Raw genomic sequence first — 126,363 nt, forward strand, 5'->3', positions numbered from 1 at the left:
GAGGCAGGGGACGGGGGAGGACTACGCTACGCTAATGAAATATAACAAATATATAAATACATATACATGTAAGAAGATGGTTGTCCGGAGAGGACTGCGCGTTTCACCTCGAGAATCCGAGATAATGTGGCAGCCGTGCGATAAAAGTGACCGTTTGGCGACGCCGAGAAACTTCAAGCGGGGTCGGTGTTTGTGACAGGCGCGAGACGGCCGTTGGTCGAGGCGTCGAAGCTAAAGCTAGCCTCAGATAGCATGTTGTTGCACCTGTAAAAACAGGCCTGACAGAGGAAAAAATAACTATTATCACGTTTTCGGAGCAAACATCTAAGCGTACGTGTTGGACATTTCGTTCTTACGCTCAAACAGAAAATGACATAAGTAAAGGCTTTAAAGCAGACGGCTTGTTTTACAGCTATAGGTTAATGACATATATATGTAGTTAACGTCATAAATGTGACTAAATTACACTAATAAGCTAATGTACATACGAAAAACATTCTTGTTAGCCTGCAGTACCTTATCATGTTCATTTTAAGGACAGTGGTTGGTATTTAACTCAGTAAGCAGCCTCGGTACAAACTGTCATCCCAGTTTCTCTGCTTTAAACTATATATTTTTGTTTTACTGTCTTAGAACAGGAAACTATTTATCTCAGCTTAATTTTATTTCCAAATGGTTTGACTTGTGTGCTATTTCATGATACATGTTAGTAAACTAGAAATAGCTGTGATATCCCTGAAATTTAAAGTTGAGCATAATTTCTTGCACCAACCTATGTAAAACCTGTACAGTACCAGATAAATTGCAATAAATCCCAGTGCAGTATTAGTTCTAATTGTGTATTAAGCCTTCAGTGGGAGCAGTATGAGTAAGGAACTGTCTCTGAGTCAGTCTGCTCAATATGTTGGGCCCTATCGACTGGAGAAGACTCTGGGGAAGGGACAGACAGGTGAGAGGACACACACCCATTGTAGAATGAACAATATAAAACTGAACCATATTGAATCAAAACTATATATGTCTCTTTTCTACATTCAGGACTGGTCAAACTCGGCATCCACTGTATTACGGGTCAGAAGGTAGCGATCAAAATAGTCAACCGCGAGAAGCTGTCTGAGTCAGTTCTGATGAAGGTACGTGGCTGTTCTCAAAAAAATACACGGTGTTAAAACAAAAATGTATAATTGCTTTTACTCAAAACAGAAAAGCAGGTGTTATTTATAGCACTTTTAAAACACAATTATGGATTGGTTATTACAGTTATTATAATGTTGACTGCTAGTATTCCTGAATAAATTTTCGGGTGGTATTGTTGCATTCTGCCTCAAAGTGTAATCTATCTTTTGCTGCTGAATTTGGCCCAAAACGCATCATCTTTGGGCTTTCAAGCCCATTGGGAACATGGAACCAGCTTTTGTGATAATTAAACCTTTGAAAAGCAGGACTTTTATTTTAAAAAGTTTCTGTGAGCTATGTTTTGGAATTTTAATCAGAATTATTTTTTTTACATTCTGAGTTTAGATCCTTTAGCAACTTAAAGTCTTGTTTTGCTTATATTATTATGTAGGAGTAAACCATTTCTTATTTTTCATTAGTGGTCTAGCACAGTTAGGGATTTTTGTAAATTATTAAACTCTTTCTGTACTTGGAAGCTAGATTTTTCAAAATCTAGCTTCCAAATTATTGATTGGAAAAACTAAAAGAGTGCCCCGTAAAACTCAACGTATGAATTTGGCTTCTATAAATTTGAAAAGTATTTCTAAGCTTTATTTTAAAAGTTCATATTAAGTTGCAGTTAAGTTGCAGTTTTATATAGCTAAAAGTTATACTTGTTTGGCTTTCCGCTCTTTTTAGAGTAACACAAGTAAAACAAGTTGATATTAGCTTGTAGATTAGTCAGGATATTGACTGACTGTTTATAGAGACTAAATTTGTCTCTTTTAAGCAAGGTTGAAGTTTAGTAGCCTTCTTTCAGCCAGCTGATTGGCAGTGTGCAAAAACATCTCTAATTTACAGTGAAATACCGACAGCTGTGGTTGCCAGTATTTTACCGTATAAATATGGTACAATTTTCTGGTAAATTAAAAATTTTACTGTAAAGAAAAAAATTCTGGCAACTACATCTGCTGGTATTTTACCGTAAATTTGTTTTTTCAGTGAAGCAATAGGTGGGGGAAGGGGACACTGTCAATGTTGCGTGCTGTATTAAACTACTGGCATTTCTCCTTTATTTATTGTCTACGTACTTTAACTCTGATGCTTCAGAACGATCACTGCTGTCTGGCTCTGTAGCATTTTTGTCTTTGTCTTCTGTTTAACCAGGTTGAGAGGGAGATTGCCATTCTGAAACTGATCGAGCATCCGCATGTGTTGAAGCTGCATGACGTTTATGAGAACAACAAATATCTGTAAGTTCCTGCTGCAATTTGGGACAATTCTAGCTCAATAAGAAGTTATGATAATAATGAAAACTTGCGAATTAGATGGAGACCAGCACTACTTTAGGAAGGGTGAGGCATTTTTATTTTTCAAACATTTATCTGCCATGTTTTAGTGCCACTAAAAACGACCCTGTCTAAAAATGATGTGGCCCTTAATCAGATTTTATAAGCTAAGATTGTAAACATAAATCTACAAATATTTGCTCCCTCAAAGTGCCGACATGGATTGGGCATCTTGTTCCAGGAATTATTGACGTTTTGAGATCATTTTGGGCTCCTGTGGTTCCAAAACTTTCCAGCTTCTGACCCACAAAGTAAAAATGTAAAAGGGTCGTGACCCCGAATCTTGCTTGAGCATACAAGTGTTTTTATTGAGTCAGTTAAAAAGCCGTACAATGGCAACATAATCTGCATCAACAGCCAATGTGTTGCTTTTATTTATCCAAGTCCTGTTTTTTTAATCTTCTGCACTATTTCTTAAATACATATACTTTCTCATTTCTCCTTTTGGTATTTAGTACTTAAGCAAGATAGTTTTAAGACTCCCATGCATCTCAACATTTATACTAACTGCAAAAACATATTCTAAATAATTTGTTTGAGATGTACTGTAGCTGACAAATATAGAAACGTAGAAATAACAGCAAACAAAGCTAACATCAGAATGTCACTAGGTGTATATTTTTGCTGTATTTATTTCAGTGGGTGTGAAAATGAAACTCCTACCTAAACTGTTTTTGTTTATTATAGCTCCAAGGAGATAAAATGTTAATTTAATGCAGGTAAATATAAACCTGGAGGAGTCGGCCGTCTTGGAACTGGACATCATAAACACATCCATATAAACATCCCTGAGGCAGAGGGATTTCAGTTCTGTCTGCTGAAGGATGCAGTCTCACTGTGGTGTTCTGACAGATACCTGGTGTTGGAGCATGTGTCAGGAGGAGAGCTCTTTGACTACCTGGTGAAGAAGGGGCGTCTAACGCCAAAAGAAGCCAGGAAGTTCTTCAGGCAGATCATCTCTGCGTTGGATTTCTGCCACAGTCACTCCATCTGGTTGGTTTTTCGCTTTTGGAGCTCTGGCTCTGAGATCTTTTTTGACCGGGTCAGAAATAGATTTCCTCTTCCGTCTGTAATCTATGTGTGTGTGTGTGTGTGTGTGTGTGTGTGCGTGCGTGCGTGCGTGCGTGCGTGCGTGCGTGCGTGCGTGCGTGCGTGTTGTGTTTTTGCAGCCACAGAGACTTGAAGCCGGAGAACCTGCTGCTGGATGAGAAGAACAACATTCGTATTGCTGACTTCGGTATGGCCTCCCTGCAGGTGGGGGACAGCCTGTTGGAGACCAGCTGCGGGTCAGTACCAGCCCTGTGTGTTAATACAGAACCAGGCTAATTTATGAGCAAAGATGTGAGCAAAGCATTAAAACTAAAGATCCAATATTAATATCTGCATCGGTCCCGATATTGAGAAAAAATCTACATTGGGTGTTGTTAACAATGTGTCCAATCTATACAGTCTAGTTCTATGTTTTGTGCTCTGATCAATGTCATCCTTTATCATATATCTTACATTATATTTACACTTTCTGAACCATTCGGAAGAAAGTTTGTTATAGTTTATTTCTAAGTTTGACCAAAGTAGTAAACTTATTGTTTTGTTTTACTTCTAATTGACCAAATTAAAGTTGTTTTTATAAATTTGACCGAGCTTGTGAAGCTATCGGTGTATTTAAGTGTGCAGAGTTATAAAGTACATTTGTAATTCAGTACGTTTACATCTGTGTTTAAAAAAAACAACTTTATTTTGGATTTGGTGAACCATTTCTTTGATAATTACATATTAAAGTTTGGATCATTAAACTATCTAAAATCCAAATCATTTTAATTTAACTGACAAAACTCTTCACATCACCAGATATTAAGTTTTTAAAGTCTGATATTTTGAGAATGCTGTGGTGTTATGTGCTCCTTTGTGTAAAATTATGCTAATGCTATTAAAGATGCAAATATTTGAAGGTTTTTACGCATCTTTACTGGGGTTCCCAATACGTGAGGTTTGCAGAAACAGAACTTTCCATGAGCCACTGAAGCTAAAACCAGCACATCTTAGCTTTTACTCTTTTGAAGAGTCCATGTTGTTAATTCCCTTTTTTATGCAGTTATCACTACTCCTGCCTTCACCTCAGTATTTATAGAAATATTAACACGTCCTTTAACACGTTTTTCTTTGATTTCAGATCACCACATTATGCCTGTCCTGAAGTTATACGGGTGAGTGCCTTTACCTGTGATGGAAATGAGCAAATGATGTGATTAAATTATTGATCCTGAAGCAAACGCGTTGAGCCACACGAGCTGAACACCCAGCGATGGCACTAATGATTTGAAAACCATTGAAGGTAAAGGTGAAATCTCTCAAACTGACGATAAATCTGGACCTGTGTTACTTTTATGGGGCTCATCTCTTGTCAAAGTGAGTTTTCGCACTGCGCTCAGCACTTAAAAGATTATCCTGCTCCATGAAATAAATGTTGTTTTCACAGTGTCGGTGGAGACAGAATAAGTACAGGGATTAAAATGGATTACAGAGTTTCTTTTGACAGAAATGTAGCCATGTTTAAGCTTGTGTAACTCATAATTCAGGTAAAGTAAGTGAATTCTATTTGAATCAACTTTAGATTTATAACATCCTGTCTTACAGGGAGAGAAGTATGATGGGAGGAGAGCGGATGTGTGGAGCTGTGGGGTCATCCTGTTTGCCCTCCTGGTGGTCAGTTTTAACCTCCAGTGTTCAGTTTCATTTTCATTTGAAATGTTTTTCACTCTGTCATTTCCTGCTCTCCCTCTTGCCTTCAGGGTGCTCTGCCGTTTGACCACGACAACCTTCGCCAGCTCCTGGAAAAGGTGAAGAGCGGCGTCTTCCACATGCCACACTTCATCCCCCCCGACTGCCAGTCGCTGCTCAAAGGCATGATAGAGGTTAACCCTGAGAAGAGGCTCACGGTACGCTACCCGCATCCACTAGTCGAAATTATAAAAACTTTATTTTAAAATTACATGTGATAGTGATACAATTGACATAGGAAATGCATTAAACAATCTAATCCCCAAAGTAATTACAAATAATGGAAAAACTAAAAAAGAACAAGTCACCACTAAGCATCATTTTCTGAATTAATTTCCTTCATAATTAATTTCCTGAGTTTACTGAGAAATTCAGTAAACGGTGGCCATATTTCTTCAAAATTGACTCCCTTTCCTCTATCAATATAAGTGGTACAATCCATGATGCCACATATGATTTGACTGGGCATATTTTAGGATTTTAATGTGATAAAACAAGACAGCAGTGCATAATGGTGAAGTGGAAGGAACTGTGTTTCTATTGCATTCTGTTCAGTCCCACTGACTCTGAATTTCATTCAATCTGAGAGTAAATGCTGCTGTTTTATTAAAGCTTCAGAGCATTAATCAACAATCAGGATTGACTGGGATCCACCAGTAAAATGGCTCAGATTTCCTTCATTTTGGGTGATTATTGATGAGAAACTGATCTTATCCGTTTCTACAGAGCTGGTAAAATCAGCCACTGTCTCATTTTGTTGTGACAGGACCGGATTTAGAAGGATGTGAGTCCCTAGGCTGGAAATTTTCTGTTCTCTTCCATTCCAGCAAGGAGTAAAGTTGTAAACTTGGATTTGGCATTCATTATTCTGAGATAATAATATTCAAAGCAAAAAAAAAAAAAAAAGAAAGAAAGAAAAACTCAGCCCAGCTCTGCAGCCATCTGGCCGTGAACAGACTGTAGAAACTAATGGCCCCATCTGCCCTGTTCCTCTTACAGCTAGAGGCCATCCAGAAACACTCCTGGTATCAGTGAGTAAACATTCTTTCTCTCTGCAGTCAGAAGATGCTGCACCATATTTTGAAGTTAATCCCGGTTGTTTGTGATTTGTCGTGTCGCAGGGGCGGTCGTAACGAGCCGTGTCCCGAGCAGCCTCCTCCCAGGCGGGTGTGTGTGCGGAGAATCCTGTCGCTGACCGAGTTGGACCCGGATGTGTTGGAGAGCATGCACTCTCTAGGATGTTTCCGCGACCGAGTCAAGCTTACCCGTGATTTGCAATGCGAAGAGTAAGAGTGCTGAGAACTTTAGTGTTCATCCACCTGTCCTGTCATCTTAGTGGATTAAAGGGGCGGTGGTATTGAAAGTCTACTTTTGTGAGCTTTACGTCATGTCATAATGTTATCAAAAACATACCTGGAGATATATGGGATTTGAGAAATCCTTTAATCTCCATGGCAACCATTCAGCTGTGCAAAACGTCTGGGTGGGTCTAGCTCCACCTTCAAGGAGCTGCAGTTTCCAAGCTCTCATGCTTCCACGCTACAGAGCACATATTGCCCCATGTCCCCCCAAACTCTGCTCCTTCAGACTAGCCAACAGCAATTAGCAAACACCTGGCAGAACTGCACATCTGCTGAGCTCATTGTAGGAGCTACTTCTAAAAAGCTGGTAAAAACGTTGTTAAAGGGTTAATAGAAGAGCCACTCTGTGATGACTTCCTGAAGGCAGAGTTTCAGAAAGAGACAGTTTTTAAAGAGACAGGCCCAATTTTAAGAGTTTAAATCACCTAGTGACATTTATTTAACATCATATTTGATATATAACATTTTTATAACAACTAATAGTAAAATAGTAACTTGATTGTTCTATAAAATGGCACTATGCGCCTGGAAAAGACAAAATACTGACTCTTTAAGGCATAAATAAAGCATTTTAATTGGTTTAGAAATACATATCTTGAAAAGATTAAATTTAAACATAAGCATGTGGCTTTAAATTTTGGTAGAAAGGTAAAAAAATTATTTCTCCATTAACAATATCTTGTGCGAAAAATGTGTATGAGACATTGTTTTTATATTTAGAGAAAACCAGGAGAAGATGATCTATTACCTACTGCTGGACAGGAAGGAACGGTACCCAAGCTATGAGGACGAGGACCTGCCTCCACGCAATGACGTTGGTGAGCCAGTAGGGGGCAGGAGCGAACCGTTCCAGAGGGGAAGCTGCTTTTATTAGCTTCTTGTGTCCACATTTTGGAGGGCTGATCCAATTGATTAGATTAATCACAATAAATCGATTATGAAATAAATTGTCAGCTAATTTAGTAATCAAATAATCATTAACTGGAGTATGCAGACATTAAAACATGCCATTTTTTTAAAGAACAAATGGCCAACACTGTATCAAAAATCAATTCATTTTTCATTTAGGTTGAAAAATATTCTTTTTCTGTAAAGATATTCTATCGAGAACTCCTAAAGTGGTCATTCAAATTATGTTAATAAAATCTGCTATTTAGCATCTTTTTATCCAGTTATTATTTGGTTTATCAAAAAAAGAAATTTAATGTCAGTATCAATGTTAGGTTAAGCAGAAAGGACTGAGCTTTTCACATGGTGGTGTTAAACATATTGTTTTAGTTTCTATAAATGATAAGCATCCTTTGAATGAATGCTCTCTGATTGTACTTTAAATAATAATTTATTTATTTGCATTTTTTAATGCATATTGTTTAAAATGAGCTTTAGTGATTAAATGAAAAATTTGCAGGAATAGAAAATTTCATTCATCCGATTAATTAATTAATTATCAGAATAATCACTAAAATGCTTGATTACTACAATAGTATCTTGTTGCGTATCTTGCCAAACAATTAAACTGTTATAGCTCCTCTTAAGTGGATCATCGTGTCCCTATTTAAGACCCTGTGTCATTTAAAATGTGTTTGTAATTAGAACCACTAACAGCCACACTGGGTCTGTTATAGAGCTGTCCTGCTTGCTGCACTGGTTGGAAATCCAGTTTAAAGCTGACAGAACGCGTTGTGTTTTTTCAGCAGACCCTCCCCGGAAGCGTGTCGACTCTCCCATGCTGACGCGTCATGGCCGCTGTCGCCCTGAGAGGAAAAGCCTAGAAGTCCTTAGTGTTACGGAGCAGGGGTCTCCCACTCCACCTCGCAGGGCCCTCGACACAGCTGCACACAGTCAGAGGTAAGTGTGTGTACATTAAACACAAAATTCTCTCTTTATAGACGTTAAAAGTTCATTTTACTCTGTTCTTTGTCACTTTTATGCTGGTTATTTTCAACAGGTCTCGCTCAGTCAGTGGAGCTTCTAGTGGTCTCTCCTCAAGCCCCCTCAGCAGTCCCAGGGTAAGGACTTCACAGACTTTTAATGCACTTTATTACACAATGTAATAATCTTTGTGTGTTAATCTTGTGTCTAATGCCTCTTTTAGAAATGATGATGGTTGCCTCTAGCAATCAGTAATTGATATTTTCTGCAGATTTTTACAGCAAACTCCCTCACTAATCACTCTGATAAATATCAACATCAATTTGTGGTCAATATTTTCAGATGAAACTGTTTAATATGAATCAACTTTCCACAATCTTTTCTGTACTGTCCATATATCAGTGTCTCCAGTCATTTATACACATCATCACACCACTTCCAGCTCCTCAAATTTAAATCTTTCTCAACAGGAAGTTTGCATTTTCTCCCTTTATGTCATCTCTCTGCCTCCCTGAGCATGTACGAGAACAACTAGTGGTTATTTACTGAAATAAAGTAGTTTCAATTTGAAGCCTACAGTAACAGCCTCACTGTCCTGTCTCTGCACTTTAACTTCGTCTCTGCCACAACACTAAACCCTCTCATATCAATAGTGTTTGGAAAAGAATAAAACAATCAAACTCAGGGCTTCCCCAGTGGTAGGGATGCTAGGGCAGTCATCCAGCGGCCCACCGTGTTCTTGAGTTTAAAAATGTTTAAAGTCGGCAGGAAATTTGAAGATATGTCTAGGTAATTATGTATTATTGGAAGGCATTATTAACAGTACCTAACATCATCTTGAAAAAGGCAAATATAAAAAATACAATTAAAGTAAATACTTGTATTGCAGTTCAGTTATTTCATCCTAATTAAATTATCTAACTTGTTTTGATTAGAGGTGCACTGATTTATCGGTGCCGATTTTCTTAATTTTGGGAGATCGGTGATCGGCCAATTTTTTACATGTGAAGCCGATCATATCCACTGATCTTATCCGCCTCTGCATAGGTCTAAAAATCAACCACTGTCCTCTTCTGCTCTCCCTTTAGAGAGGTTTGTTGACAGACCAGCCCACCAGGTCATGTCTGCACGTTTATATTTAACAATAGCTACCCCACTGTTGCCAGTTCAGCAACTCTCTTGCTATGAGAGTTGAATCCAGAGAAAAAAATTGGTATTGGCCAAAATCAGCATTCAGTAAGGCTTTTTAAAAGTTCGGTTATCAGGGATCGGCCAGAAAACTGTAATCTAAGTTTTGATCCTTAATCTGTGACTTATCACTTTATTCTCTGAAGTTGTTAGCATGCAGACCAGTAAAGACAGGAAGTGGTTCCTGTGAATAGAGAAACACACCTGACCCCAGCCACCCCATGTGTTCACATTCTGACCTCACCATGTTGCCATTTTGCTTCCAATCGTTTCACCAAAGAGACTCTTCAACCTGCCTTTGGTATCAATGTTACTGGTGTATAAAACACCTCTAATAAACAAACACCAAAAGTAAAGCCTGGTGGCCCGTCAGGCCTATGAAACACTGAGGGAAACCCTGAAACTGAAGCTTTCATAATCCGCAGTTCGATTTGCATTGAGCACATTCACTGTTCATAAGGTGCACTCTTCTGTCATTAAGCATGATATTCATTTCCATCCTTTCTCCATTTTCCATCCCTTCTCTTTCTTGTTTTCCATCTCTCCTCCCCCCACCACTCCCACACTCCTCCAAACCCCCCACAGTCCTACCAGAGCCCCGTCTTCACTTTCAGCCAATCAGACGTCACCTGTGCCACTGCTTCCCCCCTCATAAAGGAGTCCAAACAGGGAAACGTCACCACTCCTCGTTCAGCACGGTCTCATGACAAGCCCAAAGCGTCCCCCAACCCCAAGACCCAGACCCTGCCCACCAAAGGACCCGCCGACCGTCCCCACCTGCAGGCCATCAAATCCCTGCCCCTGCACAACCCATCCTCCCGCTCGCCCTCCCCCTCCCCGCTCCTGTCACCCATCCCTCGCTTCTTCTTCCCTTCGTCCTCTGTCCTCAAGTCAGTGACTAAGAGTTTCTACCCAAACTCTGCCCACTCTGTGCCACAGGTTACCCCCCAGGGCTCTCCGCTGCCCACACCGTTGGGCACCCCTGTACACCACCCCCACCACCCCTCCTCCACCCCGCCCTCCTCTTCCTCGTCCTCATCCTCATCACGGGCAGAGGGAGGCGGCGGGGTGGGCTCGCTGTCGCTCACCCCTCCCTCCAGCCCAGGAGGGGGCGGCGGCATGGCGGCCAGCAGCCCCGCTCACTGGAGGACTCGCCTCAATTCTTTCAAGAACAACTTGCTGGGATCGCCGCGATTCCATCGCCGCAAATTACAAGGTGAGTTTCTACGTTATGTTACAATAAACCAGTATTTATGAACCTCTGTCAGATTACAACCATAAACTTTAAGCTGGGATGCACTGATCCACTTTTTTCATTTCTGATGCTGGCGCAGATATCTGAGGTTTAGTATCGTCTGATATGATCCAATACATAATAACAGCACTGACTTACATAAATGGACTGAATTACAAATTTATTTGATAACTCTGCACCAGTGCAGCACTTTTACACCAATAAGCTTCACAGACTTGGTCAAACATGTAAAAACAATGTTAATTTGTTCAGTCAGTGGAATTAGAAGTAGAACAGCTAATGTAAAATAAATAATAAAGAAATGGAAACTGACATCTGCTAGAATTTTTTTCAGTATCGGGACCAATACAGTTAATGTTGGATCGGTGCATCTCTAGTTTTAAGTAATAGGCAAACATAACGGTGAATTCACACTTAAACTACTCTGGTTTTCAACATGTTTTGGTTGCTACTTTAAACCCATAAAGTACGCTGAGGTTTGTGTTTGTAATGAGACCAAAACAAGGTGAATCTAGGATACGACCTCCATGACTTCCAGCTGTTTATGAAATTATCTTTAATTTAGATCTTTCTCTCCCAGTTCCGACGTCAGAGGACATGTCCAGCCTAACGCCAGAATCCAGCCCAGAGTAAGACTCCTGCCTGCTCTTTAATTCTCCCAGTATGCCTCTCCTGCGTTCTCGCTCACTGTTTGCAATTTTTACTTTGCCGTCAAGGCTGGCCAAGAAGTCCTGGTTCGGGAATTTCATCGGTTTGGAGAAAGAGGAGCAGATCTTCGTGGTGATCAGGGACAAACCGTTGAGTTCTGTCAAAGCCGACATTGTCCACGCTTTCCTGTCAGTGAGTATCTGATGTGGTCTGTCCTACGCGCTGCTCTCTTGTCAACTTTTATTTGTACATGAGCATGACTCTCTGGGGGAGAAAGGCATTCACATGCACTCTCATGCTGTGCACCTCATTGCTTCTCATTATTTCACTCTTCTCTGTTTAATTTCTGTTTGAGCTCGCTCACTTGTGGCACGGGGCACTTTGCTTTCACCAATGGCTCACTCTCTGTCTCTCCTGTCCTCACCCTCACCCTTTGTCTCCCCTATGCTCACGTCGGACCCCTTGTACCTCTCCCGCCTCGTAAGTCTGTCGGTCTCTCTGCTTCTTCTCTCTCTCCCCACCACGCAGATCCCGTCGCTCAGCCACAGCGTCATCTCCCAGACCAGCTTCCGGGCAGAATACAAGTCCTCCGGCGGTCCCTCCGTCTTCCAGAAGCCCGTCAAGTTCCAAGTGGACATTGCCTTCTCCGAGGGCGAGAGGGAGCGGGACAGGGAGAGGAGCGAGAGGGAGGGGAGGAGGGAAACAGGAATCTACAGCGTGACGTTCTCCCTAATATCAGGCAAATGACGTACTTTTAAACGGGAAGGCTTTATGTCACAGCCACATGATTTCTATATATATATATATATTAACACCATTGAATCCCTCCTAGTTATTCCATCTGAGTTACTAGTGTTGTTTCTTAATGAATTTGAACTTCTCATTTTCTTCAAATACTGTAAATACAAATTTTTGGCTAGGAATTTCGAATGAAATGTTCATTTTGCTCAAACATGTACCTAGAAAGAGTAAAATCAGAGAAACGGATCATTTTGCAGTGCTCTCTTAATGTTTTCCAGAGGTTGAAAGCACTCAATGCCCACATTTGATTTTTATTTCTTTCATTTAAAAATGCAAAATAATTTTACTGTGAATTATTTTCTTTTAACCTGCTGCGCAACAAATTAACATGTAATATTTTTAAATGAAAGGTCTGAAAATGGTTCTCAGAGTTGTACAGGTTCCTAACTTGTTGGCCAAGATATCATTATTAGTTTATTCCCAGCAACAAAAATGAGAACTCTCTTTGAAAACCCTTAACTGGATTTAGTCCCTTTTACTCATTAGGTGTGACTAAGTTTGTCTTTTAGGTAAAACGTGGCTGGAGATTTCAGTCAGTCCAGTTTATTTGTGCAGCACATTTCAACAACAAGGTTTTGGATCCACAGGGCCGAGTCGCAGGTTCAGACGAGTGGTGGAAACAATTCAAGCCCAGCTTCTCAGCTCTCATGATCAGCCACTGGTGCAAGCCCTATGTGGTAAGACTGCCTATCCATGAGTTTTAACTTCAGCGAAGCAGAAATTCATTTATTTTAACTTGATCTCAAACTTTGACCCTTTTCTTAAAAATTTGGACCTTTCAACCTTTTGAAATTAATCTTAATTAAGTTAATTTCCAAACTCAAAAAGTTGAAAATTTTCAACTTTCAAAACTGAAAATTTCCACGTTTTTTTTTTCTAGAAAATTTCAGAGATTAATCTAATTGGATTGGTAATAATGCACCATCTATACCCTGGGAGTGACTTTCCTGTTCTGCTCTGTTGATCCCTTCCCAGATGAGAAGAGCAGTCGTCCCCACGGGACCCCCACCCGCCAAAACTCGAGGCGCTCTGAGGGTGGGGGCGACAGGTGCGAGTGGGGCGACCGAGCAGACGGCGGAGGCATCGGAGGCAGCGGAGGAGTCCTGCAGCGCAGAGGCTCGGCCAAAGAGAGAACCCGCCTCCTGTCCTCTAACGGAACCCAGTCCCAACCGTAGGATAGAGAGAGAACACGCTGCAGGATGCTTGAGCTGCACCAGAAACCAGACAGTAATAACTCCACCTTCAAGTTTCCCTGCGAGCTACGAGCCACCCCGATTCTTCCTTGACTTCGTTACTGAAAGTGCTTAACCGTATCAAGGATTGAGCCGTTCTCCCCTCCCATCTTGCATTGTTTTGCCAACATAATCTTGATGTTCTGGATCACCATTAGTCCTACCTTTAAAAGAGGAAGAAATTTTAAGAAACCACCCTTTAATTTAAAAAAAGGAGTGTGAGAATGAGCAGTTTGGTATCCATCCATTAAAAATGTAGCTTCCCAAATCAAACTGAAATTCTTTGAAGTGCTGATGTGCATGCCACGACCGGATAAAATAGTCTGTCATACCATTGGTTCACGTCCAAAATTTACTCCTTAAATTAAAGGTGGCGCTCATGTCCCTGCCAAGCAACACGCAGATAATAGTCCATCTGGAGAGAAATGTAAATGTATTGCAGCATAAAAACTTTAAATTTTAGCAACCTGCCACCAGGAGGTTCCGCTTTTCTCTTAAGAAACTGCATCCTTGAGTTCCAGCAGCGGCTTTTGTTGATCTAAAGAAAGCCAACAAGTAAGCTAAGTAAGTGAATGTGAAAAAACTTATTTTTTTATTTTGGTTTTATTTGTGTTAATGTATTTCCTTTTATTTGAGGATGTCAGTAGCACAGTGGTATTGGTGAAGACGGCAGCAGAAACAGTCTGAACGTTGTTGGCATACGTTGAGTTGTTTTGTATTTCCTTTTTACTCAGAGACGGTATGAAACAATGCATCTATGATTCTGCATTGGACCCTTGTTGCTTTGGTTGCTTTGGTTTGAACAGATATATGAACATTGCTATAGGGGTCGTGTGGAGGGCCTTGTTAATACGTGAGTAGATCTCTGACCCTCGTTGGAGGTGTTTGTGCCCAGACTGAATCAGAAGATCATTCCTGACCTTTGGATCAACCAGAAAGCACCTCTCATCTGAAGCTTGTCTCCTCTTGCCATTGTATTCACATACTGACTTGTAAAGAAAAAACAAAAAAACACAAAACAGGAAACTCATGAGTGGACATTTTCATGACGCTGGACTCACAAGGTTTGCACAGGACTTTAAAAAAACCAGGAAGCAAGCATCTCCCAACAGCCCCGCGCTCCTCATCTGAGTGTTCACCAACGAGCCAAGCGTTGGATCTCCAAGTGTCACGCCATTGGACAAGCACGACGTAGCAACTCGGACATCCATGTTACCCCAGTACTACGCCAGACCATTCAGTGTTCTTCACCAGTCTTCCATTCAGCACAATATGCAACAAAGTGCAGGAGTTTCAGTTTTTCATTAATTTATTTGATTATTTATTTATTTATTTGGTTATTTATTAATTGATATATTTAATTTAGAGTTCGGTTTTGCCATATGTTGGTTTACAAAGTGTATTCCATGTCATGAGAACCATTTTAATAACAATCTAATTCACTCATAATCACTCTGATTTTCCTTTCCTGCTCTGATAGATGTGTTGACTCGTTTTCTTTACGTTTGAATCTCAAGCTTCTCATGCTTATCTCTGGTATCTGGAATCTGAGTGAACTGGTGACTGATGACTGAGTGAGAGAGATTAAAGCTTCGCAGCAGATATACGTTGAGCTGATTCCGCATGGCGACTTCGCCCAACCTAACCATATCAAATTAACTACCGAAGCCAAACCCCGCAAGGCGCTGTTTATTTCTCTTTTACACATTTTTAGCGTTCCCTTCACTCATTTGCCTCTCTTCACTCCCCGCCACCCCGTCGCATACCAGACAAAATGTACAGAGTTGTTCGCCTCACTGTTAGTACACACTTCTACTTGCCTTCATTTTCGGTTTCATTTCTCAAACCACCTTCACTCTCATTGACCCAGCCCTGGCTAAGATTGTAAACTATTCTCCATTCATAAGGGTCAGTAGAATAAGGTGTTTAAAAACATGAAGTGTCTGTATCATAATTTAAATATAAAAAGTGCACTATTATAACTATTGCCTGTGATAAAAGAACAATTATGATTGAATTGATGGTCAAAATAAAGAGAGATTCACATTATTGTTATGGTGACAATAATAAACCCTAAATTTATATGTGTGTCTATTTACTTTCTTAGTTACAAAGTTTGTTTACCTTCCACTTTCTGTATCCAAGTGTTTTAATGATATGATGTAGCACTTAAAGCTACTACACATCCTTTTCTTTTTGTATGATTAAATTCTCCTTAGGTAGTTTGTCATCTAGAAAATAAGATGCCCTTGTCCGTTTTAGGTAGGTATTTAAATCAAGAATAATCTACCCTCACGAAACCAATCTTTCATAATCACATGTCTGTGATGACATCACACAAGGTGAGTTTATATTTATTCCTTGTTTTTCCCCCTTTTTAGTTTTGTTTTTTAAATCAAGTTCTACATTTAGAAGTGTTTACCTGTGTTCTGATTTGAGAACACCGTATTTAAGGAAATATAAACCACAATAAAAATGGTTTGTTAAGAGAATCAGGTCCAAGGAGGACCAACATAGAGAGTGATCATAATGAAGGCAAGCTATAGGAACTGTAGTCTGGTTGATGTGTTTCATTAAGATGATTCTCTGCTGTTTCCTGCAGAACTGCTGCATCACCGCCATACTTTGCATGAAAGTATAACCAGGGAGACAGACTCAACTTACATCTCCAGTACAGCCTGCCAGCATCATTCCAGTCAAAACTAAAATGAATATCTATATGATAATACATGCTATTGTTTTGTTATGGTGGTGCTTTCAATTTCATCATGGTAATTTATCTATGGTGCTTGAAGTTGCGTTTTTTTCCACAGAGAATGGCTATAAAAAGGTTGAAAGTTTACCAAAAATGTTGTTGGAGAACTTTTAAACAATATACACTTTTTTTTCTTGAGATAGATTTGTGTATTACGAAATCAGTAAATCTATTAGGGTATGAAATTAATACCATTTATGTGATAAAAACAGACAAATTAAGTCAGTGTTTTTTATATTATTATATCCAAAATGTAGTATTGTGATATATTCAAACTTTTATCCAAAACTGAAATCGTGCGCATCGGTTCAGGACCGACCTTCAAATCGTAATTACCAAATTTCCGACACTCTTTGAAGGCAGCATCCACTCATCCGGGCGAGCATCTGTTGTGGAGCGCAGTCGCGGAGGAGGAAGGCTGAAAGCGACGGGACTCTACCGGGGTCGACGTCAGAAGTTAGTCTGTTCCTGCTTCACTGAATCCTGGACATTTCGCCTCCTTTAATAAAAACAGGTGAGTGAAAGACGCGTCGCGGGAGAGAGGCCGCATCTTTGGCAGACCATTAGCAAACCTTATCAGTAGCCGTTTTGGGGCTGGGCGCTCCGGCTAGGCAACACTAGCATCAGCTAGCGTTGATTCGGCTGTCACTTTTAGCGACAGCTCGGTTTAACCGCCTTACATTTGTAAACGTATAAAAGACCAGTATGAATTTATTACCTCAGTAGCCAGACAAAGCGTTTCTGCTGCTCTTCTACATTAAAATCCACTTTACTTTGGGATGACTTAAAGAATGCGGTTGGTTTCATTGTTGGTTAGCCTGAATTACCTGTTAAAGCAATACCTGACCCATCTTCACCAATAGAGTTGAAACATTAGCTGCTGTCAGTTGAAAATTCACTGATCCGAGCGACACTTGCTCCTGAGAGGTCAGAGCACATTACACTTGACTTATATGATTTGATTGCCATTGAAAGAGCTTACACTCATGTAATTATTCCTTCACGAATGGGGAACACCTAAAGGGATTAATCAAATTGTGAGGGCTCTGAATGTTACTGTAATGTTTTAAGTAGCCCATATGTTGTTAGCAATAATATAAGGAAGTGTGTTTGCTTACTGACAGTAATGGGAAGAGTCATGCCATAAATATTTGTAATTAACACACAGGTCAGTAGATGTTTGTGGTTGTTTGTTGTTTTTTCCGTCTTCTTGTCATTCATCTCTGACAAGAAAGTTTAGTTAAGAGGTTTTGTTGAATCCACCCGGAGGCCATAAAACCAGACTCACACCAATCTGGCTTTTCCTGACAGATACTGCTTTCCGGTTTACTTTGAAGTCTGACCTGCTTGTTCTGACTTTGACAGGTTAGGTTTACACACAAGAGAAAAACGTGGATTAGAGGTTGTTTGGTAGCTGTAGTAGTTTAAACCCAACAGAAAATTAAAGGACTGCGAGGCTGTCTCCATTTTGATGCGTCACATCAGTTTTACCTATCAAAAAAACATGTTCTGTTAACCGGTACATTTCTAACCTAAATAGTGAAAAAAATTTTATTTGCTGCATTTAACAAAGAATGTAGATTTTTTTTAGTATTTGAGCCAACCAAAGGAAAATTACAATTACAATTTCAATTGTTTTCCGCATCTCTACATGAAATTCAAGTCTTCAATTTTAGCATGTATTTGACAAAGAAAAGTTTCATCATTTAGCTTAATTCAGCCTGACATTTTTTGTTTATTCTAAAATTATTATTTTTTTAAGCTTAGTGCTACTCTGCTACTGATTTTTAGATTTTTACTGTTTGTTTGACCTGGAACGCATCTCTTGTGTATTTTTCCATGCAGACACCTTAGTGATCTAAATGCCTCGGAGGCATTTACCTTTGTCCCAGTTTATACAAGCCCTGCCCTCAGTCCTGCTAAGGGTGCCTCCCATCTGAGGTTGGGTTCTTGTAACTTTTCAGTTGTCCAATTTTTTTTATCTTGTATTATTCACACCTTTTATCCGGAACCTGCCGCTCCTTATGGATGTATCCAAACCCTTGGTGCCGTTTTACATTTTGCCGCAATGAAACCACAAACTTTAATTTGCTTTCTTGGGATTTCACATGACAGACCAACACATAGTGGGGCTTATTTGTGAGGCAGAATGAAAATTGTATGTGTTTTGCACATTTTTTGCGTTTCAGGCACATGTCTTTGTTGTGTTTTATTTATGTGTTTGATTTTACTTGCATATTTAAATAAGTCCCTAAAGGTTCTATAAAGTCACCTTCCCTTTCATTTTGTTACTGTATTTGTTGACAAAATGTGTGTAGTTGTCATTTTAACCTTGTTTTGTATAACCTCTGTTTTCAACAAGACAGATTACTCATTGTTCAAGGACAACAGATGAAAAATATTATTTTGACTAATTCTGGTGCATTTGCAGAAATGCTGATTAATGTGCAGTGTCCCTGCCAAGAAAATTAATACATTTCAAACTAAATTGAACAGATTATGTCAGGACACAGGTTGGCTGGAAACAGATGCATGCCACGTTTCTTTTAGATTTTTAATTAAAAGAAAAACAAAACATGAAATCATGTATTGTTTTCCTTCTACAACAACATTATTCACTACTTTGTCTCACATAAAATCCACAAATGTACATCAGAGTTTCAGGCTTTATTATGACAAAATGGGTCCCAATGTATTAATATTTTAACCAGCTGCCCTATGCATAAACTCTTACCCACTTCTACCCTGAGATTGTTTAATGGCATACCAACCTGGAGCCTGTTTTTTTTTATATGTATATATTTGTCAGTTTCTGAATTTAAAAGCTTTACTCCATTCATGCATCCTTTCTCAATTTTTGAGTTTGAAAATCCAATAAAACCACGTTCAGTCTCTTTCTTCCTTATCTTAAATTATTCACTGTCAAATATTTGTTTGACTTCTTGTTTCCTCCTCGCCGTATAAATGAAGCCGCATCTGCAGCTTCATCAAAGCAGCGGCGTCTCTCTGACTGCATCAGCATCTCCGTGTTTCTGTCTGCTAACGCAGCCGCTGTGGCGTCTCTGTGAGCGCTGAGGGGAAGCTAGACGAGGTAACCAGTTCTGAAATCTGCTGTTTGAAGTCGGCCATGTTACCACAACATGAAACATGTTAGTGGGAAACACATGAGCATCTGTTTTTCTTCATGTTGTTAATGGTGCCTCAACCTCAGGCCATTATCCATAACCTATTTATAAAGGGATAAAAAAATCAATTTCTTTTTGTGAAGAGAAGCAGGAATAGCCCTGAACATAACGCTCCTGATCACATCAGCATCCAGTCAGTAGTTCCCAGCTTAAATATGAGGTTTTCTGTTCAGCTTTGTGCTTAGGCATGACAGACATTTAGAGTTTGTTGTGTCATCTAAATGTCCCTAAACAGGATACAGACCCAGGATTCAGTTTAACGCCAGCTGCTGCGTATTAGGGATGTGCGATGTGGCATAAAATTCATGTCACGATATGTTATTAGGAAGGGTGGCGTGGCCTTGTGGATGTTATTAGTATGTAATTTTTGTAACTTTTCTTGCATGCTGTCTGACCGTGACATCTGCCGCATTCCTCTTGAGCATTAGACCGCGGAAACACCAACTATGTCCAGATAATTTATGTTTTTTTGCAACTGAGTTTCTAATGAGCTCTTCCCCTGCGCTCACAGTCGCACTGCTTCCTGCTCCCTCTGTTTTGATGCCAGCTGGTTGTGTCGGTATTATCGCGGTTAGCCGGTAGACTACAGATCTCTCAGAGGCCAAATTTTTATCTTCTGTATACCGTTTATATTGTGCATTCCTTCTGTGTATAATCTTGCAGAAATATTCTCACATTTTGTAAGTTTACAGCAAACACTGTCAGTCTATTTGATTAAGATGTTAATGTTGTAGACCAATGCAAATAAGGGTATTATTGAGAAGTGAGAATAAAAATATAGATGTTTTCACAATGTGTTGCATATATAAATCCAATAAATGAGGTGTGCCTGTCACAATAACCAATAAATCAATTAATCGCATGACAAATTAAACTGAGATTGATCATTTCCATGTGGACAACAGTCGTTTAAAAAGTCGACATTTTTAAAAATGCTGCAAAAATTTGACATCAGTACAAAGTACTTATTGTGCACTACCTGCCACTTTTCCCTGTTTTCCCTATCAAGGCTAAATAATTACTTTTGGTTACAGAGACTTCATAATCCATTTTAATTATTGTTCTTTTGGTTGGTTTGTTTATTTATTTTGGATATTTTCCAGTTCCAGTGTTAAATATTCTTTATAAATTGAAGTTAATAAAGCATTAACATGCTATTATTACAGTAGTTGAAAATTATCTCAAAATTACAATATTATTGTTTATCACAAAATTTCTGGGACGTGTTAAGTATCCAGTTATGATAAGACCAGGCGTCCATTCACAACTCTGATGCCCCTAAATAAAATCCTGTCCAACCATTGGCTTTTTAAGTCACCTGGATGTCAGCATGGATCTGATGTTTGATTATAGATACTAGGATCGTAAATAAAACCCAGTCTCTTCATTTCAATTCATTCCATTTATAGAGAAACGGTTCACAACACATCGTCTCAGCAAACTTCACAATAATTAAAAGTCAGTTCAATTCAATTATTCTGAGTCAGTTACATCAATTTCAACTGATCCTTGTTATCAAAGGTTTGTTTCTTGTTCAAATTGATAAATTAACAGCAGCACTTCCTATTTTGTTTCTACCATTTAAAAGAAACCTAAAAATGCACCTTGAGGACATTATCAATGAGTCAATGACTGACTGTTGATAAGAATTAATCATTAACAAAACCTAAGGAATGTAAAATATTTACATTATTTTCCTTCCCCTGTTCTTGTAACTTGTGCTTGGTGTCCTGGTATTCATTTCATGAGTCATTTCAAGGAATTCGGCTGATTAGTCGTCTTATCTGTTCATTTGAGTGTAAGCAGAAATTCAGATCAAACTTTGATGATCTCAAACTAAATCTTGCTATAATTTAGCTTTCTTCCCCTTTTGAAATTAAGTTTTTTTTTAATCTCAAAGAATCTTTTTCTCTTTCATCTGGACAGAAACATCAAATCTGAACAGATTCATGAGCCTCTGATCATCTGTCATGGTTTTACTATCAGATATTTAGAAAGGATTGTTTACAGAATAGACTCATGTCAGAAGTTAACGATCTTTGAAGAATGTCAAGCATTTTTTCATGGCTGCTGTTTGCACCTGAGGCCACTAGTTTTGGCATTTGTCTCGTCTGAGATGCTTTTTTTTCTCTAATGTTTGCTGTGGTGTTGCGGATCTCTCCATCAGGTCCTCGGTCCGGCCGCTGTTACCATGGCGGAGGCCCACCAGGCTGTGGCCTTCCAGTTCACCGTCACTCCAGACGGCATCGACCTGCGGCTGTCCCACCAGGCGCTCTCTGAGATCTACCTCTCCGGGGTTCGCTCATGGAAGAAGCGCATCATCAGAGTCAAGGTAGAGGAGTGGTGAACTGCTAAAGGTTTTATTTTATTGCTGCTTTTTGGGGTATGTGACAAAACGGTTTGAAATAAGCAGGTCCTATTGAACTTCAGTCAGTTCTGATCTCATTTAAGACAGAGGTAAGATCACAAAGCAGTTGGAAGAGCAGGGGTGTCCAAAGTGTGGCCCGGGGGCCATTTGTGGTCCTCTCAGCAATTTTGAGTGGCTCATTGACTTGATCACAGCTTAAGAATAGCCTAAAAATGGGTTTGCTGGTTGATGCAGAGCCACATTTTATATCAGTGTTGGTGAAATTTTCACTGATGCAGGCTTTTCAAAAAATAGCAATAGACATTTAAAATCTTGGAATAAAAAATGTAACATGCACCGTGTTTTTTTTGTTTTGTTTTTTTTTGTATGCACGTATAACAGAAAATTATAATAAAATATTTGGGGGGAAAAAGAGTGAGCCATAGATGACTTGTTTCTAAAAAAACAAAAAAATCCAGAAAAAAAAATGAAAATGTAGGTAAATTGTTTTTAACCTGCAAGACCCTTTAAAGAACAACATAAATCTGACTGCTTTGCTTATTGCATGAAAATATTGTTTAGTTTGTTTATTTACTAAGTAAAAATAAAATAGTTTTTGCAATTTACGATAAAAAATACAAAAGGTTTTGTGGCTCCTTGCAGTTGTTGCAACTTGACATTTTTAGCCAAAAGGTTTGGACACCCCTGAGGTAGAGAATTATACTGATATTTTAAAGACACTTCAGCACCGATTCACACCAGCCCTGTTTAGAGGAAATGTCCGTTTTTTAGTCCTGATAGTTTTCTGTTGTCTTCTACCTTTTCCTGTTTTGAGTTTAAGGAGAGAACTATTAAAAAACCTCCAGGAAACACTGAAAAATTTTCACATTCAACATTTATAATTATAGAACGTCCAGCTACCAATACTGTAACTGTTTTCTCCTGAAATCATTAATACTGTTTAAATATTGATTATCACAGGTCTGTACATTCTAACTAATCTGCTCATTTGAAGGAAAAAGTCCAATCTGTTTGGATGTATGGTTGATGTAGAGCTAAAAAAACATTCAGCACTTCACTACTTCATTGATCTAAAAGTAATATTTAATGTAGCTTTCAGATCCAGAGCAGAAAAACAATTTAATGTTTTTCCTTTCACCTTAACAGAACAGAGTGATCTCAGGTGTGTATCCTGCCAGTCCTTCTTCTTGGCTGTTTGTGGTGATCGCCATCCTGGCCACCATGTACACGCGCTCCGACCCGTCCATGGGACTCATAGCCAAGATACAGGAGCACCTGCCTGTCAGGTAACCGACAGTCCATTTGACATTCATCAATATTACATAGAAAAAGAAGCACATGGATTATTTCCTGACTCAAAGAACGGTTTAGATCAGGGTTGTCCAAAGTGCAGCCTGGGGTTATTTACAGCCTTTGGTCACAGTTGATACAGATTTCAAAACGATGTAGCGGTGAAGTTTTCACTGATGCCAAAAATATTAAAATGGAAAATGTAACAAGGTGTTCATCAAAAACATTCAGAGGATTTAACTAAAGTCCAGTTCACACCTGTTAATAAACTTGTGAAAATAAAGAAACTGTTAGCAACTGTTCTCGCTCTTAAAACAAAAAAAATCCAGAAAAATTTAGTATATCTTGTTTTGTTTAACCTGCAGGACCGTTTTTTTATTTAAACCTATAATTTACACATCCCATCTACAGAAGTCCAACTATTTTGCTTATTTATTTAAAATGTTGTGCATTTAGTTCATTGCTAAATTAGCAGTTAAAAATAAAGTTTTTGCTATTAAAATTGTGAACCCTGGAGTTTTTCCAACTTGACATGTTAAAAAGTTTGGACACCTCTGGGTTTAGATTCACTCGGCTTCTTTTTTCCGTCTTTCAGTTTGTTTCAAACAAAAACCTCCATTTAAAAGCAGTAAAGTGTAATAAACACTACAGTACAGTAAATATAAGGATTTCTCATATTTACCATACAGATTCTCCATAAACATGCAGGCAGGAGAAACACAAAGTGGCTGCATGTTGAAAACGTAGATGAACAAATGCTCCGTCCACATTTAAATTCCTACATTTGCATAAAACCCTCTTATAGATCTGGATGTTGCTCATCAGGATTTTGTTTTGAAAGCTTGCTCACTGTGTTTCACTGTGGTTGGCAGCCAGATGAGTACGCAGTGCCAGGCGGTGGTGTCAGCGGTGGTCTTCAGCACGATGCTGTGGCTGCTGCTCATCTTCACCATGCGGCTCTGCCTCAAGCAGCTGCTCTCCTACCACCGCTGGATGTTCGAGCAGCACGGCAAGATGTCCACCACCACCAAAATCTGGGTGGTCAGTTCTGCTTCCTCCTGCTAACCAACCAGTTCACCTGCTCGGACACTTTCTGATCACTTACAGTGTCTATTCATTTAAAATGTTTATTATTTTGAGGGTCTGACAGTAGTCTAGGTGTCTATGCATTTTCCACTCATCAATCTGTTCTTGTTATTAAATCAATAAAAATTAAAAGAATTTTATAGGAAAAAGCAAGGAAATTTCCTACTTTGAAAAATAGAAAATTTGTAGGGAAAAAAATCTGATTTTTTTTGTTTTTTTTGTAGAAAACTTCGGAGATTAATCTAAAAATTTTGATTTTTCTTGTGCATTTTTTGACTTTTCCAACTCAGAAATTTTGAGATTAATCTCAGAAATAGTCTCAAAAAACAAGGACATTTCTGTATTCTCTTGCAATTGTTTTACTTTTCTAACAGCAATTTCCTTGTTTTTACTGGAAAATTTCTGAGAAAATTCTCAAAATTTTGGAGTTTATTTCTTGTACATTTGTGACTTTTCAAAATCAGAAATGTCCTTGTTTTTTCTAGACTATTTCAACAAATCATTGACTTTTCAAACTGAAACCTCCTGGTTTTTTTCTAAAATAAAAAACATCTTAGATTAATCTCAAAATCTGAGTTTTCTATAGAAATATGATAGAAAATTACTCCTTTTTTTCCTAGTTATATAAATGGGCCAAGTTAAACCCTGTAGTTGGGCCCATTTGCTCCAGTTTGGGTTTGTTTGTCTCGTTCCAGGCTCTGGTGCGGATCTTCTCTGGCAGGAAGCCGCTGCTCTACAGCTACCAGGGATCGCTGCCAAACCTGCCTGTGCCTGCCGTGAAGGACACAGTCAAGAGGGTGAGACATTATGATGCAGAGGAAATGATGTCTCTGATTACAAAAGAAAGACAAATAAAACACATTTTCTGCCCCATTTACAGCCAAATTCGAGTTTCTGCTCCAATCTTTATCTTAAGTTTAATTTTCCTCTCCAAAACACTCTTTTGGTTCTCTTGTGTAAAATGATATTTATTAACTGTATGTATATTAAGCTCCACCTTTTCCCACTTATTGTCGACTGTATTTATGTTTATAATGTTATGGATCGTGTTGAAAATATAAGACTAATAGTTTCTTGCCAAAATTATCCTTCATTTTAGAAAGGCTAATGCTAACTTGCTTTCTACTAATTCTGCTATTACAGATTTTTTTTCCAGAAAAGTTTTAAACTTTGTGCTCTGCAGCTTCATAAACTTGCACATTGTCTTTGCTCTGCATCATTTTAATAACTTGGTGTAATAATATTCTTACGCTGCGTTGTGCACAGCCTGTAATGCAGTTTATCAGGCTTTGCTCACAAAAATAATCATGTGCTTTAAATTGGCTTTGCTGTTAAGTGTATCTTGCTAATGACGCAGCAGGCCTGAGTGCAGATTAAATATGTTTTATTTTTTTGGTCTGTTTTTCCAAATTGCTGCTCTCAGCCATTCTGCTGTTTTTTACAAAATGCTCTGATCTCTCCTACATCCAGCAACTGAATTGCTCAGTGGCTGTAATTACCTGCAGCTTTCTGCTGTGAAAGGGATCAACAACATATGATGGTGGCATTTTCAGAAGTTTTCACCAGTGCTGGATGTTTACCAAACTTAACTCTGCTAGCTGAAACAGCAGTTGTCTTTTCACATCCTGCAGGAATTTTCCAGCTGATTTCCCAGATTTCCAAATCCAGGAGTTTTACTTGACATGTTTGCTAACAGCTTTGAAAGAATAAAACAAAACCAAGCAAACCTGTTCAAATTTCTGAGTTTTTATGACTGTAACTCATGAAATATGTTGCTTGAATGCCGGCTTCATTCTCCGTTCACTGACGGTGTTTGTGTAACTTTTCAATTTTTAATGTGTTAAAAAAATCTAGAAATATGAAACTGTTTGTTTATGTACCAGTTATGACTTCCAGAATAACATTAGTATTCTAATTTAAATGTATTTGACAGAAACTCATAAGCTGATAAAAAGGCAGATCTGTCAGTAAAGTGACTTAAGAAGCTTTTATTCCTGTGTACCAGATCAAATAATACAGTTTCTTCTCCTCTGCAGTATCTTGAATCAGTGCGCCCCCTGGTGGACGATGCGGAATACGAGCGCACAAACAAGCTGGCTGCTGAGTTCGAGAGCAGCCTGGGTAAACGCCTGCAGTGGTACCTCAAACTCAAAGCGCTCTGGGCCTCAAACTACGTGAGTGACGCTCCATCAAAGCGTGGCTACTTAGATGTTCAAGTCAAAGGAAAAAAGAAATTCTATTAATAATGAATAGATTTGCAGGATTTCTGTGGTTTGAATAATTTATCTTGCCTAAATAAATAATACATTTGTGATGTCTGCTGTGTAGCTCTCTGAATGAATGTTTTTGCACATTTCAGGTTAGTGACTGGTGGGAGGAATACGTCTATCTACGAGGACGGAGCCCCATCATGGTCAACAGCAACTACTATGGAATGGTATTTACATTTACTTATATTTAAAAATGGATATGTCTTTTATAGAAACTACAGTTTTTATGAAGAAAATGCTTCTGTGAATCGACTTCATTGATGATCGACCACTGAAAGCAAGAGATTAGAATCTTTATTGATCTAAAAGCAGATTTGACAGAGATAATTGTAATATTCTTAACAATATGATGCTGGACTAGAACCTGAGGATCCTGCAGGGGTCAGTGTTGGGCCTTATATAATTTACAGAGACATTAATTTTGAGTCTTTGCAGTTTATATATGTATATTTATTTCTTTTTTTAATTTATTACATGCCTTTCAGACATGTAATGAAAGATCAAATTAGCATTTCAAAAATCCAATCAAATTCATATAAATTTTTTTTTGAAGCCCCAGTGAGCCGAGGGAAGTTTTTATTTTTATTTTTTTGTCTTATCGCTGTTTGAGGACGTCTCTTGTGCGTCAGATTTAGAGGTCTACAGGAAACGGACGAATACAAAGGTTCCGACTCAAGACTTTTGAATGATTTTTCTGACAGTTTTATGGTGACATTTTGTTTTACCTGTGAACGGTTACTAAAAAATGCATTTAAATTAACATGCTAAGATCTATGTAATTAACTAATTAATCTAATGAGCTTGTTAAGCCACTGGTTTGTCCTTCGCTCCTCAGGACTTCCAGTATGTGACTCCTACTCCCATCCAGGCAGCCAGAGCCGGGAACACCATCCACGCCTTCTTCCTGTACCGCAGGAAACTCAACAAAGAGGAGATTAAACCTGTAGGTTTAGACCTCCTTCACTCATGTGTTATCTGTTGGTTTGTTTTTGCTGTGGCAGCAGATCTTTTGGGATGTTTTCTGCTGCTAAAGTGTATTACGTGTATAAAGTCCTCATACTTTACTGCTGGGGTGTCCAAACATTTTGGCACAGAGGCCAAATATGTCAAGTTGCAACTGCAGCAGTGGCCACAAAACTTTTAGTATTTTAAATTATACATTGTAAAAAACTATTGTATTTTTTATTTTTACTTGGTAAATAAACAAACTAAACGTAATATTTTAATGCAGTAAGCAAAGCAGGACGCTTTCTGTTGTTCTCTGTAGATCTAAAGGGTCTTACAGGTTTGCCAGATTAAAAACAATCAAAGAATCAAACCAAAACAGCAAACTGTACCCTAAATGTTTTATCTTTTTCTGGGTTTTTTTGTCTTTTTAGCGACGACAACAGTTTATAGATCACTCTGTTATTAAACGGGCGTCCCCAAGCCTGCATTTTAGTAAAAGCCACTGGATGTTTTTGGTCCCGATTACTGATAAACTGGATGAATACTTTGTGTTGCACATTACATTTTTCATTTTAAGACTTTAAACATATTGTTTGTTTGTTTTTTAACAGCCTGGCATCAGTGAAAATTTCACCAAAACTGATTTAAAATGTGGATGTGCATCAACTGCCTGATCCAGCAAATCAGTTTTTAGGCTATTCATGAGCTGTGGCCACAGCAGGCCACTCTGAGTTGTTCAGAGGGCTGCAAATGGCCCCCGGGCCACACTTTGGACACCCCTGCTTTAACGTCTGCCCATCATTCAGCTCTTGGTTGTTTTCCATCATTTATAGCAGATCTGGATCTTGATTTATTACAGACTTCATGTTTGAGACATTTCCCTCACAATCTCATCCCATGTTCATCTCTCTACTTTCTCTTTGAATCTTTTCTTTCATCTTTTCCTTTCTCTTTCTCTCATTGTTTAAATGTGAAACCTGCATCGCTCTGTCGTTTCCACGCCTTCGTGTCCTCCTCCGTTTCCCAGAGTCGCGTCCCCGGCACCGTCATTCCTCTGTGCTCAGCTCAGTGTGAGAGGATTTACAACACCACACGAATTCCCGGGGAGGAGACGGGTAAACGGATTAAAACACACACGTCGGGACCCAGAAGTACCGAGTTTTTGTTCTGAGTAAATCAATCAGAGAAACGCTGGAGGGTTTCAGGCTCTGCTGAGGATGGTGTTCGGTGCTTCAAGCCGTGTCTCCTTCGTCACTTCTCACCTGTCTGCTTCTGAAAGGTGCTCTGTCTTTAACTGATGTCTTATTCTCTTCTCTTCACTCCATCACTCCATTTCTTCCTTTCTTTCCATCCCAACGCTCTTTCCTCTCATTCCTCCCCTGCCATCTTGGTTTGCTCTGGCCGCCTCTCTCCGTTCTGCTCAGTGGTTGTTGAGGTCTGCAGTTCCTTGCTGCTCCTATCAGTTTGAGCGGATGTTTGACACTTGTCGAATCCCCGGAGCGCTAACAGGTAGTTTTTATATTTTCACATAAGCTGCTCTCTCCTTTAAATGCAGGTTGGTTTTTACCATCTCTGCCATTCTCACCCCTTTTTGTCCATCGTGCTAATATGCTAATATACTAAACAGTTCATGTTGTCACCTTCCTAAAATAAAAGTCCATTTCTTTTTCTTTTTTTTTGGCAAAAGTTATTTTTTCTTTGGTCTACATCTTTTGGCAAAAAAAGTGATAATTTTTCTTTTTGTTTTTGTGTATTTCTTCTTTAAAAATCACTTTAATAAAAAATTACTGAGGCCGTTATTTCAGGAAGGTGACAACAAATCCCTAAGAAAGGTTTGAAAGCTCAGGATTATGCTTCTGCAGATAGAAATACATTTTATTTCAAGGCTGTTTATACAGTTTTTCCTCTAACTACGATGGTAAGCTTTAGGAACGAAGTGATGACTCCATAAGATTTTTCCTTTATAACTGTGATTATGATTTGATAAATAATAATAAAAACATACTTATGTTTATTAATTTTAAACTAAAAACTACATTTGAAATTATTTACCTTATAGTTTTTACTCTAAATCCACATTGAGTGTTAATTTAATGTTTACAACATAAAAGTAAGTATATAAGATTTTATTTTTATTACACAGTCTCAGTTGTTATGTTGCATAATCAGGGAAATCAAATCCCAGAATAGTTTAGACATTTCAAAATCCCAAACAAACAAACATGCACCAACTCTGCTGCAGCGTCCGTCTTCTTTGCTTCCTCATAGATTCTGTTCAGCACTGGGAGGACAGCGACTACATCGCGGTTTACCACAGAGGTCGATACTTCCGCCTCCGGGTCTACCAGGCCGGCAGGATCCTGTCGCCCCGGGAGATCGAGTTCCAGATTCAGCGGATCCTCGACGACCCGGTGCCGCCGGCCAAAGGAGAGGCCAAACTCGGAGCTCTTACGGCCGGGGAAAGGTGAGTTCAAGAAGCCAAAGAGTTTCTAAATCTGACCACACCGTTTGTGGAATCTCACTTTTTCCTTTGAATGCCAACCAGAATCGCCTGGGCGAAAGCCAGGCGGGAGTATTTCAGCAGCGGCGTCAATAAACGCTCTCTCGACTGCATCGAGAGGGCAGCCTTCTTCGTGGCGCTGGACGATGACGAGCGAGGCATGATGGCCGACAATTCGCCAGAAGGCCTGGACCGCTACGCCAAGTCCTTGTTGCACGGAAACTGTTACGACAGGTAAAAGACAGCCTGAAGCACAAAATGACACAAACTTGTCACAAATGCAAATGAACCCTTTCTGTCTTTAAATAGGGCAAAATTACTACAAACATATGAAAATCTTCCTGTAATGGAAAGCGTTTGAAGCAAGTAAACGCATTAATCTGTTAATAAATAGGAAGACATCCATTCAGTGACCTTTACTCCTCAGAAGCAGACTTTGGTTGCACCAGAATATTTTACACTTTGCATTAAAAATGTAACAATTTTCTGAAAGATGCGTCATCAGAGCAGTCAGACATTATGAAGACAGTCAGACATTTATGAAGACAGTCAGACATTTATGAAGACAGTCAGACATTATGAAGACAGTCAGACATTATGAAGACAGTCAGACATTATGAAGACAGTCAGACATTATGAAGACAGTCAGACATTATGAAGACAGACATTTATGAAGACAGTCAGACATTATGAAAACAGACATTTTATGAAGACAGTCAGACATTAAGAAGACAGTCAGACATTTATGAAGACAGTCAGACATTTATGAAGACAGTCAGACATTTATGAAGACAGTCAGACATTAAGAAGACAGTCAGACATTATGAAGACAGTCAGATATTATGAAGACAGTCAGACATTTATGAAGACAGTCAGACATTTATGAAGACAGTCAGACATTTATGAAGACAGTCAGACATTATGAAGACAGTCAGACATTATGAAGACAGTCAGACATTATGAAGACAGTCAGACATTTATGAAGACTGTCAGACATTATGAAGACTGTCAGACATTTATGAAGACAGTCAGACATTTATGAAGACTGTCAGACATTATGAAGACAGTCAGACATTTATGAAGACACTCAGACATTAAGAAGACAGTCAGACATTATGAAGACAGTCAGACATTATGAAGACAGTCAGACATTATGAAGACAGTCAGACATTATGAAGACAGCTTCATGTTCATGATGCTGTCGTGTCAGTATCCTTGGGTATATAATGATTTACTTATCCCATTTTACATAAAGTGTAACTACTTCATTTGAATAATTATTTGCTTATCGTGTTAAGAAGATAAAGAAGGTCATATTATGATTTCTTTATGGTAGAGAAATTGTATACAGCTCTGGAAAAACTAAGAGCCCTCTGCACTGAACCCCATTGAAAACCTCCTGGTGTTTCCACCAAATACTGATTTCTGAGTTAAACATTAGTGTTGTTTCTAAATGAACATGAACTCGTTTTCTCTGCATTATTTGAGGTCCGAAAGCTCTGCATCTTTTTTCTTATTTTGTCAATTTCTTATTTTCTGCAGATAAATACTACATTTTTGCTTTGAGTTTCAAATGTGTTGCCAGCAGATCATAGAATAAAAGAACAACGTTCATTTAACTCCAACATAAACCTACACAAAGTAAAATCAGAGAAACTTACAATTTTAAGTGACCTCTTAATTTTTCCCAGGCCTGTATTTTTTCAGACATTTTTGATCTGTGTAACAAAAAGTTTGGACACCCCTTAAAGTAAAAGCTTAAAGTAAACCCAGTAGTTGTAGTTAAACTTCCTCAGGTATTCATGTCGGTCTCCTCCAGGTGGTTCGATAAATCCTTTACAGTCGTTTACTACAAGAATGGGAAGAGTGGGATCAACGCGGAGCACTCGTGGGCGGACGCGCCGGTGGTCGCCCATGTGTGGGAGGTGAGGACGATTCGCCGTGTGATGCTGTCTGACTCCAGCCAATCGGCTCGCAGTAAACGCTGTGTGTTTGCAGTACGTTCTCGCTGCCGACAGCTTCCAGCTCGGCTACAACGAAGAGGGACACTGCAAGGGAGAGGTCGACTCGTCGCTGCCTCCACCGCAGAAACTCAGCTGGGAAATTCCCTCAGAGGTTCGATGTTCTGTCCGTTTCTTACTGGTGTTATAGACGATGCTGTGAAACGTGGAGCCAGGAGGGTTTTATTAAGAGACAAGCCTGGGAAATTGATTTAAAAGTGAAAAAGAAAAAACCTATATCATTATCAATGTTGGCAATATTGCAATTATAAAAACTGATTTAGATATGATTTTTATTAGGTGGAACGATTAGGCTTAAAAATAAAATCTCTTTGTTTTTTTTACCAGATATGATTTTAATAGTTTTTTTTTTATTATTTCCAGATTTCTTTTCTGAAAAAGAAATTGAAGAAAGTTTTTTCTAAAAGTTGATTTTAGAAATCTTGTGAATTGCAGAATTCAGAATATTAGCAGAAAAAAGGCACAATTTTACCATAAAAAATCTTTAAATGATGAGAAAATTTGTTTTAATGAGAAAAAAGCTCATTAGTTATCTGTTATAATAATTTGATGCAGATAAGTTAAAGTAATTCCTGTAAACCTTTGACCAACATTTCTCATTTTAATTTTTTATTATTTTTCATGTTGGAGTAAAAATACGACTTTGATTCTCGTAATTAAGTGAAATTAAAAATTTGCCGTAGATTATAGATCTCAGCTAAGATCAGATTAAAGTTTAACAGAGCTGTTTTTAGTTAACCGTCTCCGTCTCCTGCCTCAGTGCCAGGAGCAGATCTCCCGCTCTCTGGCGGTCGCCCAGGCTCTGGCTGACGACGTCGACTTCCATGTTTTCTCCTTCCGAGAATTCGGCAAAGGAAAGATCAAGAAGTGTCGCGTCAGTCCTGATGCTTTTGTACAGATGGCTCTTCAGCTGGCTTACTTCAGGGTGAGTCCACACACACACACACACACGTAGGGATGCTATTGAGCCGTTTTGCTGTTAAATGCGTTCTGACTAAAACCAGGAAGATGGAGCACATCGCCCCAGTTCTCCCTGCAGCTCAGAGAATAAACTTTAAAATACTGTTGTTAGTTTATAAACGACTGAACGGCTTGGCAACAAAATACATTAAGGATCTGCTGCTGTTGTATCCACCTTCCTGAGCTCTCAGGTCTTCTGGTTCTGGTCCAGAACCAAACTGGAGAAGCAGCATTCAGCTTCTATGCACCACACATCTGGAACAGACGTCCAGAAAACTGTAAAACGGCTGAAACACTGAGTGCCTTTAAATCTAGACTGAAACCCCGGCTGTGAACTAGCCAACATGTTGATGTCTAACGACAGAATGTGGTAAAATGTAATGTTTTATGATGTAAAGCACCTTGAACTGCCTTGTTGCTGAAATGTGCTTTACAAATAAACTTGATGGATTTAAATGAGAGCAAAGAAATCTGCAGAAGGAGCTTTGTGACCTGTTCCAGACTGATAAATGTCAGTGATTTTGTTTTTCACGTTCATCTTTCCTGATGGTTTTTTGCTCACTTCATGTTGTCAGACAGGTTCTGATTAAGTAAAGGTTGGCTGTGGTTTGTTTCCCGGTCCAGGATCGAGGGACGTTCTGCTTGACGTACGAAGCGTCCATGACCCGCCTGTTCCGGGAGGGCAGGACGGAGACGGTTCGCTCCTGCTCCAGTGAGAGCAGCGCCTTCGTTCGAGCGCTAGAAGGCGGAGAGGTGAGGACGTCATGCTGCAGCTGGTAGTTTTCTTTGCAAACAATCAGTCTCTGTTGTTGTAACACGTGTGGTCAGCCAGCAGACGTGTGCCGGCGTTTGTTCCGCGCCGCGTCAGAAAAACACCAACAGTTGTACCGAATGGCGATGACCGGCGCCGGGATCGACCGGCACCTGTTCTGCCTCTACGTGGTTTCCAAATACCTCGGAGTGGACTCTCCCTTCTTGAAAGAGGTCTGTGTTCAGTCTGAATCATTTCCTCCAGAAGGCGGCACCTGAGGCCAGGTCGACTGAAAACGGGTGTGTTTCAGGTTCTGTCTGTGCCGTGGAGGCTGTCGACGAGTCAGACTCCCGTCCAGCAGGCGGAGCTGTTCGACTTGGTCAACTACCCAGAGTACATCTCCTGTGGAGGCGGCTTTGGACCCGTCAGTATGGTCCTCAGTGCCTTAGAGACACAGAATACAATACAAAATAGAGATTCATCTCAGAAGTTATATAGGAAAAAACGTGAATTTCTGAGTTTTAAAAGTCAGAAAGGTTTTATTTTTTTGATTTTTTCTTATTTCTGAAATTAATCTCAAAATTTTAGTTTTTTGGGAGACATTTTTTACTTTTCAAACTCATAAATCTCAGATTTTATTTCTGAAAATTTGTGAGAATAATCTCAAGATTTAATTTTTTTTACTTTTGAAATCCAGAAATTTTCTCTAGAACATGTTTTAGTTTCAGACTCTAAATTTGTGGCTTTTTATTGTTTTTTTTGCATATTAAATCTCAAAATTTGTGAATTTTTTCTTTTCCTTTTGAAACTCAGAAATTTCTTACATTTTTTTAAATTCTACAAACAAACAGTGTTTTATCAAGCGTTATTTTGTCGTTATTAAACGTTTATCACTCGCTGCCTCGTTGATATTGTTTTTTCATCATCCTGAGTGTAAATGCGGTCCGTCTCTTTCAGGTGGCCGATGATGGTTATGGAGTTTCTTACATGTTTTTGGCAGAAAACATGATTAATTTCCACATCTCATGTAAACACTCGTGTTCTGACACTGTGAGTTTATTTTTAAATTTATTTCATTCATTTAATTTAGTCAGTGCACTGGAAATACACAAAATCTTAGTAAGTATTTTTAGTTTAGTTTTTATTGCAAGTGTCTTAGTTTTGTCTTAATTCGAGTCTACTAACTTACAAGGAAATTTTCAGCTTGTTTTTTTACAAATAGAGGATTTATTTTCCGTTTAGTTTTTTTTTCTCTTCTCTCTAATGGAAATGTTTGATTGCCCCTGCAGGACGCTCATGTCTTCGGCGGTAAGATCAGGGCAGCCCTGCACGATCTGCTCCACCTGCTGGACCCCGTCTACAAGGAGCCCAACAAGGAGCGGAGCAAAGCCGAGGTCAAGAAGGACAAGTAGACGCAAAGGATGCTGGGAAAGCCGTGTGGAAACATTGAGTTGTTCTTCACAGTGGGACCTGGAACGTCAGGTGGAGGATTCTCGTTTTTCTTGTTTAAATAGTTTCTTTGAATGGCGTAGAACGATGAAAATTATGTTTTTATCAACGCGGCTGTAACTTTGTGTGTGTGTGGAGAAAGAAAATGTGCACAACTAGTTTAACAAAATGAAGCTATAATATTTATCTTGATGTTTGGTCATTATAATTTAAAATAAAGAGCCAGTTTATCATCCAAACCCGTCCGGCGCTGGGACAGAAGATCCCGAAGTCGCTCCACTGCAGGGAATAATCCGTTAGACTTTCCGTTGTGTGAAGTAAAGCCGCGGACTTTCTCCGGTTTGAGTGGGAAGTTTTGGTTTTAAGGTGAAAGGGAAAACGCCATTTTCTACCATGTCGAAGTGGGAGCCTTTGTTTTGAAAAGCTCAGAAGTCTGTGACTTCCTCCCCGTTTGTGTAAATCAGATTTTTCTATAAACATATATAAAATCAGTAAATGATCTCGAGTGCCAGGTGGGTTATCCATGTTTCTGACAGTTCTGTTTCATTTTCACTGCTGTTTTATTTTATTTTTTTTTTTTTTTTACATGTGTTAAATTAGTGCCATAACAATGCAAACTATATATTTCTGGGTCCGATGTGACATCAGCCAGCAGTGCTGCTCTCCAGATGTCCATCAGATGTTGAAGATATTTCCAGGTTTCTGTTACTTGATGACCTTCTTTGTTTGTTTTTCACCCTTACACAAACCACTTTGTCTTATTGTTTTATTATGCTATTGTAATGCTTTTTAATGCAACATTATAAGGGAACATTAAAACATTCTTAAGAAAAACCGAAAAGCTTTGAACTTCTTTCTGTTTGGATTCAGGATGTGCAGAAACACGGTAGAGGAAGCATCATGCTGATACTCGACGATGTCTCTTTCTGCTGGTCACTGAACTTCAGCTTAAAGCCGAAACGATTAATCATGATTAATCAATTATTTATTAATTATTAACTGGGATATAAAGGCTGACAAAACTGAAAAAAATTACATTTGCACTTAAAATAAAAAAAGTTGATATATTCTACCCAGGTTGTATTGTTTTAGTTTCACTTTGTTTAAATTCTGTAAAATCACCAGTTTTAAAATAAAAATTGATTCAATTTTCACAGGTTTAATAATGCAACATGTGCATAGCGTTTCCAAAATAAAAATTACATATACTAATTACTCATTATATGAAGTTCATTTTTTGTCTCTAGGATGCAAACTATCTGCTTTTTCTTAATTGTATTTATATATATAAAATAAATGCTCCATTGAAAGATGTGTATTCAATTTTAAAACAAAACTGTATTTGTGTTGGTCAATTTAAGAAATCTAAACAAACTTCCTGTAATTGTGTTAAAGTTTTGTTTTAAAAGTAAAGTTGCAAAAACACAAAACCAGACCAAGTATTTTTGTTCCAAGTCTACTGCAAATATCTGAGTTTGTTTCCAGTGTACTAACTTGAAAGTAACTTTTATAGGAGATTGTTTAAGTCGATAAATGTTGAATATTGATTTATAAATTAAAAGTTTTAACTTATGAGAAATTTGTCTTGTGATAATCGGGGGAAAAATCTGTTTTTTTTATTATATTAAAGAATTATCGCCTTAAAACAAGATCCTATGAATGAAAAGAAGTTTGTGGTAAGTTATTGTATTATTCAGGAAGATCTTTGCACTAGAAACTAGACTTAATACTTGGCGTTATGTTTTTGCAGTGTAGTTTTATTCAGATGGTAAAAATGGCTCTCGGGTTGTAAAAGTTGCTGTTTTTTTTGTTTTTTTTTTGGTATTTTCTCCTCCAGTCCCTCCAGACCTGAGTGGATCTCCAGCTCCGGTCTGGAGGGACTGAGCGCCGGTCAGACGGACCGGTCCGAGCGCCGGCCAGCTGTCTTCGTCTCTTATTACAGCAGTGAGGTCAGCCATCAACCCTCCCCTCATCATCCTGCATCTCATGCCTCCAAAAGCCACCAGTGATCCACATCCCAGCCAGCCTTTTCCAAATTAAATGTCGGATTTACTCACAGTTACAAATAGTTTTGCGAGGACAAACGATTGGATGTTTTCATGTGGCTGATTATTGGGAGGCGAGACCCAGAAGTGAGTTGGAATAATTAGATTATCCACGACATTCCCAGAGGATTTCCCTTTATAAAGCCGCGTCTTCAGCAGTTATTTGCTCATCTCGTCGCCGCCATCCGTTTCCGTCCAGGTATGTCCTCTAACCACCTCCTGACTTTCTCCAGATACGATGGTTTATTTTACAACCCTTTATTTTCAAGATGAAATCGTTCTAGAATAGCAAACCAACCAGAGAAAATCTGTATTCATGCATTTTTTAACCGTTAGAAACGCACCGCAAAATCTGAACATTTTTGGTTTAGTTTTTAGTTCAAATATTTTACTAAATTTTAAATAAGACAAAACTAAGTAATAAGTAACTTTTCAGTAATAAACTTGAGCTTGTCAATAATTCCCTAATATTGATAAAAAAGTTCTGATTATTCATTTATAGCTAGTACTTTTTTCAACAGTGTTAAGGATTATTGACTTAAACAATTGACAGCACATTTGAAACACAAAATTTTTACCAAGTATTTTGTCGTGAAAATAAATTAGAACACTTGAAATAAAACAAAACTAACTTACAAGTGATCTTTCAGCAAAATATGAGCTTATTTTAAATGAATGATTTCTTAATATTGATTTAAAAACATACTGGATGTAAGTGAAATAATCTGTCAGTGAAACTAGAATTTTTTTAATCAATATTAAGGAATTATTTACTTAAAACAAGTTCATATTTAAGTGCATAAAATAAAAAAGGTGAGTGAGGAAAATAAAACATATTTTTGATGCATGAAGCTCCATGTCACCAGGATGATCAACTGTCCCAGTAATTACTGTGATAAATGTTAATATTGTTGTGAGATCATCTTCAAATAACATGCCTACAGTGATTCACGCTCTCAAAGTCTAATAAACTTTAATTTTGTAAAGAACATTTGGGAAAATATCCAAAATAAAACACAACCAAAATTAGTAAAGAAAACAAAAATAAAAATAAACGTGTCTGAAAACAAAGTTGTCATTCAAAACATTCAGTCATCAGAATGGAAACATTTTATTAACTGATTAATCTCTTATTGTGAAAGGGTTAGCTGTGTTGATGGATCTGAATTAAGCATGACGATCGTCAGACTTGCAGGTTTATTTTTGGTGCCCTTGGACTCCCTGTCCATCCGTCCATCCGTCCGTCCGTCCTCCTTCAGACAGTTTAGTAACAATGTCATGAATTCCTCTCCAAATCCTCCACTGGCTCTCGACCCGTCGCTGTTCAGATCCACAATCTGAGAAATTAACTTTAAAATCTGACAACAAAAGGAACTGAAAGTCTGTTGATTTATTAAGACAGACGGCCTCAGGGGACAAATGTCTGTTTTGATTAGTTCATTTCTTTTAGTTTGATCAGCTCTGATGAGGTAACAGTTTATAGTCTAAGCTGCAGTTTGTTAAAGTTTCAGCTAATTGAGGCAGAGAATAGATGGGGTGACATCAGAGTATTTAGGTATAAATAGCAACCAGCCAAAATGCTTAATGTCTCCATCCCAAATTCTTTCTTCCAAATCAAATTAAAAGGACAGCTGGTGTCCGAGTCTTTCCCTGCAGGGTAACAACACTTCTCTGTCCTCTCGTCCCTCCAGCCTCGACTGTTTACATCCAGTTAAATACAGACGGCCTTTTTATTTATGTTTTTACATTTAGTCAGACTAAACTTCCTATTTTCAGGTCTGGTAGGATTACCTAAGTTACTTCTGTTTGCTAATTGCCAAAATAACAAGAAAGAATTTAACAATAATGTTTTAACTTTCTCAAAATTAAAAAGTTTACACATATTTTTTTTTTATATTTAGTTTACTTTTCTTTAAAAAAAAAACTTTCCAAACTAAACCAGGAAAATATTCACACCTAATCCAAAAGTTTTATTAGACCAACGGCACAGGAATATTAATGTTGTCAATATTATAATTTCTCCTCCCACAAATAAATCTCAATTTATGACACTAAATAAAGCCATGGGACAGATATAAAGCACAAAGGAAATACTTTTGTCATTTGTTCATCCAAGTTCCCACAAAAAAGAGGCAATTTTTAAAATTCCTTAGAGAAAATTAATTCACAGCATTTTAAAAAAAGGGTTTTTGTTGTAATGAGTCAGAAGAACAGCATTTAAATGCACTTTTAACTTTCCTTGTAGATAAAGTTTCTATTCCTCCTGTCAGAGCTAGTCTATGAAATGAAATAAAATATCAGGCTTATATAGCGCTTTATTAATTATATAATCTGCCAGTGAAACTAAAACTTTTTCATCCGTATTAATAAATTATTGACTCAAAACAAACTCCTATTTCTTGCTAAAAAGTTACTTACAAGTTAATTTAGTCTTATTTTAAATGTACTGAGCTATTTGCACAATTAACTATAAATACACTTTGTAATATTTTGTGTTTTTGCAGTGAGCAGGATATTTACTAGAATCTGGAAAAACTGCAAATAGTGAAGAATTTTGGGAGGAAGGATCTGTGTTAACGCTCCTTTGTGCGCTCCGGATGCAGCAGTCTGTTACTGAAAGAGCTCTCAGCTTCTGAATGAAGCCTTTCTGCTGAATTTCATATTTCTGCTTTTCTCTCCAGAGTCACCATGTCTTTTCCAGAAGAACATGGGTGAGCCAATCAAATCCAGCATTCAGTATTTATGTCACTACAGTCTGTTTTTAAAGGCCTGTCTGATATTATCTCTTATTTGCCTCTAGAGGCCATCAGGAGGGTAAGAATATTCACTCATTTTTTAAATAAATGTACATCTTTTTTCTCAGCTCTGTCTGACTGCTGCTGTGTTTTTCTGCAGATGATGAAGAGGAGCAGGGAGAGGGAGGTGAGCCTGGTGCTGGGAACAATCAGAGGGTTATTATTAAACTTTATAATACAGGAAACTCTACAGCACTAGGGCCACGCTAAGAAAGGAAAATATTTGAATAAGAACAAATATGAGAATAAAGTCATAATATTACAACTTTATTCTCAGATTATTTAGACTTTATTCTTGTACAACTTCATTTTTGTAATGTTATGACTACTATATTTTCAAATGTTATTACTTTTTTGTCATTTTTTGTCTGTTAAATTATGTAAGGTGATGTTGAGTGTTGAGAAAGGCACCAACAATAAGATGTAATAGTATTATTACAACTATATTCTCATTACATTTTGACTTTATTCAAAAGTCATTACTTTTTTTCATAATACTGTGACTTAGGTCTCACAATATGACAATCGTTAAATTTTTATTTTTATGTTTTCTTAGTGTGGCCCTAATTATGATTGCATGTTAGAAAACAAAAAAGTAAATTACTGCCAAAAAACTCAGAAATTTTCTCTAAAAAAAACAAGGACTATTCTGATCTCCTAAAGTTGAAAATGTGCAAGAAAAAACTAAAAGTTTATGATTAAACTCAGAAATTTTCTAGAAAAAAAACCCAGGAAGTTTCTGAGCACCATAAGTTGAAATATTTTCACTTTTGAAAATTGTCTGTTTCAAAAGGGTGAAAATGTTTGACTTTTTGAGCCTGGAAATTTCCATGTTTTTTTCTGAGTTAAATCTCAAAATTTCTGAATTTTTTGGTTGAAATTTACTCCTTTTTTTACTTAATGGTGAGTTTTATCAAAACAAACCCAACTCATTATTTCTGCTGATGTTCTGGCGACCATGTCGAAGAAGAACGCCCCCGATACAAGTAAGTTAAATACTGTCCATGTGTACATACAAATAACTAAAACATGAATATTTAATGCAAACAGGTGTTAATATGTTGTAATATTTGCTCAGGCCGTTGGTCACACAACTTGCAGCGCCAAAAATCCCAGAAGGAGAGAGGGTTGACTTTGACGTACGTTCCTTCAGCTGTAAGTTATGCGAAAAGCATCCAAATCACACATAAGTGACCCTTTGTGTTCCTGCTGTCAGGATATCCACAGGAAGAGGATGGAGAAGGACCTGCTGGAGCTGCAAACTCTGATTGATGTTCACTTTGAGCAGAGGAAGAAGGAGGAAGAGGAGCTGGTTGGACTCAAAGACAGAATTGTAAAGTTCCTCTGGTTTTTCCCCCAAACAAAGATTCTGCATGACTGTTGTATGGAAGAACATTAGGGCCACTGAAAACACAAAAATATTACTTTTTTTATTCAGAACTCAAACTTTAATCAGAATTCTGCCTTTAATCTAAAAATTCAGACTTTTTTGTCAGAATTTTGAAAATGTTCTCAGAATCAGAATTGTTTACATTGTTTGTGCACCATGAGGCAAATTAAGTCTTAAAACTCAAATCTAACTAATAAATTTGAGACGGTCTTTCAGTGTGAATAAATTGCAGGTTTACAAATCCTATAAAAAGGAAGAAAACCTTTGTGTAATTATTTTCATATGATAACAGAGAAACGGGCAAATACTTAAGGATATTTGGTTATATATTTGGATATTGACACAGATTGATACAGAATTAGAATTCTGAAAAAGCATCCAGATTTTTTATTTTATTTTATTTTATTTTTCCCCCAGTGGTTCTAATCCTGTTCCGTCCTGCTCTGACTGCATCATTCTGTGTTTTAATGTTGTAGGAGAGAAGGAGAGCAGAGAGAGCTGAGCAGCAGCGTGTGAGGGCTGAAAAAGAGCGAGACAGACAGACACGGATTGCAGTAATTATTCTAAAATTGCAGGTATCATTTTAAAAATCTGCTCTGCAGAGCTCAATGTCTCAGATTAACTCCTTCAGGAAGAACGACAGAGGAAAGAGGATGAGGAGGCGAAGAAGAGAGCGGACGATGAGGCCAAGAAGAAGAAAGTGCTCTCCAACATGGGCGCTCATTTTGGAGGATTCCTTGCAAAGGTCGATGGGATTCTTTTTGTTTTTAGTGAAACAACACAACTACAGCTTTAATTAGAGCAACATTCAAAATTTATTGTCACAATTTGTTGTAATTTTCAAGATTATGGCTTTCGGATGACAAAAGCCCAAAATTCAGTTTCTCAGAAAACCAAAATATTGTGGAAAAGTAAAATATTGGAAACTCTTGGTGTCACATCTTCATCAGCTAATTAACACAAAACAGGAAAATTTAGTGGAAGGAAAAGTTTCCAAGAATGTTTGGATGTAGCACTCTGAACTTTTTTAGCAATGACCTTTTGTGACTCAAGAGTATGAAATGAATCTATATCATGAGTTTCACTTTCTCACAAGAGAGTTTTCAGCGTGTTTTTTTTTCCAAATATATTCAAATGCCTTCATAATATTTGCGTAGAAGTAACTTTAGCAAGAAGGTGTAAAACCTAATGAACACTGTTCTGATCAAAAACGTAAGTGACAATTTAAATAAGACTTGCTTTTTAGGCATAGTTCATGAGCTCTCAACCATTACAGAAACTTAACATTAGCTTGACTAACCATCCCAGACCCGGTTCTGTAAGTAAAGCTTGTTTTTCCTGCAGGAAGAACAAAGAAGAGGCAAGAGACAAACGGCAAGAGAGATCAAGAAAAAGACTCTGGCAGAGAGACGGAAGCCGCTGAGTATTGAGAGCCTGGAGGAGGACGGCCTCAGGTGATTCATTTTCAGCATTTCGTTTTTACTATTTGCACAAAGTAAGTCTGGAAAATTCTGGAAATAATTTAAAAAGGCAATCAGATAATTGTCGGCTCAACTCCATGTGTTTCAGAGAGAGAGCCAAGGAGATGTGGGAATGGATCTATCAGCTGGAATCAGAGAAGTTTGACCTCACCGAGAAGATGAAGAAGCAGAAATATGAAGTAAATCTTCATCTAAGCACTGCAAAAACAAATATATCTTACCAATTATTTTTGGTTTAGTTTATAGTGGAAATATCTTAGGACTTGAAATGAGACAAAATTAAATTAAAAGTACATTTTTGGTGGATATAGAAGTTTGTTTTAAGTGAATAATTCCTTAATATTATGATTATTCGGCTCACAACTAGATATTTTTCTTGTGTTTTGTAAGTGTATTTTCACTAGAAACTAGACCAAAAATACTTTCTAAGTGTTTCTGTTTTTGCTGTGAGAAAATATAGTTTGTTTCCGAAAGATGAGCTAACTTGTGACACTTGACTCCACTTTGTTTTTCAGATCAACGTCCTTCTGAACAGAATCCAACATGCTCAGAAATTGTGAGTCAGCCATATTTGATTCATGCACAACATTTAGTTACAGAGTCTTTGCAGATAGGAAGCAAAATCACTAATGTAGCAGAAAAATAACAGAAGTACGTTTATTTTTAAAACCCTCACTGACAACTGATGGAGTGTGTTGTGTTAGACTCACTTTGCTAGAAAAAACACAAATCCTTACAAGTGACTTTTCAGCACTTGTAGCATCAAAAATGACTTGTTTTAAGAGAAACACATAATCTGGTGAAGAACTAGTCATTTTTCATCAATATTCAGGAATTATTGACTAAAACAAGCTCCTATATCTTGATGAAAAGTTATTTGTAAGTTAGTTTTGTCTTATTTCAAGTGTACTAAGATTTTTGCACTAGACACTAGACCAAAAATACTTGGTAAGATTTTGGTTTTTGCAGTGTTGTGATCTGATTTACTGCTTCTCTTGTCTTATTGCAGTAAGAAAAGCCATGGGAAGGGGAAGGTTGGAGGCCGATGGAAGTGAGGTTTCTCACATTTGCACAGTGGAAAATAAGGAGAAGATTTTTCCCCAGCTTGAGATTTAGCTGTAGTAATTTTATTGTGTTCAGCTCTTCAAGTTTAATTGCCCATTTAGTTAATAAAACACATGCTTCAATTAAACAGTGGTTTTTTGTTGTTCATATAAACTGAATTTGCAACTTAAATTTTCTGCAAATAAATTAACAACAATAAACAGTTTGAAAAAGTTCTGGATAGTTTAAAATCCATTGAGGCTGAAAAATCAGATACTTCCCAAATATAAACTTATTCTGCCATTTTAGAAAGAATTGGAATAAACATAACAATGAAAATTATCTGGAAAATGTATTTATTTTTCATTTATAACCTAACATTAGCATGTGACAAGTTAATGTGAACAAAGGTTTTGAGAAAAAGAAGTAGAAGTAAGAAACATCTTATATAATCCTACTTCTCTCAAAAAGCTAATTTAATAAAACATGAGGAAAACTTTATGTTGTTGCAGCAGAAGCAGCTTGCAGATCTGTGCTGAAGAAAAACCGTCTTCACTTCTTCTGCTGAGCGAAAACGGCGTGGACGCCATCACTGGCGCCCTCACACCAGGGTTCAAATCCTGCCTTTAGCACCAAATTCGCCACCGTCTCTGCAAAGCCCGCTTCCTGCTCCTTGTTCAGGTCCAAAATGTACCTAAAAAGCACACACACGCACGCACGCACGCACAGTTATGTTTTTATGTCTTGCAAGGACTTCACATTGACTTCCATTAATTTTCTGCAGCCTAACCCTAACTCTAACCCCAACCATCACACACTTAACCCATACTCAAATAAAAAGTCAATTCACACTTTGGCCCTAACACTATCCCCTAACCCACAAACAGCATTTCCCAAGAAAATGTCCCCACAAGGAGCAGTGGTCCCCACAACCCTGCATTGTAGACACAAATAGGTCCCCACAATGATATAAAAACCGAGTTCACACACACCCACACAAACGCAACTTAAATACAAACACTGCAACCACACACAGTGTTAGTTAATAAGCAAAATGAAGCACCACGAGTACAGAGCCGCCACTGTACTCTTGGTGACAATGCAGTTGCCATGGTAACAAGCCATGTTACTATAAAAACCCTCACTTGGCCAGCTCCACGACAAGCACAGCGTCTGGTGCAGCAATCTGTCCCATCATGGGGTCCAACTGGTGGACGCAGCTTTACAAACAGAGAGACAGAAACCTGCTCAGCAGCCATATCCATAGTTCAGGATGACACAAAATAAATCTTGTTGTTGTTTACTGATGCTTACCTGGCAGAGAAGTAAACAGAGTTGAAGTAGTGGCGGTATTTCTGCTTCTGTGGCAGCTTTTGAAGAGAATCTAAAGGCAGAAATGTGACAGAGACGCCGCTGAGGTGCATTAAATCTGAAGAGGAGTAAAAGAAAATTTATTGAGTCGGTTTGCATTAATAAAACGAATGGAATAAAGACGATGAGAATATAAGATTATAAAACAATTCTTCTACATGTACATTCTGACATGTTTCTGATATCTCTGTTGCTTCAGTTATAATTTGACGTTTTACCAGTAAGTGATTTTTGATGACTCAGTGTGGGCGCTTCCTCCGCCTCTGTGTCTGTATGAGAAGCAGTGAGACGGCGCCGCCTGCTGGACAGGGACCGGAACAACTCCTGCAGGTTTGCAAAAGAGATATCCTGGGCCGTCTGTGGAGGCGATAAGAGGAAAAAATGATAAATAAAAAAGACTGTAGTCTTCTTCAGAATGTGAGCACCTTCAATATAAGCTGAAAAAAAATTATAAATGGTTTGCAAACTTTTATGAATTAAATTTTAAAACGTGAAACCATATTTCACTGCAATTATAACTGTGAGTTGGCTTTCAAATATGTATTTACTTCTTATTCCAATAAAAGAAATGAAAGCTTGCAGAGTGACCAAATGTGAAGTGTTTGACAGGCAATATTTGCAGCCATATTTTACATTGAGGTGTTGCCCATTCTGTGTTTTCAGCAGCTTCTTGTCGTCACTTTCAATACCAAAAGAAAGATAAGGGCTGGAAACGATGTCTCCCCAGTAGCCTCGAACGCCAATTTTGTCTCCTTTCTGCTGAGGCAAAAACAAAGATTTAGATTGTTTATTTAATTTCAGAGCTCTTTAGTCCACCAAAGACAAATATGCACGAACCTTATTAAAAACTCTTGTGGAGAGTAAAGTGGGGTTGGTTGTTTGGTAGATACCTTCCCTCATTTCGAACGCCAAACCCTTTCCTCTCCATTGCACATACTGCTGTTTGCTGATGACTCCACACTGCTTAGAGAAAAACCAGGAAGAGTTCATCACTGTAAAAACTCAAAATATTATCAAGTATTTCTAGTCTAGTTTCTTTACAGCAAGATACAGAAGCTTGTTTTAGTCAACAATTCCTTAATTTTGATGAGAAAATACTGCTTACATTGACAGATTGTTTCACTTATAACATGGGAAATGTCTTGTTTTACGTAAAAATGATCTTCTAGTGGAACTAGTGCTACTTTTATCAATATTAAGGAATTATTGACTTAAAACAAGCTCATATTTTTTGCTGAAAAGTTATTTGTAAGTTAATTAAGTCTTATTTAAAGTGTAATAAGATGTTTGCACAAGAAGTATACTTGATAGGATTTTGTGTTTTTGCAGTGTTGTAGGCAATCTCAACATTAAAATACAGAAAAAGAACCAGTTCCGTTTTCTTTTTCTTTTGGCAACATAAACAATAAAGTGTAAAAATTCTCCATCACCCCTTTCTCATGCAGCTTCATGGTGAGGTCCCAGTCGAAACATCCCTTCTTGGAGTCGTAGCGGGTACCGAGATGCTGCCTTACCCGATAATCCCAGGCTTTGGACATGATGACCGGAGAAGTTTGCTGGATCCACAGCTTGAATATCCTGGCTAGCTCATCCCGCTCCTTGAACTGGAAAAACATTCAGTTTTAGCGGTTTTACTGGAAATAAGAGATCAATAGTTGCACAGTTCACCTTCAGGAGTGTTGTGTTCAGGCAGGCGTTCATGGGGTCCTCCATTGTTTCAGTGACAGAGAGAATGAGTTGTGATGCGGCTCGCCGCAGCGTCTCTTCTGTCTGACTGCGGATTTCCGTGTTTCCAAAAAGCTCCAAGAAAACTTCAGTCCTCTCTGAAAACAAAACATTTTAGAGCGCCGTGGCTTTAATAAAATGATAAACTCGTCATCAAAGCAGCTCTCACCGTTGATTCCCATCTTTTCCTGTGATGTCAGCGTAATGTAGAGGAGCAGCAGCTGCCGAGCCACAACATCCATGCTGCTTTCAATCACCCACATCTGCAGAACAGAGAACATGTGTGACTCCTGCTGCGCGGATCTGTGCAGATATCTGTGTTTAATGTAGGAGTTTAAGGGAATAAACTGCAAAAACACAAAATCTTACCAAGTATGTTTGTCTACTTTCTAGAGAAAATATTTTAGTTCACTTGAAATGAGACAAAACTAACTTTTCAGCAAGAAATAGGAGCTTGTTTTAAGTAAATAAGTAATTAAGTAATATTTCCACTGGTAGATAACTTCACTTAAACATTTTGTTATAAGGAATTTTTAAGTAATTATTGACTTAAAAAAAAGCTCCTACTTCTTGCTGAAAAGTCACTTGTAACTTCCTTTTGTCTTATTTTAAATGCACTAAGAAAGTTGCATGTGAAACTAGACCAAAATACTTGGTAAGATTTTGTGTTTTTGCACTGAATGGCTCACATGAAGGTGTTGCTCGACTGGAGAATCCACAATAGTCTTCAAAATATGTCTGGGATCCCCGCTGCCAACCAGCAGCACATTCATTTCTCCATCAGATTTCACAGGGCCTGGAAAGACGGCCAGAACATGAGTTTACCCATTATAAGGTATTCATTTAAGACATATATTTCAAATTTTAGCATTTTAGGGGGTACAATAGTGGTAGCACCAGATTTAATTCAGGATAATTGTTTATAAATAGAATATTAGATTAAATCAATTTATAATTCAAAATATGGGCCTAATGGAAAGCAGGCCCATATTTCAATGCTAAATTAAAGATTGTTGTTTTCAAATATTAATATAAAACAGTCAAAGAAACTTGTGTTTGTCACAATAACAATCAACATCTATTACTAATATATTGTCTTACTTTATTTTTTGTATTATCTATAGGATTAACAAATGTTTTTTCTGTTATTTTTATTATTAACTTTTATTTCTGAATGATACCTTAACGCTTGTTGATATGAGACCCTTTATGAGGTGTAGAACCACACATTGGGAACCACTCCACTACACGGCGCCCAGTAGAATAATCCCGTTATGAATACCCATAATTCTTTTCGTTTATTAGATAAAAATGTAAACATCCTGGCGCAGCTTCTCACCCAAACTGAGCAGATTCCGGGCTGGACTGAAGCCCCACCAGGAGACCCAGCCCGCTCCTTCAGACACCCGACCTGCACTCATCCTAACAGAAACATGGGAACCATCAACCTTCAGCTGGGTTTCACGTCGACGCTGAAACAAGGTAGCGACAGCCGAGACGCAACTTCGATCATGCTAGCGGTATGTAGAATAAACAAGCTAACTAATGTAATATCGTTAGAGTCTTGTCTGTCAAAGGATTATAAAGTATTGGTGGTAAGGACTCACCTCAGTAACAGATCTGGAACATCCGGGGAAATGTTTGAGTTTGGTTGCTAGGTAACGGTCTCAAACTTAGTGAGGATGTATGGAGCTAAATTGGTGTCCATTAACTTGCAAAGTTCGTAAAAATAAATAAATAAATAAATAAATAAATAAATAAATAAATAAATAAATAAATAAATAAATAAATTAATTAACAAACGAAAAAATTGAAAGTGAAAATAATTTTGGAACAACAAAGTGAAAGTTTATTCAGGTCATATATTTAAATTCAAATCCCGTTTAATTAAATTTTTTTTTTTTCAATTTAAATTTTTTTCTTTCAGTTTCAACATTTTTTGTTCAGTTTCAAATAATAATTATTATGTTTATTTATTTATTTACGTTTTTTTTAAGAACAAACTTTATGGCCCTAATTTAACTCCAGGAAAATTAGATGGCAACTCACTCTTAGGAAACACCCTTAGACTAAATCCAAGTACCGTAGTTAATACTTATTTTGATAGGTTTTCACTTATTTTACACATAGTTTAAACTTACTAAATTTCTGCTTAATAAACTGCAGAGCCCAAGGTTGGGGCTGACCCAGCTGTATCTAAAAGTGAAAATAGCAACTGTACAACTGTCAAAAGATTTTTTTTATTTGGATTTTAGAGGAGTCTTTTACACAAAAGCACAACATAATAAGCCAAAACGCCAACAGGACTTCACATAAAACAAGAGTCCACAAACTATTCTTTTATATTTAAGGAATTTCACAGAACCTGCATATTTACATTCACGGTTTTTAAAATTTTCAAATTTAGATTTGGTTTATAAAGTGTGAAGGAAAGAGGAAAAGCAAAAACAAACTTGTTTGTATTGTACACAGGCACATCGAAATACAGACTAGTGACAGATAAATAAACTCTTATCTCTAGATTACGGGGTTCTGTAACGACTCGGGTCCAAATGTCTATAAAAGGAAAAAGTCATGTCCAATCAAATTGTACCCTGAGGATTTGGGTTTTCTTCAGAAACTACAGCGCCTTTATTCACTGGACTGTGAAACAGAACAAACTGAGAAGACATTTCAGATTTGGATCAGGGTCCGGTTGTTAGCGAGGTTTGGCTTTGAGCGCCGCGTCCACCTCCTCTTCAGGCAGCAGGGTGTGCCACTGCGCTACCGGGCGTCGAGGATTCGCCAGCATGTCGGACCAGTGGCGCAGGCCCACACCAGTCGCCCCGTAGCCCATGAAGGTCTTCCCGATGGGGTCATTGCTGCCCAGCTTGTCATAGTCGTACACGGTGATGACAACCTGCACTTTCTGGAGAAAAACCCCAGAAAAATTATGAAATCACATAATTACACTTTAAGATGAGTGACACTGCAAATAATGTCACTCATTATTTGCAATGAATGACATTATCCTATAATAAACATTATAGGACTGAACACTGCAAAAAAATAAAAAAAATAAATAAAAATCCAAATAATTTTGGTATAGTTTCTAGTGCAAATATCTTAGTACCCTTGAAATAAGACAAAACTAAACTACAAGTAGCTTTTCAGCAAGGTACTGAAGCCTGTTTTAAGTCAATAATTCTTTATTTAAAGGCTTCAAATAATTAGCCAATTAATTTTGGCCCATAATTTTGGCCAAAATGAAAAACCTGGTTCTAGTTCCGGTGGTAGATTATGTCTTATTATAAGTGAAAATAATCTGCTAGTGGAACTAGTACTTAAGTTAAAGTGTACAGATACTTACATTTTGCATTTAAGATGAAAAACTTAATCTGTCTGGCATAGTTTTTAGTTTACATGTGTCAAACTCAAGGCCCGCGGGCCACATGTGGCCCGCCATGTCATTTATGTGGCCCCCCCATTAGACCTCGGCATTACCGGCACGGTGCTCTAACCCGCTGAGCTTCCCTACCTTAGAAACTGTTGAGTTTCCATGGATTTAAGAAGAACTTACATGATCTTACCACAATGAAGATTTGATAAAAGTGCTTATATTCTAATGTTTTTCAAAACAACATACATAATATTTTATTTTCCAGAGATTTTGTATTTTGAAGTGTTGATTGTATTTTTGAACCATTTTTTATTTGTAAGTATTGATTTTATTTTATAGCCATTTAGCCAAGTCTCTGCAGAACCATTTGTCTCTGCTAATGACATCTTTAATACAATTTTTTGATCCCAGGCTTAGTTTATGGACTGTAATGTGAAATTAGGCACAAGTATAATAAGTCTGACAGTTTGTTCACCAAGTTACTGTGCTCTCTGAGAGGATCTGTGCTATAAGTATTTGACATTGTTCCATGCCCATCGTTGACCTTAGTCTCTAACAAAATGTGGATCATCTACCAGGAACACTGCATAGAGTGTGAGTTTCTGTAGTGTAGTGGTTATCACGTTTGCTTCACACGCAAAAGGTCTCTGGTTCGAAACCAGACAGAAACAGATTTTGCATGTTCTATTCATCACAGGTGTTTACTAAAGGTCAACAAGGGTTCTGTGGTGTCATGGTCTGTACTCTGAATCCAGGCATCTGAGTGCAAGCCTCAGTTTAAGTTTTCATGCGTTGCATCTCACATCATCAACTTTGGAACCTCAAACTGAAACAACTCAGAGAAGTTCAGTTCCTGTAGTGTAGTGGTTCTCATGTTTGCTTTACAATCAATAGGTCTCTGGTTTGAATCCAGATAGAAATGGTTTTTGTAGGTTATGCATCTCTTGGGGTGCAGTGAGACAACAAGAGCCTTCCTCTTTTGTGATGGTTCATTTGCCAATCGACTTCAATGTGGGCTTCTTTGAAATCGAAGCTACTTTACTTCAATTACCAATTGGCAGTTGTATGGCAGTTGTATGGCGTAATGCACATGTGTCACACATGGCTCCATTTGTTGAATCCGCTGGATGAGTTACTTCCAGCGGTTTTTAATTCTTCGCAGCAGCGGAGCCGCGTCCGCAGTGGTTGAGCAGCGGACTACGCATGTTACAATCTAATTAACTTTTGCATGCCATTTATTTCCTCAAGATAAACTGCCGGCTCCTCAAATGGATTAACACAACGTTGCATTCTCTTTAGTTTTCTCTGGTCTGTAATGGAGACTTGAATTTAACGCACCATTTCAACCAAAGGTTTGTAATGCGCTTCCTAACCATTTTTTATTTGTAAGTATTGATTTTATTTTTTAGGCAAGACTCTGTAGAACCATTTGTCTCTGCTAATAACATCTTCAATAGAATTTTTTGATGCCAGGCTTAGTTTATGGACTGAAGAGACAGAAACATTTTGAACTGTTGATTTTATTTTTTAATGGTTCAAAAATTCATTTTTTAATTGTAAAGTGTTGATTTTGAACCATTTTTATTTGTAAGTACTGATTTTATTTATGAACCATTTTTAATTTTGAAGTGTTGATTTTGTTTCTGAACCATTTTTTATTTTTGTGTGTTGATTTTATTTTTGAAACCTTATTTATTTTGAAGTATTGATTGTCTGAAGGACCTTAGACATGCTTTGACCTGTATGGGGATTGAACCAACGACCTTGGCATTACCGGCACGGTGCTCTAACCCGCTGAGCTTCCCTACCTTAGAAACTGTTGAGTTTCCATGGATTTAAGAAGAACTTACATGATCTTACCACAATGAAGATTTGATAAAAGTGCTTATATTCTAATGTTTTTCAAAACAACATACATAATATTTTATTTTCCAGAGATTTTGTATTTTGAAGTGTTGATTGTATTTTTGAACCATTTTTTATTTGTAAGTATTGATTTTATTTTATAGCCATTTAGCCAAGTCTCTGCAGAACCATTTGTCTCTGCTAATGACATCTTTAATACAATTTTTTGATCCCAGGCTTAGTTTATGGACTGTAATGTGAAATTAGGCACAAGTATAATAAGTCTGACAGTTTGTTCACCAAGTTACTGTGCTCTCTGAGAGGATCTGTGCTATAAGTATTTGACATTGTTCCATGCCCATCGTTGACCTTAGTCTCTAACAAAATGTGGATCATCTACCAGGAACACTGCATAGAGTGTGAGTTTCTGTAGTGTAGTGGTTATCACGTTTGCTTCACACGCAAAAGGTCTCTGGTTCGAAACCAGACAGAAACAGATTTTGCATGTTCTATTCATCACAGGTGTTTACTAAAGGTCAACAAGGGTTCTGTGGTGTCATGGTCTGTACTCTGAATCCAGGCATCTGAGTGCAAGCCTCAGTTTAAGTTTTCATGCGTTGCATCTCACATCATCAACTTTGGAACCTCAAACTGAAACAACTCAGAGAAGTTCAGTTCCTGTAGTGTAGTGGTTATCATGTTTGCTTTACAATCAATAGGTCTCTGGTTTGAATCCAGATAGAAATGGTTTTTGTAGGTTATGCATCTCTTGGGGTGCAGTGAGACAACAAGAGCCTTCCTCTTTTGTGATGGTTCATTTGCCAATCGACTTCAATGTGGGCGTCTTTGAAATCGAAGCTACTTTACTTCAATTACCAATTGGCAGTTGTATGGCAGTTGTATGGCGTAATGCACATGTGTCACACATGGCTCCATTTGTTGAATCCGCTGGATGAGTTACTTCCAGCGGTTTTTAATTCTTCGCAGCAGCGGAGCCGCGTCCGCAGTGGTTGAGCAGCGGACTACGCATGTTACAATCTAATTAACTTTTGCATGCCATTTATTTCCTCAAGATAAACTGCCGGCTCCTCAAATGGATTAACACAACGTTGCATTCTCTTTAGTTTTCTCTGGTCTGTAATGGAGACTTGAATTTAACGCACCATTTCAACCAAAGGTTTGTAATGCGCTTCCTAACCATTTTTTATTTGTAAGTATTGATTTTATTTTTTAGGCAAGACTCTGTAGAACCATTTGTCTCTGCTAATATCTTCAATAGAATTTTTTGATGCCAGGCTTAGTTTATGGACTGAAGAGACAGAAACATTTTGAACTGTTGATTTTATTTTTTAATGGTTCAAAAATTCATTTTTTAATTGTAAAGTGTTGATTTTGAACCATTTTTATTTGTAAGTACTGATTTTATTTATGAACCATTTTTAATTTTGAAGTGTTGATTTTGTTTCTGAACCATTTTTTATTTTTGTGTGTTGATTTTATTTTTGAAACCTTATTTATTTTGAAGTATTGATTGTCTGAAGGACCTTAGACATGCTTTGACCTGTATGGGGATTGAACCAATGACCTCGGCATTACCGGCACGGTGCTCTAACCCGCTGAGCTTCCCTACCTTAGAAACTGTTGAGTTTCCATGGATTTAAGAAGAACTTACATGATCTTACCACAATGAAGATTTGATAAAAGTGCTTATATTCTAATGTTTTTCAAAACAACATACATAATATTTTATTTTCCAGAGATTTTGTATTTTGAAGTGTTGATTGTATTTTTGAACCATTTTTTATTTGTATGTATTGATTTTATTTTATAGCCATTTAGCCAAGTCTCTGCAGAACCATTTGTCTCTGCTAATGACATCTTTAATACAATTTTTTGATCCCAGGCTTAGTTTATGGACTGTAATGTGAAATTAGGCACAAGTATAATAAGTCTGACAGTTTGTTCACCAAGTTACTGTGCTCTCTGAGAGGATCTGTGCTATAAGTATTTGACATTGTTCCATGCCCATCGTTGACCTTAGTCTCTAACAAAATGTGGATCATCTACCAGGAACACTGCATAGAGTGTGAGTTTCTGTAGTGTAGTGGTTATCACGTTTGCTTCACACGCAAAAGGTCTCTGGTTCGAAACCAGACAGAAACAGATTTTGCATGTTCTATTCATCACAGGTGTTTACTAAAGGTCAACAAGGGTTCTGTGGTGTCATGGTCTGTACTCTGAATCCAGGCATCTGAGTGCAAGCCTCAGTTTAAGTTTTCATGCGTTGCATCTCACATCATCAACTTTGGAACCTCAAACTGAAACACCTCAGAGAAGTTCAGTTCCTGTAGTGTAGTGGTTCTCATGTTTGCTTTACAATCAATAGGTCTCTGGTTTGAATCCACATAGTAATGGTTTTTGTAGGTTATGCATCTCTTGGGGTGCAGTGAGACAACAAGAGCCTTCCTCTTTTGTGATGGTTCATTTGCCAATCGACTTCAATGTGGGCGTCTTTGAAATCGAAGCTACTTTACTTCAATTACCAATTGGCAGTTGTATGGCGTAATGCACATGTGTCACACATGGCTCCATTTGTTGAATCCGCTGGATGAGTTACTTCCAGCGGTTTTTAATTCTTCGCAGCAGCGGAGCCGCGTCCGCAGTGGTTGAGCAGCGGACTACGCATGTTACAATCTAATTAACTTTTGCATGCCATTTATTTCCTCAAGATAAACTGCCGGCTCCTCAAATGGATTAACACAACGTTGCATTCTCTTTAGTTTTCTCTGGTCTGTAATGGAGACTTGAATTTAACGCGCCATTTCAACCAAAGGTTTGTAATGCGCTTCCTAACCATTTTTTATTTGTAAGTATTGATTTTATTTTTAGGCAAGACTCTGTAGAACCATTTGTCTCTGCTAATAACATCTTCAATAGAATTTTTTGATCGCAGGCTTAGTTTATGGACTGAAGAGACAGAAACATTTTGAACTGTTGATTTTATTTTTTAATCATTCTTTAATGGTTCAAAAATTCATTTTTTAATTGTAAAGTGTTGATTTTGAACCATTTTTATTTGTAAGTACTGATTTTATTTATGAACCATTTTTAATTTTGAAGTGTTGATTTTGTTTCTGAACCATTTTTTATTTTTGTGTGTTGATTTTATTTTTGAAACCTTATTTATTTTGAAGTATTGATTGTCTGAAGGACCTTAGACATGCTTTGACCTGTATGGGGATTGAACCAACGACCTCAGCATTACCGGCACGGTGCTCTAACCCGCTGAGCTTCCCTACCTTAGAAACTGTTGAGTTTCCATGGATTTAAGAAGAACTTACATGATCTTACCACAATGAAGATTTGATAAAAGTGCTTATATTCTAATGTTTTTCAAAACAACATACATAATATTTTATTTTCCAGAGATTTTGTATTTTGAAGTGTTGATTGTATTTTTGAACCATTTTTTATTTGTAAGTATTGATTTTATTTTATAGCCATTTAGCCAAGTCTCTGCAGAACCATTTGTCTCTGCTAATGACATCTTTAATACAATTTTTTGATCCCAGGCTTATGGACTGTAATGTGAAATTAGGCACAAGTATAATAAGTCTGACAGTTTGTTCACCAAGTTACTGTGCTCTCTGAGAGGATCTGTGCTATAAGTATTTGACATTGTTCCATGCTCATCGTTGACCTTAGTCTCTAACAAAATGTGGATCATCTACCAGGAACACTGCATAGAGTGTGAGTTTCTGTAGTGTAGTGGTTATCACGTTTGCTTCACACGCAAAAGGTCTCTGGTTCGAAACCAGACAGAAACAGATTTTGCATGTTCTATTCATCACAGGTGTTTACTAAAGGTCAACAAGGGTTCTGTGGTGTCATGGTCTGTACTCTGAATCCAGGCATCTGAGTGCAAGCCTCAGTTTAAGTTTTCATGCGTTGCATCTCACATCATCAACTTTGGAACCTCAAACTGAAACAACTCAGAGAAGTTCAGTTCCTGTAGTGTAGTGGTTATCATGTTTGCTTTACAATCAATAGGTCTCTGGTTCGAATCCAGATAGAAATGGTTTTTGTAGGTTATGCATCTCTTGGGGTGCAGTGAGACAACAAGAGCCTTCCTCTTTTGTGATGGTTCATTTGCCAATCGACTTCAATGTGGGCTTCTTTGAAATCGAAGCTACTTTACTTCAATTACCAATTGGCAGTTGTATGGCGTAATGCACATGTGTCACACATGGCTCCATTTGTTGAATCCGCTGGATGAGTTACTTCCAGCGGTTTTTAATTCTTCGCAGCAGCGGAGCCGCGTCCGCAGTGGTTGAGCAGCGGACTACGCATGTTACAATCTAATTAACTTTTGCATGCCATTTATTTCCTCAAGATAAACTGCCGGCTCCTCAAATGGATTAACACAACGTTGCATTCTCTTTAGTTTTCTCTGGTCTGTAATGGAGACTTGAATTTAATGCGCCATTTCAACCAAAGGTTTGTAATGCGCTTCCTAACCATTTTTTATTTGTAAGTATTGATTTTATTTTTTAGGCAAGACTCTGTAGAACCATTTGTCTCTGCTAATATCTTCAATAGAATTTTTTGATGCCAGGCTTAGTTTATGGACTGAAGAGACAGAAACATTTTGAACTGTTGATTTTAGTTTTTAATCATTCTTTAATGGTTCAAAAATTCATTTTTTAATTGTAAAGTGTTGATTTTGAACCATTTTTATTTGTAAGTACTGATTTTATTTATGAACCATTTTTAATTTTGAAGTGTTGATTTTGTTTCTGAACCATTTTTTATTTTTGTGTGTTGATTTTATTTTTGAAACCTTATTTATTTTGAAGTATTGATTGTCTGAAGGACCTTAGACATGCTTTGACCTGTATGGGGATTGAACCAACGACCTCGGCATTACCGGCACGGTGCTCTAACCCGCTGAGCTTCCCTACCTTAGAAACTGTTGAGTTTCCATGGATTTAAGAAGAACTTACATGATCTTACCACAATGAAGATTTGATAAAAGTGCTTATATTCTAATGTTTTTCAAAACAACATACATAATATTTTATTTTCCAGAGATTTTGTATTTTGAAGTGTTGATTGTATTTTTGAACCATTTTTTATTTGTAAGTATTGATTTTATTTTATAGCCATTTAGCCAAGTCTCTGCAGAACCATTTGTCTCTGCTAATGACATCTTTAATACAATTTTTTGATCCCAGGCTTAGTTTATGGACTGTAATGTGAAATTAGGCACAAGTATAATAAGTCTGACAGTTTGTTCACCAAGTTACTGTGCTCTCTGAGAGGATCTGTGCTATAAGTATTTGACATTGTTCCATGCCCATCGTTGACCTTAGTCTCTAACAAAATGTGGATCATCTACCAGGAACACTGCATAGAGTGTGAGTTTCTGTAGTGTAGTGGTTATCACGTTTGCTTCACACGCAAAAGGTCTCTGGTTCGAAACCAGACAGAAACAGATTTTGCATGTTCTATTCATCACAGGTGTTTACTAAAGGTCAACAAGGGTTCTGTGGTGTCATGGTCTGTACTCTGAATCCAGGCATCTGAGTGCAAGCCTCAGTTTAAGTTTTCATGCGTTGCATCTCACATCATCAACTTTGGAACCTCAAACTGAAACAACTCAGAGAAGTTCAGTTCCTGTAGTGTAGTGGTTATCATGTTTGCTTTACAATCAATAGGTCTCTGGTTTGAATCCAGATAGAAATGGTTTTTGTAGGTTATGCATCTCTTGGGGTGCAGTGAGACAACAAGAGCCTTCCTCTTTTGTGATGGTTCATTTGCCAATCGACTTCAATGTGGGCGTCTTTGAAATCGAAGCTACTTTACTTCAATTACCAATTGGCAGTTGTATGGCGTAATGCACATGTGTCACACATGGCTCCATTTGTTGAATCCGCTGGATGAGTTACTTCCAGCGGTTTTTAATTCTTCGCAGCAGCGGAGCCGCGTCCGCAGTGGTTGAGCAGCGGACTACGCATGTTACAATCTAATTAACTTTTGCATGCCATTTATTTCCTCAAGATAAACTGCCGGCTCCTCAAATGGATTAACACAACGTTGCATTCTCTTTAGTTTTCTCTGGTCTGTAATGGAGACTTGAATTTAATGCGCCATTTCAACCAAAGGTTTGTAATGCGCTTCCTAAACATTTTTTATTTGTAAGTATTGATTTTATTTTTTAGGCAAGACTCTGTAGAACCATTTGTCTCTGCTAATAACATCTTCAATAGAATTTTTTGATGCCAGGCTTAGTTTATGGACTGAAGAGACAGAAACATTTTGAACTGTTGATTTTATTTTTTAATCATTCTTTAATGGTTCAAAAATTCATTTTTTAATTGTAAAGTGTTGATTTTGAACCATTTTTATTTGTAAGTACTGATTTTATTTATGAACCATTTTTAATTTTGAAGTGTTGATTTTGTTTCTGAACCATTTTTTATTTTTGTGTGTTGATTTTATTTTTGAAACCTTATTTATTTTGAAGTATTGATTGTCTGAAGGACCTTAGACATGCTTTGACCTGTATGGGGATTGAGCCAATGACCTCGGCATTACCGGCACGGTGCTCTAACCCGCTGAGCTTCCCTACCTTAGAAACTGTTGAGTTTCCATGGATTTAAGAAGAACTTACATGATCTTACCACAATGAAGATTTGATAAAAGTGCTTATATTCTAATGTTTTTCAAAACAACATACATAATATTTTATTTTCCAGAGATTTTGTATTTTGAAGTGTTGATTGTATTTTTGAACCATTTTTTATTTGTAAGTATTGATTTTATTTTATAGCCATTTAGCCAAGTCTCTGCAGAACCATTTGTCTCTGCTAATGACATCTTTAATACAATTTTTTGATCCCAGGCTTATGGACTGTAATGTGAAATTAGGCACAAGTATAATAAGTCTGACAGTTTGTTCACCAAGTTACTGTGCTCTCTGAGAGGATCTGTGCTATAAGTATTTGACATTGTTCCATGCTCATCGTTGACCTTAGTCTCTAACAAAATGTGGATCATCTACCAGGAACACTGCATAGAGTGTGAGTTTCTGTAGTGTAGTGGTTATCACGTTTGCTTCACACGCAAAAGGTCTCTGGTTCGAAACCAGACAGAAACAGATTTTGCATGTTCTATTCATCACAGGTGTTTACTAAAGGTCAACAAGGGTTCTGTGGTGTCATGGTCTGTACTCTGAATCCAGGCATCTGAGTGCAAGCCTCAGTTTAAGTTTTCATGCGTTGCATCTCACATCATCAACTTTGGAACCTCAAACTGAAACAACTCAGAGAAGTTCAGTTCCTGTAGTGTAGTGGTTATCATGTTTGCTTTACAATCAATAGGTCTCTGGTTTGAATCCAGATAGAAATGGTTTTTGTAGGTTATGCATCTCTTGGGGTGCAGTGAGACAACAAGAGCCTTCCTCTTTTGTGATGGTTCATTTGCCAATCGACTTCAATGTGGGCTTCTTTGAAATCGAAGCTACTTTACTTCAATTACCAATTGGCAGTTGTATGGCAGTTGTATGGCGTAATGCACATGTGTCACACATGGCTCCATTTGTTGAATCCGCTGGATGAGTTACTTCCAGCGGTTTTTAATTCTTCGCAGCAGCGGAGCCGCGTCCGCAGTGGTTGAGCAGCGGACTACGCATGTTACAATCTAATTAACTTTTGCATGCCATTTATTTCCTCAAGATAAACTGCCGGCTCCTCAAATGGATTAACACAACGTTGCATTCTCTTTAGTTTTCTCTGGTCTGTAATGGAGACTTGAATTTAACGCACCATTTCAACCAAAGGTTTGTAATGCGCTTCCTAACCATTTTTTATTTGTAAGTATTGATTTTATTTTTTAGGCAAGACTCTGTAGAACCATTTGTCTCTGCTAATAACATCTTCAATAGAATTTTTTGATGCCAGGCTTAGTTTATGGACTGAAGAGACAGAAACATTTTGAACTGTTGATTTTATTTTTTAATGGTTCAAAAATTCATTTTTTAATTGTAAAGTGTTGATTTTGAACCATTTTTATTTGTAAGTACTGATTTTATTTATGAACCATTTTTAATTTTGAAGTGTTGATTTTGTTTCTGAACCATTTTTTATTTTTGTGTGTTGATTTTATTTTTGAAACCTTATTTATTTTGAAGTATTGATTGTCTGAAGGACCTTAGACATGCTTTGACCTGTATGGGGATTGAACCAACGACCTCGGCATTACCGGCACGGTGCTCTAACCCGCTGAGCTTCCCTACCTTAGAAACTGTTGAGTTTCCATGGATTTAAGAAGAACTTACATGATCTTACCACAATGAAGATTTGATAAAAGTGCTTATATTCTAATGTTTTTCAAAACAACATACATAATATTTTATTTTCCAGAGATTTTGTATTTTGAAGTGTTGATTGTATTTTTGAACCATTTTTTATTTGTAAGTATTGATTTTATTTTATAGCCATTTAGCCAAGTCTCTGCAGAACCATTTGTCTCTGCTAATGACATCTTTAATACAATTTTTTGATCCCAGGCTTAGTTTATGGACTGTAATGTGAAATTAGGCACAAGTATAATAAGTCTGACAGTTTGTTCACCAAGTTACTGTGCTCTCTGAGAGGATCTGTGCTATAAGTATTTGACATTGTTCCATGCCCATCGTTGACCTTAGTCTCTAACAAAATGTGGATCATCTACCAGGAACACTGCATAGAGTGTGAGTTTCTGTAGTGTAGTGGTTATCACGTTTGCTTCACACGCAAAAGGTCTCTGGTTCGAAACCAGACAGAAACAGATTTTGCATGTTCTATTCATCACAGGTGTTTACTAAAGGTCAACAAGGGTTCTGTGGTGTCATGGTCTGTACTCTGAATCCAGGCATCTGAGTGCAAGCCTCAGTTTAAGTTTTCATGCGTTGCATCTCACATCATCAACTTTGGAACCTCAAACTGAAACAACTCAGAGAAGTTCAGTTCCTGTAGTGTAGTGGTTATCATGTTTGCTTTACAATCAATAGGTCTCTGGTTTGAATCCAGATAGAAATGGTTTTTGTAGGTTATGCATCTCTTGGGGTGCAGTGAGACAACAAGAGCCTTCCTCTTTTGTGATGGTTCATTTGCCAATCGACTTCAATGTGGGCGTCTTTGAAATCGAAGCTACTTTACTTCAATTACCAATTGGCAGTTGTATGGCGTAATGCACATGTGTCACACATGGCTCCATTTGTTGAATCCGCTGGATGAGTTACTTCCAGCGGTTTTTAATTCTTCGCAGCAGCGGAGCCGCGTCCGCAGTGGTTGAGCAGCGGACTACGCATGTTACAATCTAATTAACTTTTGCATGCCATTTATTTCCTCAAGATAAACTGCCGGCTCCTCAAATGGATTAACACAACGTTGCATTCTCTTTAGTTTTCTCTGGTCTGTAATGGAGACTTGAATTTAATGCGCCATTTCAACCAAAGGTTTGTAATGCGCTTCCTAACCATTTTTTATTTGTAAGTATTGATTTTATTTTTTAGGCAAGACTCTGTAGAACCATTTGTCTCTGCTAATATCTTCAATAGAATTTTTTGATGCCAGGCTTAGTTTATGGACTGAAGAGACAGAAACATTTTGAACTGTTGATTTTATTTTTTAATCATTCTTTAATGGTTCAAAAATTCATTTTTTAATTGTAAAGTGTTGATTTTGAACCATGTTTATTTGTAAGTACTGATTTTATTTATGAACCATTTTTAATTTTGAAGTGTTGATTTTGTTTCTGAACCATTTTTTATTTTTGTGTGTTGATTTTATTTTTGAAACCTTATTTATTTTGAAGTATTGATTGTCTGAAGGACCTTAGACATGCTTTGACCTGTATGGGGATTGAACCAACGACCTCGGCATTACCGGCACGGTGCTCTAACCCGCTGAGCTTCCCTACCTTAGAAACTGTTGAGTTTCCATGGATTTAAGAAGAACTTACATGATCTTACCACAATGAAGATTTGATAAAAGTGCTTATATTCTAATGTTTTTCAAAACAACATACATAATATTTTATTTTCCAGAGATTTTGTATTTTGAAGTGTTGATTGTATTTTTGAACCATTTTTTATTTGTAAGTATTGATTTTATTTTATAGCCATTTAGCCAAGTCTCTGCAGAACCATTTGTCTCTGCTAATGACATCTTTAATACAATTTTTTGATCCCAGGCTTATGGATTGTAATGTGAAATTAGGCACAAGTATAATAAGTCTGACAGTTTGTTCACCAAGTTACTGTGCTCTCTGAGAGGATCTGTGCTATAAGTATTTGACATTGTTCCATGCTCATCGTTGACCTTAGTCTCTAACAAAATGTGGATCATCTACCAGGAACACTGCATAGAGTGTGAGTTTCTGTAGTGTAGTGGTTATCACGTTTGCTTCACACGCAAAAGGTCTCTGGTTCGAAACCAGACAGAAACAGATTTTGCATGTTCTATTCATCACAGGTGTTTACTAAAGGTCAACAAGGGTTCTGTGGTGTCATGGTCTGTACTCTGAATCCAGGCATCTGAGTGCAAGCCTCAGTTTAAGTTTTCATGCGTTGCATCTCACATCATCAACTTTGGAACCTCAAACTGAAACAACTCAGAGAAGTTCAGTTCCTGTAGTGTAGTGGTTATCATGTTTGCTTTACAATCAATAGGTCTCTGGTTCAAATCCAGATAGAAATGGTTTTTGTAGGTTATGCATCTCTTGGGGTGCAGTGAGACAACAAGAGCCTTCCTCTTTTGTGATGGTTCATTTGCCAATCGACTTCAATGTGGGCGTCTTTGAAATCGAAGCTACTTTACTTCAATTACCAATTGGCAGTTGTATGGCGTAATGCACATGTGTCACACATGGCTCCATTTGTTGAATCCGCTGGATGAGTTACTTCCAGCGGTTTTTAATTCTTCGCAGCAGCGGAGCCGCGTCCGCAGTGGTTGAGCAGCGGACTACGCATGTTACAATCTAATTAACTTTTGCATGCCATTTATTTCCTCAAGATAAACTGCCGGCTCCTCAAATGGATTAACACAACGTTGCATTCTCTTTAGTTTTCTCTGGTCTGTAATGGAGACTTGAATTTAACGCGCCATTTCAACCAAAGGTTTGTAATGCGCTTCCTAACCATTTTTTATTTGTAAGTATTGATTTTATTTTTAGGCAAGACTCTGTAGAACCATTTGTCTCTGCTAATAACATCTTCAATAGAATTTTTTGATCGCAGGCTTAGTTTATGGACTGAAGAGACAGAAACATTTTGAACTGTTGATTTTATTTTTTAATCATTCTTTAATGGTTCAAAAATTCATTTTTTAATTGTAAAGTGTTGATTTTGAACCATTTTTATTTGTAAGTACTGATTTTATTTATGAACCATTTTTAATTTTGAAGTGTTGATTTTGTTTCTGAACCATTTTTTATTTTTGTGTGTTGATTTTATTTTTGAAACCTTATTTATTTTGAAGTATTGATTGTCTGAAGGACCTTAGACATGCTTTGACCTGTATGGGGATTGAACCAACGACCTTGGCATTACCGGCACGGTGCTCTAACCCGCTGAGCTTCCCTACCTTAGAAACTGTTGAGTTTCCATGGATTTAAGAAGAACTTACATGATCTTACCACAATGAAGATTTGATAAAAGTGCTTATATTCTAATGTTTTTCAAAACAACATACATAATATTTTATTTTCCAGAGATTTTGTATTTTGAAGTGTTGATTGTATTTTTGAACCATTTTTTATTTGTAAGTATTGATTTTATTTTATAGCCATTTAGCCAAGTCTCTGCAGAACCATTTGTCTCTGCTAATGACATCTTTAATACAATTATTTGATCCCAGGCTTAGTTTATGGACTGTAATGTGAAATTAGGCACAAGTATAATAAGTCTGACAGTTTGTTCACCAAGTTACTGTGCTCTCTGAGAGGATCTGTGCTATAAGTATTTGACATTGTTCCATGCCCATCGTTGACCTTAGTCTCTAACAAAATGTGGATCATCTACCAGGAACACTGCATAGAGTGTGAGTTTCTGTAGTGTAGTGGTTATCACGTTTGCTTCACACGCAAAAGGTCTCTGGTTCGAAACCAGACAGAAACAGATTTTGCATGTTCTATTCATCACAGGTGTTTACTAAAGGTCAACAAGGGTTCTGTGGTGTCATGGTCTGTACTCTGAATCCAGGCATCTGAGTGCAAGCCTCAGTTTAAGTTTTCATGCGTTGCATCTCACATCATCAACTTTGGAACCTCAAACTGAAACAACTCAGAGAAGTTCAGTTCCTGTAGTGTAGTGGTTATCATGTTTGCTTTACAATCAATAGGTCTCTGGTTTGAATCCAGATAGAAATGGTTTTTGTAGGTTATGCATCTCTTGGGGTGCAGTGAGACAACAAGAGCCTTCCTCTTTTGTGATGGTTCATTTGCCAATCGACTTCAATGTGGGCGTCTTTGAAATCGAAGCTACTTTACTTCAATTACCAATTGGCAGTTGTATGGCGTAATGCACATGTGTCAAACCCGAGGCCCGCGGGCCACATGTGGCCCCTCCCCAGCATTTTATAGGCCAATGATTGACTTAAAGTAGGTTTTGAGTTGGTGTCAGGGCGGCAGGTAGTGAAGACGTTATCTTGACCGACAACATTAAAAAAAAAATCGGTCATGTACTATTTTTATCCGTGAAATTACAATCATATTAACATCGACTATTTATTTGCATTTTATGCGGTTTAGTTAATATTCACCGTGAATCCAGATCCTATCACAGATTAAGCAGATAAATGTATCTACATCTAAGCGACTTCACTTAAATTAGTATCACTTCACCGCTGGGGTCTGAACAACTTCCTCCTGGTTTCCATCTGCAGAAAAATCTGCGCTAATTCATCAGTCAGTTGGATCTGTTTGATCCAAACAGATCAATTGAATTCTGTGAGTGTTTTACCCTGCGCGGTCCGGTGTGAGCTTTCACCAGGTTTATTTATTTATTTATTTGTTATTTTTTGCGTGGTTTCGCTCCTCCGAAACAGACAGATTTCCGTCTGCAGCTCCTCCAGAGCGCCGCTGTCCTGGGTAACGTGAACCCAGAAGGCTCCATTTGTTGAATCCGCTGCATGAGTTACTTCCAGCGGTTTCTAATTCTTCACAGTCCGCACTGGTTGAGCAGCGGACTGTGCATGTTACAATCTAATTAACTTTTGCATGTCATTCATTTCCTCAAGATAAACTGCCGGCTCCTCAAATGGATTAACACAACGTTGCATTCTCTTTAGTTTTCTCTGGTCTGTAATGGAGACTTGAATTTAACGGCCATTTCAACCAAAGGTTTGTAATGCGCTTCCTAACCAGACGCTCCAAAGCGTCCGGTCCGTAACTCTTCAACACGCTGTCAGCTCCGGTCAGAGAGACGCATTTAGTTCAGAGACCATGAGATGATATTCAGAAATGAGTTTTTAAATTAATTTTTTTCAGTTGCCTCTGAGACTAAATCTTTGCGTAAAGTCTATTATTTCTGCCCATGTGACTTGTTTCTATCATTTGTTTGCTTACCTTTAAACACTGATTTAAATATTGTAATTTTTAAACTGAGCAGTAATTTTACATCCATGGAAACTCAAATGTGATATTTAAAACTTCAATGCATAAAATCAGTTATTTAACAATATGAGGTGTTTAATGTATTTTTAACATTGTATTTTTATACATTGATGCTAGGGCTGCCCAAGTCTAGTTTTCCAGAGCTACTATCTGTAACTTTAGATGCATTCCTTCTCTAACACACCTGGACCATTGACTCAATATAAGCCTCTACAGAACCGAATGAGGGAAGTCAGCCTTTTGTCTGGGTGTGTTTTAGCAGGGATGCCCTCCTGATCTGTACCGTCAATGTGGCCCGTTGAGGGGGGCCAATATGCTGAAGTGGCCCTCGGTGAAATTGAGTTTGACACCCCTGGTTTAGCTTCACCTGCTATGAGATTTCATTAAAAGTATTTTTGTAGCTACAGATGCATCCTTCGCTGCAAATGATCAAACGTACATTAAAAGGAACACTGTTATTTAATGTTGGTAATGAAATATTTATTGATTGATTGATTTGTTTATTTGTAATTTTTTTTATGTCTTAGGAGGTTAAAATCATTTGAAGCTCACCTGTATCTGTTCAAATGGGACTTCGAAGCTGAAGCTTTCATTAAAGTACGGATTGAGCGTGTTCTTCTTCACTGTCGTCTTCTTCTTCTTTATCCGCTTCCCATTTTGTTGCAGAACGATCTTCACATATGGGTCTTTTAAAGACAACAAAAAGTATTCAGAATCTTCCTTCAGTACGAGACAGAATATGGACCGAAGTCCCAAAGAGGTTTAGTTACCTGATAAACCACCAACATCCATTTTCTTCAGATTTTTTGCCTCCATGATGTTCACAGTCAGTTTTCCAGCCGTCGGTACGTAGCGCAAAGAAATGCAAATGTCTCCCAACTTTTCCTGATGACAGAAAAGTTGCTTTTAAGACAAGCAGCATATTTATGAATTTTCTAAAATGTTTGCAGAGTCTGTTGTAGGTCTAAGCAAGTTTGTATAGATTCTTCAGACTGTATAGAGTAGCACTCCCCCTCCCCCACCTGTTGCTGTGCACCTTGATAAATTCTGCTATTCTTTAAATGACAGTTTTGGCTGTTTAAAGTTATTTTAAACCACATAAAACCTGTTTTAGTGCACAAACTAAAGGAGCGCGACCAAACCCCTGTTTTATACTGTCTGAATAAAATCTCTAAACTTCACCTCTTCCTTCTCTCCACTCTCCAAGTCCCTCCATTGCTGCATTGGCTGGCCCATATCAACACTGTTCATGGGAATCTTTATTTCTCCGATCATGTCGTGCTTGGAGAAACGATCAAAGTCAAAAACCTGCAGAATCAAAGTCTTTCCGCCCAACTCTGCATACGGAATCTAAAACAAATGACATTTGATGTTAAATAATGGAATGGAGATTTGCATTTTTTTTTACACACAAATGTCAATAAAAACTAAACTCTTTGTGTTGAAGTACCTTAAAAATAAAAGTCTCGTTGAAAACAGGGCTCAGGTTTTTACGCTGGACTTTGGTCTCGTACTTCTTCTTCTTGTCTGGCAGCAGGAAAACTTTAACGTAGGGGTCCGAGGTTCCGCCCATGTCCATGGCAGCGAGGTCCTGAGCCTGAAGGATTCCCACTATGAGCTTCAGGAGAAAGAAAATTATGTTACAGCTGAAAACTGGAAGTTATTGCATCCCTGATCCTACAGATCAGGGATGCAAGTTATCGATTAATGAGTTAATCTAAAGTTGATTGATCTTATCGATCCACTAACAGATCATTAACAAACATCAATTTTCCTAAAAGAAGAAAAACCTGAGTTTTCTCTTCTGTCAAGGGTGTTGACCATCTTTCCGGAACAGAAAAGGCATTTTTTTTACTATATACTAATTTATAAAGAGCACATCGTATCAGGACCATTGTAGGTAGAAATAAAGGAGGAGTAGATTTGCAAGTAAAAACTCAGAAATTTTGAGATTGATCTCAAAAATTGTCCATAAAAAAAAATAAAAATTTTGAGCTGAAAATTTTTTACTTTTTAAAGTCGGAAATTTCCAAGTTTTTTTTTTTGTTTGTTTGCTCAGAAATTAAATTTTTTTGTCTAGAAAATTATGAGATTGATCTTGTTTCTTGTTTTTTAGCAGAAATGTAATCCTCCTTTCTATCTAGAACAACCCTGTATCGCCTTCGTTGGGATGCTACGACTGCCATCTTTGTTCCTCTTTCAGCTGGCTCCACCTACGGCTGACCAGTGGCGCCCTCTTGTGGATGGTGATCACACTACAACAAGCTCTGATTCAGAAATGAAGTGATTGGAACTAATTTTAATCTGTTTCTGGAGCTACCTGACAATCTGTGAAGTTGTAGTCCAAGGAGAACTCCAGTTTGCCCAACTTCTCCTGTTCTTTCTCTTCTTCCTCTCCGTTCTTTTTCACGTCGCCCTCCTGCAGCAGGAAGCGTCTCTCCATGATCCATCATGATACGTGGTGAGACTGGGATGAGCGAAAAGCCACCCACCTTTTCTCCGGACTCCCCGTCTCCTTCCTTCTCCTTCCTGCGCCGACCTCCGGCCTTCCTCCCCCTCTCTTTCTTCGGCTTTTTCTTTTTCCCAAAACATTTTTTGAAAACGCAGAAGATGAAGCAGGCCACCAGAACCAGGACCAGAACAACGATGGCCGCCACTGCCCACACAGGAACTGCAGAAGAGCGGCGAGTTAGCTCATCCCATGAGGTTTTTAATCACTTAAACTCCTTTAAATTATTTCACCGATGATTTTATTTGCTTCTGTCTCATCCTCAGGGATTTTCGGAGCAGGCAATTATCTGCAGACAGTTTGCTGAGTGAGTGTTTGGTCAGTAAACACTTCTTCCCACAGTCAGATAATTACACTCCTGCACCTGGGAGTAGACGTGTAAAAACATCATGAGTATAAGTCACTCCTTTCCCACTGTAATCTTTAGCTTCACTGCATCATTTTACTGTAACAGAACTGATTCCTGAACACAAACATCTCAAAGCCTTGATGTTATTGAACTTTTTGCACATTATGTTCAGCTAAAAATAGAAATTTGATGCATTTCGATGGGATTTTGTCACATAAACCAACACAAAGTGGTAAATAAAAGTTAAATTCTGTTGGAAATATTACACAACTGCTTATAATTTTTGATAAATATCTACTAAAGAACATTTCTTATGTTTAAAAACCATCATTTTATTTCTGTTTTTAGATTTAAAAATAAAGATTGGTGCAGTGTCTTCTATGGGATGTTGATATTTGTGGAAAATGCTATGAACAATTATTCATTTTATTTCCTCTAAAGTTTATTTATCATATTTTATGTCTGTACTCTCTGAACTTTATATTTTTCATTTGGTCAAAATCTAACCAGCTTCAGATTTTGGATTCTGAAAACATACAAAATGTGGCAGATCTATTCAGTCTAATTCTATGCTTTTTTATTTATTTTACATTATATTTAGAAATCTTAATTGCACTTTCTGAACCATTTGAAAGAAGGTTGGTCACAGTTTTTCCTTTTAGGTGTTTCAGTTTCTTTATTACATATTTTATACTGGCTCTCCTATTGCACTGACTGAACAAATGAAAGTTGTTTTTACATGTTTAACTAAACTTGTGAAGCTGTTGGTGTATGTAAGTGTGATCCACTGGTGCAGATGTGCAATTCAGTACATTTATGTCTGTATTTTAAAAAATAAATGTTTCAAGTCAATTCAGCACCGTTTTATTGGATTGATATAGTTAAAAGGTTTGTTTTTACATGTTTATTGGCTGTTCTACTTCCTAATAGCACTGAGTGACTGAATGAATTAAAGATCTGGCGTTCTTACAGCTATGGGAGTATTTAAGTGTGGTATACTGGAGAAGTTATCAGATACATTTGTTATTCAATATATCATGCTTTAAAAAAGAAGAAAAGTGTTTTCATTTCAGCTGTTTTTTGCATCGGATCGGTATCAGCTGATACTAAACCTCAGATATCGGTATCAGAAGTGATCAATTGTTTGTGAAACAATCATCCGGGTCGGTTTATTGCATCCTGGTTCTGCCGGCGCCTTACTTGGCAGGTGACTCAGCTCGTTCATGAACTTCTCCTTCATGTGGTCGTACTCGTGTGCGGGGTGATGTTCTGGGTTCGCGTGTTCATGGTGGTGTTCCGGGTGGTTGTGCTCGTGATGGGCCGGTTCCGTCGACTCCTCAGATTCGTGTTCGGACGGCTCCGCGGCCCTCCGGAGCCGGAGCCCGCCGCTGCCCAGCCTCATGCCAGCTGTGGGAACGGCAGAGCAGGTCAGTGTCTGCGTAGTTGGCCCGTTCAGCGAGCCGCGACACATTTCTGCGTGTCTGCTGTGTAATCCCTCTGATCATGTGTTGCAGTACAGAGCAGGAGCATGGGACATCGCTTAAGCCAGATGCTCAACATGGCTGACCTTAATCCCTCTGTTACTCGCGTTCTCTCTGTCATCTTCTGCGGCCCTTAACCCGCCTTCACTCCCATCCCAGCCTCGTTTTTCCTGCCGTCATGCTCTCTGCCGGCCGGATTAAACTCTGCCACGGAAATATTAATCCAAAATCTCAGATTCTCAAAGCTGCAACAAACAGAAGTTGGTCCCATCTCTTGATATTCCTCACATTTATTCCCTATTTTATTCAACTTATTGATTATTAAGTCATTTTAAAGGCCTGTAAGTTGACCAAAACTAAAAAAACATGAGATTTTTATGATTTTTGATTAGTATGTTGAACTACTTTTAATTTAACCAGAACCTGGTTAGAATACAGCAGTTTATTCAACATAATGCAGAAGAAAAAAAGTTCATTTTTATGTGATTTTCATCATTTATAATGATAATAACTGTATAGCAAGAAGGACTCATAGTCCAATGTAACAAATAATAAAAAAGAAAAAACTAAACTAAATAAATACATAAAAAATTAAATGGATGGATGGATGGATGGATGGATGGATGGATGGATGGATGGATGGATGATGGATGGATGAGTCTAGTAAAGGATTGTAGCTGGATGATTCACAGAATAATAAAAACAAACATCAGTAAATAAAGTGTAAAAATTGATCTGATAAATCAAGAACCTGTAATATGTTTTCATTCACCAGGACGGTTCTGACTTTATATTTTCTGCAAATAATCAATAAACAAACAAAAACAAAACACATTTGCATCTCCAGATAATAAAACAGTTGATTATTTTGTTCCAGTATTGGATATTCTTGGATATTATTATTTTTTTTAAATCTTTTCCCCTCTCTGGACTCTGTGAGTAAAACATGAAGAAGCTTCATGTAGCTTTCTTCCTACCTGTTGATGGTTTCTCTTTATTTCCTGCTGGTGTAAAATAACTTTGTTGTCTTTTGGATTGAAATGTTTTGTTGGGTCGATGGTCGGAGCTGCAGCGCGTCGCCGTCTCCGCCTGGCAGGCTTCCTGAAACCGTTCCCATCAAAGCTCTGACAAATCACCAGAGCAGCGTTATCGTTTAATCCCCTCCTCTGATATCACAGCGCTGACCACACATCTGCTGCTTTTCTGCTGAGCAGAAACCAGCAGTGTGTCGTCGTTTTCCTGCTACTGCTCTGATTTAAACCGGACAAACAGAATCAATCTGGGGATTTGTTTTATTCAGGTAGAGAAGTTATTCATGTCAGCAGTGTGTGATAATCATCAGACTGTGTGGAGCGTCTAGTCTGTCACTAATCCTCTCAGCATAGCTGTTAATCTACAAACAACTGAGTGAGAGTGGCCATTCTGCTGCTGCTCCCTCACTTCATTTTATTTTATTCAGCAGGAAGGCTGAAGAAAATAAAACATTTTATTTGTGTAGAGAAACTCTGACACTTTACAGGAATCCGATAAAATTACAAGCAGATCATTTAAACACAAACAAAAAAAGGAAATAGAATAAAAAAGCACTTAAATACACACCACTGAACATAAACAAGACATTTATGATGTCTGTGTTTATTTTAACAAACATGTTTTTGTCATTATGGCCCAAAGTTCCTGGTTTGGTTTCATCAGAACATAAACAAGGTTCCATTTTTTATGGTCAGTACTATATTTTTATTTTGTTTGATGTACTTAAGTTTTCTGTTTGTAATTTTACTTGAATCCTGTAAAAGTGTCTGAGTTTCTAGAAAAGTGACACAAAATTATTTCAACCCTGTTTCATGTTACAGCGGATAAAAGGCTGTTAGTAACTAGTTTACATGTTTAATTACTCCAAGCTGTAAAGTATCACTGCTTGAGTAAAAGTTCTGGATTCTTAACCAATGAAACATTTTAATGCATTAAACACTGAAACCTGCATGATTAAAACGATAATCTGTTTAAGTTATATTAGGGGAAAAACATTTAACTTGAAAGCAATTCTGCCTTAAAGTATTTTATCCTGAATTTCTTTGAAATACCAGAATTTGCAAACCATTGATTCCTGTTTTTGTCATAGTTATGAATCACAGCTGCCCAAAGGATCATTTTCCTGTTCATCAAATGGCATTTCTCACCTGTAAACAGTAAATCTGGACACTACAGTCACTGTAAGTGGTAATAAACACCAAGCTAAACTTGCTTCAATAAAGTATTTAAGGTGTGAACATTTATTCCTCCAGTTTTCTCTGTTCATTCTCAGACCTGCATTTATTCAAACCCATTTCAGTAACAGGTCAGTCATCTGAGCCATAAATGATCCCAGTCAGATTTTCCCTCTAATCCCAGACGGTGAATAAGCAGAAACCGTCCTCAGACATGACTGCATGACAGAGCAAACAGGAAATGTTTAAAAGGTTTGGCAGCTTCAGATTTATTAAATATTTCAGATAATTTCCAGATATTAAAATATTTCAACAATTTGATTCATAAATGGTTTGCATTTGGTAAAAAAGTGAAAACAGGATCATGGAATGCATGACAGACCAAACATGATTCATTTCACAGCAACAGCTCATTACAAGAATTATGGCTCTGCTACAACTTCAGAACATTGTTGACGCTCCTGGTTCATTTAGAAAAGTTGAGGTAATTCCAGTTAACATTTGACCTGTTGTACCAAAATACAGGAGTCAAGGGTTAAATGTGCAAGTATTTTGGGGTTTTTTTTGTTTGTTTTTTTCAACGGAAACAAATGCAGCTTTGACCTCTTTGGAAATGTGAGCAGCTGGAGACGTTTAATGCTTTTTTAGAGTGTGTGTCTGTCGAACAGGTATTCTGCCATGGAGCCGTGCGGTTCGGAGGAGGAGAGGCGGGTCAGGCTGCCGATGTAGTCGCCCAGCTTCTTGATGGTGTCGTGGCTGTCGACGAGGAACTCCCGCTCCAGGTAGTCACACAGCTGGAAGAGGAAGAAAATGTAAAAACCTGGAGAACATTTTGTTTCTTTAATCAGCTAAACTCACATGTGGGTCTTTGTTGCCGTCGGCTCTGCGGTGAACATCCAGGATGAAGGTGTTCAGGGACTTCTGGTGGTCCAGGGAGAAGGTCAACACATCCAGACCGCCTCTCCAGTCCTCCCTGCTCGGTTTCTAGGGAACAGATTTAATGTTTCCATCAGCAGCTCAGACCAGCGTTGTGTCCAGTTTTAATTCTGATCAGCATTGAAATCACTTTGAGATCTTCTTTCCAAACTCAGTCAGGTGGGTTTAATTCTCCTGCCTTGGTTTTATTTAGAGAAAATATTTCTAACTGCAAATCCACTCATTTCTATATAGTTTTTTTTTAAATTAAAGTCAAACACTGACAAATTCAGTCGTACTAAAATTAGCCTTTTAAACCATAAAAGCAGCATTATTGTCATCTTTATTAATGAACCAGTTTTAATTTCAGTTTCTTCTGAATCATTTCTGCCCAGAGACTAAGAAAAGACAGAAGCCATGGTTCTAAATATGGATCTAATAAATGCAAGTGATAACAGTTTTTCTCTAAATTTTCAGCTCCATATAAAGCCATTTTTTAACTCAGTTGGCCACAATTGATCATTTTTCACCAATAGAACAGTTTAATTTTTTTTCCTGCAAAAGCTCCTTTTAAAACCACAAACTAATTTTTAAGGACAAATTTCCCCAAGCCACCTGTTTTCTAAAGGTCAGAAAATTTGCAGCTTTACCACTAAAAATGCAGACTGCTGTCCAGTGTAGTCAGGATGACCTCATCTAGCAAAAGACATTCGATTTAATTTTAATCCACTAAACTGACTGAAAGCTTCAGACTTTACTATCTTTACCATAAACCTGTCACTACTGTAAGAGTTTGACATAAAATCTCACTTTAGCCCAATAGAGGCAACATATGAAGTCTATTAGAAACCAGCCTGAGGTTAGAGTCCAGTGTTTAACCCAGCAGCTGGCCTTGTTTCCCAGACTGATGACATTTTCAGTCTTTCACTCACAGCGATGGTCTGAAGCAGAATCCGGCCTCCTCTGGTGTTCTGGTATTCCAGCAGCTTCTCAGCCTGTTCCCGCTCCTCCTTGGAGCGCTCCAGGAAAAAACTGGAGAAGTGTGGCAAGGCGACATCATCCCTGTCAAAATACATCCCCTGAAAAACAACAAATATCAGAAAGCAGTCAGCAGACTGCAACATGACTGAGTTTAGCTGGACGTACCAGGGCCAGGTAGGTGTAGGAAGCGTTGAGCTTCAGATTGATGAGCTTGTTGACGTCGCCTTCAGTCTCTGCATGGTAGTTTTGTTTCACGGCAGTCTGCATTTCTAACAGAAACATAAAGAGGCCTTAATGGTACGTAGAGTTAAAGGTAGACTGAACTAGGACTTCAGATGCTAATCAACTCTTAGCTTGTCTAAACTTAAACAGTTTGACTTCCAACCCAAAGTCTGTGATCCAGTCCATCTCTCCAGCATTTAAAGGCTCCGTGAAGCCAAAACATTCATCCTGTGGTTGAGTGATGACGGGTTTAACTCTGATGTAACCTCAGCAGGCAACACTTTGCTGCTTTTACCAAATCACCCTGAAAGCACCTGCAGCTAAAGCTAGCAGGCTAATCCCACAAGCTAACGACAAAAACAAACTAACCGTTAGCACTTGTTAGCTCATAAAATGGACTAAAAGCCACCATCTTTCGACAACGTTTTAATTCAGATTATGTCACTGTATAACGGCGCTGACAATTACTCACTCGTCAACGTCTTGTTTACCCCAAACAATGCAGCTCGTCTTCTTCAGCATTTACAGGTTGAAGCTAGACATTTTTACCGCCCTCTAGTGTTCATTGGATAACATTAAATTCAGGTTGTGGGTTTATAATACGAACCCGCTTTAAACTTCTGTGTTCCCAAGTAAACTGGGAAAGAGTCGGTCACATTCAATTACAAACCTAAAAGTTTTTGAAGCGTATACTGAGTAAATCCCATTCCAGGACCTACAGCCTTTAACAGACCTGAAGTGACAGCAGTAAGTTACAGAAATGACTAGGGGGACGCAAACCCTTTGTTCTTTTTCTGGGAAAACTGAAATTATAACCTGAGAACCAAAATAAAAATCCATGTAGTTAGTCCACCATAAGCAGAAACCATCCTCAGACCAGACTGAACCTCAGACTGCAAGACAGATAAATGCGTCATAGCTTTAGATTTATTAAACATTTCAGATAATGAAATATTACCTTTGCTTTAGAAAAAAGTGAAAACAGGACCATGGCATGACATGATACAGACCAAACATGATTCATTTCACAGCACATTACAAGAATTATGGCTCTGCTACAACTTCAGAACATTGTTGACGCTCCTGGTTCATTTAGAAAAGTTGAGGTAATTCCAGTTAACATTTGACCTGTTGTACCAAAATACAGGAGTCAAGGGTTAAATGTGCAATTTTATTACAGAAACAAAGGCAGCTTTGACCCCTTTGGAAATGTTTAATGCTTTTTTAGAGTGTGTGTCTGTCAAACAGGTATTCTGCCATGGAGCCGTGCGGTTCGGAGGAGAGGCGAGTCAGAATGCTGATGTAGTCGCCCAGCTTCTTGATGGTGTCGTGGCTGTCGATGAGGAACTCCCGCTCCAGGAAGTCACACAGCTGGAAGAGGAAGAAAATGTAAAAACCTGGAGAACATTTTGTTTCTTTAATCAGCTAAACTCACATGTGGGTCTTTGTTGCCGTCGGCTCTGCGGTGAACATCCAGGATGAAGGTGTTCAGGGACTTCTGGTGGTCCAGGGAGAAGGTCAACGCATCCAGACCGCCTCTCCAGTCCTCCCTGCTCGGTTTCTAGGGAACAGATTTAATGTTTCCATCAGCAGCTCAGACCAGCGTTGTGTCCAGTTTTAATTCTGATCAGCATTGAAATCACTTTGAGATCTTCTTTCCAAACTCAGTCAGGTGGGTTTAATTCTCCTGCCTTGGTTTTATTTGGAGAAAATATTTAACTGCAAATCCACTCATTTCAAAAGTTTTTTTAAATTAAAGTCAAACATTGACAAATTCAGAGTCTAACAAAAATTAGCCTTTTAAACCATAAAAGCAGCCATTATTGTAACCTTTATTGGTACCAGTTTTAATTTCAGTTTCTTCTGAATAATCCCTGCCCAGACTAAAAATGTAATTTCTATAAAACATTTTCTTGTTAAATTGCTTGTGGCCAATAGTTTTGCTTCCAAGCTCTTTAGAACCTGCCATGACACCATTAACTTTGGAGAAACATGGCAGAAGCAATGTTTCTAAATATGGATCTGTTACGGCCAGTGGCCTTTTCTGTGTTTGTTGTTTTCAGTGGCTAATTAGATTGACTCCACCTGGAAGTGGGTGCGGCCCTGCTCGTCCTGTCCTACATCCTGAGGCCTACAGTGATTGGGTCATCAATTGCCAGCTCCACCAATCACTATTGAGGCCTCCCTTTAAGAACCAAGGACATCCTGGGAGAAGGGTGGCTGTTTTTGTTTAGACAGCTTGCCACTTTGTTAGCTCTGTTCACCTTTGTTAGCTCGTGTTACTCTCGTTGTCCCTGTGTGGGATCTTTGAATCTGTTAGAGATTTGTAGTTTGCTTTGTGTACCCTGTTCTGAGTCTTTTTTGTTTGGTTAAGTTCTTTGGTTTACAACTGATTGTGCAATTTGTTTAGTACTTTTTGTTAGTCCCTACATTTTGACTATTAATTTTTACCCTCTTTATTTTGTTGAACCAAACAATAAACCTCTAAATTGTTAAAACCTTACCACCTAGGTTTCTTTAATGTTACTTCCCTTTCCCCTGGCTGAGCCAGGTCGTAACAGGATCTAATAAATGCAGGTTTTAATCTCCACATAAAGCCAATTTTTAACCATCTTGGCCAATATAAAAAAAAGTTAATTTTCCTGCAAAAGCTCATTTTAAACCCCAACCTAGTTCAAGTTAAGCCAGCAGCTGGCCTTGTTTCCCAGACTGATGACATTTTCAGTCACTCACAGCGATGGTCTGAAGCAGAATCCGGCCTCCTCTGGTGTTCTGGTATTCCAGCAGCTTCTCAGCCTGTTCCCGCTCCTCCTTGGAGCGCTCCAGGAAAAAACTGGAGAAGTGTGGCAAGGCGACATCATCCCTGTCAAAATACATCCCCTGGAAAAACAACAAATATCAGAAAGCAGTCAGCAGACTGCAACATGACTGAGTTTAGCTGGACGTACCAGGGCCAGGTAGGTGTAGGAAGCGTTGAGCTTCAGATTGATGAGCTTGTTGACGTCGCCTTCAGTCTCTGCATGGTAGTTTTGTTTCACGGCAGTCTGCATTTCTAACAGAAACATAAAGAGGCCTTAATGGTACGTAGAGTTAAAGGTAGACTGAACTAGGACTTCAGATGCTAATCAACTCTTAGCTCGTCTAAACTTAAACAGTTTGACTTCCAACCCAAAGTCTGTGATCCAGTCCATCTCTCCAGGATTTAAAGGCTCCGTGAAGCCAAAACATTCATCCTGTGGTTGAGTGATGACGGGTTTAACTCTGATGTAACCTCAGCAGGCAACACTTTGCTGCTTTTACCAAATCACCCTGAAAGCACCTGCAGCTAAAGCTAGCAGGCTAACCCACAAGCTAACGACGACAAAAACAAATGAATTGTTAGCGCTCGTTGCTCATAAAATGGATTAAAAACAAACCATCTTCAGACAACGTGGAACTGAAACAATTACCTACTTGTTGACATCTTATTTACCCCAAACAACACAACGGAGCTTCTTCTTCGGCTTTTATATGTTGAAGCTAATTAGACACTTACCGATTCATCACTGCAAAGGTGTTTAACTTGACAGACACACCTGTGTCTCTACTTCAACACACCTGAATCAAATAATCAGGTAATTCAGAGGACTCCCGACCACCTGACCACATTCTGAGGAGGTAATTCATTAATTTGATTCAGGGACAAATCTGAAAAATGCGGGACATCAGAACTCAAGGACGAGTTTGGATTGAACAAAGTTCTGGGTTGTTCAAAGTTTAGGTTGTGGGTTTATAATCCGAACCTGCTTTAAACTTCTGTTGTGTTCAGGGTTAGGGTCCGAAAAAGTCACTTATTAGTAAAGAAACTCTTAGCCAATTATTAGTCAGATTCAATTACATAACCGAAAACAATAAAAATAATCATTGACATTTATGATTACAAACCTAAATAGTTTTTTTTTTATGCAACAACTGAGTAAATCCCGATCTAATGGTCAACCTAACAGACCTGAACAGCCAAAGTCACAGCAATAAAACTATTGTTTCAGTCACGGAAGTGACGAGAGAAACCCAATATCACCAGGTGCTCGTTTTTAAGTTAAAGCCTTTAAGTTGGCGCTCCAGCTAGAAATCGACTTTGTTCGTCTTTAAGTTTGTAAAGCAACAACAAAGAAAAGCTTTATCTTCTTGGTGAAAAGTCAGTAATACGTTTATGCATTTACAGCATTCAGATAGCATTTTTCTCAAAATTCAATGCATTTTTGTTATCATTAAGGACAAAGAATGGATTCTGCTGTTGCTCTGATTCTGTTTTCCTTTGGGTTTACTTTACTTTTCTTTTTCATTAAATCCTCATCACCGTGATCCTTCTGAGTTTCTCTCTGCATTTTGATCCGGTAAAAAAAAACCCATGATGACACCTTCAGAAAATTCTGTTATAAGTAAAATGGTTTTGGAAAAAGAACTCAAGAGCTTTGCTTTAATACAGGGGTCCCCAAACTTTTTCCTGTGAGGGCCACATAACTTTTCCCTTCTTTGCTGGGGGGCCCGAGTCAGTTTGTAACAGAAAAAGTGTGACGATTGCAGGAGTGCCTTAATGTAAAAATGTATTGTTTTCCAGAAAGCACAACCAAATAACCCTCTCTGGGTTCTTCACAGAATAAATCCAGGAAGGACTATAGTCCGTATTTTCCAAACTATGAGCCGCACCGGCCTATAAGCCACAACCCCAAAGTTTTTAAAAAAAACAGTAAACATTCACATATAAGCCTCAAACATCTCTGCTGCTCCAGGTTTTCCACAGCGATGCAGCAGCAGCAGAGGGGGGCGGACACCCAAAGTTTGAGTCATAACAGGTCAATTGAATATCACATTTATTAGGGTTGAAAAAGAAAAAGTTGCCAAGTTTAGATTTAACTGAACTGATTACGGTAGTAACTGTAACAGTAAAAGTGCTGATCCTTCGTGTTGCTACTAGCATGGGCTAAATGAAAATGGGGCTTTGTTCTTCATCTTTAGATCTCAACGGCAGCTTGCATCCATTATTGTTGCACTACTGCCATCTATTGGATCCTAATATCTATGCCTCAAATTTTCATAATGATCCCAGTATTATTTAAAAAAACAAAAAATCTTCTTTTTCCCCTCAATGCTATTTAACTGATCAACAACATTCTCAAAGTTCAATTCCCTATTAAAACCTAATTCCGTTTTAAAGGGCGCTTTCTTCTTTTATTTCCAATTTTGACTTCCAATGATTCACTTCCTGCTAAAGAGCCCCCTGGTGGTGGAAGAAAAATCCACATATAAGCTGCACTGGGCTTATTATGTATGGTTCAAAGTTTAGGAAAAAAGTAGCGGCTTCTAGTCCGGAAAATACAGTATATGAAAAAAATCTAAATGCTCTCTGGTATTGTTCGGGGGGCCAGACGTAATGTGGAGGCGGGCCAGATCCGGCCCACGGGCCATAGTTTGGGAACCACTGCTCTAAAGTATTGGCTCCTCTCATATGTCAAGTCTGTTGAGTTTTTATAACCGTTATTAACCTGATGTCTGGATGACCAGAGACTTTTTGATTGTTTTAGTAAGATAGCAAAATGCAGAAGTAAGCAACCTAATAACACCTAGAATAGGAAGTAATATTATTCACTCAGAAAACTAGGTTACTAGTGATTAGTAGGTGTTAAGAGACAGTCGGTCGTGGAGTAAGTATTTAATGGAAAATTAATTTAGTGGTAACAACAAAAAAAAATCTAAATAAAAGTTTGCTTTTTTAATAAAAAAAAATAACTTTTAACAATGTAATAGTTTTAGAGTAAAACAGAAATTCCTTTTATTGTCCCACAATGGGGACAATAACAAAGTGACAATCAAAGCAGCAGGCTCACAATAATAAAAAAAAAATCTCTATATAAAAAACAGAATAATGAAATACTGAACAATAGGGGCAAAACTTCAACATAAATACTGTGCAGTTATTAAGCATTGCATAAACTGGTCCAAAGGAACATGTGACTGGGCAGGTTCATTTATAAAATGTTCAAACTGTGCATGTGTATTTGAGCCTTAAAATTTAACACACTATTTACAATAAATGACAATAAAAACTGCAACAGCAGAAATACCAGCAGATTCTCTCAGAAATGTTATTAAAATGGATAAAACTGTAAAAACACCAACATGCATGTAAAGACTTATTGAGTTTGTTGGTTATAATGTCTTACAGCTTAACATTTATGAAGTTATTGAAGTGAGACTAAAAACATCATCATCAAAATAGCCAACAGACAAAACCCTCAAAAACCATCAGATGAGAAAACAGGAAGCTTGTAACTGAAACCAGCCGCACGTTTCAGATAAAGAGAATAATCAGTTTGAAACAACCTTATGCTCATGAATTATTTTATCCAGATTAAAACATCTTGGCTGTCTGATTATTAAAATAGGTCCATATATATATTCTGTTCTTAAATAGCATTTTATTACCTCATTTTACTTTTAACATAAATTAACTGGTTTGATTTTAGACTTGGCTGAAAATCATCTCATTATTTTAAGATTTTTTAAATAATTAGCATAATGTTTGGATTTCACACTGTGCTTCTACCTAGACTATTTTGGTGTAATTGTCAGTCAGTGTCTCCATATTAATAAATTTGTGTTAAGTATATTTTTCCTGTATAATCTCCTGTTCTGTGCTGGTTTAGATCATCATGTTGTTTTGTTGCAGATCCTCTGCTCTCAGTTTCTTGATTTGATTTTCCCCTCATCTGCTGACATTTTGTACTGAAGCTCCTTGGTTTCTGTGTCTCACTGCTGGTTGCAGCTGCTGCTCTAAATGTGGTTTCCTTCACGTTTTCAGTACGTTTAGTTTTTGTTCTACATTTACCACATTAATACTGTTTCTCTGCATTTTTATCCAGTAAAAAAACATATAAAAAATGTATTTAGTATAATTCAAGCTGTAGATATTTACACAGGGGGGAGGCGGCCAGAAGGATCTGTGGTTGTTTGGCCTTTTGAAGGAGCTCCTGCATGGTGATTGGCTGAGGCGGAGGAGTAGTACAGATTGGTGCAGCATCTGCAGTGAAGTGGGAGCTGTACCGATCTGTCGTGGTGAAGAGAGAGCTGAGCCAAAAAGGTTGATCTACGTTCTCACCTTCATCTATGGTCATGAGCTTTGGGTCATGTCTGAAAGAACAAGGTCACGGATACAAGCGGCCGAAACGGGTTTCCTCCGCAGGGTGGCTGGGCTCTCCCTTAGAGATAGGATGAGAAGATCGGTCATCCAGGAGGGACTCAGAGTAGAGCTGCTGCTCCTCCACATCGAGAGGAGCCAGTTGAGGCTCAGGCATCTGGTCAGGATGCCTCCTGGACGCCTCCCTGGTGAGGTGTTCATGTCCCACCGGGAGGAGGGGAAGACCCAGGACACACTGGAGGGACGATGTCTCTCGGTCCCTCCAGTGTGAACGCCTTGGGGGAAGCCAAGTTCCAGTGGCTTGTTCCAGCCACTAGAACAAGAGGCTGGGGAGAGGGAAGTCTGGGCTGCTGCCCCTGCGACCCGATCCCGGATGAAGCGAAAGAAAATGGATGGATGGATGGATGGATGGATGGATGGATGGATGGATGGATGGATGGATGGATGGATGGATGGATGGATGGATGGATGGATGGATGGATCACACACATACACACACACACTCACATACATGATACACACAGCATAATAGAATAGAGACATTAATGTTAGCTAGCTTGGTTAGCTAGCTAGTTTCAGGAAACGTGCTCTTTTGCAGCCCCCCCCATGCTCACACACACTCCCACACACACATAATGGATGTTAACATGGTCCATTATTGACATTTCATCATTGTTGTTGTAAAATTGCTGCTGTTGTCATTTTGTTTTAAAAATGTTCTACAAATTGTCAGAAATGTTCTACAAATTGTTCTAAAAACGTTTAAAAAAGTGAAAAATGAAAATATTTCAAACATGAAATAATTCTTGTGTGAAATAAAGCACAGTGGAAAGTATTATACAAAACATTATTCTGAATGAAAATGACGAAAGTAGCATAAAAACACATTGATTGTAACCCGGCTCAAAAAGGAGCCACTGACAGACTGTACAGCCGGTCAGTCACGCATCAGAGGGTTAAAGTCAAGAAATAATAAAAACTTTTATCAACTTCCTCCATTTTTCAACAACTCTTTGACACAGCATAGGTACCTCATAAAACATCAGGTGACCTGGATTCTCTAAGTCATATTTCTTCTTTATCCAGTTCCTTATTTGCTGCAATCACAAGAAAGCCAGAGATAATGCAGTGCAGTAAAAATAACCAATAAAATTAACTATGGCTGTTGCATATATGTGATATTTTAAGATCTATGCATACAAACTTGTATTTATAGTATTTGTTATGTTTCATCTGTTTTTAAATGCTTTCGTTTGACTTTTCTAATGTGTTGAATGATAATTTAATGTCATTAAGCTGACAATGAAAATTATGCTAAAGATAAAAAGCTGTTCACAAGCTGCATCAGCTCTAAAGATATTTATCACCAGAAATTTGCTTGATGCCCATTAATGGGTCTTGAACAAGTTGCACAGAGTGACTGAAGGAGGAGCAAAAGTTTGAGACTGAAAAGGAAACATAATGATTGACTTCATCATGGGGAAAAGAGCAGGAAGCACAGAGATCTGGTTCAGATCAGTGAAGCAGGACTGAACGCAGCAAAGACCTGATCATAGTGTAATATTGATTATTATCAATAACAACGATGAGACCTTTATTCCTCAGATATTCCTCTTGTACTCGGTTGATGTATGTCTTCCTAATTCTGCTCTGGGTGAGTGTTTCTTTTTTAAATATTTTTCTTTTCGTCCCTTCAGACAGGAGCTGATCAGAGGAGCTGTGCAGTGAAGAGCATTTTAAACAGTCGTGGTGGTTTGGTTACTTCTGGAGTCAGAACATTAACCAGCTTTAGCTTTTTCCAGTTATGAGTTTCCTGAATCAGAGCATTTAATGAACAGCTGTTATTAATGTGAGTTAATAGTAATTAATGCAGCTGCTTTTATGCATTCAAACATTTAAAGTATGTTCACACATGGACATTGTACATTTATGTTGTACATTGTTGAAGATATAAACCACCAGAATAATGGTACACAGGAGATCACTGCAGCTGTTACTGTGTTCTAAATGCATGGCGGCCATCTTTGATTCTGAAGTTTGTAAATGTAAAGAAGACACCATGGTTTTTCCTGTTTCTGCACTGATGTTGATGCATCTGTGCTTTCAAATCTCTTGACAAAAAGGTGTTTTTAAATTGGTGCAGGTTATTCCAGTTTTAAACTATTTTAGGAGCGCTGGTCCAAACAGTGTTGAAGACTCTGATGCAATGTTAGGAATACTTTTATGAAGAAAAACAAAAATGAGTCTTTGATATCTTGGAAATGATCTGATCTTTTCTGACAGGTAGTTCTGCTTTTTCTCATTTCTCCACATTAATCTGCCATATAGAAATGTAACATTTAAATTACTTCCTACAAAAAAGTTATTGAAATGTTACTTCCTTGCAGAGAAACATTTTGATTAATTCAAAACACAATTTATATTATTTTACTACTGTAGTTGTTCTAGCTTGTTTAGAGATTTCTGTTTGCCACTTTGTATTATATGGAAGTTATTTAATGCCAACTTCTCCAGTGTTCTGCAATGCCTGTCGGTGTTTTTTGATATTGGTTCAACGATTTATAACTATGGGATTTGAAGTTCCATTAATCATCAACTGAAGGCTTCCATAGTTATTTGGTGTTTAAGTCATGAAAGTGAATTAATTTACTGCACAAACAATAGAAATGCTGTACTTTATTTCATTTAATTTCCTGAACTGTGGTGAGCAACACCAACAGGATATAAATAACATCACCAGGAGAAAGTAACACTCTTTCTCCTCAAATCTTTTCATCTTGGTTGTTTACAATTAGATTGAAAAGGCTACATTTCTACTTCATATTAGCTCATAGTCTCAAAAATAGGAAAAATAAAATAAAAGTAGTTTTCTGTCCAGCGAAATGTCAATTAGTAAATCAAAGGGAGCAGCCAACGTCATCGTTCTTCCTTGTTCTTATACAACAACTTGTTAATTAATCTAATTAACTAAATTATATAGGGATTAAAAGTCAACACTGGATTTATTACGGCTCTGAATCAGCAGCAAGCGGGGGGAAATTTGTTGCTTCAGTCAACACATGAGGTGGAAGAGCTGAGGTTTACCTGACAGCGGAGACGAGCCTCTGCTTGTTCATGTGATTTTAGGGGAATAATCAGTGACAAAGATGGAGATTTTATCACTCAGGTCCACCTCAGTCGTCCTGTTCCTCTTCAGCCTGCTTTTGGTAAGTTCTGTATCGTCTTTACATTTACTGGATCAGAAGCTGCAGCTGTGTGAAAAACGCTGAACCTCAACAAAAGGAAACAGTGTTAACCACAGAGGGGCTCATGATAGTCATCGCTGTACTTCAGTCTAAAGACAACTGACAAAAAAAATCAGTCTACACAGAAAACAGCAAATATTTTATAACAGACTGTGAGAAATGAATCATTTACCACTTGTTTCAAAGAGAAACTAATATATGAATTAATGGACATAAAGTTGCAAGTTTAGTGTATTTTTCCCCAACAGTTGATTGTTTTTATTTGCCAAAGAAGAGAAATTGAAAGTTTCATGTTCTACAGAAGTACCTGTGTGTAGGTTTGCTTTGTCCTTTTCAAAAAAGCATCAAGTATAGTCAAAGTTTGGCACCTTGTCAGTGCTTCAGTTGGATTGTTGAGATTGTTACGTATATTTGTTGTTCCTAATTACTAAAACAACTTCAATCTGTAATTTGAGTTTGAAATTCTCTCATGATTTCCGTATTTCCTTCACACCAGTATCAAAATCACCCGTTGTTACTTTTGGATTGCACAGTTTTGACGTCAAAAGTGACGGTTTTACGGTCAAATTTCACTACGGTTGTTTTTAAAGAATAAAGTGTAAAATGTGTGTTGATGAATCCTGGTTCAGGTTGTAGCAGACTGCAATACAACAATAAAACAAACTACAAGAAACGGGACAGGATCGGAAAGGATAGGAACTACTTCTTTGTCATCAATATCTACACTGTAAAAAAAAACGGCCTCATTTTACGGTAAAAAACTGGCAGCTGAGTTGCCAGAAGTTTACCGTCTTTATACAGTAAAATTCTGGCAACCAAAACTGCCAGTTTATTACCGTATTTCTAAAATACGGTAAAATTCTGGCAACCACAGCTGCCAGTTTATTACCGTATTTCTAAAATACGGTAAAATTCTGGCAACCAAAGCTGCCAGTTTATTACCGTATTTCTAAAATACGGTAAAATTCTGGCAACCACAGCTGCCAGTTTATTACCGTATTTCTAAAATACGGTAAAATTCTGGCAACCAAAGCTGCCTGTTTATTACCGTATTTCTAAAATACGGTAAAATTCTGGCAACCACAGCTGCCAGTTCTTTACCGTATTTGCTAAATGCAGGATTTTACCGTATCTTTCAAATACGGTAAAATACCGTACTTCCTAAAATATGTTAAAAAAAATAAAATGTGGTTTTGCCGTAGGAAATACGGTCATGCTGCCTGAGGCATAATATCTACATGAGTGAAAACACATCCAGACTCTATGATATATTGACATTTTATTGTAAACCCTCCCCCCCCAAAAAAAAAAAACTTATGGTAAATTACTGGTCACTGTTCCTACCAGAATTTTACCATACAAATTATAGTACAACACACGAGGAAGTGTAACTTGTCAAGCATTTCTATACAGAAAGTTATAAAGAAAATAATTTCAAATTAAAAAAAAATACAGATTACGAGTAATTCACTTAAAGAAACAATTTCTCTTTAAAAAGTCAGTTAAAAAAAGAACTGATTCTATTTTCTGTCCAGTTTCCTCACGGTATTACTGAGATCTGGAAAACAAAACAAACAAAAAAACAGTATGTGTCCACATAAGAGATAAGCTATTGTAGAAGAAAAAATGGTGATAAAAGGATTCTTGTTCTGGGTTGAGAGTCACAAGTCGCTGAGATCAGACTTTGCTCAGGATGGTTGTAGTCTTCCCAGTCACAGGTTGAAATTGAGACTCACATGTTGTCGATCGGGTGTTTCCTCTCTGCTGGAAAACAAACAAAGAAAAAGTTAGAAAGATGCACTACATGAACATCTTATTCGCTTAAATGTTTGTTTCACCTTTGTTGACTTGCATATGGACACAGGTACTTCAACCAGGTGGTGCGATCATTTCTGACTGAAAATTCAGTAGTTAAACCTTTCTTTGTTGTCAACAGGTGTGATCCTCTCTGCAACCAGACAAAATACACAAACAAAAAACATAAATAAAAACAAATATAACTGTTTTAGGCAATTTATGAAATAGATACTCACCATTTATCTGAGTCTCATGAAGGCCAATAGGTTGTCTTCAACCATTTATGTAAGTTACATTTCCTGCAAGCTAGCAGAAACAAAGCTGTAAATGTGAACACTTTTCATACAGGCAAACAAATTGATACAGCTGAGACAATTTATGCTAGGTTAGTTTTTCTCAGTCACTTTTGGTGCATTTCTCAAGTCATTGTTGGCATTTACAAAACAGTAAGCGCATTTCTCAAAACAATTTGTAGAAACAGGAAAAATAGCATTTGTTTGCTTTAAAAATCCTTAGTTCAGCTCTTAAAATTCTGTCTGTTAACATATCAGTGACTCAAAATAATAAGTTATAGTTTCTCTATGTACAGATAAGACAGTCAAATTGATTAGTCATGGAAGAGACTACAAAAGGATCATTTACGCCAGTGTTTCTCAACCCTGGTCCTCACCGCCCCCCTGCTCTGCATGTTTTAGATGTGCCTCTACTCCAGAACAGCTGATTCAAATGATTGGATGACAATCAAGAACTGCAGAAGCCTGTTAATCAGATACAATTCAGGTGTGTGGCAGAAGGGAAATACCTAAACCTGCAGGACAGGGTGGCGCTGAAGACCAGGATTGAGAAACACTGATTTACGCTTTTGCTATAATTTATTGATGGACCATGCCATGGTGATTCAGAAAGAAAAAGACAGAAATGCAGAGAACAAAAAAAGTAGAAAAGGAGCCACAGGACAATCTCCTCAAGGAAAACTGTACAGTGCTGTAGAAATTACATTACATTTTAATTTCCATAGTCACTTTGTTCCTTAACTCCACTGAGGAATCTTTTTTCCTCAGTGGAGTTAAGGAATGAACAGTAGGGTGGGAGGACCTCCATCAGCATCATGTTGTGGGTCGCAGCCATGTCCTGATGTTGGACTGATGGAAACTGGCAGATGTCCTCAGCCTCTTCTGACTCTTCTTCTGCTTTCCTCCCAACTATTTCCTCCTCAGCCTCACTCCTCTTCTTCTCTCTGGCTGTTCACTCTGTCCAGATACTTGTTCATCAGTTCTCAGACATGTAACGTTGTGTTGTGTTCTGGCTATATAGAGCATAATGTTGCCAACTGATGGTTCACAAGATGCACCTTCAATCTGTTTCAGAAAACTGGTTGATCGTTGGTTGAGCTAATGGTTCATACACTGACCTGTTAGAGAAACTCAGGACTCACTTGGGAGCAATTTACCAATTCAGGACAGATTTAGAAAATAATAGAATATAAATTAATTAATATATGATTCACATTATGACAACTTTAAGACTTATGCATGTTAAGACTTACACAATGAACTGATGCTATTTTGGAAGTTGAGAATTCAACACAGACACGTTGTTGTCCTGTTGTCCTCATTTTCTGTATACACCCTTTATCCTCCGGGTCAAAATGGCCCGTCTTCACTAAACCCCCAATATAAGCAGCTTAATTGAATTTTAAGCACCAAATTCTATCTTGTATATTGTCACTCACCACAAAATGTGTGAATACTTGACTTTTCCCTCTCCACTTGAATTTCTATAGCTTAAGAAAAAAAATGTGCAAAATGAGTTTCGAATGCATTTTTATTCATCACAGTGACTAATTTTCTTTTACTTTTCTCCAGTGAACAAGAGGATGTACAATACAAAAATATGAAAAATAACATAACCCATTCAACTAATTGGCACATATAGGGCAGTATGCAAGTTCACAGCCTTTGCAGATATATTTCTTACACCTGCAGCACACAGTATGTGTTTTACAGTCTGAGGGCAGAACTGACATCTCTTCCTCTTACTTGGCTTAGCTGGGGAAGTGGCTGTGGTAGATGGATCCTCAGGTTGATCAGGAGCTGCTGCACTCTGAATAGCTTTCACAACTGCTGCTGAGGCTTCTGTGCGGGGGACATGCTTCCTTCTTTCAATGAGTGGAGTTACAAGTGCCTTTCCTAGCTGCTCCAGGAACACCCTCCTCTTGTTGTGCTTATGAGACATCCAGGTTGGGTTGATCTCTATCCAAATCACAAAGGCATTGTAGGAGGACACATCAATGATGTTGTGGAAGATGACCAGGGGCCAGCGGGCAGTCATTCTTCTGCAGCTATATGCTCCAATCACCTTATCTAGGTTGTCCACACCTCCTTTGTTTCGGTTGAATTCCAGGATGATGATTGGCTTCCTGTCCTCACGGTCACTAATGTCGCCGTCTTTGTGCAGTGTGCTCAGAAGAACTACATTCTTGTTTTTCTTTGGGAGGTAGGAAACTAGAGTGGTGGTGGGTGTGAAGGCAAACTTTGAGGAGAAGACCTCTCTCTCCTTTGACCCAAGCAGTGCAGGTGGGAGCTCAGGCTTGTTCTTTCGAACTGTACCAACCATGGTGATCTTCCTCTTCAGGAGCTGCTGTCCGAGTTCATAAGAGGTGAAGAAATTGTCACATGTCACATTGTGACCCCTCAGTCCCTCTGTCACATCAAGCACAACTCGCAACCCCTGGTTCTTCTCTGGGCATCCACTTGTTGACTTCTCAGTATAGACTTGCATTTTCCAAGCATAGCTTGATTCGGAAGCCACCCATGACTTGATCCCATATTTTGCTGGCTTGCTGGGCATATACTGCCGGAAAGGACAACAACCTTTGGACAAAAGACATTAGCGTCAGTGATTAGTATCAGTGTCACAGAAAACAGTCAAAGAAATCAATAGTGAAAATCACTTTTATTACAAATATGAAAATAGATTACCTCTAAATGGAACCAGTTGCTCATCCACTGTTACATCAGGCTCTGGATTGTAGAGGTAGGGCAACCGCTCCACCTACTTGCTATCACTATTGTCTGGGCCAATCTAGGAAAAGTCTTAAAATCTCAAGTTAAAAAAATTACATTTAGGGGATTTTGGGGGGGGTTTAACACAGTGGCGGGTCATTTTGACCTGAGGACAACAGGAGGGTTAACATATTTTGATCAAGACGATAAAAGCAAATTACAACGGGGGGAAAAGCATAGAAGTGTACATAACCAGCTACATGATGTACAAAAGCAAAACTTGCAAAACTAATTTGTTTGATGTGCAGAAGTGACACAGTAATTTGAAGATCGAACAGGTAGTTTTAAGAATTTCAATTCTGTTCTGAGAAATGGACCCGAGAAAAACTGTAAAATATTAATATTTAAATTCTCTTATCTTAAAATCCTTCAACTGTCATGGACCCAGTGACTTTAGTGCAAGTATTTTGGGGGTGAGAGTCAAGAGGTCAAAGGAAAATATTAAATATTATCTCTGATGCCAAGCTTTATACTTCTAAGTATTATCAAAGTATTGAAACAAAAGCTAACATGTTCTTCAGAGATTTAACTTGCATGCATGAACATTTCACACTCAAAGTAATTCAAATTAATTATTGAACCAAACTTGGAAAAAGTTGCTTCTGCCATTAACAATAACTTTAAGAACATGTAGTCTAAAGTAGACCAGAAATATAATCTATGCAGCAGTTCCTACAGAAACATTAATGGAAGTGTTGCATCTGTGAAGATTAAATGTTCCGTATAGTAAAAATATCTAGCTGCAGTGCATGTACATAAACAGCATGGCTCAGAAACTACACATTTCTTTACCAGTTGGTTAAAGTTAGCTAACTTCAGTTAAAACCGTGAAAGGGACTCACCTGTGATGTGTTGCCCTTCTCCTCCTGAACATGCAAAAATAGCAGAAACTTGATTTCAAAGACAGTAGCAGCATTTTGACAAGGACCAGGCCTACTGGGCTCTCAGCACCCTAGTTAGCAACCTTAGTTAGCACAGTGACTTTACTGTGTTGAGTTCAGGACACCACTACAGGAACAGAGTTAAAAGAATCTTGCTGCTGATGCTGAAGGATCAAGCAGCAATACAAACTAGATAATTATTTGTTTACATGACAAATAACAGTCTCCATTTACTGTAAACCCTGCTATTTATCACAATAACAAAATGAAAAACTCTCTAGACTATTCTCTACTAATAGCACAATATTTAAAACCAAGTGTGGGATTTGTGAAACTTCAATGATGGGTGACTTTACAACTTGTATGATTTTGGATAACACTAGAATTGTTCTTTATTGAAGTTTCACAAATCAGATAAAGGTTTTACAAATCCCACACTTGGTTATAAATATTCTGATATGAGTTGAGAATAATCTAGTCCAGATTTGAAGAGTCTAGGTGTTGTAGTTTTTTAGCTAGAGTAAATTAAAGATGCTGATTGTAGTGAAAAATTAGGTGGAATTGCCCTTTAGCCATTTCCCAAATTGGAAGCACCAATGGAAACCAACTTCAGCTTCATTCAAGCAAGAGGGGCTAACATACAGTTCTCTTATTCTCAATGATCAAATACTCTCATAAATGATGGTGGCGTTGGCTGTAGGAGTTTGCTTTGTAATCGGTGGATCGCCAGATCGATGCCTGGTCTACTGCTGAGATTTCAGTTTGTTGTATTAAAGGGATTATTTAAAAAGAAACCAAAATATCACACCAGCATTCTGTTCTTTGTAAAAAGTTCTTTTGCAGTCTTGTTTACGCTTTTACATTGTAGATATAAATATCCGCAAAATTTGTACTTTTGGCTGATTACTACTGTTAAGTTTAGGGTAATTAACTGCTGGCAATATTACAATTTTTAAGAACTTTACAATTACTTATATTTTTACACTATATTTCTGTATTTTTTACATTCGTGACTGTCAAAATTACTTAGGATATATGTTTATTCAGTTATGATAATGCCATGTATTTTCTATGGCAGTATAATGCTGTGAATATTCTGGTCAGTAACTGCTGGCATTGTACAATTTTTTACCGTAAATTTACTGACTTTCTTTGCAGTTTCGACTTACGGTAGTTCCATGTAATTTCTACGGTAATGCAATGTTTTTGGATTTGACGGTCAAAAACTGTTGGTCTTTTACCTTTTTTTACCGTAAATTTACTGACTTTTTTTACAGTGTACAACAACACCAACAACAACAACAACAACAACAACACCCAAACCCAGTTAGTTTGAACTGCTTCTTCCATTTTTGACAGTGACATATCATTAATTACAGATTACTCTCAAAGCTTTTTTCTAGTTGACACCGTCTGCTTTTTGTCCTGCAGCTGCTCCTCCTGATGTAGTCGGTGTAACTCTGGTGACACAGAGTGAAACCAGTATAACTCTGCAGTGGAATCAGGTTGGCAGTGTCTCAACATACAGACTGGAGAGGGAAGGAGGTGAAGCTGTCAATGTGCCTGACAGTCCTGAAGACACAGTAATAACGTATGTGGTCTCTGGTCTGACTGCTGGGAAAAGATACAGTTTCACTCTTTTTTCTGTGGCCAATGGACTCAGCAGCTCTGGATATAATTTTACTGCAGTTACAGGTTGGTGATGTTCTAAAGCTCATATGTTAACGTTATTGGTACCAACATTGCTTTAATCTGATAAATAATGTAACTTTAATCTTAAAATGTAATTTTTGTTCTTCATTTATATATTACATTATCTGTGATCATAAAACTCAGTTATAGGTTTGTCCAAATCGAACCATAGCTTTGTTAAAGTGTTGCTTTCATTGGAATTATTAGATTTTGAACAACTTTCCCAACTAAATTTAAATAATTTAAATAATTATCCTCAATATCTTTTTGTTTACGTTTTCACATGTTAACTCTCTGTGATGCAACATAATTTAAATCACTTACACAAAGTGAAACCCACATTCTTTTTTATAATGGTAGGAAAATGTTACCAGTTAAAGCAAAACGATGAAAAGCATTAGAGCCGGTTTCAGTCTTTATTTAAAAATATCAAAACCAGAGAAGAAAATCTTCCCACAGTTGTTTTTTTTCTCCAATAATAAAAGGTAATATAGTCTCTGTGCCTGGTTAAATGTTATAGAGGAATTACAAATTCAACATAGATCACAAGTTATTAGGTGTTTGTGATGTTAGCTAATATTGAAGAGCATTTCCCGTGTTTCAAATCACGGATCTGAAAAAAAGTTTCTCATTTCACAGCTTCTCCACTTGTAGCTCTTTTCACCTCCAAATGTTCTTGTTCTTCTTTAAACCAAATCAAATTTTCATTCCAGCAGTGATTTGTATTGAAAAAAAGAGTCATTTCAACGTTTGATTTAATGTTTAAGTGAAACATATTATTCATTCATTTCCTCTCTAGACGATTTCATGCAAAATAATCTCATTATTTCTTTGTAATGTTATTCATTCACCAACTTAAATTTAAGACTGGATTGAGCCTTAAGAAAATTTTCTCCTTAAATGTCTCTTAGTTACAGCTGGTGGCATTTTATTAGTTATTCTTAAATATTTAAATAATTGTTTTTCATTTATTATTTATTTTGAAATCATCAACCCTACCTTTTTTTATCTGAACGTTTTTTCTATTGCCTTTTTTGTTTAAATGTAATATTGAAAGTGAATTAAACTTCTGTGAACTGCTAACATGTAGTTTGTAGGCAGACTGCTGGTGTCTCTGCAAGAGAAATACACAATTTCTAAAATAAAATTGGTTTTTGTTCTCCCTCACATTTTAGCTCCTGGTGATACTGACAGGTTTGAACCCAGCACACAAACTGAGACCAGCATAACTCTGGAGTGGAGCAAAGTGGGAAACATCGACACTTATATTCTTTTATATAATGGAAACGAGGTCAACATAACTCACTCTGCAGAAGGAGGAAAACACACAGTGTCAGGTCTGACCAGTGCCAATAGATACAGCTTCACTCTCTTCACTGTGTTTGATTACGCCAGAAGTGATGGAGCAACTATCACTGCAGTCACTGGTGAGACGTAAAATAGTTTATTTGCTTATATTACTCTCTATACTTTATATGTCTGCCTGATTCATTTAGACTCTAATTTGAATGATTTTCTGCCTGTTCAAACACCAAAGAAAAAACGGCTTAAAAACATTACTGACCAGTTTTACTCTGTTACTTTTTCTGGGGTTTTTTGCAGTAGATTTAATTTCACATAACTTTAAAAAGAAAATAACAGAATTAAAAATGTTGATTGTAAACTTTGCAGGAAGTAACATCTGACCTGCTGATGTTCAGAAGTAAAACATGTAATTCTGTAAATATTTAATTTTGTAGCTCCACGTGATACTGACAAGTTTGAATCCTTCACACAAACTGAGACCAGCATAACTCTGGAGTGGAGCAAAGTTGGAAACATCGACACTTATATTCTTTCATACAATGGAAACGAGGTCAACATAACTCACTCTGCAGAAGGAGGAAAACACACAGTGTCAGGTCTGACCAGTGCCAATAGATACAGCTTCACTCTCTTCACTGTGTTTGATTACGCCAGAAGTGATGGAGCAACTATCACTGCAGTCACTGGTGAGATGTGTTTTTCTTTTTATCTTTTTACTAAAACTGCTCTGGAGGTTTCTATGGTAACTATTACTTGGTTCATCAAACTTTCACTTTAAATTAACAAAAACCACAATAAAGAAAAATCTGCTAAAATACATTTTGCAAACTATATTGCATCGGTTAGTTTTGTGAAGTCTTTTCTTCTGAACATTTTTGCAAAGCTCTTTGTAAGCATGAAACACATTTTTCACGTTATAATATCAGTTCTACCAGGTTTGTGTAATAATTAACTTTTGCTGCTTTTTTTGGTTGGAGAAATTTTGTTATATTTTATCTGTTAACACATTTTCTACTAAATGTGAATTTAGACACTTCAGTGTTATAAGGTTGTTGTTTTTTCATGTGGGGGTTTTGAAGGAAAAATTATTTAAACGAAATATAATCGTAAAACTTTTCGTAACTTTTCTTAGGTTTAGAAGTAAAATATAACAATTCTTTTAATGTTTCTTTTTTTTTCATGTATAAATTGTAGCTCCACGTGATACTGACAGGTTTGAAAGCAGCACACAAACTGAGACCAGCATAACTCTGGAGTGGACCAAAGTGGGAGACATCGACACTTATATTCTTTCATACAATGGAAACGAGGTCAACATAACTCACTCTGCAGAAGGAGGAAAACACACAGTGTCAGGTCTGACCAGTGCCAATAGATACAGCTTCACTCTCTTCACTGTGTTTGATTACGCCAGAAGTGATGGAGCAACTATCACTGCAGTCACTGGTGAGATGTTAATTAAATGTAATTTATATTAAAATATAATACAGGCACATGCATTGAAATTTAAATCTTAATGATTCTGGATCCATAAAAAAATACCAAACAGAAAAAGTTGTAATTTCTTTGTTTTTCTTGTAATGATCTACTTTGTCCAGATGTTGCTGCCACACATAAAGCCAAGCTGCAATACAACGAGTACCGAGGAATTTAACTTTACTGTTCAGAGATGTTTTATTAATTTCTAACAATAGTTGCTTTATGTTCGCGTTCACATTGTAGCTCCTCGGAAAACTGAAAATTTTGATCACATCAATCAAACTGAGACCAGCATAACTCTGGAGTGGAGCAAAGTGGGAAACATCGACACTTATATTCTTTCATACAATGGAAACGAGGTCAACATTACTCACTCTGCAGAAGGAGGAAATCACACAGTGTCAGGTCTGACCAGTGCCAATAGATACAGCTTCACTCTCTTCACTGTGTTTGATTACGCCAGAAGTGATGGAGCAACTATCACTGCAGTCACTGGTGAGATGTTCATTCTTATGAGATAAATGTGACTTAACATTTACCTCCTTATTTACTTATATCTTTATTAACACTGAAGTAGAACGGTGAAAATAAAACCCTACCAAATTAAAAACCTTTTTATTGAAGACATCATCTAATCAGTCTTCTCCTTTTTGTCTCTTTCAGCTCCTCAGAACCCAGCAGAGTTCAGCCCAGCAGAACAAACTGAGACCAGTATAACTCTGCAGTGGAAACCAGTAAAAAACATCAAATATTACATAGTTGCTTATAAAGAAACAGAGATAAATATTACAACATCAGATGAAACTGTGACACAAACTATCTCAGGTCTGGACAGTGGAACCAGATATGATTTCTGGATCTTCAGTGTGTTTGATTACACCAGAAGCAGAGGAGCAACAATCACTGCACCTACTGGTAAGAAATCTGAGAAAACATCACTACAGGGAAACCTTAGGGTTTTATTTAAGAATAAAAGACAACGTATATAATGCTGGAATGGTAATGATGAACTAGATCTTTTATTAATTCTTTATTTTTTTGTCAATGAAGACAAAACAAGAGAACTTTATAACATTTCAATGGTTAATTTGTTTTTTATCATTATTTTCACTATCATAAGAAACAAAATAATGCTTGTATTGTGTTTTCGTTTCTTTTCTTTTCCTCAGTTCCTCCTCAGGTGTCTTCAGTAAATGTAGAGCGCTCTGTAAATGGAGCCGTTCTAAAGTGGGAGGATCCAAATAAAGGCTGGGAATACGAGTTTAAAGTTGACGAGCTTCAGGAAAACATTACTAAAATTGATCTAGTTACATATTCAGTAGAAAATCTAAAGGCTGGAACAAAGTATTCATTCAGCATCATCACTCTGTTCTCTGGACTCAGGAGCTCTGATTACACTGGTATCATAGTAACAAGTATGTATACAAGTCTTTACATTTTTTCTGAATTTCTAGAAATAGAAATCTTAATTTTAATGTGCATTATTATTGGCTGAAGTGTTTAGTGTAACTGAACCTTTTGTAAATGAATAATTCATTTAATATTCCAGAAATCGACTGCAGTGCCATATCCTGGAGTGTCACCAACTCATCAATCCAGGGAACAGTTGAAGGCTTGTTCTCCAAAGCTACGGCCTCTTATGGATCTGAAACTCTCATCAGTCCTGAAGGGAAAAACGTGACATTTTCTGGCCTCCATCCTGGAGCAACCTATGAGATTTCTCTACTGTATGAAACATCGTCTGAACTTTATCCACAGTGTAGCATCAACATACCCATCAGTAAGTACAAAACACTCTTTGTAACTTTATATTATAGCAGAAGTTATGTTAAACAGGTGAGTTTGAGTTTATTTCACCGCAGAAGAAAGTGAACTCCCAAGTAATGGTTTTACTGTTTTAACCATCATATAGAAAAGCATTGGATATATTTTATATATAAAGGTATTTAATTCATGATCTAGAAGATAAGGATGTTATGGATCCACATTTTATCAGACCTGTGTGTATGATAAAAACTGAACATATTTTATGATTCTGAATAATCAATCATATTTTTTTGTTTGTTTATATTATTAATTCTTTCTGATTAATTTTCTGGTTCTTTCCTCCAGTTCCTCCTTCTATATTTGCTCACTGCAGCTACTGGGGTTCTGGCTACAGCGCTCTGATTAAATGGGACCAACCGGTTGGTGTTTGGACGACAGGTGAACTCACCATAAATGGAAAAACTGTCACTTTAAACCCAGATGAGAATCAGCTCATTGTGGACGGACTTCAACCTGCCAAAACGTATCAAGTCTCTGTGAATTCAAAGCTGGAAACTGAAGCTGATCCCTTAAAATCTGAACCATTCAGTTTCTTCTGTTCAACTGATAACAGAGGTGAGAAAAACTACACACATTTTCTGTTTTGCTTTATGAAGTAATAATTTCTCTAAGCTGTTGAAAGTTGCGGCAAATATTTTTTTTTCTAAGACACTTTCTTTCTAAAAATAAATAATGAAATACTAGTAAGATCTTTAACTTATTTAATAAATTTCTCCTTGAAAAGTTTCCAATTATTGGAGTCAGTCAAGGAAATGTCTGTTCTTAAATCAGAAAAACCAGATCAAGTAGTTAACTGCAGACCAGTGAGCATCCTGCCAGTGTTGTCCAATAATAAATAAATAAAATATATATTTTCAGGAGTCATTGCAGGATCAGTGGTTGGTGTTCTGCTTTGTGGTGCCGTAGTCTGTGTGATTGCTTTTATTGTCCTCAGGAAACCCGATCACATCCGGTTGGTGCTTCCACAGTCACAGAACTATCATTAAATCAAACCTGAAGTATAAAATTTACCATTTCAAACATCATATTTGTTAAAATACTGTTTCTTTTTCATCCTATAGGAGAAAAATACCTTTCATACTTGGATCCAAAACAGCAGATAGAAATGAAGAGTGAGTTTGTTCAGCACAAATTCCACTCTAAACAAATGTGTGATTGGTTCCCCTACATTGTAAGGTTTGTTTTTACAAGTTTACAGATTGATGAAATAATAATAATCTGTTTTCTTCCAGAACTGTTTCTGCTGCCAAATTTCCAGACCACTTCCAGCAGCTGAGTTTGGATGAAAACAGAGGCTTCAGTCTGGAATATGAGGTTATCTAGAATTAAATCTCCTCTTTCTCTACTCTGCTTTTAAAAAAGTTTTTCTCATAAAATGCACATATTTCAGATATCAGTTGTTTAATTTCATGGTGTCATATTTAATTTCAGGCTCTCGTTCCTGTTGGCACAGGCCAGACATGTAAGGCAGCGATTCTACCAGAAAACAGAGAGAAGAACCGTTTTAACATCCTGCCTTGTGGGTTCAGGTCTTATTGTTGCTCCATGTTCACATTGAAATACCAGCTGAAGATGTTTAGGAAATGTTCACCTTTTCTTTTCTCATCTGAGTTTCTGTGTTTCCTGAACAGACGACTGGTGTCGGGTAAAGCTAAATACATCAGCCCCCAAAGAGACGGACTATATAAATGCCAGTTACATACCAGTAAGTGTCCATATTAATAACTCGATTTTTAGGTACAACTTCTCTATTTGTCTCTTTTTTTTCTTCTTTATTTATATTTAAGGAAATATCTTCTCACAGTTACAGCAACGTTCTTATTTCATTGTTTTCTTGATGCAAATGTATCTGCTGTAGCAGTCTGTATCACAGCGGCTCTGAAGATGTTTCTGACTGAAGACACTCAGACACTCTGTACCTTATTTTAAAATATTTGTTGAACTTTTTGTGCATTCACATTTATCTTAGCACCAGCAACTTGAACTGACAAAGGTTTTTATTTTGCCGATGAACTGCAAAAAGCCTAACAAAAAAACAAAACAAAAAAAATCTTTGACTGCGTTCACACAGTGAAGTGACCCAATTCTGACTTCCTGTCAAATCTGATTTTTTTTTTTTTTTTTGCCGTGGTCGTTTACATTAACAAATATAAGTGATTTGTATGAGATCTCCATACAAGTGAACTGCAAACGACCTGAAAGTGTCCCACATGCCAACCGCCATAAAAAGTAGAAGAGCTCAGTGTTTGCGGAAGTAAACATGGATGCTAATGGTGTAGCATATCTTACGATTTTGAAGTTGTTGTCCAGCCGGAGCAGCATATTAACAAGTTAATCCTCCTCATCTTCCGCCATGGTTGTTGTTTTTCTTCCCGCTTGTGCGTATCAGGGCGCAGAATAGTGACGTTTGTGGAGTATCAATGACGTTCCAGTCGGATCAATGCGATTTGTACAGTCTCCGGTTGTATTTGAAAATATCGGATACGTATCGGATATCCAAGTGGTCTGGGTCGCATTCGAAAAAATTCGATCTTTGTTGTTCAGACTGTCAAGAAACGACCAGATTCAGGTCGCAGTGAGAGAAAAATCAGAATTGTGTGACTGCAGGCTGCAGAGTGACCGCAGCCTTTTTCTCTGCAGGGCTACAGCAGCAGCAGAGAGTACATCGCCACGCAGGGTCCTCTGCCCTCCACGGTTGCTGATTTCTGGCGGATGATTTGGGAACAGAAAGTGAAGAGGGTTGTCATGGTTACCAACCACAAAGAAGCAGGACGGGTACGTTTTTAAAAATCAAAGTTATTCAAGTGTCAGATTTTAAATTAAGTTAAAGAACAAAATGAAAGTTAACAGGTTACTTTCCTTGTTGAATTGTAATTAAAAGGGAATTAAATTATAGTAGATAGTCAAACTGAATCAGAACATGAATAATGGAAATGTTATGTCTTTTTTTATGTGCAGGCCAAATGTGCACAGTACTGGCCTGAAGGCCTGAAGCAGAGTCAGTATGGAGACGTGTTGGTCTCTGTAACGTCTGAACTGAAGGAACCCAACTGGACACTGAGGCAGTTTACCATCAAACAGGTACAGGACGTCACTTTAACACATGAATACTAATAGTAAGTCTAATAAAACTCTTATGATTTGGCCGCATAGTTGCTCTTTAAATATCCTTTTCTTTTCAAGGGTTTCAGTGTTTTTATGACATTACACTAAATGTTTTATTGAATATTAATGTTTCCACACAGAAAAGAAGCTCAGAGCAACGATCAGTCAAACATTTCCACTTCACTGTCTGGCCTGACCGCGGAGTCCCTCAGGGCACAGAGGTCCTGATCCAGTTCAGAAGGATTGTGAGGCAGGACATCGAGAGTGACGGATCAGAGGCTCCAACCGTGGTCCACTGCAGGTACCCAGTTCACCCAGTTCACCCAGTATGGCCTGTCGTTACTCCACAGATGTTTGCAGCAACAATCAGCAAAATTTCAAGGTTGTGGTTTTGATGGACTTAAATAAACCCAGATATTTAATTTTGTTTTGTTGACCCAAACTAATGAAAACAGTTCAGATTAAATGATTATTTTTCTGAATATATACTTGCAAATATGCCACTATATCATGGCACCTTATTTTGAGTTTTTTACACACGCGCAATCCAAACTTTTGGATTTTAGTAATGAAGTTAATAGATGCAAATATCCATTCATTAATTTAAAAGAAAATTCCTGACAAAGAATAAAATCTACAGAGTTAAGATAATTTCTGTTTGAAAAGTTGCATTTTTTTTACATTTGAGCTCAGAAATTAATTGGATTAATCAAAAAACCCAAGAGTTTTTTTTTTCTAAGTACAATATCCCTTATATTGTGTAGATGGAGAAAACATTTGCAGGTAAATAAAAAAGTAAATTATTTTCATTCGATCACACCAGAGCTGCTTGTGTTTCTTTGCAGCGACGGAGTGGGAAGGACGGGAACTTTCATCGCTCTGGACTTCCTGCTGCAGCAGCTGGAGAAACAACAAGCTGTCGGCATCAAGGACTTTTTACACAGGATGAGGCGACATCGATCACACATGGTGCAGACGGAGGTAAAGCTGCTTCATGCTGCTGCAGAATAATTACTGAAGCTATATAAACCAAAAAATAAGTTCTGGAAAAAAAGTGTTTTCCCATTTTTACCCTGTTGTGCCAAATTAAGAATTTCTGGTGACAAATTTGAACTGTAAAGCTGAATTATCCATCCAGAACTTTTAATGTGCTGAATTGAAATTTAAACATTAATATCTTGTTCTTAATACTGATGGTTTAGACAGTTGTTGTTTTTTTGTCTTGTTAACTGTTTTTAATCAACAATTTAAACATTTTAAGAATAACAAGAAAACAGTACGACCTTAAAGTTTTTTACTTTTATTATTTACCTCTAAATTTCAAAGGGCAGTTTGATTTAGAGTAATTTTCAGCTGTTCTCCTCATAATAAATTGCCAATCAATGTTGACACATTTCAAGAGGATGTGTTTAAATAATGAGACATTTTGTTCATTTCCTTCCCAGTCGCAGTACGTTTTCCTGCACCAATGCATCATGGACATCCTGCAGGATGAACACATTTATGAGAACGACCACACGTACGCAAACACCATCCAGCTTCAGGAAATTATGTAACACAAAACTAGTTTCATTCCTGGAATAACAGTAGATCATGGTGAACCAACTCTGTGGACAGATTGGAGGTGGACGGATTGATGCAAATGTTGATAATATTGAAACCAAGTCGGTATCTGTGTTAGATCAATACTAAGATTTAGGTTTCAAATTCTCTTTTAAAGTTCATTTTATTTTTGTATTTTTCAACTCTGCCTTAAAAGAAGATGTGGGATTTTCTCTAAAAATGTTTTTCACTTTATTTAGAAAAAAAAACACACAAATTAGTTTTGTTTTTTCCTGTTTATTGTGTTGATGCTGTTAAGGTATTTTGTAGACACCTATCAACTTTGTCTAAATTTTGTTTTAGATTTTAACAAAATAATTCAAAGAAAAGAAACTACAAAAGCAGATCATAGGTTTATTATAACAAACTTAAACTAATAAAAAGTATCGGTATCTGTATTGGCGATACTGGTTCTGTATTTACTTGGTATCAGATCGATACCAGAATATGTATCAAGATGTAATTGTTGGACTAGAGAAGTTAGTCAGTGAAGGAGGAACGTCCTGCTCTCTCCCATCCTAAAAACCCAGCTGGTTAGAGTTGCTTTAGAAACATAATAAGTGAAACAATAATCAGCAGTCTGCTGTGTAACGATGGTGAAAAGTCATGTTTCAATTGTTTCTGTGGTTCTATGACTTTGTATTTTTGTATATTTATGAAGTGAAACATTTTGAACTGCCTTGATGCTGAAATGTGCGACACAAATAAAATTTGATTTGGCTTTTTATAGAGGAAAAACAAAGAAGTTAGGTAATAATTTTAATTTTTCAAAGGTCTGTTTTGTGTAAAGTTATTTATTGTAGAAGGCTACTTTGTTACGTATTCTATGTTCTATTCATCATTCTCTTTTTGTATTTGTAAACAAAGATCTTTACCAATTAAAAAAAAAAACTTAAGCAGGAAAACAGCAAGTTACTGGAGTAATTGTCTTAGTATGTTACCTTTAAGTTCTGCAGCTCTGCTTCGGCCTGAATCAGGTAATCAGGTCATTAGCAGAATAACCTGACTTCATACTGAAGAGGTAATTGAACATCTGATTCAGGGACAAATCTGAAAAATGCACAACATTAAAACTCAAGGACTGGAGTTTGAAACCTCTTTATGTACAAATGTAAAGTTTGTGGTAGTGAAATGGAGCCGTCATTATTATTACACCTATCTCGGTTCAAAATGTCTGCAATCAACAGGTGAAACTGAATAGTGTTGATGAGCAAAACGCTGAAAAACAAACTTCTCTTTTTAAAATATATTTCCTCTCATCATAACCATGTTTATACCTTTAGTCTGATACTAAACAGTATTTAGTTTCTTCATTAAAGTCCTGGATTTGTTTTGATTAATAAGATAAATAACTGTTTCCTGTGGATTGTTTTTGCACAACCTGATGTTTGTAAGTAGAAATGGGTTTCTTAAAATAATCTTTTCATGCATTATTTGAACTGTTATATGTTTCAAATATATAATATATAAATGCATTTCAAAAAATGTTTTGACTTTTTTTTAAAAGTCCTATTAATGTTTCCTGCACATGTGAATCAAGGACTCCCTACAGCAACGTGAAATACAGGAGATCAGACTGATGACTCTACATGCATCAAAGCCACTTCAGAGTCAATACCTGAACAAAGGTTTGCTCTAAAGTATTGGTTGGACCGATGGAAAAATGGAGTCTCACAGCAAAATTATATTGTTTGATGCTGAATCCGTTTTCCCTAAAATGTTTTTTTTATTTTTTATTTATTTATTCATTTTTGCTCCTCTCATATGTCAAGTGAGTTGAGTTTTTATAACCGTTATTAACCTGATGTCTGGATGACCAGAGACTTTCTGATTGTTTTAATAAGATAACAAAATGCAGAAGTAAGCAACCTAATAACACCTAGAATAGGAAGTTTCTAGTGGTTAGTGTGTTAAGAGACAGTCGGTGCAAAGATGAGACTAAAATGGATATCAAACTGACTCCAGTATCAACATGAATACTGATGATGTCCCAAAGAGGTGGAGTAAGTATTTAATGCAAAATGAATTTAGCAGTAACAACAAGCAATCTAAATAAAAGGTTAAATATATTTTTTTTATTTAGTTTTATTGTTCTGCAACAGCAGAAATACCAGCAGATTCTCTCAGAAATGTTATTAAAATGGATAAAACTGTAAAAACACCAACATGCATGTAAAGACTTATTGAGTTTGTTGGTTATAATGTCTTACAGCTTAACATTTATGAAGTGAGATTAAAAACATCATCATCAAAATAGCCAACAGACAAAACCCTCAAAAACCATCAGATGAGAAAACAGGAAGCTTATAACTGAAACCAGCCGCACGTTTCAGATAAAGAGAATAATCAGTTTGAAACAACCTTATGCTCATGAATTATTTTATCCAGATTAAAACATCTTGGCTGTCTGATTATTAAAATAGGTCCATATATATATTCTGTTCTTAAATAGCATTTTATTACCTCATTTTACTTTTAACATAAATTAACTGGTTTGATTTTAGACTTGGCTGAAAATCATCTCATTATTTTAAGATTTTTTAAATAATTAGCATAATGTTTGGATTTCACACTGTGCTTCTACCTAGACTATTTTGGTGTAATTGTCAGTCAGTGTCTCCATATTAATAAATTTGTGTTAAGTATATTTTTCCTGTATAATCTCCTGTTCTGTGCTGGTTTAGATCATCATGTTGTTTTGTTGCAGATCCTCTGCTCTCAGTTTCTTGATTTGATTTTCCCCTCATCTGCTGACATTTTGTACTGAAGCTCCTTGGTTTCTGTGTCTCACTGCTGGTTGCAGCTGCTGCTCTAAATGTGGTTTCCTTCACGTTTTCAGTATGTTCAGTTTTTGTTCTACACTTACCACATTAATACTGTTTCTCTGCATTTTTATCCAATAAAAAAAACATATAAAAAATGTATTTAGTATAATCCAAGCTGTAGATATTTACACAGGGGGGAGGCGGCCAGAAGGATCTGTGGTTGTTTGGCCTTTTGAAGGAGCTCCTGCATGGTGATTGGCCGAGGCGGAGGCGTGGTAACTGATGATGCCAGAAGGCTGAAGAGGGTTTCACAGCTTGAATTTACGCCTAGGCTTCATTTCTTAAATAACATGGTTTTGGAAAAGGAACATAAGTTCTGCTATGTCTCAAATCTCTGTTTTAATCCTCTGATGCGTAAGTGGGTCCTTTTGGACCCGGTGAGGTCATCTTTTTGCATTAATTTTATAATGAAAAGTTTTCATCACTTAATATTCCAGGTATTCCTTAAAGAACATGTCACTGATATCATACAATTCAACTTTTTAATTTATCTTTTATACATTTAAGAAATAGCATGTTTTATGTCACATTCTTCTGTGAGTGGGTCCAAAATGACCCGCATTCATTTCCTATGGAATTTAATGGGAATCTTTGTTTCTTACCAGCTGTGACTCTCAGGAAAACATTTTTGGGAACCAAACACACTGAGGTCTAAGTTTCACCCCTGAATAATAAAATTTTACACAAGAACTTTTACAAATAATTATCTTAATTTTTTACCTCACAAATGTGTTTGTGTGTGTCAATCACTGACAGTCTTATTGTGGCGAATCAACATATTGGCCTTATTCAAAGTTAGCTAACGCTAGTTATCTAACCAACTAGCTAACATTACCACCTATACTTTATTGTGCATGTGTATTATTTGTGTGTGTGTCTGTGTGTGTGTCTGACACCCTGGATGAGAAAACCAAGAGAGAGAGAGAGTGTGTTGAATGACATACAAAACCTGCTCATCAATGTGTTTAAGGTTCTTTCTGTTATCATCTCAATAAACAAAATAAAAATTAATAGCTATAGAAATAAATGCATAAATAAATGAGCCAGAAAAGTATAGAGTGTGTTCTCTGGGTCGGGGAGGATGTCCTGCCCCAAGTGGAGGAGTTCAAGTATCTCAGGCTCTTGTTCACCAATGAGGGAAAAATGGAGCAGAAGATCGACGAGCAGATTGGCGCAGCGTCTGCAGTGAAGCGGGAGCTGTACCGATCTGTCGTGGTGAAGAGAGAGCTGAGCCAAAAAGCAAAGCTCTTGATTTACCGGTTGATCTACGTTCCCACCCTCATCTATGGTCATGAGCTTTGGGTCATGTCTGAAAGAACAAGGTCACGGATACAAGTGGCCGAAACGGGTTTCCTCCGCAGGGTGGCTGGGCTCTCCCTTAGAGACGGGGTGAGAAGCTCAGTCATCCAGGAGGGACTCAGAGTAGAGCCCCTGCTCCTCCACATCGAGAGGAGCCAGTTGAGGCTCAGGCATCTGGTCAGGATGCCTCCTGGACGCCTCCCTGGTGAGGTGTTCATGTCCCACCGGGAGGAGGGGAAGACCCAGGACACACTGGAGGGACGATGTCTCTCAGCTGGCCTGGGAACGCCTTGGGGTTCCTCTGGAGGAGCTGGAACAAGTGGCTGGGGAGAGAGAAGTCTGGGCCTCCTTAGTTAGGCTGCTGACATTAATGTTAGCTAGCTTGGTTAGCTAGCTAGTTTCAGGAAACGTGCTCTTTTGCAGCCCCCTCCCCCCCCCCATGCTCACACACACACACACACACACACACACACACACACACACACACACACACACATAATGGATGTTAACATGGTCCATTATTGACATTTCATCATTGTTGTTGTAAAATTGCTGCTGTTGTCATTTTGTTTTAAAAATGTTCTATAATTGTTCTAAAAACGTTTAAAAAAGTGAAAAATGAAAATATTTCAAACATGAAATAATTCTTGTGTGAAATAAAGCACAGTGGAAAGTATTATACAAAACATTATTCTGAATGAAAATGACGGAAGTAGCATAAAAACACATTGATTGTAACCCGGCTCAAAAAGGAGCCACTGACAGACTGTACAGCCAGTCAGTCACGCATCAGAGGGTTAAAGTCAAGAAATAATAAAAACTTTTATCAACTTCCTCCATTTTTCAACAACTCTTTGACACAGCATAGGTACCTCATAAAATATCAGGTGACTTGGATTCTCTAAGTCATATTTCTTCTTTATCCAGTTCCTTATTTGCTGCAATCACAAGAAAGCCAGAGATAATGCAGTGCAGTAAAAATAACAAATAAAATTAACTATGGCTGTTGCATATGTGATATTTTAAGATCTATGCATACAAACTTGTATTTATAGTATTTGTTATGTTTCATCTGTTTTTAAATGCTTTCATTTGACTTTTCTAATGTGTTGAATGATAATTTAATGTTATTAAGATGACAATGAAAATTATGCTAAAGATAAAAAGCTGTTCACAAGCTGTATCAGCTCTAAAGATATTTATCACCAGAAATTTGCTTGATGCCCTTTAATGGGTCTTGAACAAGTTGCACAGAGTGACTGAAGGAGGAGCAAAAGTTTGAGACTGAAAAGGAAACATAATGATTGACTTCATCATGGGGAAAAGAGCAGGAAGCACAGAGATCTGGTTCAGATCAGTGAAGCAGGACTGAACGCAGCAAAGCTCTGATCATAGTGTAGTATTGATTATTATCAATAACAACAATGAGACCTTTATTCCTCAGATATTCCTCTTGTACGCGGTTGATGTATGTCTTCCTAATTCTGCTCTGGGTGAGTGTTTCTTTTTTAAATATTTTTCTTTCCGTCCCTTCAGACAGGAGCTGATCAGAGGAGCTGTGCAGTGAAGAGCATTTTAAACAGTCGTGGTGGTTTGGTTACTTCTGGAGTCAGAACATTAACCAGCTTTAGCTTTTTCCAGTGATGAGTTTCCTGAATCAGAGCATTTAATGAACAGCTGTTATTAATGTGAGCTAATAGTAATTAATGCAGCTGCTTTTTATGCATTCAAACATTTAAAGTATGTTCACACATGGACATTGTACATTTATGTTGTACATTGTTGACGATATAAACCACCAGAATAATGGTACACAGGAGATCACTGCAGCTGTTACTGTGTTCTCAATGCATGGCGGCCATCTTTGATTCTGAAGTTTGTAAATGTAAAGAAGACACCATGGTTTTTCCTGTTTCTGCACTGATGTTGATGCATCTGTGCTTTCAAATCTCTTGACAAAAAGGTGTTTTTAAATTGGTGCAGGTTATTATAGTTTTAAACTGTTTTAGGAGCGCTAGTCCAAGCAGTGTTGAAGACTCTGATGCAATGTTAGGAATACTTTTATGAAGAAAAACAAAAATGAGTCTTTGGTATCTTGGAAATGATCTGATCTTTTCTGGCAGGTAGTTCTGCTTTTTCTAATTTCTCCACATTAATCTGTGACAGAGAAATGTTGTAACATTTCAATTATTTCCTGTAAGAAAGTAACTGAAATGTTACTTCCTTGCAGAAAAACATTTCAGTTAATTCAAAAACATTACATTATTATTTTACTACTGTAGTTGTTTTAGCTTGTTGAAAGGGGGCAGCCAATTTATTCATTCTTGCCCATTTCTTCCTCGTTTTTATGCAAGTTGTCAGTTAACAAGACCTGGTTAGGTAAATTATATAGGGATTAAAAGTCAACACTGGATTTATTACGGCTCTGAATCAGCAGCAAGCTGGGGGAAATTTGTTGCTTCAATCAACACATGAGGTGGAAGAGCTGAGGTTTACCTGACAGCGGAGACGAGCCTCTGCTTGTTCATGTGATTTTAGGGGAATAATCAGTGACAAAGATGGAGATTTTATCACTCAGATCCACATCATCCTGTAACTAATAATGTAAATTCAGAAATAAATAAATAAATAAATACAAACATGATGTGTTGGTATGAGCAACCACCACCACAATCCCCAACGTTCCTGGTCTGGCGGGACAAAAGCTGGACTCTCTGGACAGAGTGTGTCTCATTACATCTGGTGTAAAAGTGACACCATGTCATTGTACTGATGGTAAAACACGGTGGTGGTGGTGTGATGCTCCGGGGCTGCTTGGCTGCTTCAGGACCTGGAAGTCTTGCTGTGATCAATGGAGCCATGAATTCAGCTCTACACCAAAACACCAACAATGTTTTGTTCATATCGCTTTGGATTTTTCTGTCTTATTAATAATAAACGTCTTCATGTAAAAACTGCAATTTGTGTTTACTTGTGTTGTATTTGGTTAATATTTAAACTGGTTTGATGTTCAGAAACACTGAAGTGAGACAAACATGCAAATAACAGGAAGTCAGGAGGAGAGGCGGGGAAACAACTTTTTCAGACAACTATCTTTGGAAAAATGATTTATGTATCTACTGTTCATAGTCAAATAGTTCTCCAGCATCTTTAATGTGTTTTCATTCATGGTTTCAGGTTGTAACAGTGAACTCCACAACATTAGAACCTACAGAACCTGGTTAGTATGGAAAGTATTATTATTATTGTTTATCTTTTATAAGTTACCTTTAGATTTATCAAGTGTCTCCTTGTTTCAGCTCCTGGAAACGTAGCCAGTGTTTCAGTGGTGACTCAGACCACCAGCAGTTTAACTCTGAAGTGGAACAAAGTCAACGGCATCTCAACATACAGACTGGAATATGGTTCTGTCTCTAAGGACATCAATGATGCTGCTGGAGAAACATTTGTTCAACATGTGGTCTCTGGTCTGACTGATGGGACACAATATAGTTTCTCTCTTTTCACTGTGTTGAATGGACTCAGCAGCTCTGGATTCTCATTCTCTGCTGCTACAGGTTGGTGATCTGTGAATTTTCTCTCATTCCCAGTTGATCAGTGTATCAGGAGCATCGACTCCTTTTGTCCACAATTAATATAAGTTAAATAATCCATATTCTTTGCCTGAATGGTGACATTTTGCTCTGCAGGTCTGATGTTTCTACTATGTCCCTCTGTCTGCTCTCTGATTTTCAGCTCCTGAAAATGTAGCCAGTGTTTCAGTGGTGACTCAAAGTGTTAACAATTTAACTCTGGAGTGGGCCAAAGTCAACGGCATCTCAACATACAGACTGGAATATGAAGAGAATGGAGCTACTGTTGTGAACAACATCAGTGATGCTGCTGGAGAAACATTTGTTCAACATGTGGTCTCTAATCTGACTGGTGCAACAGAATATATTTTCTCTCTTTTCACTGAGGCCAATGGACTCAGCAGCTCTGGATTCTCATTCTCTGCTGCTACAGGTTGGTGATCTGTGAATTTTCTCTCATTCCCAGTTGATCAGTCAGTGTATCAGGAGCATCGACTCCTTTTGTCCACAATTATAAATTCAAGAATCCATATTATTTGTCTGAATATCATTTTGCTGTGCAGGTCTGACTCTTTCACATTTCTACTTTGTCTCTGTCTGTTTTCAGCTCCTGGAAATGTAGCCAATGTTTCAGTGGTGACTCAGACCACCAGCAGTATAACTCTGAGGTGGAACAAATTTAACAGCATCTCAACATACAAACTGCAATATGAAGTCAATGGAGCTCCTGTCTCTAGGAACATCAATGCTGCTGCTGGAGAAACAGTACAATATCTGGTCTTTGGTCTGACTGCTGGGACAGATTTTAGTTTCTCTCTTTTCACTGTGTTCAATGGAGTCAGCAGCTCTGGATTCATATTTTCTGCTGCTACAGGTGATTTCTGATTGTTAAAACGATAAAAGGTGGATTGAGAAAATATCAGTGTGAAAACAGAAACTAATTAACCTCACATGTATAGCTGCTCCCAACTTTTCTCACTGGTTGATGAAGATGCAACGCTCCGACTGATGGTTCCAAATGTTTATTAAAGGAATTTTCTGTCACATAAACGCCCAAGACCACCGTGAACACTGCAATAAAATACACAGTGGCAAATATACATCAGTTAAACCGTCATGTTCTCTTATATAAATTGTTCAAATTAAACTTATTACACATATACAAACACAAGAATATTCCATTCAATTGTCCATACCGTATGCCCCTCCAACCAGAAGGTTAGGAGTTGCTAGAAGTCCATTTCTTCCAAATTTCAGTTCTTTGTCTTTCCTATTACCGCTTGCAAAAACCAACTGAGTATGAAACGAAACTTACAGCCCTTTATCGAAAGCTTCACGTGACCAAGTGATGACGTAATTGCTGAAGTGGTCAGATAACGTTATTAACCAAACCAAACAGTATTTCCCAAAATATACATAAAAATGCTTGACTGCGTTCGCTACAACATGTTTAACATGTTTAACATGTTTAACATGTTTAACATCAAATCTCAGATTAATCAGTTTAACAACCAATTTAATGTGAAACATTTCATTTTGTCTTTAATTATAATGTCAGACATCAGTTACATTGTTTAGCCACAATGATTCAAACTTATAGATTTAGATTTAAAATTATTTTTTGTTTAAGCAAGAATTTAGTTTCTGTCAGGAAATGAGACAGACTGATTTAAAAGGTAAATAAAAATGAATCTATAGTGTCAGAAGTATTGATTTAAATAATAAAATATATTTTATTTTATTTGCATTTTTAATATTCACTAATCAATTTAACAAACTTTGTAAACATAACTAATAAAATCATTTTTATAATTGCTGACCAGCTTTTTGCATGTTACCACTTATATTTTTATAATTTAATCTAATCCATTGAGGACAGAAGGCCTCCTTAATTTCACCCTAATCTTAAAGATTAAGGATTAACCCTGAAGCATCAATATTGTTTCAGCTCATATCTGATAAAATGATAATATTACTTCAAAGCTGTTTACATTAAAAATATGAATAAATATGAAATTAGTTTATTTTTTGTTTCTCTCTTCTCTGTTTTCCAGCTCCTGAAAACGTAGCCAGTGTTTCAGTGGAGACTCAGACCACCAGCAGTTTAACTCTGAAGTGGGACAAAGTCAACAGCATCTCAACATACAGACTGGAATATGAAGTCAATGGAGCTCCTGTCTCTGAGGACATCAGTGATGCTGCTGGAGAAACATTTGTTCAACATGTGGTCTCTGGTCTGACTGATGGGACAGAATATAGTTTCTCTCTTTTCACTGAGGCCAATGGACTCAGCAGCTCTGGATTCTCATTCTCTGCTGCTACAGGTTGGTGATTTATGATAGTAAATGAGAGAAAAGGTGGATGAGATTACAGAAATTATTCATCCTCAAAAACAATAGTTATTAACTCCGTCATAAGTTAAAGATAATTGACATCAAATCTCAGGAATCAGTCGACATCGACACATATGACTAAAGTGTGAAGCTTTTTTTGTTTTCACTCTAAATTATGATGAAGTGGTCGGTTACACAGTTTAGATATAATTATTCTGGTAGATTTACGTTTTAGATGTTTTTCATTCAACCTAGAAATTTATTCTGATAAGAAATGAGTCAGGCAGCCTATGGATAATAAAATATATCAAAAGTATGTAGATTATTAAATGAAAAACCATTTTATTTGCATTTTATGAAAAAAAATCAATAATCAATTCACCAAACTTTATCAGTGTAATAGCAACAAATGCTTTCTGTTATATTTTGACAATCTGTGGTTATGATCTCCATATCTTTGAGGATGGAAGGCCTCCTTGCCATCACCCTCATGAATTCATGTCATTTTCAAATATTAATTTTGCTTCAACTGAGAAGAAACATACTGATAAAATAAAATAAAAAATCACTTTAAATCTAATCCTGCAAATAGTATAAATAACCTCAACTAATTAATTCAGATGTTTCTGCCTCCTCTTTGTTTCTCAGCTCCTGGAAATGTAATAAAAGTAGAAGTGGTGACCCAGAACACCAGCAGTTTAACTCTGAAGTGGGACAAAGTTGATGGCATCTCAACATACAGACTGGAATATGAAGAGAATGGAGCTCCTGTCTCTGAGAACATCAGTGATGCTGCTGGAGAAACATTTGTTCAACATGTGGTCTCTGGTCTGACTGATGGGACAGAATATAGTTTCTCTCTTTTCACTGAGGCCAATGGAGTCAGCAGCTCTGGATTCTCATTCTCTGCTGCTACAGGTTGGTGATCTGTGAATTTTCTCTCATTCCCAGTTGATCAGTGTATCAGGAGCATCGACTCCTTTTGTCCACAATTAATATAAGTTAAATAATCCATATTCTTTGCCTGAATGGAGTCATTTTGCTGTGCAGGTCTGATGTTTCTACTATGTCCCCATATCTGCTCTCTGATTTTCAGCTCCTGAAAATGTAGCCAGTGTTTCAGTGGTGAATCAAAGTGTTAACAGTTTAACAGTGGAGTGGCTTAAAGTCAACGGCATCTCAACATATAAACTGCAATATGAAGAGAATGGAGCTACTGTTGTGAACAACATCACTAATGCAGCTGCTGTTATACAACATGTGGTTTCTAATCTGACTGCTGGGACACAATATATTTTCTCTCTTTTCACTGAGGCCAATGGACTCAGCAGCTCTGGATTCTCATTCTCTGCTGCTACAGGTTGGTGATCTGAGAATTTTCTCTCATTCCCAGTTGATCAGTCAGTGTATCAGGAGGATCGACTCCTTTTTGTCAACAGTTATAAATTCAAGAATCCATATTCTTTGTCTGAATATCATTTTGCTGTGCAGGTCTGACTTTTCACATTTCTACTTTGTCTCTGTCTGTTTTTCAGCTCCTGGAAATGTAGCCAATGTTTCAGTGGTGACCCAGACCACCAGCAGTATAACTCTGAGGTGGAACAAATTTAACAGCATCTCAACATACAAACTGCAATATGAAGTCAATGGAGCTCCTGTCTCTAGGAACATCAATGCTGCTGCTGGAGGAACAGTACAATATCTGGTCTTTGGTCTGACTGCTGGGACAGATTTTAGTTTCTCTCTTTTCACTGTGTTCAATGGAGTCAGCAGCTCTGGATTCATATTTTCTGCTGCTACAGGTGATTTCTGATTGTTAAAACGATAAAAGGTGGATTGAGAAAATATCAGTGTGAAAACAGAAACTAATTAACCTCACATGTTTAACATGTTTAACATGTTTAACATGTTTAACATGTTTAACATCAAATCTCAGATTAATCAGTTTAACAACCAATTTAATGTGAAACATTTCATTTTGTCTTTAATTATAATGTCAGATATCAGTTACATTGTTTAACCACAATGATTCAAACTTATAGATTTAGATTTAAAATTATTTTTTGTTTAAGCAAGAATTTAGTTTCTGTCAGGAAATGAGACAGACGGATTTAAAAGTAAATAAAAATGAATCTATAGTGTCAGAAGTATTGATTTAAACAATTGAATATATTTTAATTTTATTTGCATTTTTAATATTTACTATTCCACTTAATAGTCGATTTAACAAACTTTGTAAACATAACTAATAAAATCATTTTTATAATTGCTGACCAGCTTTTTGCATGTTACCACTTATATTTTTATAATTTAATCTAATCCATTGAGGACAGAAGGCCTCCTTAATTTCACCCTAATCTTAAGGATTAAGGATTAACTCTGAAGCATCAATATTGTTTCAGCTCATATCTGATAAAATGATAATATTACTTCAAAGCTGTTTACATTAAAAATATGAATAAATATGAAATTAGTTTATTTTTTGTTTCTCTCTTCTCTGTTTTTCAGCTCCTGAAAACGTAGCCAGTGTTTCAGTGGAGACTCAGACCACCAGCAGTTTAACTCTGAAGTGGGACAAAGTCAACAGCATCTCAACATACAGACTGGAATATGAAGTCAATGGAGCTCCTGTCTCTGAGGACATCAATGATGCTGCTGGAGAAACATTTGTTCAACATGTGGTCTCTGGTCTGACTGATGGGACAGAATATAGTTTCTCTCTTTTCACTGAGGCCAATGGACTCAGCAGCTCTGGATTCTCATTCTCTGCTGCTACAGGTTGGTGATTTATGATAGTAAATGAGAGAAAAGGTGGATGAGATTACAGAAATTATTCATCCTCAAAAACAATAGTTATTAACTCCGTCATAAGTTAAAGATAATTGACATCAAATCTCAGGAATCAGTCGACATCGACACATATGACTAAAGTGTGAAGCTTTTTTTGTTTTCACTCTAAATTATGATGAAGTGGTCGGTTACACAGTTTAGATATAATTATTCTGGTAGATTTACGTTTTAGATGTTTTTCATTCAACCTAGAAATTTATTCTGATAAGAAATGAGTCAGGCAGCCTATGGATAATAAAATATATCAAAAGTATGTAGATTATTAAATGAAAAACCATTTTATTTGCATTTTATGAAAAAAAATCAATAATCAATTCACCAAACTTTATCAGTGTAATAGCAACAAATGCTTTCTGTTATATTTTGACAATCTGTGGTTATGATCTCCATATCTTTGAGGATGGAAGGCCTCCTTGCCATCACCCTCATGAATTCATGTCATTTTAAATTATTAATTTTGCTTCAACTGAGAAGAAACATATTGATAAAATAAAAAAAAAATCACTTTAAATCTAATCCTGCAAATAGTATAAATAACCTCAACTAATTAATTCAGATGTTTCTGCCTCCTCTTTGTTTCTCAGCTCCTGGAAATGTAATAAAAGTAGAAGTGGTGACCCAGAACAGCAGCAGTTTAACTCTGAAGTGGGACAAAGTTGATGGCATCTCAACATACAGACTGGAATATGAAGAGAATGGAGCTCCTGTCTCTGAGAACATCAGTGATGCTGCTGGAGAAACATTTGTTCAACATGTGGTCTCTGGTCTGACTGATGGGACAGAATATAGTTTCACTCTTTTCACTGAGGCCAATGGACTCAGCAGCTCTGGATTCTCATTCTCTGCTGCTACAGGTTGGTGATTTGTCATCATTTACAAAAAATTTCTGGATTTATTTAAAGAAGCAGCCACCTGTTAAGCACTGTCTTTGTTTTTCAGCTCCAGTAAATGTAGCCAGTTTCTCAGTGGTGACCCAGAATGACACCAGTTTAACTCTGAAGTGGGACAAAGTCAACGGCATCTCAACATACAAACTGGAATATGAAGTCAATGGTGTTTCTGTCACTGAGATCATCACTAGTGAAGATGCAGTTATTCAACATGTGGTCTCTGGTCTGACTGCTGGGACAGAATATAGTTTATCTCTTTTCACTGTGTTGAACGGACTCAGCAGCTCTGGATTCTCATTCTCTGCTGCTACAGGTTGGTGATGATGTTGTGACTTTGGATTTAAACTGTACTGACAACAAACCAGCACACTTGATCATTCAAGTCATATCTTTTAGTTGTCTTTAACTGTTGAATTATCATCAGTTAAATATGTAGGAATATCTGAAATCTTCCACTACTTGAGGCCCAAATTAAAAACATAACTGCCTGTTACAGTTGTTCAGACGTCGGCAATCAGTGCTAATAAATATAAATAGGGCTCTGTGATTGGCTGCTTTGCAAACGCCACCCACTAATATAACAGATAGTGATAGGTATTTTTCTCGAACCTACATAAAAAGACCACAGACAACGTATATGAATTTTATAGACAAAGCTTTTGCAAAAGGAGAACTTTCCGCCAACAACGTCATCAGCCGTTCACAGAAAGTTCTGAACTCCTTCCACGCGAGCTCCTTCTTTTATTATCAAAGAAAAACAGTCACAGGGGGCAGTCAGGAAAACAACAGAGGTCGTAAAACATTTAACCTAAACAAACCAGCAACTCAGTTCCAGGTGTGATATCTGATCTACGGTCTGAGCCCAGTTCAGCTCTAGGTCAAACTAACACAAGAAGAATTTAAGATCTGGGAAACACAGAGTTAACTGTCTCACATAAAGATAAACAGACAGTCGTAACCTCCAGGTCAGTTTATACACACATAAGGAAGAGAACACTTTAAACTAAAAATCACAATAATACTGATTAACATTAGACTGAATATGAACTAAAGTAATAATGATAATACCAAAAAATATCTAACAGATAGCATTGTGTCTATAGGTGTCTCAAATCTCAAAGCTGCATTTTAAAAAGTATTTTAGATTTGCTCTATGAATAAATTTACAAATCACTAAATTTTCTGTGAACAATTTGAGTCCTACAGAAAGAACATGAATAACAGGATCAGCTGTATTGGAGCTTTTCAGAATCCTCCCCACTGGATGATTTGACATTTAGTGACATAAAACAGTTTGCAATCTGTTGTTTTGTTTAGAAATCAAATTTCAATATATTTATGTTTGTTATTTGAAGCTTTTTGTGTTTATTTTGAAATTTTAGCCATGAGAGTCATTGAACTCGTTAAAAAAGGAAAATAGAAGAAGGTTTTATAAACAGAAACAGATTTTTGTGCTTTTACACTAAAAAGTTCCCTGTTGACATCTGGATGAAAGATAACCACAAATAAAGCTTCAGTTTGAGCATAATGTGATTTAAATTGCATATTATGACCATTTTCTCAGCTGTATCTCAGGATCTTTGTCCCATTTGAAAAAACCAAAAGCAGTGAAACTAATATCTCTGGATTTACTTTGTTTAGACCACCATAGAAACAAAGAATTAATGAATCACTGGCTCTTTAGGATCTCTGTGTCAACTGACACAAAACAGATTTTAAATTTACCATCAAATTAGTTGGAAATAAAAAGATGAGAACATTTTCATACCAAGAGGTTATAAATAATTTATTTTAAAGTTCTGACAGGTCCTGATTGTCCTGTTTTGTTCCCTCAGTTCCTCTGAGTGTGACGTCGGTCCGTGTTTTGGAGCGTTTAGTGGACAGAGTAACTTTACAGTGGGAGAATCCAGATCAAGCCTGGAAACACAGCCTGAGTATTAACGACACCAACGCATCTATAACCCAGCAGAAGGCGACAAACGTTGTGTCATATCTGATCTCCAACCTGAAGCCTGGGACGATGTATCAGTTCAGCGTGACCACAGTGTTCTCTGGACTGAGCAGTGCTGCTTACATCGATCACACGTTAACACGTAGGTACACAGGGCTACAAAGAAAACCTTGTTCTGCATTATTGTGTTTTCTGTTGAATTAAAGAAACAAAGGTGTTAAAATAATTGTTCCTTTTTACTCCAGAAATCGACTGCAGTGCCGTATCCTGGAGTGTCACCAACTCATCGATCCAGGGAACAGTTGAAGGCTTGTTCTCCAAAGCTACGGCCTCTAATGGATCTGAAACTCTCATCAGTCCTGAAGGGAAAAACGTGACATTTTCTGGCCTCCATCCTGGAGCAACCTATGAGATTTCTCTACTGTATGAAACATCGTCTGAACTTTATCCACAGTGTAGCATCAGCAAAACCATCAGTAAGTACAAAACACTCATTATAACTTTATATTATAGCAGAAGTTATCTTAAACAGGTGAGTTTGAGTTTATTTCACCGCAGAAGAAAGTGAACTCCCAAGTAATGGTTTTACTGTTTTAACCATCATATATAAAAAGCATTGGATATATTTTATATATAAAGGTATTTAATTCAAAAGTGGTATGATCTAGAAGATAAGGATGTTATGGATCCACATTTTATCAGATCTGTGTGTATGATAAAAACTGAACATATTTTATGATTCTGAATAATCAATAATATTTATTTGTTATTAATTCTTTCTGATTAATTTCCTGGTTCTTTCCTCCAGTTCCTCCTTCTATATTTGCTCACTGCAGCTACTGGGGTTCTGGCTACAGCGCTCTGATTAAATGGGACCAACCGGTTGGTGTTTGGACGACAGGTGAACTCACCATAAATGGAAAAACTGTCACTTTAAACCCAGATGAGAATCAGCTCATTGTGGACGGACTTCAACCTGCCAAAACGTATCAAGTCTCTGTGAATTCAAAGCTGGAAACTGAAGCTGATCCCTTAAAATCTGAACCATTCAGTTTCTTCTGTTCAACTGATAACAGAGGTGAGAAAAACTACACACATTTTCTGTTTTGCTTTATGAAGTAATAATTTCTCTAAGCTGTTGAAAGTTGCGGCAAAGACTTTTTTTTTTACTAAGACACTTTCTTTCTAAAAATAAATAATGAAATACTAGTAAGATCTTTAACTTATTTAATAAATTTCTCCTTGAAAAGTTTCCAATTATTGGGGTCAGTCAAGGTAATGTCTGTTCTTAAATCAGAAAAACCAGATCAAGTAGTTAACTGCAGACCAGTGAGCATCCTGCCAGTGTTGTCCAATAATAAATAAATAAAATATATATTTTCAGGAGTCATTGCAGGATCAGTGGTTGGTGTTCTGCTTTGTGGTGCCGTAGTCTGTGTGATTGCTTTTATTGTCCTCAGGAAACCCGATCACATCCGGTTAGTGCTTCCACAGTCACAGAACTATCATTAAATCAAACCTGAAGTATAAAATTTACCATTTCAAACATCATATTTGTTAAAATACTGTTTCTTTTTCATCCTATAGGAGAAAAATACCTTTCATACTTGGATCCAAAACAGCAGATAGAAATGAAGAGTGAGTTTGTTCAGCACAAATTCCACTCTAAACAAATGTGTGATTGGTTCCCCTACATTGTAAGGTTTGTTTTTACAAGTTTACAGATTGATGAAATAATAATAATCTGTTTTCTTCCAGAACTGTTTCTGCTGCCAAATTTCCAGACCACTTCCAGCAGCTGAGTTTGGATGAAAACAGAGGCTTCAGTCTGGAATATGAGGTTATCTAGAATTAAATCTCCTCTTTCTCTACTCTGCTTTTAAAAAAGTTTGTCTCATGAAATGCACATATTTCAGATATCAGTTGTTTAATTTCATGGTGTCATTTTTAATTTCAGGCTCTCGCTCCTGTTGGCACAGGCCAGACATGTAAGGCAGCGATTCTACCAGAAAACAGAGAGAAGAACCGTTTTAACATCCTGCCTTGTGGGTTCAGGTCTTATTGTTGCTCCATGTTCACATTGAAATACCAGCTGAAGATGTTTTAGGAAATGTTCACCTTTGCTTTTCCCATCTGAGAGTTTCTGTGTTTCCTGAACAGACGACTGGTGTCGGGTAAAGCTAAATACATCAGAACCCAAAGAGACGGACTATATAAATGCCAGTTACATACCAGTAAGTGTCCATATTAATAACTCGATTTTTAGGTACAACTTTTGGCCTCTTTTTTCTTCTTTATTTATATTTAAGGAAATATGTTGTCACAGTTACAGCAATGTTCTTATTCAATTGTTTTCTTGATGCAAATGTATCTGCTGTAGCAGTCTGTAAGACAGCGGCTCTGAAGATGTTTCTGACTGAAGACACTCAGACACTCTGCACCTTATTTTAAAATATTTGTTGAACTTCCTGTCCACATTTATCTTAGCACCAGCAACTTGAACTGACACAGGTTTTTATTTTGCTGATGAACTTCAAAAAGCCTAACAACAACAAAAAATCTTTGACTGTGTTCACACAGTGAAGTGACCCAATTCTGACTTTCTGTCAAACCTGATTTTTATTTATTTATTTATTTTTTGCAGTGGTCGTTCACATTTCCAAATATAAGCGATTTGTATGTGATCTCCAGTGTGAACTCCAAACGACCAGAAAGTGTCCTGCATGCGCAGTAGAGGGCGCAATAAAGTCACATATAGAGAGCGTGCTCAGTTATTTGCATTCACATTTATCTTAGCACCAGCATCTTGAACTGACAAAGGTTTTCATTTTGCCGATGAACTGCAAAAAGCCTAACAAAAAAACAAAACAAAAAAAATCTTTGACTGCGTTCACACAGTGAAGTGACCCAATTCTGACTTCCTGTCAAATCTGATTTTTTTTTTTTTTTTTGCCGTGGTCGTTTACATTAACAAATATAAGCGATTTGTATGTGATCTCCAGAATGAACTGCAAACGACCTGAAAGTGTCCCACATGCCAACCGCCATAAAAAGTAGAAGAGCTCAGTGTTTGCGGAAGTAAACATGGATGCTAATGGTGTAGCATATCTTACGATTTTGAAGTTGTTGTCCAGCCGGAGCAGCATATTAACAAGTTAATCCTCCTCATCTTCCGCCATGGTTGTTGTTTTTCTTCCCGCTTGTGCGTATCAGGGCGCAGAATAGTGACGTTTGTGGAGTATCAATGACGTTCCAGTCGGATCAATGCGATTTGTACAGTCTCCGGTTGTATTTGAAAAGATCGGATACGTATCGGATTTCCAAGTGGTCTGGGTCGCATTCGAAAAAATCCGATCTTTGTTGTTCAGACTGTCAAGAAACGATCAGATTCAGGTCGCAGTGAGAGAAAAATCAGAATTGTGTGACTTCAGGCTGCAGAGTGACCGCAGCCTTTTTCTCTGCAGGGCTACAGCAGCAGCAGAGAGTACATCGCCACGCAGGGTCCTCTGCCCTCCACAGTTGTTGATTTCTGGCGGATGATTTGGGAACAGAAAGTGAAGAGGGTTGTCATGGTTACCAACCACAAAAAAGGAGGACGGGTACGTTTTTAAAAATGAAAGTTATTCAAGTGTCAGATTTTAAATTAAGTTAAAGAACAAAATGAAAGTTAACAGGTTACTTTCCTTGTTGAATTGTAATCAAAAGGGAATTAAATTATAGTAGATAGTCAAACTGAATCAGAACATGAATAATGGAAATGTTATGTCTTTTTTTATGTGCATTCCAAATGTGCACAGTACTGGCCTGAAGGCCTGAAGCAGAGTCAGTATGGAGACGTGTTGGTCTCTGTAACGTCTGAACTGAAGGAACCCAACTGGACACTGAGGCAGTTTACCATCAAACAGGTACAGGACGTCACTTTAACACATGAATACTAATAGTAAGTCTAATAAAACTCTTATGATTTGGCTGCATAGTTGCTCTTTAAATATCCTTTTCTTTTCAAGGGTTTCAGTGTTTTTATGACATTACACTAAGTGTTTTATTGAATATTAATGTTTCCACACAGAAAAGAAGCTCAGAGCAACGATCAGTCAAACATTTCCACTTCACTGTCTGGCCTGACCGCGGAGTCCCTCAGGGCACAGAGGTCCTGATCCAGTTCAGAAGGATTGTGAGGCAGGACATCGAGAGTGACGGATCAGAGGCTCCAACCGTGGTCCACTGCAGGTACCCAGTTCACCCAGTTTACCCAGTATGGTCTGTCGTTACTCCACAGATGTTTGCAGCAACAATCAGCAAATTTCAAGGTTGTGGTTTTGATGGACTTAAATAAACCCAGATATTTAATTTTGTTTTGTTGACCCAAACTAATGAAAACAGTTCAGATTAAATGATTATTTATCTGAATATATACCTGCAAATATGCCACTATATCATGGCACCTTATTTTGAGTTTTTTACACACGCGCAATCCAAACTTTTGGATTTTAGTAATGAAGTCAATAGATGCAAATATCCATTCATTAATTTAAAAGAAAATTCCTAACAAAGAATAAAATCTACAGAGTTAAGATAATTTCTGTTTGAAAAGTTGCATTTTTTTTACATTTGAGCTCAGAAATTAATTGGATTAATCAAAAAACCCAAGAGTTTTTTTTTCTAAGTACAATATCCCTTATATTGTGTAGATGGAGAAAACATTTGCAGGTAAATAAAAAAGTAAATTATTTTCATTCGATCACACCAGAGCTGCTTGTGTTTCTTTGCAGCGACGGAGTGGGAAGGACGGGAACTTTCATCGCTCTGGACTTCCTGCTGCAGCAGCTGGAGAAACAACAAGCTGTCGGCATCAAGGACTTTTTACACAGGATGAGGCGACATCGATCACACATGGTGCAGACGGAGGTAAAGCTGCTTCATGCTGCTGCAGAATAATTACTGAAGCTATATAAACCAAAAAATAAGTTCTGGAAAAAAAGTGTTTTCCCATTTTTACCCTGTTGTGCCAAATTAAGACTTTTCTGGTGACAAATTTGAACTGTAAAGCTGAACTAACCATCCAAGGGATTTCTAATATGCTGAATTTGACAGTTTAAAAAATGATATCTACTGATGGTTTAGATGGTTCTTTTTTTATTTTGAACAAACTCAGGCTCACACAAACACAGATCATCTGAAAAATAAGTAAATAAATAAATGAGCAGAAGCCTGTTGTAAATTTCTGTGTTTCCGTCTTGATTCAGATGCTGCGACTGAGTTTTGTTTTGTTTTGTTCATTTCCTTCCCAGTCGCAGTACGTTTTCCTGCACCAATGCATCATGGACATCCTGCAGGATGAACACATTTATGAGAACGACCACACGTACGCAAACACCATCCAGCTTCAGGAAATTATGTAACACAAAACTAGTTTCATTCCTGGAATAACAGTAGATCATGGTGAACCAACTCTGTGTGGACGGATTGATATAAATATTGATAATATCAATACCAAGTCGGTATCTGTTTTGGATATTAAAATTGACACTTTGGTTTCAGATTTTCTGTTGAAATTTATTTTATTTTTGTATTTTTTATCTCTACCTTAAAAGATGTTGTGGGATTTGCTCTGAAATGGTTTTTTGCACTTTATTTAGAAAAGAAAACACAAATTAGTTTTTTTCTGTTTATTGTGTTGATGTTAAGGTATTTGTAGACACCTATCAACTTTTTCCAAATTCTGTCTTATATTTTAACAAAATAATAAAAAAACTACAAAAGCAGCTCAGAAGTTTATTATAACAAACTCACATTTTAAAAAGTATCGGTATCTGTATCGGTATTGACGATACTGGTTCTGTATTTACTTGGTATCAGATTGATACCAAAATATGTAGCATTGTACACCTCTAGTCAAGATGTGACTGTTTTATACTGAATGTTTAATAAATGTTTCTGTACTGTAAAAAATATCTTGTGAACTTGTGCATTTCCTTCCTCCAAAGTTAAATAATTATGAAGCCAATTTATGAAAATTCCTCTTCAGGTGGTCAGAAAAAGACTTAAATGTTATCAGAAATCTCAAAATGTTAATATAAGAAACATTACTCAGAACTACTTAACTCAGTTCAATGTAAAAGTAATTTTATATTACCAAGCAATAAACTTCAGAGTCTCTAAGGGCCAAAATACAACAAAATATCTTTATCTGTAAATAAAACTTATTTACACAAGAACAAAGTCTTAGCTTCTTGCCTAGCATAAAAATTAGACCTTTAATAGAAATAAATGTCAGAACATTTACCAAGCTAATACAAAATAAGCAAAATAACATCAAAGTGAAACTCTAACCACAGGCTTACTCTCAGTACAGGATTAGATTGTACAGGAAATAAAAACCACAGATTGAAAACATCACAGGGGCTCAGCAGGGAAGTGGTGCAGCGTTGGGTGTTTGTAGGTTTTATGCCACTAGTGAGGAAGAAGTGATTTCAGCTGTGGAGGAAGAGCAGGAGCGGCCCCTAGTGGTTGATGGATGTATAACAGTAAATGTTACATTTACAAGCTGTATTCGTCACATTTAGGCTGCGTTCACACACTGCAGCCTGAAGTGGCCTAATACCGATTATTTTATTTTATTTTTAATTTTTTTTTTTTTTTTGCCTTAATGCGGCCTGTATCTGATCTTTTTAAGACCGTCTGAACAACACAGATCAGATTTTTCTTCTCCCTGAATGTGACCCAGGCCACTTGGACATCTGATACATCCGATATTTTCAAATATGACCCAAGTCTGTACAGGCAGGTCGCATTCATCTCCCGGAACGTCATTGACACTCGACAAACCGTCCCGATATCCTCAAGAGAGGAGAAAGACAACAACCAATAACCATGGCGGACGATAATGAGGATTAAGTTGTTAATATTCTGGTTCCGGTCAGACAACAACTTCAAAATCGTAAGCTATGCTACACCATTAGCATCCACATTTACTTCCGCAAACACTCAGTGACGTGGCGGCTGGCAAAACATTGAGCACGCTCTCTATTTGTGACGTTATTGCGCCCTCCAGTGCGCATGCGGGACACTTTCAGGTCGTTTGCACTTCAACTGGAGATCACGTACAAGTCGTTTAAATTTGGAAGTTAAAACGACCAAGGCAAAAAAAAAAAATAAATAAATAAATAAAAGAAAAGAAAATCCGATTTGACAAAACGTCGGAATTGGATCACCTATGTAATTTTTTAAGAATATGTGAATATCTGTATCATTTTGACCTCTGTTTTTTTGTTTCAGCCATTGTTTCTTTGTGCTAAAATGCATTTTCTTGTGTCAAAATTTGCTCGAGTATTTTCAGTATTGATTTTGTAGCACAATAAAATGTAGCAAAAGAAAAAAGAAAAGTTTTTCCAAACCATTGAAAAGTAAAAGTTCATATCTTGAAGCAAATTTAGGCTATATAAAGTAAAATAATCTGATAGAAGATAAACATTTAACTATGATCAAAGCATTTGAGGAAATATGAGTTATTTTCAGTCTTAGATGTATCACTTTGTCAGTCTGCTGTTAGTTTACTTGCTTTCTATTTAAGTTAAAATACTTTACAATTATTTTAAGAAAGCCGAAATTACTTTTTTAATGTTGCACTAAAATAAGATGGAGCTCTCACTCTAAAATGTTAACAAACTCGTTTTATTTACATTTATTTAACATGACAACTTAATAAACTTAATATATTTATTTGGATAAACTTAATTTGATAACTTATGACAAATTGACTTTTTTTAGTTGGATCGCCTGTTTTCTTTTTTCATTGAGGAATTAAACTATACAGAGGAACGCTGCCCTCTAGTGTTTGTTTCTAAAATAGCAAACATTAAATTGTTACATGTAGTTTATTGTACTTCAGAGTTTGTGCAGTCTGACACAAATTTCTTTGTGCAAATATTATTTACAATTTAATTCCACACTTTTTCCTTTGACTCAACTTTCCACTGATACACTTGGATACTCTGAACAACTCACTTCTTTACCAGTGACCTTTGCCCTTTGCTGGGTGGTAATGACAGCTGGGAAGTCAGCAGGCTTCAAGCAGTTGTGTTGGCCATGATATGACTTTTATGGCGTGAAAAGAAAGTCTTTTTTTATGAACTTAGAGAGAATTAGATTACAATAACAGTTTGAAATCTTCATGTGTGATGAATCTATGTGTTAGTTTCACGTTCTAAAAAAAGGAGTAAAATGTAACTATTTTACAATATTCACATTTTTGGAGGTGTATCTATATATCTTGACTCTTTAAATCTTTTCATTTAGATTATTTTGGATTAGCTTGAAAAGGCTACATTCTGTTAGCTCATAGTCTTAAAAAGAAAGAAAAATAAATAAAAGTAATTTTGTCCTGAAATGTTAATGAGTAAATGAAAGGGATCAGCCAACGTCATCGTTTTTACTCGTTTCTTCCTTGTTCTTATACAACATGTTAGTTAACAAGACCTGATTAAGTAAATTACATTTCAACATGTTTTCAGGAAATTCTGGACTTTCTTCATTTAGCAACGCTGGGCGTTTTTATTTCATTCTTCATAGAAACCTGTTTGTTTTTCCCACATCCTCATGGAAATATGACTAAAAACTCACATTATTTTGCTGTGGTTTTAGGAATGGTTGTCAGAACATTATTTTAATTATAGACTCTATCAGAAATACTTTTTTGGTATAAATTGGAAGCAGCATTTAAATTAAATACAGTTATTAAACATTGTTTATTTTGTCTGCTTCACTTGTTCATTAACGTTGAATTCCTGAACGTGACGGCTTCTACCATATTATTGAAATTTTATGATAACTAATAAACATTCCTATGAAT

General features: G+C 37.3%; 9 protein-coding genes and 9 non-coding genes across 21 annotated transcripts; 14 read left to right on the plus strand and 4 right to left on the minus strand.

The window, feature by feature from the left end:
* The first annotated feature begins 864 nt into the window (after nucleotides 1–864).
* On the plus strand, nucleotides 865–15,717 carry brsk1a (BR serine/threonine kinase 1a). 2 transcript variants are annotated; one of them, XM_088000962.1, is made up of 19 exons: nucleotides 865–949; nucleotides 1,039–1,133; nucleotides 2,323–2,408; nucleotides 3,357–3,497; nucleotides 3,674–3,790; nucleotides 4,675–4,708; nucleotides 5,139–5,207; nucleotides 5,294–5,440; nucleotides 6,282–6,313; nucleotides 6,404–6,568; nucleotides 7,364–7,461; nucleotides 8,338–8,491; nucleotides 8,592–8,652; nucleotides 10,289–10,919; nucleotides 11,524–11,587; nucleotides 11,675–11,798; nucleotides 12,135–12,345; nucleotides 12,995–13,084; nucleotides 13,347–15,717. In XM_088000962.1, the coding sequence occupies exons 1-19, from the start codon at nucleotides 865–867 to the stop codon at nucleotides 13,580–13,582; spliced, it is 2,640 nt and encodes an 879-aa protein (XP_087857088.1). In that variant the 3' UTR covers nucleotides 13,583–15,717. The 2 variants fall into 2 exon arrangements, with proteins under 2 accessions (XP_087857088.1, XP_087857089.1); XM_088000963.1 differs by having other exon boundaries at nucleotides 11,539–11,587.
* A 1,037-nt stretch (nucleotides 15,718–16,754) lies between these two features.
* On the plus strand, nucleotides 16,755–36,652 carry LOC106906110 (carnitine O-palmitoyltransferase 1, liver isoform). The gene is made up of 19 exons (XM_014971223.2): nucleotides 16,755–16,908; nucleotides 21,747–21,911; nucleotides 23,094–23,233; nucleotides 24,110–24,278; nucleotides 25,019–25,120; nucleotides 26,360–26,497; nucleotides 26,683–26,760; nucleotides 27,429–27,536; nucleotides 28,569–28,656; nucleotides 29,810–30,005; nucleotides 30,087–30,275; nucleotides 31,861–31,966; nucleotides 32,040–32,156; nucleotides 32,823–32,987; nucleotides 33,647–33,775; nucleotides 33,851–34,006; nucleotides 34,084–34,197; nucleotides 34,731–34,823; nucleotides 35,063–36,652. Exons 2-19 carry the CDS (start codon nucleotides 21,771–21,773, stop codon nucleotides 35,183–35,185), a joined length of 2,352 nt encoding a protein of 783 aa, XP_014826709.2. The 5' UTR covers nucleotides 16,755–16,908; nucleotides 21,747–21,770; the 3' UTR covers nucleotides 35,186–36,652.
* A 4,626-nt stretch (nucleotides 36,653–41,278) lies between these two features.
* Nucleotides 41,279–44,125, plus strand: LOC106910831 (troponin T, slow skeletal muscle). The gene is made up of 7 exons (XM_014977518.2): nucleotides 41,279–41,395; nucleotides 41,929–42,006; nucleotides 42,084–42,197; nucleotides 42,797–42,906; nucleotides 43,022–43,112; nucleotides 43,449–43,489; nucleotides 43,943–44,125. Exons 1-7 carry the CDS (start codon nucleotides 41,297–41,299, stop codon nucleotides 43,986–43,988), a joined length of 579 nt encoding a protein of 192 aa, XP_014833004.2. The 5' UTR covers nucleotides 41,279–41,296; the 3' UTR covers nucleotides 43,989–44,125.
* Nucleotides 44,126–44,361: 236 nt separating this feature from the next.
* Nucleotides 44,362–48,573, minus strand: dnaaf3l (dynein axonemal assembly factor 3 like). Its single transcript, XM_014977514.2, has 11 exons — nucleotides 48,413–48,573; nucleotides 47,763–47,869; nucleotides 47,243–47,336; nucleotides 47,017–47,171; nucleotides 46,779–46,952; nucleotides 46,186–46,308; nucleotides 45,982–46,107; nucleotides 45,567–45,705; nucleotides 45,292–45,406; nucleotides 45,123–45,197; nucleotides 44,362–44,671 (listed from the first exon to the last, which is right to left on the minus strand). Exons 1-11 carry the CDS (start codon nucleotides 48,492–48,494, stop codon nucleotides 44,530–44,532), a joined length of 1,332 nt encoding a protein of 443 aa, XP_014833000.2. The 5' UTR covers nucleotides 48,495–48,573; the 3' UTR covers nucleotides 44,362–44,529.
* Nucleotides 48,574–49,294: 721 nt separating this feature from the next.
* On the minus strand, nucleotides 49,295–72,662 carry syt5b (synaptotagmin Vb). The gene is made up of 9 exons (XM_014977511.2): nucleotides 71,270–72,662; nucleotides 70,012–70,218; nucleotides 68,446–68,624; nucleotides 68,274–68,372; nucleotides 67,404–67,571; nucleotides 67,136–67,303; nucleotides 66,724–66,838; nucleotides 66,506–66,639; nucleotides 49,295–49,981 (listed from the first exon to the last, which is right to left on the minus strand). Exons 2-9 carry the CDS (start codon nucleotides 70,211–70,213, stop codon nucleotides 49,772–49,774), a joined length of 1,275 nt encoding a protein of 424 aa, XP_014832997.2. The 5' UTR covers nucleotides 70,214–70,218; nucleotides 71,270–72,662; the 3' UTR covers nucleotides 49,295–49,771.
* On the plus strand, nucleotides 51,051–51,123 carry trnav-cac (transfer RNA valine (anticodon CAC)). The gene has a single exon. It is a non-coding gene; the product is annotated as a tRNA-Val (tRNA).
* trnav-cac (transfer RNA valine (anticodon CAC)) lies at nucleotides 52,721–52,793 on the plus strand. Its single transcript has one exon. It is a non-coding gene; the product is annotated as a tRNA-Val (tRNA).
* On the plus strand, nucleotides 54,388–54,460 carry trnav-cac (transfer RNA valine (anticodon CAC)). Its single transcript has one exon. It is a non-coding gene; the product is annotated as a tRNA-Val (tRNA).
* Nucleotides 56,052–56,124, plus strand: trnav-cac (transfer RNA valine (anticodon CAC)). The gene has a single exon. It is a non-coding gene; the product is annotated as a tRNA-Val (tRNA).
* Nucleotides 57,719–57,791, plus strand: trnav-cac (transfer RNA valine (anticodon CAC)). Its single transcript has one exon. It is a non-coding gene; the product is annotated as a tRNA-Val (tRNA).
* trnav-cac (transfer RNA valine (anticodon CAC)) lies at nucleotides 59,384–59,456 on the plus strand. The gene has a single exon. It is a non-coding gene; the product is annotated as a tRNA-Val (tRNA).
* Nucleotides 61,054–61,126, plus strand: trnav-cac (transfer RNA valine (anticodon CAC)). Its single transcript has one exon. It is a non-coding gene; the product is annotated as a tRNA-Val (tRNA).
* On the plus strand, nucleotides 62,716–62,788 carry trnav-cac (transfer RNA valine (anticodon CAC)). The gene has a single exon. It is a non-coding gene; the product is annotated as a tRNA-Val (tRNA).
* trnav-cac (transfer RNA valine (anticodon CAC)) lies at nucleotides 64,385–64,457 on the plus strand. Its single transcript has one exon. It is a non-coding gene; the product is annotated as a tRNA-Val (tRNA).
* Nucleotides 72,663–72,743: 81 nt separating the features above from the next.
* LOC106910827 (ferritin, lower subunit-like) lies at nucleotides 72,744–75,179 on the minus strand. Of its 3 annotated transcripts, none has more exons than XM_088000972.1 (5): nucleotides 75,090–75,179; nucleotides 74,561–74,664; nucleotides 74,347–74,493; nucleotides 73,358–73,483; nucleotides 72,744–73,293 (listed from the first exon to the last, which is right to left on the minus strand). In XM_088000972.1, the coding sequence occupies exons 2-5, from the start codon at nucleotides 74,660–74,662 to the stop codon at nucleotides 73,144–73,146; spliced, it is 525 nt and encodes a 174-aa protein (XP_087857098.1). In that variant the 5' UTR covers nucleotides 74,663–74,664; nucleotides 75,090–75,179; the 3' UTR covers nucleotides 72,744–73,143. The 3 variants fall into 3 exon arrangements, with proteins under 3 accessions (XP_087857098.1, XP_087857099.1, XP_087857097.1); XM_088000973.1 differs by having other exon boundaries at nucleotides 75,093–75,138; XM_088000971.1 differs by lacking the exon at nucleotides 75,090–75,179 and adding an exon at nucleotides 74,987–75,030.
* A 343-nt stretch (nucleotides 75,180–75,522) lies between these two features.
* On the minus strand, nucleotides 75,523–78,147 carry LOC148153776 (ferritin, lower subunit-like). The gene is made up of 5 exons (XM_088000974.1): nucleotides 78,071–78,147; nucleotides 77,566–77,669; nucleotides 77,351–77,497; nucleotides 76,053–76,178; nucleotides 75,523–75,988 (listed from the first exon to the last, which is right to left on the minus strand). The coding sequence occupies exons 1-5, from the start codon at nucleotides 78,078–78,080 to the stop codon at nucleotides 75,842–75,844; spliced, it is 534 nt and encodes a 177-aa protein (XP_087857100.1). The 5' UTR covers nucleotides 78,081–78,147; the 3' UTR covers nucleotides 75,523–75,841.
* Nucleotides 78,148–91,463: 13,316 nt separating this feature from the next.
* On the plus strand, nucleotides 91,464–103,274 carry LOC106908457 (receptor-type tyrosine-protein phosphatase H-like). The gene is made up of 21 exons (XM_088001086.1): nucleotides 91,464–91,478; nucleotides 92,060–92,108; nucleotides 92,214–92,477; nucleotides 93,650–93,901; nucleotides 94,214–94,465; nucleotides 94,974–95,225; nucleotides 95,502–95,753; nucleotides 95,922–96,173; nucleotides 96,428–96,673; nucleotides 96,808–97,038; nucleotides 97,371–97,640; nucleotides 97,944–98,037; nucleotides 98,147–98,197; nucleotides 98,318–98,399; nucleotides 98,517–98,604; nucleotides 98,717–98,790; nucleotides 99,726–99,860; nucleotides 100,044–100,166; nucleotides 100,331–100,491; nucleotides 101,036–101,171; nucleotides 101,636–103,274. Exons 1-21 carry the CDS (start codon nucleotides 91,464–91,466, stop codon nucleotides 101,744–101,746), a joined length of 3,390 nt encoding a protein of 1,129 aa, XP_087857212.1. The 3' UTR covers nucleotides 101,747–103,274.
* A 2,486-nt stretch (nucleotides 103,275–105,760) lies between these two features.
* On the plus strand, nucleotides 105,761–123,464 carry LOC148153777 (receptor-type tyrosine-protein phosphatase H-like). The gene is made up of 22 exons (XM_088001087.1): nucleotides 105,761–105,832; nucleotides 109,094–109,136; nucleotides 109,216–109,473; nucleotides 109,652–109,921; nucleotides 111,543–111,812; nucleotides 112,470–112,739; nucleotides 114,330–114,599; nucleotides 115,223–115,525; nucleotides 115,611–115,874; nucleotides 117,397–117,654; nucleotides 117,758–117,988; nucleotides 118,321–118,590; nucleotides 118,897–118,990; nucleotides 119,100–119,150; nucleotides 119,271–119,352; nucleotides 119,470–119,557; nucleotides 119,673–119,746; nucleotides 120,977–121,110; nucleotides 121,294–121,417; nucleotides 121,582–121,742; nucleotides 122,285–122,420; nucleotides 122,804–123,464. The coding sequence occupies exons 1-22, from the start codon at nucleotides 105,761–105,763 to the stop codon at nucleotides 122,912–122,914; spliced, it is 3,834 nt and encodes a 1,277-aa protein (XP_087857213.1). The 3' UTR covers nucleotides 122,915–123,464.
* Nucleotides 123,465–126,363: the final 2,899 nt, after the last annotated feature.

Source organism: Poecilia mexicana, unplaced genomic scaffold (assembly GCF_051168715.1).
Source record: "Poecilia mexicana isolate PSO_F unplaced genomic scaffold, ASM5116871v1 scaffold_19, whole genome shotgun sequence".
In the NCBI taxonomy this organism is placed as follows: Eukaryota; Metazoa; Chordata; class Actinopteri; order Cyprinodontiformes; family Poeciliidae; genus Poecilia; species Poecilia mexicana.

Coding starts and splice junctions, on each gene's coding strand:
- brsk1a (XM_088000962.1), top strand. CDS start 865: ATGAGTAAGGAACTGTCTCTGAGTCAGTCTGCTCAATATGTTGGGCCC. Junction 8,653..10,288: donor GCCCCCTCAGCAGTCCCAGG/GTAAGGACTTCA, acceptor AACCCCCCACAG/TCCTACCAGAGCCCCGTCTT. Junction 11,799..12,134: donor TTGTCCACGCTTTCCTGTCA/GTGAGTATCTGA, acceptor CCCACCACGCAG/ATCCCGTCGCTCAGCCACAG.
- LOC106906110 (XM_014971223.2), top strand. CDS start 21,771: ATGGCGGAGGCCCACCAGGCTGTGGCCTTCCAGTTCACCGTCACTCCA. Junction 25,121..26,359: donor TGAAGGACACAGTCAAGAGG/GTGAGACATTAT, acceptor TCTCCTCTGCAG/TATCTTGAATCAGTGCGCCC. Junction 32,988..33,646: donor TTCAGCTGGCTTACTTCAGG/GTGAGTCCACAC, acceptor TTCCCGGTCCAG/GATCGAGGGACGTTCTGCTT.
- LOC106910831 (XM_014977518.2), top strand. CDS start 41,297: ATGGAGAAGGACCTGCTGGAGCTGCAAACTCTGATTGATGTTCACTTT. Junction 42,007..42,083: donor ACAGACAGACACGGATTGCA/GTAATTATTCTA, acceptor TAACTCCTTCAG/GAAGAACGACAGAGGAAAGA. Junction 43,490..43,942: donor ATCCAACATGCTCAGAAATT/GTGAGTCAGCCA, acceptor GTCTTATTGCAG/TAAGAAAAGCCATGGGAAGG.
- dnaaf3l (XM_014977514.2), bottom strand. CDS start 48,494: ATGAGTGCAGGTCGGGTGTCTGAAGGAGCGGGCTGGGTCTCCTGGTGG. Junction 45,407..45,566: donor TCATCAAAAATCACTTACTG/GTAAAACGTCAA, acceptor ACTCCTCTTCAG/ATTTAATGCACCTCAGCGGC. Junction 44,672..45,122: donor CTTGTCGTGGAGCTGGCCAA/GTGAGGGTTTTT, acceptor TGTGCTTTTTAG/GTACATTTTGGACCTGAACA.
- syt5b (XM_014977511.2), bottom strand. CDS start 70,213: ATGAGGCTGGGCAGCGGCGGGCTCCGGCTCCGGAGGGCCGCGGAGCCG. Junction 67,304..67,403: donor ACGAGACTTTTATTTTTAAG/GTACTTCAACAC, acceptor CATTTGTTTTAG/ATTCCGTATGCAGAGTTGGG. Junction 66,640..66,723: donor GGATGTTGGTGGTTTATCAG/GTAACTAAACCT, acceptor TGTCTTTAAAAG/ACCCATATGTGAAGATCGTT.
- LOC106910827 (XM_088000971.1), bottom strand. CDS start 75,029: ATGGTGGCTTTTAGTCCATTTTATGAGCTAACAAGTGCTAACG. Junction 74,665..74,986: donor TGAGCTAACAAGTGCTAACG/GTTAGTTTGTTT, acceptor TGTTTCTGTTAG/AAATGCAGACTGCCGTGAAA. Junction 73,484..74,346: donor TTCTGCTTCAGACCATCGCT/GTGAGTGAAAGA, acceptor TCTGTTCCCTAG/AAACCGAGCAGGGAGGACTG.
- LOC148153776 (XM_088000974.1), bottom strand. Junction 77,498..77,565: donor CCTACACCTACCTGGCCCTG/GTACGTCCAGCT, acceptor TTGTTTTTCCAG/GGGATGTATTTTGACAGGGA. Junction 75,989..76,052: donor ACGGCAACAAAGACCCACAT/GTGAGTTTAGCT, acceptor TTCCTCTTCCAG/CTGTGTGACTTCCTGGAGCG.
- LOC106908457 (XM_088001086.1), top strand. Junction 98,038..98,146: donor AGGAAACCCGATCACATCCG/GTTGGTGCTTCC, acceptor TTCATCCTATAG/GAGAAAAATACCTTTCATAC. Junction 100,167..100,330: donor GGCAGTTTACCATCAAACAG/GTACAGGACGTC, acceptor GTTTCCACACAG/AAAAGAAGCTCAGAGCAACG.
- LOC148153777 (XM_088001087.1), top strand. CDS start 105,761: ATGGAGCAGAAGATCGACGAGCAGATTGGCGCAGCGTCTGCAGTGAAG. Junction 119,353..119,469: donor GCTTCAGTCTGGAATATGAG/GTTATCTAGAAT, acceptor TTTTAATTTCAG/GCTCTCGCTCCTGTTGGCAC. Junction 121,418..121,581: donor GGCAGTTTACCATCAAACAG/GTACAGGACGTC, acceptor GTTTCCACACAG/AAAAGAAGCTCAGAGCAACG.